This window comes from Vipera berus, assembly GCF_964194415.1.
Source record: "Vipera berus genome assembly, chromosome: 2".
Lineage (NCBI taxonomy): Eukaryota > Metazoa > Chordata > Lepidosauria > Squamata > Viperidae > Vipera > Vipera berus.
Window position 1 is genome coordinate 55,067,488 of NC_138203.1, and position 144,179 is coordinate 55,211,666.

Consider the following 144,179-nt stretch of genomic DNA (forward strand, 5'->3'; position numbering starts at 1 on the left):
GTGCGGAGGGGCGGCGGGGATAAAGCGGACGACTACAACCCGGAGGAGCTGGACGTTTGGGGAATTCTTGGGGGTGAGGTGGGGGAGAGGAGAGAGGTCACAGCCCCGGGCTCCTCCTTCCCTTTCTCCCCTCCCCCTCGAAAGTTGGGGTCTACCCTGTCAGGCTCTGCGCCTGAACGACCCTCCCCAGTTCTCAATGGTTCCGGGAAAATCTCGGGTGGGCGCTCAGTGAAAGACCCTCGCTTCTCTCCTGCCCGCGCTTGTGCAGGGCTCTGAGACCCACCTGGGTGACTAAAATCCCGGCAGAATCTCTCAGCTCTCTCTACTCCCCCACCCTTCCTCCTCCCCAGGCTCGCAGAGATGCTGAAGCCCGGCGACCCCGGCGGATCAGCTTTCCTCAAGGTGGACCCGGCTTACCTCCAACACTGGCAGCAGCTTTTCCCGCCCAGCAGCCAACTGAAAGGCGGCGTGGGGCTGCTGGGCCATCCACTCCAGGCGCCCGAAAGAGCCGTCGACCCAACCTGTGACAACCTCCGGCAGCTCCCAGCCTCTCTCGCTTCGTCCACCTCTTCGTCCTCCTCGTCCTCCTCCTCCTCCTCGTCCTCCTCCTCCTCTTCCACTCCTTCGTCCGCCCCATCTTCGTGCGCCGCCGCCGCCTCCCTGGCCAGCTTGACTTCGCTGCCGATGGCTCAGATCCCTGTCTTTGGGCCGATCCAAAGCTCCGATCCAGCGACGGGAGCCCCGGTCTCGCTCTTGCAGACCAAGGACTTGGGAGGGGGGTGCGGCGGCGGCGGCCTGGCCAAGTGCAGCGAGAGGGGGGCGTCCAGGTTTCGCTGCACCGCCGAAGAACTGGACTATTACCTCTACGGGCAGCAGCGCATGGAGATCATTCCCCTTAACCAGCACACCGGGGACCCCAACAATCGTATGTACCCACTGAGTTTTCTCTAGGCACGACGCAGGCCTTTAGGATGGGGGTGGGTGGGTGTTCCTTGCTTTTCTCAAGGGCTTTGAGGCCTCCTATCCGAATTTGTTTCTCCACACAGCCGAGCTCTCAGGCAAACTTGTAGAAGTTTTACTCCGAAATAAATTTGCCGATTTTTTTGCGAATAGGCTGGTAGAGAATTGCATGTAGCCAAGATTACAATAACAATCACTAGCATATATGACCACCCCAAATCCACCCTTAAATGAGAGATGTAGGACCCGACCTGCTAGATATCTGAAATATGCCTACAGTTTACTTTAAATTAAGCAGGTCGGAAAGAAGCTTCAAACTGGCCCTTTGCATTTTGGAGGGCTTCCAGTTCAACGCAGCAGCCAGCGGGACCCTCTTCCCCAAAGTTTCATGAATTAAGAAGTAAGCTTAAATTAATTCGTGGAAAAGATATTTTTTTTTGCCACAAGTGTTCTCTGGAAAACATAGTTAGATCCCCCAATTGGTTGTTTATCAAAGCCTTACCTTACTGTAACTTTCTTGAAAATGAGTGCTTTTTATTTGATTTTATTTACTTTCAAGGTTTTCTTCTTAATGGTGTAGCAAGAGAGTTGGAAAGACTTTCCCGCCCTATACTGAGAATACAGTCAAGGAGGAAGAAATTTAAGTTTTTTCATTTAACTTGTTTGGAAATATCATATACCTTTCATTCTTATTGGCCCACTGGGTTTTTCCTCACTAGTGTCCAAACTGTTTTATAGGAAGTTAGTTTTCAAAAGTATAAATGTCAGAAGTATAACTGAGTCTCAAAACTCAATGGGGAATTTCAGAATGGATTTTTAAATTAAAAGAGTAATATTTTTTTATATTGAAAACACTGGTTGAATTCTTTTTTGATAGTTTCCCCCCCCCAAAAAAAAGGATACATTTTTTGACAGAACACCTTTGTTTCAGGACTGTAGTTTGCACTGCATTTGCTTGCACTATGGATGGCATTTGAAATTGTTTAAAATCTTTTTAGTTATCTTCAATGACAACATAATGAAAGCCTATAAATAATACATGAAAAATATACACGAGGAAGTACAATATAGTTGTAGCTTTCCTTTCTCCTAATAAATTAGTTGTTCCTCAACCCAGTGAAACATTCTACTTCAAACTGTATGACTTACACCTTCACTACATTTCCGTGGAAACAAATGCAAAGTTAGGCGAGTAATTAATTTTATTTGGGGCTTGAATGGGTATAGATCTGTGTGGCAGAAGAATCCGTGTAAAGTCTGAGTAAGAATACTTTTAATTCCAACATTAGAAACCTCATCAATTTAATTACAAAAAATATGGTTTAAATAGCCAGGTTGGTGGGATGGAAAAGTAGCAATCATTCAAACAGATATTTCCACTTGGAACTAAAACTTCCTTCCAAAGTTGCAGAAATTTCCCAGTTTCCCATATAGCTTATTGTAACAAGATTACACTTGCATTGAATTTACATAAAAGTGAATGTCTTTAGAGATCAGAGAATTGAAACAGCTACTTGGAAGGAAGCCCCGGGTTGCATAGGGCTCCGCAAGTGCGGAGCGAGCCAAATCCGACCCACGTTTACTCTAAATTTAGGGAGAGAAGAAGAACGCAATACTAAATCTTTTTCTTCACCCGCATTCAATGGGATATTGTAGCCTTAGCTTTTCTCTTTTTAACCGTCCTCTGAAAACGAGGCGTCAATTTGGATCCGCTTCCAGCATTTCCCAGAGATTTCTGTTCGGGTCCTGCCTTGTTGCGTATCACCTGGTCGTGCGGCGGGGTGGTTTTCCTCAAGAAGCGCAGGGCGGTTAGAGAGGAAGCGATCCCCCTAAGTTATTGGTGTCATAAATTAAGATACTCCGAGAGGCGCTTTCAGTTGTCAGCACAGATAGCTTTACTTCTCGCAGACCAGAAGTCGGTAATTTGGGGGAGACAGGGCTTCTAAACAGCAAGCTGATGAATTAAAAAAGAAAAGAAAAGAAAAGCCGCTTCCTGGGATCGAACTGGCTCTCTTTGTCTTTTTGTCCGGAATTAAGTTTTCTGAAGTCGCCCGCTTCTTCCCAGAAAGGCTTGCAAGAGCCACCAGGTGGCCTTCAGTCTCTCCAAAAGGGCGGCTCGTCCTGGCAGTGGAGCTCAGCCACGCGTGGGGCGGGTTTAGGCTCCGGCGAGGCAGCTCGCTCGCCCCAACCCACTCCGGCCCTCTCCCCCTCCCCCTCGAGCCTCGGCTTCGACCTGGCTTGCTCCCTTCTCTTTCCCTCCCCTGGAAAAGGCTCCGATTGTTGCCGACAGGACTTCCTTCCGATCGTTGGGGAGGCGGGCCAAGTCTAGAGCCTTGAGCTCAGGATAGTGGATCGGGCCGTCGATGCCCGGACCTCGAGCACCGACCACTCCCATTCTTTGCATTCCTTCCGGACGTAACTAAATCGCCGGGGTACGTCTGTTCTGTGTCATCCAGAGAAGGTCTCAAATCCTTTCTCCGGCGGCGACTGGGGACCGTCAAAAGAGGACTGGCTGGCGCAAGGCTGGGGAAGGAAGCGGGTGTGTGTGTGTGTCCGTCTCTACTGTGGGTGAAGGTGCCATCTGCTGCAAAGGAGCTCGCGTTTGCTCTTTGAAGGGACCCAACTGGGGGGGTTGCATCTTGCGAGCTGGCTGCGAAGGCCACCATTGTTGAGGGTGAAATAGAGATCTCCCATCCTCCTTCTCCTCCCGCCAACCGGCCCTTCTGGTGCCCAGGTGAACGAAGCTCCCTTTTCGTCTCACTGTTCTGTTTCCCCATTTCGCGTGCCTGTCCGGTCCGTTCGAACCTGCTCATTGCCCGAAACAAGAACGCTCGGACGTACAGGCCACTCGCTCGATTTAGCAGTTAAACGCACCGCACGAATTCTATTGCAGTCGGAGGTGAATACTGCTGAAGCCGCCCAGGGTTCTAGGTGCGACTATATCTAAATAAAAATAATTAAGCATTTAGAAGTCCCGGGTCAGAAAGTCAGAAATTTTGGGTGGGGGTGGGGGTGGGGAGTCTAGTTTCCAGCACAAGGTCTTGTGCGTGTTGATGGCGCCTTCATTTGCTTGCCCTATTCCCCATCAGTAATCTTGTCTTGACTGTTGTACAGCCCATAATTTTTGTCACCCTTAGCCCAGTTAAAGCAAGTTATTGGATTGTCATTTAAGCACTCTTTACCCAAAACACATTTACTAATTTTAGTGTCTCTTTGCTCCCGTGGATGGAGTCTAAGCCTTAATGAGTTGAGTTGCGTTCCAATATTTCACTTAATTAGAGAACAAATCCAGCTGTCAGTAACACTATTCAGCCTAAATGCTTTCCAGGCAAAATACAAACTGGAATGCTAAAATTTAATTAACTCTGTAAAGCGAGCAGAGAATAAAGTTGCAGTACTTAATCCTAGATTAATATTAATTAATATACTCATTAGATGACCACTATCGTTAATATCCATTATAATATAATACTTTTTATTATTATTGACATGAATATATGAAATTGAAAATGGCACGATTCCTCATACGTTTCTGTTAAAAGGCATCTGTTTTGCTATGTGGCAGTGATTCTATAACATGAATAGTAGCTAATTTACAATTTCACACTTTTAAACAAATATAAACAGCCATTGCTTCACTTACAGGTCGACTTCCAGATAAATAGACACACTTGACTGCTGTCTTTGGCACTTAGGAATTTCCAGTTCTTGACATAAATTAATTTGAGGTTAACACTGAGAAGATATTGCCCGCACAGATTGATTGATTTTTATTTATTTATTTATGAAACATTGAAAGTTTGTTGTTTCCAGCGGAATTATTCTAGCAAAGAAATCACAGCCAATTGCGAGAACTGGGAGTCGAATGGATTCGGTGAAATGAGCAATCTGGGTCTGTTGTTGTAAAGGTTTGATGAACCCCAAAGTTTCTGAGCAAATAAGGGCGTTTTTACTGGAGATGAAACAGCATTCCATTCTTTTTTCTCTTTCACAGCGCCCACACGAGTGAAGAAGTTCAGTGCTGGAGGTGGAAGGTTTCCTATCCTAAAATTGGCAAATAAGCAATAACCCAGACAAAACATTGTTGGCCTAGCGCAATTATTTCTAACCCCCCTTTAAGTTGTTTACTGATTACTATAAGTCCAAGAGAGCCACTTCCCCACTTCCAGTTCTTTCAGTAAGGGCGGTTTCTGGTGAGAAATCCTTAATTAAAGCAGAGCCGAAGAGGAGAGACGCCGTGCCTTTAGCGCTGCCTCCTAAATTCTGCTTTTTATGCTCTCGAAGTCTAGTTTTAAAACGTATCTGTGCTTCCTCGCTGCCTTCCCACCCACCCAACCCTGGAGGTTTAAAAAACAAAGAAAGGGCATTTCTGCCCCTCACCGCGCTCTGCAACGAGTGAAACGAACCAGCAGGTTCAACAGCCCGCCCCCTTCCGTGCATTTACCCCTCTATCTTTTGCCCCACTCCCAGCCTGACGGGCAAGTAGGAGGAGGGGGCGAAGAGGAGCCTCTTGGGATTAAGCCTCGATGTATACATATATATGTACACGGGATGTATACATATATATGTACACGGTGTATATATTTCCCCAAGTGCTATCGTATCTTTAGCGTACTGTAGCTATTTTCCACCATTCTGTTGTTCCCCCCCCCCCCGCATCCAGGAGCAGCAACTTTACAAGGTGGACGCGCGGCCCGTATATTAGATTGAGGTTAGAAGAGGTGGTGACTGTTTATTTAAGGTGATAAAATGGTCCATCAGCAGTAATCTCCATCGATACGTGCCACAAGGAGATGAAGGATGAGGGGACAAGGCACAATTAATTGCCCTATAGTTTTGTAGGAGAGAGTTGAGGCAAGACGGCCCTCGCTTCGATCTCCTCTCCCAATGCCCATTCATCATCTCCACATTGTGCACGGGGCTCCCCCGGGGGCAAGGGGTGGCAAGGTTTATCTACACACAATATTCTCCTAACCTTCTGATACTTGACACTGGAATTTAATTCATTCGTACATGCGATCGAAGGAATATATATATATATATATATTCCTTACACTCATCGCGAAGCTTTATGCAAAAGCCGGTAAACTTGTCGCAGACTGAACAATCTTGTCTTTTCAATTCTCCCACCCTGGATTTTTTTTTATCCGCTTGCTTTGCAAAACAAGAGGGGAGGGAGAGAGAGAGAGAGAGAGAGAGAGAGAACTGTGCCTCTTTTCGTTCTACTCTTAATCCGGCCGAATCCAGACGCTCGGTTTAACGAGTGTGTGGATCGAAAGACGCGTACATTCGGAGGTGCGACCAACCCCACGCTAATGCAAGCTTGTTTGTTTTTTGCAGAACTTTTTTTTGTTTTTGCAGAGTTTATAGGGGGGGGTGTCCCTTGGAGTGGAAGAACCGTGGGGGTTCTTCCAGATCCTGTTCTACAGTCGATCGGTTTCCTTTCTTTTTCCGCCGATTCTCCGAGCTTTGCGCCTTCTAACACCTGCACGTTTCCTGACTCAAAGGGCAGATGCGCGCGTCTGTCCTCCACCCTCCCCTCAGCTGGGTGGCGATCAATGAAGCGGGCTGGAGACTGGGCTCAGGAGGTGACCGTCATGTGTCTGTCCGTGGCTCATCTGTCAGGCGCCCAGAGAGGGGCTGAGACTGGGGGGCAGACCCCTGCCGCTAGGCGCGTGTAGGGATGCAGGCAAGCAAAGAGGATAGAAGAGCAGGGCCTCCCCCCAACCCCCCCCTCCCTGCCTGCTCTTCCTCTCTGGGTTGAAGGCTGCTGGGGCAGGATTGGAAACTGTCAAACAGGAGAAGCAGGTGAGGGTGTGGCTTACTCTCCACTTGGTCTTAGAGTTTGGGGACCTTGGGCTCCAATTGGAGAAGGAGTTTCAGAGTTCAAGAGCTTCAGGGGTTGCCATTAGGTGGGATGCAAGGAGGCTTTTCTGGGAGTGAGGGCTTGGGTTGCCTTTTTACTCCTGGGTTGGGTTGGGTAACTGGGATGCCTTTGGCGGTTTTTGCCTGTGGGGGGGGGGGGGACATAGCTTTCTTTGAAACAGTGATGGTGGTGATGAAGGCATGCTATCAATACATGATTGACTCTTACCTATAGGTTTTCTCCATGATCATCTATCCCTAACATGCCCCTTCAGTATTCCAAGGGTGCGCCCATCACCACTGTAACTGAGTCCATCTTCTTGCTAGTTTCCTTCCACCATTCTCAACATCAGAGCCTTCTCCAGAGAGCAAGGTCTTCCCATAATGTGTCTGAAGTGGGATAACTTCAGCCTGGCTAATTGTGCCTCAAGTGAAAACTCTAGGTTGATTTGTGACTTATTGTTACTGCTTTTATTAATAATCACCATTGCTGTTATTACTTCAGTGTGTTGATTACAGATTCAAACCATGCTAAAGCTGTTTTGTCACTAATACTTTCAGGGGTTAGTCTGTGATACATTTTTATATTGCCATAACAAAGGCTGGTTTTGTTATAAAATCCTGTAAATCGTTGAGAGAGAGAGACCTAAATGACCCCAAAACACAAAGTCAGTTTGAATTATGTAATAATTTATATGACTTACATAGCTTATAATAAAATTATAGGTTACAGTCCTAAAATTTAATAATTAGGGTTTATTTATAGCATGATTAGTAGCAACTATATTACTATTAATATTTAGGAAGAGAATTCAAATAACTGACTCATGTGCAGGAAAACCTAACTGTATCTTACAAAATATTTTAAAACTCTCTGAGATAATTGCTCCATGTGTAACCTCATATTCAAACCGAGATGCAAATACTCAGGGCACAATTATAGGTTGGCACAAATTAGATTCATGCAGTTGTGTGAGTATAACGCAACCATGTCTGAAGATCTAGATCAGTGTTTCAATTGCACAACTCTAGGGTATCTGAACTTCAGCTTCCAGAATTTCACAGGCTGGGGAATTCTGTGAATTGAAGTTCACATATCTTAAATTTGCTTAGGATGAGAAACACTTCTAGATAATGCAGCCATTTTGTATGATCAGTCAGTTTATTAATAAGACAGAAGCCCATTCTTATCTAAGACAGAACTCTGAGAAGAAAGACTCTGGTCTGTGGCTAGCATTTGGAAAATTGTTACCAAATTCACTATTGGAAAGAAAAGTGCATGCCAAAAAGAGTATGGAAATGCTAAAATTGATGCAACTTGGAGTATAGCACCTTAGATGACATTCTTTAGTGCCCTCTTTAGTTAACTTTATTAAAAGGAAGCAGGAGGCATCTTTGTCTATGTTACCAAAATGATTTGGCAGAACTGTCTGGAATATGTTTTGTATTATCAATTTAAGAAAGTGGCAAAAGAGAAAGCTAACAGGTAGTATAGATAATGATTATGTACAATTGCAGACTCAGGCTGGCTTAATTTTTGGACAAATCATGGCAAATGTTATCATTCCTTTATATGTATATCGTTCCCCCTTCTGATTTCATAAATAAATGACTATGTGCAACAGCTTAAACTATGAATAAACAGATACGTGCAGCAAAAAGAAATAAAAATGTCTGCTTGGGCCAAACTGAAAATGTGTGATTGCCTTTTATGATCTTCTTGACATCTTTCAAAAATATTTTATGATATTTTAGAATGGATAAAAGGGTGAGATCAGCCTTGAGACTGGAACAACACTACTGATGGGGATTAACATTGCCTGGAAGATGAGATGCTACACTACAGCTAAGTACTTTTGGCCAAAGTGTAGTTCTTCAAGTGATTAAAGTGACACATCTATGCCCCAGTCTCTCTCTTTTCTTTTTCTTTCTTTCTTTCTTTCTTTCTTTCTTTCTTTCTTTCTTTCTTTCTTTCTTTCTTTCTTTCTTTCTTTCTTTCTCTCTCTCTCTCTCTCTCTCTCTCTCTCTCTCTCTCTCTCCTCTCCCTTCCCTTCCTTTCCCTTCCCTTCCCTTCCCCTCCCTTCATACACACCATTTTTAAATCCAGTTAAACTTCCCTAATACCATCCATTATATGCTAAGTAAGACATTATTAAGCAGTTCAGTTCAAACATCTGAAGAGTTCCAGCGTGGGGTGAGCTGATCTGGAGAGTAGATCCACAACAAACTCATTTTCTGGGATGGCCCACATATTGCTTTGTATAATGCAAAATATCATACTTTCATTCAGTCATAAAAAAACTAAGTTCTTGATTGTAATGTTGCTCTCCCTAAAAATAGTGGGAATTTCAAAAGGGATTCTAAATGGCAGCTCCTCTGTTTTAATAGCATTTCCCCCCACAGGTAAATAATTAACTGAATATTTGGTAAACACTATAAAATTAATTTATATGAAATACTTTGAACAATGTGAGATTGTTTCATTAGTATCTTCTTGTATAAGTAAGATATAGCTAGCCCTGACCTACATATATTTCCTACTATTAAATACGTATCTTTTGTTAACATCCTGTTAGATACTTAAAAATGGTCTATTATGTGTTATTTTGAAAGAGTGAGTAAGATAGAAATTCATCTAAGTAACTAAAATGTTGCTTCATCCTTGGGTAACTTTATGAAGATGTTAAATCTTTCTACCTCATTAAATGTACTTGAAATAAATATTTTGGATGTTAAATTTTGGATTAGGACTATATTAGCTTAATGCAACGGACATAAATTTACTCTGACTACAATATATGCTAGATTTAAAAATATAATAATTTAAAAATTATTGACTTGCTGTTGCTATCCAGTGTTAGCAAGATTTTAACAGCAATTATAGCATGGGAGAAACTCAGGCTTGGTTTTTAGTGTCATGTGTGAAATGTAGTGTATGGTTGTCCCTATAGTTCAGCTGCAAGAAAGAAGCTTTCGGTCTCAAACTCTTTCAGATTTACTGAGCTGTAGGCACCTGGCATAGCAACAACATAGATCTTTCAGTTAGATTGTTGTTAGGCTGTAATTTATCTACTGTTAAAGACTGAGAGATTAAGATTTTTAGAGAGTTTTTCGTTTTTGGCACCAATATAGGTATAGAAGGGTAAGGCTGAATGCTCAAACAATACCAATTATCTGAGACAAGGAAGAATAATAGACACTGTTAAATAGAAACATTACATAGAACTAAGTTTTCTGTTAAAAACAAATTTAATAAGTGAGCATTTAGATTTGAATACATACACACTATCATGTGTAGGTTTTCCAGTATTGAGGGAACATTCTCATTGCAAAATGGTTGTTGTGAGCTCTATTCTATTATAGGAAAGTATAATGCACATATTATATACAGTATGTAAAGCTATGGGAAACGTTACCAGAAACAGTTTTGATTGAGTTCAGTAAAAGTTCCAGCTATATGTGCTTAGGATTACGGAAAAAACCTAAATACTTGAAAATACACTTTTTGTTGAGCTCATTATTACTTCTGAAGAATAACACTCTGGATAGTGGTGTGCATTTTTAAAAATGGTTGCCCTTCACCAACAGCAGCTCAATTGAGAAAGCCTAATGCTTGTTATACCCAGGTAATTCATTGATTAATGGGGATGGGGGCAAACCAACCATAACATTTGACCAACAAAAAATCTCCACTTCACTAATATGTCCAGTCCACTATATTGTGCTTTTTATTTTTCACTTTATAAGTAGATCACAATAAAAATGTTATTAATAATTTCCCTATAGTCGGAAAGGTGATAATTTCACTTGACAGAAAAGAGTCAAAGAAAAGTAATATGGATTATTTTAAAATATTTTCAGATATTTCTTTCCAATAACCTTAGACAAAATCCCACATTGTTAGTCAGCCAATTCACATATAAGGATTTTTACGTGAAATACATTGGCTGATGTTTGTAACTCGGGGTAAGAAGCTTTTGTATGTTCGAAGTGCCCTTATTAAACAATTTGAATTCTGTTTTACTTTTGCTGTATTTGCATAAATATTTTTGGTTATTTTATTAATATCTGATTTATTGTGAATTTTTTTCAGTCTGATGATGATTAGAAAATCATTTTTCAGAAACTGATGGACAGAGATCTGAATGAATGCGCCCTTGAAACTAGATGGACTTGAAGTAAACATAGTTTCACAATAAATTTTGAGAGGATGATGAGACAGTCTTACACATGGACATTTTGATACACTTATTAACAATCTTCTAAAAGACTTGTTCAGTTAATAATGGTATTTCTTCCATATGCACAAAGATGAAACTCAATATAAATATTTTCAGGATTTTTAGGTTGGTCTCTTACCTTTCTTCTTGAAAAATATCACTAGTTGAGCTGCGATCTGTATTTCTTTTTTCTTCTGATGTTTCTTATATTCAATAATATATAAATAGCTTATCTGTTCTTTTATTTTTCTTCTTTAAAATTGAATTTTTCTTTATTTCTTTAAAAATTATGATTACTTTTGTTTACTTTGCTGTGAAAAAAATAATTTTTGCATTGGCAGAACATATATTAATTAATATGCAAACACTTTAACTCTGGTAAATGGATCAGAAAGCTGATAATGCTTTATATGTGTGTAGTGTTAGCAAAAGAAAAAAGAAAAAAGCAAACCAGAGCCATGCACATTATCATTTTTTATCCTGACATGGAATAAATATCCACATTAGAGAAAACAAGTTGTTGAGTTCCTGGCTTTATCAGGTACACTTACTTTAATGAAACAATCTTGTACCTAAAATATTTAAGAATAATATATAAAGCTGCATGTGGAATATGTTAGAAATCTTATTCACCTAATGATTATTATTGCTTCTAAGCATGCACTTCAAAGACTTTTCATCTACTATCCTCTGGTTCAAGTTGTGTCGATGCCAAAGGGATCCAGTGCCTGTAATTTGAATGTAAATTGATTTGAGTGTATCTTAAATCTTGACTCCTAATCTTTTCAGTAGAAATATAATCCATTTATCTGAATGAGATTTAGCTGTAAACAATGATTAAATGTAAACTATGTTACTTAGAGTATTGTTAAAATAAATGGGACAAGTTACTAACATGCAGCTTACTGATTTATTAGATCTATTATATGTATGAATTTAATCCAATAATGTTAGGATTGCAGCTGCACTTTAAAAGATGGAAAAGTAATTTGTGCATTATATTCATAAAAATTTAAATGTCCTGAAAAATAGATGTAAAACATGAAACAGTTCTGAAGTGTTAATAGATCTATTCTTAAATCAAGTTTGAAATATACCCAGACAATAATTGAGTTAACTGGTTTTAGATTTCTTTTTTAGAATATAAAATATAGCAAGCGATCAAGTAGCTCTGGTTTATTCAAGAGCAGTAGCAGTAGATCAAATTCAATACAAATTACAAAACATTTATAATAATTTATAATACAATCTTAAATATGGCCACAACGATAATTTCTTTCTGTTTACAGCACCTTATTATGAATAGTGGAAAATATAAAAAAGAATGGTACTGAATAGTTAAACAGATAATATTTTTAATATAAAACAGAACAGTTCAGTTCCATAATTGTCCAGGTAGAATCTATTCCTAGCAATGGAAAATAATCCTTGGCATGTAGTCTACAATTTGTTCTCCCTAATTTGTAATGCTGATCTTTACTTTTTGGGCAGCACTTCAGAAAAAAGTTCCCCAAACTGTGTTTAGAACGAGTATGTATAACCATCTCAGAACTGTATGTTTATATGATGTTTTGAAGACCACATGTGCATAAATGTGAGTGATACTATATGTTAAATATAAGAGTTTGATCCTAAAACTGTATGGTTAGAGTAAAAAACAAAAAGATGCTTTGGCTTCATTTAATTGAAGCTGCTTGGTAGACATGGTGTCTCCAAGAGAGCCATTAATAATCAGGAAGCTGGGAGGAGGTTACACATCTAAAAGATTGTCAGCAGGGAACAAATTATTCTAGAATCAAGGGTCTGCACTGAAATGTAACTGAAATCTTGACCATACGGATCCTATATCTTGAGACATACCAAATTTCTGTCCTGTTTTTGGTCATTTTAATGTTGTTTAATTGTATAAAAAATTTAATTCAATCCAAGTCACATCTTATGTAAAATTATTACAAAACAGTGAAGGTCATATTTGAATTAACAGTTATATGAAAATAATAATGAGAAATGTTAGCTAGTTGAATTATCTGAATTATTACTGAATAATGAGAATGAAGCCTGATGTTGTCTGCTCTTTTTCTTTAAAAAAAACAACAACCTGCAATTCTGCTTCTGAATTCTGTTGCATTTGGGAACATACTTACTTGCATATACTGCAATTATTATCTTAGTCAATAATATTTATCTTAGTAGATAATAAAATAGTTTAACACAAAGTTATAATACATTTATAAAACTAACCTCTATAAGTGAGGCTTATACTTAATATAAGTTATAACTAAAATTACAAGTGAAAATATCTAAAACAGACATGTCAAACTCGCGACGTCATGTGATGTCACACAATGTATCAGGACGGTTTTGCCATGCCCAGCAATGGGGTGGGCATGGCTTCGACATGACGCATCTGGTCCGCAGGCCAGCAGTTGACACCCCTGATCTAAAATATACGTAAATTATAATTACAGAGATTACATGCAGGAATGTTGCCCCATCAGGGTCGAATGGATCTTCTGTGCTGCTGCACAAAACCTAGTTACATGCACCATAATAACAAAATATAGTTTGTGTATGAGTAGCCCCTGGCATAGGCTGAATCTGGGTAACCAGGATATGTACTGACTAGAGGTTGTATGAATCTGGTTCAAATGTTTCAGAAAAAGGAGCAATGAAATAGAACAAGTTCTGTAGTTTTCTCCTTTCTGGAATCACAAGGGCAAAGCTAATGATACTTATTTATTTACTATCCAACACTGTGTAGAGGAGAACATGGCATTGGGCAAAAGAGAAAGCCTTCTGATGGCTAAGTGTTTCTGGCTATGTAAGGTAGCAGGCAGCAGTGACAATATCTCTGTTGTGTACTAGTGAAAAGAGGGCTGGGGCCTTCCCTATATCTGCTTTCTGCTTTGTGTATCATTTGCTTCAGGATTTATTTTGCCTGTTCATATTCCATTCAGGGAGAGGAGTCTAAATATAAAAGTTTGAACAGCCTTTATCAATGTGGATTGAAAATTGTCCTAAAGAATCAGTGTTGCGAGGCCTTGAGGATAGAAGTTTATTTTCTTGGTCTGGAATTTAAATAGATTTAAAGTTCATCAAAGCTAACAATTAAACTAACTTCAAGTAGTTTAACTTGTAAAGAAGGTTGTATATGAAACTTATTTGCGAAGAGGAATGATAATTATTAGGTATAGCAAAGTTAAATGCTTGTATCATCATATTTTTTCCTATATAAATTTTCCTACATTACATATAAATGAGAATTAGGTTGGAATGGGAACAATCTACAACCTTGATCATTTAATCTTTCCCTGTCCCTCCCATCCTCCAGTTGGCTGCAGGATGTGTAGGATGTCAGACCCACCAAGCTGTAGTTTAAAATCTTAACAAGGCTTTTTTTGTGAAGTCATGGGCCCCAGTTATGGAAATTTATGAAAGTCCATAACTTCATTTAATTTTGCTGTTTAAAGAATTCTGTTAAGCAGAAAAGGACAGAATGGTCACGAAAATATATTTTGAGTTCTAGAATTAAGAATTCTTTTTTTGTAAGCACACTGGTTTATGGGTTTTTCCTCCTCATCAAATTATATTGCTATCCATTTACCCTTGATTCAGCAGAAAACTGTACCCAAATGAAGTAGTTATCTCCACTGCTGAATCCTGTCCTTTCCCTATTGTCTTTACGGTATCTGCCCAATACCTAAATTCCTTCAAAGAATAACAAGTTTTACACACTTTGACCTTGCCCTTGACCATGTCAAATGAAAGAGGAAAACACTTCTTCAGTGCTGGCAGGTGGGGATGAATCAAGCCTGTGACCCTCCTGGAATGATAGAACATGATGATAGCACTGATGAAGACACCATGGGGGAAAAAGATGTTGCAAGGGTTTGTTGGCACTGTGGATAGGTATGAATGATTTCAGAGCTTGGGGGTCAATAATGTTGCACTTGAAACTGATCTGACTCAGTACTTGGATCATAAATATATTGACTGAAAATTATGAACCTCTTCAAATGAATTTTCTGTTGGGATCCATAGCATTCCACCCCTATTTTTGTGTACCTAAGAAGGTTCTGCATTCATACTTTTCAACTTGAGGCCACAAGTATTTTATGGATTGAAACTAAAATGACATTTAAAAAACCCAAGAACTTACTACTGTTTTCAAATAACATATTTTTATAGGATTATTCAAATTGCAACGTATAATGTGTATGTTTTTCTAGATCTATAATATGCTTCCTAACCTGAGTCTTTGCAAATGTGCAAGTTTATTCCCAACCACTCCAGCTACTTAAGGTTGGCTGGGGATGATGGAATTGTAATATGACAGATTTAAAGATGCAAGGTTGTTGATAGCTGATCTAGATGATGACAAAGAAAATGAAATTTATATTCACCTTTGGAGCAATTTATTGGAAAATAGTTTTAAAACTAAATAGTAGCTACTGGTTTAGCAACAGCAGAATAGAGGCTAGATTTTAGTTATATAATTGATAACCGTGTTGGATAGAAAGGATTTTTGTGCTCTCTGAAACATTAAACTTGCACTAAAATTTATTTGACACAGGAGGAAAGAAAACTATGTCAATTCTACTAGGTTTATTACTTGTGGTTCCAGGATGTATACTTATTCCAAATTTATGGTTAAGACCACCAAATCCCCAACCAACTAGTGAATATTTTTGTTTTATTTTTAGCTGCAATATATATATATATATATATATATATATATATATATATATATATATATATATATATATATATATATATATATATATGATGCAAAATTATTGGGGTGAAAGGAATTGCTGTGTAAATAATAAAGAACAAGCATTACTTTTTGAATATATTTCTGTAACAGCATGTGAAACCTTTCATTGTGTTTTAATATCCCAAATATGCTAGAGACCGTAGTTAATTCAAAAAAGTTCACTTTTATTTTATTTTCAAAATATATTTCTGTGAATAAGCAATGTTCTTGGAAATCCAGAACTTAAAATATAAAAAGAATGTGGAAACTATTGACCTGAAATAGAAAAAAACACCTTATAAAGTTCTCTTTATTCAAGATTATCAGTTAAAAATTTATTGTAACGTAAAGATGTTGCCCATTTGTTGCAGCAGTGTTTTGCATTAATAAAATTATTAATCTGTTGCTTTCCAAGACATCCAATAACCATAGCTCTTTGTGTAGCTTGCAAATTAATAGAAATCTATTCTAGAAAAGCCAATATAAAATCAATAATAGGAATAATAATGACAGCACGTACAGTAAAATCATAATATAATAAACTAGCAAAACTATAGTTCTACCAGCTTTAGAGGATATAGTACCTGAGAGAATTAAAAAAGGTTTCATATGGTTTTTTTAAAAAAACCCTTTAACGTTAGCCTTTTTGGGACAGTATTTTGAAGACCATCCCAACATTAAAAAGTCCTTGTTTTATGGCCATATGCTTCATTAGTTATTAACTGTAATGCATCATAACTGAAATAGTAATGGGGAGAAATATAATTTCATACCTTTGGATACAAATAATGGTACATTATAATAGGGATAATTAGGAATAATGCAAGATTTTAGATCAAACATAATACAAAAATTGTTAAAGTAACCCAGGGTATGAAATAGCTTTCATTTGGATGCTTGTTTGTCCCAAATAAATCATGGTTTGTATATTGTAATGGACACAATAAATCTTGATTTATATGTGCGAACCAGGCCTTGATGTTGAATGCTTTGTTAAAATAAATCTCTTCAGTTTTAATCCACAAAAATCAGTTGAAAGATAGTAATATGCCGTGCTGTCCAGTGTACACTTCCTAGAAAATAAATCTCATTCCAGTCACTAGAACTACCTTTCATATAAATTGGTTTAGATGCAAAGCTACGCCAATATTTTTCTTCTTTGAGTAAAGGAGTGGCAATTGATCCCATCCGTTACAGCAAGTGACAGTCATATTTTTGTATCATATCTAAACACAGCAGGCTTCTGACCTTGGGCACCTTTCTATACTACTTGTCTATGCCCCAACCTGCTGCCTGCTTGCCGTATGCCATCCTAGATAAATGCTCCATTATCTGTGGGAATGCATGCCCTAGATTCAGTTGTCTTTCTCTCTGCTTAGTCCAGGCCCATTTTGAACAATAGTCTCTGTCACGTTTTGGGATAAGGCAAGCTCTTTTAATGTGCTTTATTTATCAGTACTCCAAGCAAGAGTGCCCAACAAATCTATTCCTATGTATTTCCTTCTGATATTTGCGTCTAAAATGTAGTGGATGAATTCTTGTTTGCCAGCCTCGAAATCAGAACTACAGTCCAGCAGCACTTAGCATTTGCCATTCTCTTTTCTCCACAGGGTGTGACATGTGTGCCGATAACCGAAATGGAGAATGTCCCATGCATGGACCTCTGCACTCCTTGCGCCGCCTGGTGGGAACTAGTAGTGCAGCGGCTGCAGCTCCTCCCCCTGAGATTCCAGAGTGGCTTCGGGATCTGCCACGAGAAGTATGTCTGTGCACCAGCACTGTTCCTGGCTTGGCCTATGGCATCTGTGCAGCCCAGAGGATTCAACAGGGCACTTGGATTGGGCCTTTCCAGGGCATTCTCCTTCTGCCAGAAAAGGTACAAACAGGAGGAGCCAGAAATACTCAGCACCTCTGGGAAGTAAGTCACAATTTAAAATCTAAATGGGAGCTTGGGTTTCATTTCATGGGAGGTTGGTTTCATTTGTCTTCATTGTCGGTTCTCAGTGGATTTCAGTATGTGAATTAACAGTATTGACATGGAACATCTGAGCCTTTTCAGACTAAATGTGGCATTTTTGTCCAATAATAATAATGATGATGATGATGATGATGTTACTTGCAAAGTCGTGTCCGACCCATCGTGACCCCATGGATAATGTTCCTCCAGGCCTTCCTGTCCTCTACCAACTTCTGGAGTCCATTTAGGCTCACGCCTACTGCTTCAGTGACACCATCCAGCCACCTCATTCTCTGTCGTCCCCTTCTTCTATTGCCCTCAACCTTTCCCAGCATTAGGCTATTCTCCAGTGAGTCCTTCCTTCTCATTAGGTGGCCAAAGTATTTGAGTTTCAACTTCAGGATCTGGCCTTCTAAAGAGCAGTCAGGGTTGATCTCCTCTAGGACTGACAGGTTTGATTGCCTTGCAGTCCAAGGGACTCGCAGGAGTCTTCTCCAGCACCATAGTTCAAAGGCCTCAATTCTTTGGCGCTTAGCCTTTCTTATGGTCCAACTTTCACAGCCATACATTGCAACTGGGAAGACCATAGCCTTGACTATACGCAGTTTTGTTGGCAGGGTGATGTCTCTGCTTTTTAGTGTGCTGTCTAGATTTGCCATGGATTTCCTCCCCAGGAGCAAGCGTCTTTTAATTTCTTGGCTGCAGTCCTCGTCTGCCCAGGAAAATAAAATCTGTCACTACCTCCATTTCTTCCCCATCTATTTGCCAAGAATTGAGAGGGCCAGATGCCATGATCTTGGTTTTCTTAATGTTAACTTTCAACCCAACTTTTGTACTCTCCTTCTTCACCCACAACAAGAGGATAATCATCATCATCATCATCATCATCAGTGCTTTTTTTGTAAAAGAAAAAGGTGCCGGAACTCACATATGTCATACAACCCGCCTTGTCTACCCTACAAGGTTCCATCCAAAAAAGGTGCCAGAACTCCGTTCTGAGCGTTCTATGAGGAAAAAAGCCATAATAATAATAATAATAATAATAATAATAATAATAATAATAATAATAATAATAATAATAATAATAATAATAATAATAATATAAAGTTGGAAGGGACCTTGGGGGTCATCTAGTCCAACCCCCTGCTCAGGCAGGAAACCCTATACCATTACAGACAAATGGCTGTCCAGTCTCTTCTTAAAAACATCCAGTGTTGCAGCATTCATCACTTCTGGAGGCAGGTTGTTCCACTGGTCAATTGTTCTGTGAGGAGGTTTCTCCTTAGTTCTAGATTCCTTCTCTCCTTTATTAGTTTCCATCCATTGCTTCTTGTCCTGCCTTCAGGCACTTTGGAGAAAAGCTTGACTCCCTCTTCTTTGGGGTAGCCCCTGAGATATTGGAATACTGCTATCATGTCACCCCTAGTCCTTCTTTTCAACAAATTAGGCATACCCAATTCCAGCATACCCAATTCCAGCAATTCCAGCAACTGTTCCTTATATGTTTTAGCCTCCAGTCTCCAACAATCATCTTTATTGCTCTTCTTTGTACTCTTTCTAGACTCTCCACATATTTTTTACATCGTGGTGACCAAAACACGATGCAGTATTCCAAGTGGCCTTACCAAGGCATTATAAAGTGCTATTAATACTTCACGTGATCTTGATTCTATCCCTCTGTTAATGCAGCCTAGCACTGTGTTGGCTTTTTTGGCAGCTGCAGCACACTGCTGGCTCATATTTAAGTGATTGTCCACTAGGACTCCAAGATCCCTTTCACAGTTACTACTATTGAGCAAGGTACCGCCTATACTATACCTGTACATTTGCTTCTTCTTGCCTAAATGCAGAACCTTACTTTTTCATGTTGAATTTCATTTTGTTAGATAGTGCCCAGTGTTCAGGTCTGTCCAGATCCTCCTGTATCTTAAGCCTATCTTCTGGATTTGGCTATTCCTGACAGCTTGGTGTCATCTGCAAATTTTATGAGTTCCCCATCTATCCCCTCATCCAAATCATTGATGAAGATGTTGAAGAGCACTGGGCCTAGAACAGAGCCCTGGGGCACCCCACTACACACTTCCCTCCATGTAGATGCAGTTCCATTGAGGACCACATGCTGAGTACAGCCGGTCAGCCAGCTACGAATCCATCTGGTGGTGATGCTATCTAACCCACATTTTTCTATCTTATCAAGTAGCAGTTTGTGATCTACTTTATCAAATGCCTTACCGAAGTCCAAGTAAATTATATCCACAGCATTCCTCTGGTCTACTAATAGAAATGTAAAGTTAATACGATTCCAAACAAGTGGGATTCTGACTGCTGTCATAGTTTTAAAAATGACACTTTTTATAAAACTTTTATCACAAATATTTTGAGCAGGGGGAAAATAGACTTTTTTATTGTCTTTTCTAAAAATGAAAATTATCTGAAAGCTAGTGCTGCAAAATCTGGACAACCACTAGATGGCAACAGACAGGTAACAGAAAACACTGTTCCATCTGGCAATCATCTGGATTTTGAGCCAAATCTGGTGTCCTATAAAAGCTATATTTATTTAAGCAGTTTCTCTATTAGTTAGCACATAAGTACAATGTTATACTGGTTGACAAATGCATGCTGATTTGGTTTACAGGCACTGTGATTTTTAAAGGCTTTTTCAGATAATAGTTCCAAATTCTTCAACTGTGTTTTAGGAAGTTGGAAATTCTTCCGCTCACTTTGATGTAGCATTTTGCTGTAGCATTTTGGAATTTTAATGTGGGGACTTTAAACCATAGTTTTATATCTATTCTATATTAAACCATATTTTGAATCCTTTTGCAAGACAAAATGTCTAAAGAAGCAAGACAGCCTCAAATGTCACATGAAGGAAGGTTTCAAAAGGGGCAAGGGAATGTGAGGTTCTCCTCTGTCAATTCATTGGAATTAGATCATAGTTTTGTTTTAGATTATGACTAAATTTCATGCAGCCCTGGGAGCATAATCACAACACTGTTTCTAATGTAGTGAAAATAAAATCTCTGTGTTCCTAGCTGAACATTTTAGCTTTTTTATATGATGATAATATCACTGTGAAAGTTGGGCTAAATTCAGTAAAAGCGTACCAAATCATATATCACTGAAAGCAAAGGAATATATCTTAATGGCAATATACTTTCTAGGCATGTTCTCCAAAAGCCAGGTAGGGATTTCAGCTGGAGGTGTTTTGTTTTTTTCCAGAATACCACTAATGCTCATTAATTGACAGAAGAAATACAGAAGCTTCTGGGTCAAGTATTCTGCTGTTCATTCATTGGTATACACATTACATTGTATGCAATAAAAAACTTGGTTTAGAAGAGGAAAAAGCTAGTGGAAGAATTACGGATGAGTGTCTTTGGAAGTTGATATGATAATCAAAGTAAGAGAACATGGTAATGAGCATGAGAGATGGTCAGAGGGAGAATGAGAATTTTGTGGAGAGAATGAAAAGAAGAACCGTATCTTTGCTACACTGTGCAGAAAGAATTCCATATCTTAATTATAGATTTACCATAAATAAACTAAAGAGGTGGGGGAAATGGGTACATTTAAGGCTGTACATACAGTTAGTAGGATACATACAGGGCTTTTTTTCCTCATAGAACGCTCAGAACGGAGTTCTGGCACCTTTTTGGGATGGAACCTTATAGGGTAGGCAAGGTGGGTTGTATTACATGTGTGAGTTCCGGCACCTTTTTCTTTTACAAAAAAAGCACTGGATACATATGATGCAGTAATTGAATATAAAGGCTTGGAAGGAAATGTAAGGGTTTAGTCTTGGTTGTCTTAATTTGTTACGGCAATATAACTTTCAACAAAAGAATCAGTCAAACAGTCAGACAGTATAGTATTGGATGAAGGAAAAGAAGCTTGGATTTGAGACTACCCACTGTGAAAGAATGGTTGGTGAAGTTGACAGATCTTGCTGAAATGGATAAACTGACTTCTTTGGTTAGAGAAAAGGCATTATTTACATTTATTGGTGACTGGTTGCCTCTTACAGATTTTGGGGGGTAAACATGAAAAAAAGAACTTGTGACTTATGGTTTTGATGATGAGATAGGATAGTTTATAGAAGGAAGATTAATATGATGTAACTTTAGAGAGAGAGAGATTAAACTATATTTATACTTGTAACTGCTGTGAAGAATATTTGAAGCCATGTTGTATATATATTTATTTTTTCTTTTCTTGCAGTTTTTGCTTTTTCCTTGATTTCTTTCTTTTTGTTTTTTCTTCTTTACTTTATATTTATTATTCTTGTATATATATATATATATATATATATATATATATATATATATATATATATATATATATATATATATATATGTGTGTGTGTGTGTGTGTGTGTGTGTGTGTGTGTGTGTGTGTGTGTGTGAAATGTTAACTATTTAGATTACCTTGCTAGGCCCCAAACATGGGGCAAATCTTATTTCCTGTTTCAGCCTAACCCAAGGCCATCCACAGGCAGTGGTCACAGTAGTGACAGCTCATATTTGTGTAAATTTTTTCGGATTGCTAACAAAAAATTAAAGGGAGACTGATATGCATTTCAATTTGTTCTCATCAGTCAGCCATACCCTTCTGAGATTCGAATCTGGGCTGATTGCACATTAGGCAATTTATTTATTTATTTATTTATTTATTTATTTATTTATTTATTTATTTATTTATTTATTTATTTATTTATTTTATTGCATTTATATACCGCCCTTTCCCTGAGGACTCAGGGCGGTTTACAGGGAGTTAAAAATCAAACATACAAAAGTTAAAAACCAAGTTAAAAATATTAAATCAACCCTGTACTATTAAAAACCCCAATTAAAATAATTTTCTCCTCAGCCTGGGCCCGAGAGCTCAAAGAGCCAGGTCTTCAGGCCCCGGCGGAATGATCGGAGGTCGGGGGCAGTCCTCAGCTCCACCGGCAGCTGGTTCCAGAGGGCAGGCGCACCCACTGAGAAGGCCCTATCCCTGGGTGTCACCCGCCGGCAATCTCTTACCGGCGGAACCCTGAGCAGACCCTCCCTGTGGGAGCGCACTGGGCGAAGGGCGTTTGAAGCCGGCAGCAGGTGTTCCCTCAAATACCCCGGACCCAGGCCATGTAGGGCTTTATAGGTAATAACCAGCACCTTGAATTTCAACCGGAGGGCAACCGGAAGCCAATGCAGCTCGCGGAGTAGAGGTGTTACATGGGAGTATCGGGAAACCCCCATTACAACTCGCGCGGCTTTGGATTGCTAACAAAAAATTAAAGGGAGACTGATATGCATTTCAATTTGTTCTCATCAGTCAGCCATACCCTTCTGAGATTCGAATCTGGGCTGATTGCACATTAGGCAATTTATTTATATATTTATTTATTTATTTAGGTTCTTAACTGCAATCGGTCGGATTCGGATCGGCTGGACCGATCGGCTGGACCGCCTAGGCCACAGGCTCTCTCTCTCTCTTTGTTAGCTGATTACACACACAAACACACACACACACACACTTGGATCTTCTCAAATGAAGGTTGGATCAATAAAGCTAGATAACATCAGTACTGAAGTATTATTGAGCCAGGATATTTGCCATGTTAACATGTCTAGAAAGAAAATGATGTAGGACCAAGAATGCTCAAGTTCATACTTTGTGAATTGCAGTGACTGAACATTGAGTTGGAGTGGGTCTAAAATGAATTTTGAGAAAAGATAGGTAAATAATGAGAATGTGAAAGTAGTCTGAAGGGATATAGTATGCAAAAAATGGTGATAAAATAATTGCAATTTGTTGCAATTAATATAGGTAGTCCTTGACCTATGACTGTTTGCTTAACAATGATTAAAATTAATGATGGCCTCAGAAAAAGTCAGTTACGACCCAAATTCGAACTTACAGCCATTGTCCCATCCCATGGTCACATTATTGCAATTCAGGTGGTTGGCAACTGGCTCACATTTATGACAGGTTGCATCATCTTGTGGTTTCTAGCAGAACCTACCATTGATTAACCTGGATTGGCACATTTTTTTTTTATTACATTTATATCCCGCCCTTCTCCGAAGACTCAGGGCGGCTTACAAGCTTAGCAGTAGCCTTCATTCTATGTATATGCCTGCTTGTTAGGGCTTTCACACCCCCCCAAGCGGCATTATTACAAAGTCAGCTTAATTGCCCCCAACAATCTGGGTCCTCATTTTACCTACCTCGGAAGGATGGAAGGCTGAGTCAACCTTGAGCCTGGTGGGATGCGAACCTGCACTAATTGCAGGCAGCTGGTGTTACTTAAGGAGGCATTAGCCCACTGCTCCACCAAGGCTCTTTAACACATTTAACTATGTGATTGATTTACAACTGCATGACTCCACCTATGGCCATCATAAAAATGGTCATTTATACTTAGACCATATCATTTACAGTAACATTTATTTAAAAACCAAGCAAAATGTTTTACGAATGAAGAATCCAGTTTCTTACTCTTCCTTCTTTTCACGTGTCCTGAAACTTCTGATTCTTAATGGTCTTCAAATAATTTTTGGTATGATTAGAAAACCAATGAAGGGTTACTGCAGAGGCAATTAAGCCCTAATGCAGATGTAGCATGCTTTTATTTGTTTTACTTTGGCAAATATCAGGATTATTGCATTTGATGTATAATTGGACACTGTAGACACATTTTTTGGCTTGTCTGTGCAAGAGTTCCTGCCACACATTTAGTGTTTGCTTTGTGTGTAATCCATACAGTTCAATATACAGCAGTGTGAAGTAAATTAAACACCATTCCATTACCTCACAACATGGCCTGACACCTATGGGTGTTCACTGGGAAATTGTACAGTCTTTTATCAATCAGCCAAGTGATTTTTTTTATAGCACAGGGAAAAGACAATTTCTTTAGGAAGCCAAGAATATGATTCATTTCTGTTGTGATTCTTTTAGTTTTCCATTGGCCCATTTTTAGCTGGGAAAAATTTTGATACATTTTATGCAAAGACAATAAGCTCTGATTTATTTATTTAACAGAAAAAAATAGCACTGAACTTATACAGGGATTGATTCCTTTGAAAGTCAGTATTATTTCGAATGTGCTTGTTTTAAGTTAATGAAACCAATTCTTTCCCAGTATTCTTGTAAATAAACTTTTTCAAAAATTAGATGTTATAGATGAGGATGAGATATTTTTCTTAGTGTTTCTAGTAAAAAAAAGGATCTGTACTAGCTTCCAACATGTAGGAAAACATTATCTCAGTTATTAATGTTTTTGTTCCCCAGAGATAAATTAATCTACTTGCACAAGGTTTCTACTTTCTGTTTAACATCAAATTGTAATAAGACCAGACTCAAGGAATGCATAGAAGGCGCACTTTAAATTCCATGAGAATATGTAATATGGACATTTAAAAGGTTTGCAAAGTCTCATTACTGAAGTTTTTCAGGCTTTAAGATCTGAAGACCTATGACTGGCACATTATTCACCTTCCCTCCCTTCTTCATATATTGGAAACTGCAGGGCTTTTTTTCTCATAGAACGCTCAGAACGGAGTTCCGGCACCTTTTTTGGATGGAACCTTGTAGGGTAGGCAAGGTGGGTTGTATGACATGTGTGAGTTCCGGCACCTTTTTCTTTTAGAAAAAAAGCACTGGGGAACTGTATAACTATGCAGGACATAGAACTGAAATGAATGCTACTTCTCTTTAACTGATTGATCAAAGGATTAATTCCTACATGTTCTGTTTGCAAATTCTTCTCAGGTTTTTTACATACAAATAACAAATGAGTTTCCTTCTAACCTGACTATGACTTTACTGATTGAGTGAGGATTACTCTATTAGATTTAAATACTTCCAATACCTATATTTTTTTTGAAGTTTTGTTTAATAACCAGAAATATAAGGCATGCTTATGCTATTTAGGAATGTTGAATGACTGAAAAAAATATTTTATTTATTCTTTAGAAACAGAATGAATTTGCAGTCCTATTCATATTTAGCTGGGAATGAGATTCATTAAGAACAATATGTTTTATTTCTGGATATATATATATATATATATATATATACAGTATATATATATATGGATCTTTGGTTATTCGGGTTTTTCCCCGCGTAGAACTAAAGGTGTTTTTTCCCGCATAGAACTAAAGAGGAACAAACAGCCACATGCTTCTCCCAGAAGAAGGAAGCAGAAGCCACCAGCCTGATGATGACGGATGGGATTCCGTCGAAACGTCGCTCCTACACCTTTAGTTCTACATGGGAAAAAACCTGAATAACCAAAGATCCACATACGAACACCCGTGAAAACCTCAGAAAACATATATATATATGATCCTTCACTGCAATAATATAACATTTGTCTTTTAGATTTAATAGCAGTTACCTTTCTAGGATGTAAATTTAACATCTTTGAAAGGGTGTTCTCATTTCTTAAAAAGTTATTTGTGATTAAATCCTATTAAGATCAATGGACTCTTCTGCTAGATTCTATGCTAAATTCCTTTGATGTCAAAGGAAAGTAAAATGTAACAAAGGTAAGGCTGAAGATAAAGAGAACATTTTAAGTATGCTGGAAGGAAATAGTCCAGACACTCATTTGCTAATCTGAAAATAAATGTGTCTTCACATTTCTTCCACCACACTTAAAACAATTATCTGAATTGGGTCTTGCATCAAATTATAGTCTTTAATATGACAAATGGGAGAAGCAACTTACCTATATTTAATTTAGTTTAATTCAAAATTAGTTTTGTCCTGGTCTTAGTTGTCTGGGCTCTGCCCAGATTTTGAAACATCTTGCTTAATAGAAGAGATGACTTTTTAAAAAATCCTATGAAATCTGCAATCAGCATATTTCAGGAATTCCAAGATAGTGTAGTTACTTAACACAGTTGGAATCTCACAAGTAGCTTAAAAATTGTGAAAACCATGGAAAGATAAATTATCCTCCTTCCTCTCCCTACAGTATAGACTAAGTTACAAATGTAGAGAAAGATACATGTCACAGTCCCTAAACTGCCTTTTTTGTCTATGTTTTAGATGCAGTAAAGGTTAGCATAAAATTAAGTTCAAACTATAACTATATTAAGATGAATATTATATTACTCAATAATCCATCCTGTATTTCTTGATTGCTTGTCAGCTCTATTTCAAATATATCATGGTTGATGAAATCTGGATAATTTTGCCTTGGAAATAATGTTGGATCTCAGCCTGCAAAATTGAGAGAAAAGGCACTAACATCAAGGGTGGGCTGATCTAATTATTTATTGTAGATCAGTAGTATTTATATGATATACTATACCTAGTATGGTATGAGAAATAGAAGGTAACCAGAAATTAAATAGTTTGTGCAAAAATCTGGTGCTGAATGCAAGTTCAGAATGTGCCTTCTTTTTAAATTCTTTAGATATCTTTTTAGTAGCTGTTAGGGAGTTTAGAAAAATAGTTCTGATAAGCTGTTTGTAAATTATGCTAAATTGAATGTCAGAATATTTTGGACCTTTAGATAATCTTGCTAAAGGAGAAATGTGGTTCAATCTTTCATTTGAATATGATAGAATGGAAGAATAATTAAAATGCACAGGGTATGCTAAAACTAATGGTGTGATTATATGAAATTAGCAGTAAACCAGAATTGTATACAGCTATTTGCTTATCAACTAGTTTATGGATTGGATTAGGATATTAAACCCCTATCTCAACATCTTAATTCTCTTGCTTATGTGAAATGTAATGGAACACATCTGACTTACAAAGGATATTTACTTAGAAAAGTCTTCTTGGCAAGAGTCCTAAGTTATTCCTCCATTGTTTGGGTTGGCAATTGTTTTCGCTAGGATTTGTTCCAAATAAATGTCAGCAAAACTGCAGCTATAATTCTTGTGCACGTGTGTGTGCATGTATATATATACAAATAGATAGCCATTGTTAAAATGTATTTAGAAAGTGCCAGTCCAGATACATTACATGCAATCAGTAATGAACTGAATATTTTTAAAAATATTTTTATTCTGCCTTTATTATTTTTATATATAACTCAAGCAACAACACAGCTGACCTAAGGAAGGAGTAGAATTCACAGTGTCCTGATTTCTAGGCTAATGCCTTAACCTCTAGATGAGGGGTGTTAAATTCACATCACGTGACATGTCGCAAGATATCATGATTTTTTTCCCATTGCCGGCAATGGGGTGGGCGTGGTTTCGGCATGACGCATCTGGCCCATGGCCGGCAGTTTGACACTCCTGCTCTAGAACAAACAGGCTCTCAGTTTGTTTTTTAATGTTTAGTGCTGTCAGATTCACTAGTTTTGGAAGAGTTAGAGATGAGATACTACCTACCCCACAAGCCAACAAAATGGGTTTTCATAAAATAAATTTCATATATTCAGTTCATATATGCTCTATTCTATATTCATCTTGCTTGGAAGAGTGCATAAACTTCATCTTGCTTGGAAGAGTGCATAAACTTTCTTATGATAAATATGTTAGATAATTGACTGATTGCCAATGCCATTCATATCTTTGACAAATTTGCAGATGACACCAAACTGGCAGGAATAGCCAACATCCCAGAAGACATGCTCAGGATCAAAAAAAGATCTTGAGAAACTTGAACAATGGGCCCTATCCAACAAAATGAGTTTTAATGTGGAGAAAAGCAAAGTTTTACATTTAGGCAGGAAAAAATCAAAGGTTTAAGTACAGACTGGGTGAGATCTGGCTCAAAAACAGCAACTGTGAGAGGGGACTTGGAGTCCTAGTGGACTATCACTTGACTATGAATCAGCAGCATGCAGCAGCAGCTAAAAAAATCTAACACAGTCCTGGATTATACAAACAGAGGCATAGAATCAAGATCACACGAAGTATTAGTACTGCTTTATATAACCCTAGTAAGACCACACCTGGAATACAACAACCAATTTTGGTTGTTGAGACCTTGGTAAAAATTCAGAGAAAAACAACTAAAATGATCAAAGCCCTGGAGACTAAAACATATGAAGAATGGCTGCAGGACTTGAGTTTGGCTAGTCTAAAGAAAAGAAGAAAGAGGGGTGACATGATAGCATATTCCAGTATTTGAGGGGCTGTTACAAAGAAGAGGGTGTCAAACTATTTCCCAAAGCACCAGAGGGCAAGACAAGAAACAATGGTTGGAAACTGATCAAATAGAGAAGGAACCTGGAATTAAGGAGAAACTAACCAGTGGAACAGCTTGTCTTCAGAAGTCGTGGGCACTCCATCCCTGGAGATTTTTAAGAAGATACTAGACAGTCACTTGTCTGAAATGGTATAGGTTCTCCTACTTAAGCAGGGGGCTGGACTAGAAGACCTCCAAGGTCCCTTCCAGCTTCTATTCTATTCTATTCTATTCTATTCTATTCTATTCTATTCTATTCTATTCTATTCTATTCTATTCTATTCTATTCTATTCTATTCTATTCTATTCTATTCTATTCTATTCCATCCCATCCCATCCCATCCCATCCCATCCCATCCCATCCCATCCCATCCCATCCCATCCCATCCCATCCCATCCCATCCCATTCCATCTAGTGATAATAGAATAGAATAGAATATTTATTTTATTTTATTTTTATTTTAATCCCATTTATATCCCGCCCTTCTCCGAAGACTCAGGGCGGCTTACAATCTAAGCACAAATCAATGTGCTTTAGCAATAGCCTTCATTCTATGTATATGCCTGCTTATTAGGGCTTTCGCCCCCCCCCCCCAGCGGCATTATTACAAAGTCAGCTTATTGCCCCCAGCAATCTGGGTCCTCATTTTACCTACCTTGGAAGGATGGAAGGTAATATAGAATAGATATTCTATAGAATAGAATAGAATAGAATAGAATAGAATAGAATAGAATAGAATAGAATAGAATAGAATAGAATAGAATTTCTATTCAAAATGAGATGGGCAGCAAATAAATTTAATAAATAAATCATCATCACCATCATCATCTCAAGTTTCTATGCAAATCCTAAATATTTAATTGAATAACATACATAGCGACTACAGAAATCACCAAACATCTATAATCAGGAGTAAGTCAGACTTAAAACAACAAATTTACATATACAATAATATTAATATCAGAGAGGAAATATTTCTGGCTCCTGTTGCACTTGTATCTCCCAGAAAATTATTTTGTGCCAATGACTTTTGAGCCCTAATCAATTATAGGCACTTGTGTATCAACACCATAAACACAACAAAGATCTCTTAGAATGCATTCTACATGTATCTTTGTGCAATATTGATATAACTGACTTGTTGATTAATATAAATTCATAGAACACGGTGATAGAAATTTAATCTGCTGTCGGTATAACGATCCTCAATGTATCCTTGAATGTCTTTTTCAATTTTTGTGGTCAGCAAAAAAAGACATGAAATTTTATCACTAGCAGCAGGCAAAACAAGGAATAAAAACAATACTTCTTATATCTTATCAATAAAATATAAACTGATTTGCATTTGTTTCATATGAATCAAAAGAAGTACATTTTGAAATGTTAAAATGATACATTACATATAAGATTTCTTTTGTGTGATTAGGCTATGGCATTGCATCATATGTATTGTGTCAGAACAGGTTACAAAAGTAGTCATCCAGTTAGAATGCTTGCCCCTCTCTTGCATACAATTATTTGGAAATAAATCTCATTTAACACAATGGGACTTTTGATTACAGTTTTCTAGGATTGGCCTGTTATATCTCTGCACCTCAGTTTGGATCATATTTTAGTTGCATAGTTATTGATATATATACTAGTGAATGTTTTAAAGGTCTATCTATCATCTATCAATCTAATCTAATCTAATCTGGTTGTTTTTAAAAATGCAAAGACAACCACTCTCTAGTTTATTTCTATTTCTTCAATTCACTAACTGTAATTTGTGAACTGTTTTGTCTGAAACAGATCAGACTTGATATTGAAGGAGATCTTATTAAAGTCATAGAACTATTTTCCACACAAAACACAACATAATTACATTCTGTGATATTAGTTTTAATGTAGCCAACGCTGACAATGTATCTGATATTGGCATGGTAGCCATAGTATGAGCAGATTAAAAATTCCTATTCCTATGCTGGGCTATCATATAGAATCTGTCATGTTAGAAATATTGCAGAGTTGCCTTGCAAATCCACTGTCCTCATTCTCACCCAGTGTTGTTTCAGGTCCTGTAGATTCCCCCCCCACCTTGAATTTAAATATGGCTGCTTTGGAATAATCATTACCCCAGTCTCCCTCTCCTGCAAAGAAGCGTGGAATTACAGCCAGCATTTGCTCCATTTCTAAGTCATGGCCATCTTTCTCCCTCCTCCCTCCCCAATAACTTAGAGAATTCCATTATCCAAATTGTTACACATGTGTGACAGAGGTTGACCTTTAGTCATGTCAATCCTTTTTGTGTAGGCCTCAGGCTCCAGCTTAATAGCTCAAAGCCTGATTTACTCACTGTAATAAGGGCAGAAGGTCGAGCAATTGTCAGCTGCCTGTTCGTACCCTTCTCGGAGTCTGGCTGAAGGCTGTTAACACAAAGCTTTTCAAAGTGAATTTACAGCCACCACCACTGACAGAGGCCAATCAGTAAACCATAAATGTCAGGTTAGTGAGATTGAGCAGTAAGTAAAACACTGACAGCCCAACATTGACTCAAATCAATTGCTTAAGATTTAACAAAGAATAGCAATCTGTGTATAACCATATCTAAATATGTAGAATGTGCAGATTTAATGATCAGTAAGAGAAAGTGGTACCAATTGTAATTTAATTTGAGGTGTTCCCTTGATTTGAAGGAAAACTCTACACCATAGGGCAAATATTTTACCATATACAATATCCAAAGTGTCTCTTTTAATTTTATTTTGTTATCTGGAAAGCAACATTTGCTTTATGATAACAATATCATCTGTTAGGCTAATTGTGGGAAAAAGATATCATTCATTCTTTCATTCAGTTTGAGGCTTAGGAAGCGGGAAATATAAAATAATATTTTAGCAATGTCATCAGCAGCCATTTTATTCCATTTCATTAAAGTGTAATAATTTCCAGCCATCAACTGCTGTGCTCAAAACCTATAGGTTTCTCCTCTATTTTTATCAAAGCTTTGTTTGAAAAGAAACAAGAAACATGCTCCTTAATCATGCTGCAGTTTTGTAATGGAAGACTATCATGTAATTCACTAATGAGTGATTATGTTTTGAGGGTTTGAATATCCATGAGATACAGTAACTTACAAGACTGAATGTTTCTATCATTTTGTGCAATGACAGTTTGGACAACAATTCATTTAACTTTGAAGGCATCAGCATGAAAATGTAAGAATCCATTAAAATGCTGTATCTGAGGATTTATAAATTAGGCAATTTCCTTGATTATTGCAACCATTTACAAAATTGATTGTCCAAGTGTGGCATAGGCAGATTCTAACAATGATAATTGACAAGAGGCATGCACTTGAATATCTATATTCTCTGTTCACTAAAATAAGATGCTTCTGTCCACTCAAGGTCAATCATGCACTGAAGTATCTTAATGTAAGAGATGGCTTATCTTTAAAGAAGACTCATATGCTAATTATAGACTTGTCATGATAACCAAAAACTCTTTTTTCTTTGCCTCTTATTTTAAGACTTGATAATCTTAGACATTTACTGGGCCCTATATAGCATATTCTCTATGTGATCTTCTATTGAGAGATAAATAATTTTTATACAATACATTGCAGCAGTAAACATTTACTTGGTTGAAAATATGAAAGTCAATAAAGATTTGTTTGTTCCTTGCAAAGTTCTTGTTACTCAATAGGTATACCTGATCACACAATTTGATCGCAAACCATTTTTTACATAGAAGTTATAATAAAGATGCCAAATCCACATTCAGGGAGTCAAAAGGTTTCAAAATAACATGGAAGTTTCAAGGCTTGTAAAACCTATCAGCATGCTGGATAGTAAACAAAATGAGGGAAGGTGGAAAAATAACCAGCAGGTTATGGAGCAGCCTTCCCCAACTTCATATCATTTGTGTTGGGACTACAGCCTCTAGGATTCCCAATCAACACTGGTAGGCCTGGAGGTTATATATCTAGAGGTGACCATGTAAGGGAAAAGAACCAGCTAGGTATGGTGGTAAGGTATCAGGCTAGAAACATGGACATGGTGAGCTCTAGTTTTGCCTTAGACATAAACTCAACTCGGTGACCTTGGGTCAGACACTCCTTCTCCTTCTCCTAAGGAAGCAAACCAGGCTGAGAAATTTTACCAAAAAAACTGCAGGGACTTGTCCAAGCAGTCACCAAGAATCAATATTAATTTGAAGGCAGAAAGAAAGAAAAAGAAAGAAAAAGAAAGAAAGAAAGAAAGAAAGAAAGAAAGAAAGAAAGAAAGAAAGAAAGAGGGGGGAGGAGAGAGGGAGGAAGGGAGGGAGGGAGGGAGGGAGGGAGGAAAGAAAGAAAGAAGGAAGGAAGGAAGGAAGGAAGGAAGGAAGGAAGGAAGGAAGGAAGGAAGGAAGGAAGGAAGGAAGGAAGGAAGGAAGGATGGAAGGCAGCTAGGGAAGGATATCAACCTGCCTCTGTCATAATCTTAGAATTGTGAAAGTATTTTCCATATAACATGGTAGACTGCTGTAATTGTTTCAGGTTTGCTTAAATATTCTCCTTTGAGTTGCATGGTGAAAAGCATATGATATGGAAAGAATTATATTCTGGAAAATCCAAAATATAAAATAACATCTTCAGTTACGTTTTTCATTCCCAAAGCAATAATTAGGTAGGTACATCTAACTACCTAGATATTATCAACAAAAACCACATTTTCTCTTTGTATATATAAAAAATAGAACTACATATATTTTATGGATTTCCTGATTTTTTTAAAAAATATATTAGACATAACAAATGTTTTTACTGCAAAATGTAAGCCAAGTTATATATTGTTTATAGTGATTATATGGACCATTGCTGTAATTGTGGTTTTGGCAAAGTTTATGTATCTGCTAATCCTTCATTTGGCAATCCCATTATCTGGTGGGTAGGCTAATATTATAAATTATAAGCAACTGGTTATATAACCAGTAGCTGCTAACAATTATTTAGACTGTAGTTTTTTTTAACACTATGACTGATATAATATTCTGAAAAGTATGTAATTAAACATGCATAGTATGTGATTATTTTTCATTGAAATGCATCAGTTAGTTTTGCCCACTTAGGTGCTGTGGGTGGTCTTTGATGGAAGAGGATCTAAGAATGATTTCTAGGCAAAGCTAATTTTGTACCTCTAAATTAGAAATTAAGACTTCTCATGGCATACATTTTTTAATGTTTATATTTATTTGGAATAGTTACACATCCCGTGCCAAATACATCAAAACTTGAAAAGTCAAAGTCACTTGCTTCTGAATGATTATGGTTTTTCTTCTTTCAGGAAGCCCATTTGCCTTTTCATGACTTTCCTTATTTTTCTACCTGAAAATAACAAATTGTTCTAGGTGCATCGGAGAAAAATGGGTATTGAGCTAGGGCACATTAGGGCATAGTAATTAGATGTATAATTTTGTGGTGTATAACTTAGTTCTTGGAACTGTGAAGCACATCTTAAAAATCTGAGGGAAGGATGACATTGAAATAGACCATAGAGGTTTTTTTCCCCCCATACTGTTGAGGTAAAGTGTTCTCCAGCCACTCTTGAATCACTGAGACTAAAATTGCTCTCCCAGTTGCCCCTCTTGTCTGCCTCTCCTGTCTGTCCTGAAACCCATCACCTGATTTCTTTTCAAAGTAATAGCTGACAAAGCCTAACAATTTTTGTATATATTGAAGCTGTGCTTGGTTGGTGTTAGAATAAGGGGGAAAATGTTAAGGACAACTTACGTCTGTCTCACTCTTGGGCTTGGAACAAGATGAAGGCAACATCCTGGGGACACAGCTGAAAAATGATGTTGTCAGGGCATGTTTGTACTATGGTTAGATGCAATTAGGAAAAGGCCTAAGATACAAACCTTTTCTTTTTATAAATTCACAAGCTCACAAAAGTCAGACATTAAACAGCAACCTATGAAGTCAGCAATAACAGCTTTATAGTGTGCAGTGTTCAGAAAGGGGTTGAGCCATGTCATCACCAGCATGTCATGCTGAGGAAGTATTCCAAATAAATGCAATTGCCTATTCCTATCCATGCAAGCTGATTTAGTCCAAATACTTCTTTGAACTGTCTATGGAGATACTCAGCCATCCAGGTCATAGTTATCCCAAAGGTGCTTTTTCACAAGCAACTGAACTTTCTTGTTTTTCTTTGAAAATGTTTCACTTCTCATCCAAAAAGCTTCTTCAGCTCTGATTGGATGGTGGGGAATGAAAGGATTCATACTCCTTGCACACAGCTGGTCATTTGCATTATTTAAGAGAGTCATTGAGGCCATCTGGAGACTTATCTGTGTCTTCAGAGTCACCTGAATAGTGCAAATGGGTGTGGAGCCTTCTTGGAACTGCTGAAAGGACTGTGTTGTAGACGAGATAGATGATGTCGTATCCCTCCCCCTCTGTTGAGAGAGGGCTATTCAGTTTTGACATAAATGGCCTCTTTGACCCTTCTTTCAAACCAGCAGTACTCTCTGTCCAAAGTGTGGTCTTTGCTGTCTTCAAAAGAGTGTCCTTTGTCTCTTAAATGCAGATGGACTGTTGAATCTTCTCCTGATTGGTTTGTTTTCCTGTGTTGTGTCATGCGTTTATGAAGTGGTTATTTTGTTTTCCCAATGTACAGATCTGTAAATGGCTCACTGCATTGTACTGTATCTATCACATTGCTCAGTTTGTGTCTGAGTGTTTTATCCATGGGATGGACAAGGTTCTGCCTTAGTGTATTCATGGGTTTGAAGTATGAATGTATGTTGTGTTGGCTGAAGATCTTCCTGAGTTTTTCCAATATTCCTGCAACATATGGAATGACAATGTTGCTTCGTTTATTGTTTTCTTTTTCCTCTGTTATGGAGGAGCTCCTTCTGGGTCTTTTTTGGGATTTGATGAAGGCCCACTTGGGATAGCCACACATTCTGAGGGCTTCCTTGATGTGCTTTAGTTCTTTTTCTTTCCCATCTTTGCTGGTAAGAAGGCCTTCAGCTCAGTGGTGTAGGGTTCTGATAACTTCCATTTTGTGTTCCAGTGGGTGTTGAGAATCAAAATGTAAATACTGATCTGTGTGTGGGTGTTTTCTGTAAACTTCAATGTTAAGGCTTCTGTCTTTCTTAATGTGTACTGCACAGTCCAAGAAGGCCAGGCTATTTTCCTTAACATCTTCCTGTCTGAATTGATATATCTGTCCACAGAATTGATGTGTTTGCTGAACACTTCCAATTCCTGTGTTTTGATCTTGACCCAAGCATCATCCACATACCTATACCAGTGAGTAGATAGAATTACTGTGAAGGCTTTGGTTTCTACCTCTCCCATGTAGAGATTGGTGACAATAGGTGACACAAGTGAATCCATGTGCAGCTGTGTTTCTGTCTGTAGAAACTTTCATTGTATTTGAAACAGGTAGTGGCCAGGCAGAGGTCTAGCATGGCATATATGTGGTCTGGGCTGAGGTTGGTTCTGAGGCCATTCTTTTGAAGACAGCAAAGTCCACATTTTGGACAAAGCATTTTAAAGGCTGGTTTGAAAGAAGGGTCAGAGAGGCCATTTATGTCAAAATTGAACAGCCCTTTCTCAATAGAGGAGGAGGAATATGACATCATCTATCTACAACACAATCTTTTCAGAAGTTCCAGGAAGGCTCCACAGCCATTTGCACTACTCAGGTGACCTTGATGACACAGATAAACCTCCAGGTTGCTTCAATGACTCTCTGAAAGAATGCAAATGACCAGCTGTCTGCAAGGAGTATAAATCCTTCCTTTCCCCACCATACAGTCAGAGCTGAAGAAGCTTCTTGGATGAGAAGCAAAGCGTCTTAAAAAAAACAACAACAAGAAAGTCCAGCTGCCTTGTGAAAAAGCACCTTTGGAATACTTATTTGAACTGAAACCTAATTTGCAAACATTTAGTAAATTGATTGCAACATCTCTCTTCAGCCAGGTCCAATTCAGGAAGATAGACAAGTAATCTGATTGAGGTGGGCTTGGACTCCCTCGTTCCTTGGACTGTTTGTATCCCTCAACACAGTCAGCTGAAGGGCTGTCTACTTGTTTATTGACTTTGTCCTCCTGTATTTCAAAGGAAGTGGTGTCATTGGGATCCTTAATTTCTGCAGAATCTTCTGTGGATTGACTACTTGCTGGTAACTTTGGAGGTTAAAAAAATAAAGTGCCAAGTTTTGGCTTTGTTTTTAATGGATTGTCTCTCTTCTACTTGAGAGATGGGAAAGGGGTTTCATGCTTAGACCAGTAACAGTATCAGCATGGTGGCAATTTCATTATCCAGCGGTTGCCTTCTTAAAAAGACAGCTTGCATGCGTGATTGGTCAACATATTTTGATGAATGTATATAGGTTGAATTTTGTTTCTGCCACGATGATGAAAAAAGTACCATAGAATGTAAGAGATAGAATTCACCTTGGAGATCATTTGGTCCAACCCTTTGCATAGTAAAGAAAACTGTTACTACAGAATACTTAAAAAATAGTTATCCACCAACTTCCAAGACAGTTTATTCCATTCTTGAACAGGTCTTACAAAAAGAAATGTTTCATATGACCACTAACATTTAAATCCATTGTTTTTGGTAAACAATTATTTCCTGTATTCTATTGATCACTCTTTGGCTATTTGAAGAGAACTGTCATGTCTCTCCATTATCTTATCTGCTCTGGGCTAAACATGCTCATCACCTCCAATGTTCCTCATTTGTTTGTTTTTTTCAGGTCCCTTGTCTTGGCTGCACTCCACTGGGCATGCTCTATGCTTATACTCTGATGCTGACCTTGTTATAGTTTCATACAACTTTGTTTTTGTTTGCTGACATGATAAAATCATGTTAAACTTAGTGATTTAGCATATACTGAATTTCCATGCCAGGATTGGTCAACAGAAATCCATCTGGTACTGCTCACATAGATAGAACTATGACTCCTCTTTCCATAATTTGTTTCCTATGTTGACTAGGTATGGAGGTGGTGTCTTGAAGTTGGCAAGTTGAAGAAAGCTGTCTTTAAAGACCAGAAGTTAGTTATGGCAGGGGTCTCCAAACTTGGCAACCTTAACACTTGTAGACTTCAACTCCTAGAATTTCTCAGAATTACCCTGCTGGTTGAGGAATTCTGAGAGTTGAAGTCCAGAAGTCTTAAATTTACCAAGTTCAGATACTACTGAGTTATGGGAAGAGCTCTAGTTAAGACCCTGGTGAATTATTGTAATGGAATCTGTGATAGGCCTTGGAAGACTGGGCAAAAAGACACTGCCAAAGGAATGATCAGATAGGATAGTTCACAGTTGGATAATGGGAGGGGTAAGATGCTCAGAAGAGATCCTCCATAGTTTCTTGGGCAGTAAAGGAGACAAGAGGGAGAATTATACTTTCAGTCTTGCATGATTCTGTCAATGTAGCATTACAATAAAGTAGAATTAGCTCATCTGATTGTGATTCCTATCTGGCTTACCTCATGAGGCCAACATCCATCTTGCAAGTCTCTTACTCACCAAAGGGAGGAATTTCAGGAATGGACTCTGGTCTTCAAAGAATTCTGCTACTGCTGAGTATTTGGCAGCAGCATTGTTGAAACCTGCAGTAAATGGATGTAGAATGCAGAATGTCATGATATAACTAATGCAACAACTGGGGCAGGATTTACCCCAACCTGCAGTAGCACAACAACTTGCAGTTCAGTCAGTCCTCTTATGTTCCCACAGGAGTTTGTTGGAGAATTCAGAAGGGACCAGAATCAGTTCCAGACATTTAACACTCAATGTGAAATGTTTATGGCATGTAGACCGGAGGAGTTTTCCACTGATCACACAAAAATGACTTTTGTGCTGACTTTGCTGAAGGAACAAGCAACTACGTAGGCACTACTGTTCATTGAAGGAAATGGTCTGATGCTGAACAACTATTAGGTTTCATGCATAAAATCAGAGGATACTTTAGAGAATCACTGCTAGTTGTGAGGTCCAAAAGTGAGAAGAGTAAAGTCATTTATTTCTGACTTTAAAATATTTTCTGGTGTAGGGTGGCATGACTAGTGTGAATAGACCATTTTCAGAGAAGGGTTGGCTGAGCACCTAAGAGACAAGCTGATGAGGCAAGGCACCTCAAATACTCTGGAAGAGCTGTATCAGAGGTATGCAAATTAGACATTCAATTGCAGACATTAAGGCAGGGGAAGGAACTGTAAGGGGAAAAGAACCTGTAGCCTGACTTCCCCCATACCACCCCTCCTAATGGCACCTTTGGATTCCAGTGCAGGAGAACTTATACAAATCAGAGCAAACAAGATATCCCTGTAATTAGGAGAGAAACAATAGAGAAGGGATCAGGGGCACCATTTTTACTGCAGGGCCCCTGGACACCAGATCATGCCTGGTAAAAGCACCAGCATCTGACACAGCAATGAGATGCAAAACTTGTAAATCAACAGAGCATGTATCCAGCAAGTGCCCAGCTTACTTCAAAGAAGCACAGCAGGGAAACTTTGCTGGCCCATCTCCCAGGAGCTCTGAAGGGGGGCACACCACCATTTAAGGAAAGCTCAGGCAACCAACTTTAGGCAAGCATATTTAATTACTTTTGCTATAGTTGCTTTAGATTCCAGGCAGAAGGTGAAACTTTCTGCTTTTGTATACTCAGGGCAACCACTAATTTCATAGATAATGAAGGAATACAGAAACTAATGTTGCCTACTCAAGCTCTAGAACACCCTTTGATATTCAAGATGAGTGATGGAGAGGTGGTAAGAACAGGACCAATTTTGCAGTGCTTGGCTCCTTTTCAGGTAACAAAAGTCACACAGGGTTCGTTATCTCAATGTAACAGCATCCTTGCAAGTGCCCATCATCTTGGGAACAGAGTAGCTTCAGCTGCATGATCCAGATGTAAGTTGAGCAAAGGGAACATTCTCATTTCCTTTTTCTAAATGCCAGCTTCATCACTTACAGCAGGGCAAGTTAACCCCACCTGCACTCTGCATTCATAAACAGTACCTCTCCCCCAATAAGTGGGAGAAAAAGGATGAGATGGGAGCAGGTTGAGTATTTAATACTTTGGAAAGGCTACCAAGAGAGGTCATGGGAGGCATAAATGGGTGTGCATGGACCACAATTGTGGCACTGATTTCATGACCAACACCTAACAAATCCAATCCTCAATAACTACTGGTCTTTCAGGAGTTTGGCCCTAGTCAAAATGAGCATGAAAACTACTTCTGTGGGATGGAGGGAGGAGGGTGCATTAAATATATAAGAAGAGATCAAATAGTGGGCATGGAAAAGGACCCAGGCATACGGCCACATGTGGAGATGCCTGATGGCAGCAATCATATCTATAAGCACAACTGAGTTACATGACATCTCATCTGAAGGGGACGGTGATGTGATGGTCTGTGGAAAAGACCTTGGAAGATGGAGCAAGAGGAGATGCTGCCTTGGGAACCATCAGATAAGAGAGAGCATGGCCTGCAACTGGACAGTGGGAGGAGCAAAGGGCTCAGAAGAGATCCTCTCTAGTTTCTTCGGCAGTAAAGTAGACAGGAGGGAGAAATGTACTATAGACTTGCAAGATTCTGTCAATTTAACATTACAATAAAGAATTACCTCATCTGGTTGTGATTCCTATCTGGTTTACTCCCACGGCCAACAAACATTGACAGTCAGAACAAATAATATTGGCTACACAGACAAATAATTTGATCATGATTAAGTGGCTTCCTATATACTGTAGTTAGATGTGCATTTACACCAACTTTTATTTACAATCTACTTTTTATTCAGTAGACTTACTCTGCATCACTTTTCAATGTTCTTGTTAAAGTTTATGAAAATATTTGCCATAGATGAAGAGATGCGGCTGCTGATAAAAACAGGATTGCCAACATGATCGCCAACGTCCGATAACGGATATGGCACAAGAAGATGAAGAGAAAGTGCCATACCATTTTTTATCATGTTAGGAACATATCTGAAAAATATTGTGCGATGGAATTTCTAGCCAGCCCTGGAAATACAAGAATATAGGATTATTGAAAAAATCATTCAGGAAAATGATTTTGGGCACTTATTTGGGGGAAAAAGAGACTGAGAGTGACTCTGCCATAATTATACTACTGTAGATATGTTGAGCAGAAAAATTCTTTTAACAACCTTTTAACATACCAACAGCGTGCATATTTCTAGAAAGCCAAGTGGTGTTTGTTTTCTGAGTTTGCCATTTTGAAGAGTTTGGCACTTGTCTTTATAGTTGTTACTGCTCATATCTTTTTTCTAATAATTTTATTTTCAATTACGGAACTATAAAATTAAAGAACTGTTCATAACACCATTATATAAAACACAAACCTAGTTATTGCTAGTCTTGGTAATTTATACTTGGAAAAAATGTGTTAGAACCTAGCCTACACATATTTAAAAATAAAGTAATTGGCAGCGTAATACTGAATTCTTAAAGATGATGCTAAACTGCCTGCACTATTTTTATAGTCCCAATTAATCACATTTTATAATGTTGTGATGTAGTGCACAACAGCAAAAAGACTTATTCTTAACTTACATGATATGAATCACTTAAATAATAGCTACTGTTTAAATAAGATGTATTTGAGTTATGACTTAGGATACATAATATTTTTAAACAGTTCAATTTCAATGTTTGTAATTTGGTTTTGTTTACTGTATGTAAATATAATAATCATAATTATAAACTCACAAACATACACAAATACATGCAAATTACATAAACACACACAAAGTCACACATTTGCAGTTCAGTACATTTGTCTGGATTAAGCCATTTTAGTCCTTCTAATACATTTTACAACCAGGCTACAAAAATGTGATTCTAGGAAACAAATCTGTACCATTAATGTGAAGAAGAACTTAGACAAATGGTACTAAGTGCTATATACATACTATAGCTTTCAGTGAGAGCACATCTTTAACATTAAGAACCACTTTTCAACAACATGTGAAACTGGCCTACAAATATCAAATTTATTTTACTCAAATTCTGTTCCACATCATCTTTAAGGACTAGTGCTCTGAAAGCCTTCTTTGGTAAACTTGTGCTACATCAAAACGGAGTTGGCTAGTTAAAGTTGGAAAACTAAGGAATGTTGCATGAATACTTGCATGAAAGTCCATCAGAAAAACTGGCCAAAGAAATAAGTTTCTTTTTTGAATATGCGAAAAATGCTTTCCATCCGTTTTAGTCACAACTTATTATTGTGAAAGAGAGCTAAATTGTAAAACAAACAAGAATGGAAGAGTGGATGAATTGAGAAGGTAGACGAAAACTGAAAAAAAGCCTTGTTTATAGTTGAAGCAACAGCAGTTTGCAATGCTAGAAAGCAGTGAAGAGGTTTAGTAAATAGGATTGGTAGAAATTAATTAACTACTGTTTTCCTCCAAAAGTCTTATTCTGAAAATAAACTCTAGCTTGATTTTTGGGGTTGGGCCTAATATAAGTCTTATCCCAAAAATAAGTCGTAGTTTTGGGGTGAGGCACATGCCTAAAAATCAAGCTAGGGTGGGTGTGGGTGGATGGAGCTGCCCCACACACCATGTATCTGCTTACTGTTGCAGCCAGGACTCCCATAAATCGACATATGCCATGCCTCATTGGCCCACTTCTTCTATGGCTCTTCGCTGCCACTCACGTGTGTTGCCCCCAGCCTCTATTTTGCCATCAGAGACCCTCAGGAAATGCCTCTGCAGCTGAGAATGGAGCTCCAGGTTGATGTGTGTGCCCCCCCCCGGCCTCCATTTTGCTGTCAGAGACTTTCCAGAAAGGCCTCTGCAGCTGAGAACCGTCAGGCCTCTGACGGCGAAATGGAGGCCTGGCGCAACATGCGTGAGCGGTGGCGAGCAGCCGCATTAGTGGGCCAGATGGGTGGAACTGTCGATGTTGCTGCCGTGAGGTGAGACCATGAAAATGACACCCCCTGAAAATAAGATTTGGTGCCTCTTTTGGAGGCAACCTACCCACCCACCCCCTGCAACAACAGACCGGGTCTTATTTTTGGGGAAACATGGTATATTTGTTTTTATCTTAGATTTTTAATGTCATTGCCTTAGTATATACACATATATGTATAATTCTGATAATGATAAGTTTCCATAATAGAATGATGCTTTTATACCTTGGCCACATCTTCTGCATCTGTAACAAAGAATAGTGAAAAGTTGATTGAGCAGACTTTGATATTACTTGCTTTGGATGCAAATTTCTCTGGTAATTGAAATAATTTGTGTCAAAGTTACAAAGTTTGAAAAACACTGAAATGCAGTGGAGCAGGCCTTAACAACGCATGGTCTACCAAGAAACTTTGTGAATCCCACTGATTTTTTTTTAAGTCAAGAAATTCACCGCAACCTCTTCTAAAGATATATTTTCAAGCACTTCCAAGCTTGTTTGCAGGCATCAGCACAACCAGTGCTCTACAAGCAACCAAATAGCTGATTGACATGCCAGCTCCCTCAGGGAAATTCATGTTTATCCATTGCATATTTTTGTACCTTTCCTAATGAGAATAATCCTTGTGCACGGGCACAAATGTCTGTGGATATTCTCAGTCATTCAGGTCATAGTTGTCTCAAAGATGCTTTTTCAAAAAGCAACTGGACTGTTTTTTCCTTGAGGAAGAAGAAGAAAACGTTTTGCTTCTCATCCAAGAAGCTTTAGAACTGATGAAGCTTTTTGGATGAGAAGCAAAAAGTTTTCTTCTTCTGTCTTAAGGAAAAAGTTTAGTTGACTTTTGAAAAAGCACCTTTGAGATAGGCACAAATGCTTAAATTCAGGCCATACAAGATTGCTCTTCAAATATTTTAAATCAATAGGATTAATAAAAAATGAAAGTTGGATATGGTGTCCAGTAACTGGGGTCAAAAGTCCTACTAACCACTATTTTAAAATAATCAATGAAAGTATCAACTTATGATCAATAGGATTCTGTTCTCTCACTGTATGTGAGTTACAAATTGTATAGAAATATGATCTGGTATTATATAGAATTGGTGCCTTTTTCCTTGTGTTGCACCTTTAGCTATTTATTTCTTTTGACTTAATGTGAGTTTAGTACTGTAGTAGCTTATATGGATTGTAATTCAAATGTCATGCTTCACAATGCTTTATAGTACCATCAGGAGAAAATGGATTAAAACAAAATACTCTGCTAATATGCTTTCTGTGAATTGCATTCTTGTACTGGACATTCCTATGAATGATATCACAGAATTTATTTCTGAGTAGGCATATAAAATTTCACTCTATATGATGTACTTATAATATATTGCTATATTCTAACACAGGTTTCTCCAACCATAGACTTTCCAAACATTACAGGATTACATTTGGTAGAATTCCATAAGCAACAAAATTAAAATGGTTACAGCTTTGAAGGATGTAGTCCCATACATCTTTAGAGAGTGATAGGTATTAAATGAATTAAAGCTGTTTAATATATATTCAACTGATAACCTACTCACAGATAGATGAATATATAATTTGTCTATATTCCATTTTCTTCTGGAATCTAGTACAGAGAAAATGTATTAGTTTATACAAATGCAATTTATTTTAAGATGTGAAAAAGTTCATTGTAACATAGACCAGTCTGAGTAAGATCTCATTTGTGATAACCCTGGAATCTATTTCTTGTTTTTATTTTTGTTTTGGTTTATGGTCCTTACTGAATTTTGTGGAAAATAGAGATGAACTTGAACTAGAAAATTCTTGGTTAGAAACAATTTGGTTGCCTTCATGAAATGTGTTGATGACTTACTTTCTGTTGGGTTTTTAAAGAATTAGGAAACATGTTATAATTGGAACTTTTAATAATTGAATATAATATTATAAATACATTTAAATTAAAATTAGAAATATTGTTTAAATATCAATATAGGTGTAGTGTAATATTTATAGCAGTGAAGAAGCATTAATATGTGTCTAATAGCTTAAATGGGTGCTTAATGTTTCTACCAAAATTAATTATTCGTTAATTATTCCTAGAATCTCTGCCACAGTTGACTGTTTAATAGACATACTATTCTCTCCTTCTAAAAATCTTTTATACTTAAATTATATTTAATCTGTGTTTGAATCATAGTTTAAAGTTTGTTTCTGAATCCTGGCTTGCTTGAAAGCCATTAACTACAGTGCTTGAATCGGGCCTAAGCAAGTAACTGTAGTTCTTTCTATTATAAAGGCAGCAGTGAAATAACAGCAACCAAAAGGCAGAACCCTGAACATCTAAACTGGGGCAATTTAAATAATCTAGAGATCAGGAAGAAATCGTTCGGTTTCAATGAGATATTTGTTTCTCATACAGTCTTGCCTAACTAAAATTCTCTTTGCTTTTCTCAACTGCTGTTTGCAGTTTCTGCTTGCATCCTAGAGAAAGACCCCAGTTACCTTAGTTTGTTTGTGTAATAATGATATCCAGCAAACCTTGATCCATGTCTTGTGAATGCATTATATTCAAGGCAATAGGAATGGGAATGGTTTACAGATGCCTGAAATAAGTAAATGCAGGGACCTGTACAAGCGTGGTAAACTTTTGAAATCTTTCTCACCATGCATGCTGTTTGTTGCAATAAGATATACACTGAAGTCAGTGGTGCGATTCAAATAAGTGAACAACCAGTTCTCTGTGTGGATGCCGCTTCCGGAAGCCCATTCTGGGCCTGGGCAACAAAAAATTAGCTACTGGTTCTGCCACAATGGTGCGAACTGGCTGAATCCCACCACTGACTGAAGTTTAAATCTTTATATAAACGTTTATTTTCTGAAAATTTTGGATGCCAGCTTATTTCTTTTAGATAGTTAAAGCTTTTTTTAAAAAGGGATAATGCACAAACAGTGATGAAATTATAAATGTGAACTTTGTTTTTTGTGTCTGTGTAATACTTTCAGTGGCTTAGACTCCAAGAAAGATAAGATAGTGGGGCCACTATCAGTTAAAAAGATTATCCCCTAGTTGCAATGTAAAAGGCCCATGGCTATAGAGTGATCAGTCCCTATAGGTAATGCTGATTATTAAAGGAAAAGACATTTCAGAGCGTGACTAAGATATATTATTCTAAAATAATAGTTTTATTTCTTAAACATAAAGTATTTTTCTACATAAAATAGATCCTGGAGTTCTAAACTAAAGTAATATTGATATTTACCGCAAGCATGATCATGATAAACTAGTTGTCTGAATCATCTGTTTACGCAATCTAAAAGTGGATCAAGGAGTTCTGAAAAGTTAGAGTGGATCTTGACAGTTATCTGAGACTTGTTTATTTTAGCTTTAGTTCACCTAAGTCAATCTTAGGTCAGGTGGTAATGATGGAATGAAAAATTAAACTATTAGAGTTCAATATAGCTCCACCTAGCAGTTAAACTTTATTTACGTGGTGTATATATATTTTGGCTTGTAATTGTTGACCTTTGGAACTAGAACCTGAATTTTAAAAACTTATGCACATTGTGGAGCAACAGTTAATCATTTCTTTCAATACATAATTCTATTGAAATAACTGTGAATAAATTCTGCAGTTATTCAGCAGCTTGCCATAGCTGTCACTTGAGTGAACCACTTGATAAATTGGATCCTGATATTTACAAAATCTATTAAAATATGACCCATCATGTGTTTGTTTATATGTTGACAAGATGATGTACATACTACAGGTCAAGGGTGAGGTGAATTGTTATGGCATGCTTGTCAAGGCATCTTTATTAAAAAAAGAGCATTTAAATCATTTGTAGACAATAGCTAGCAAAAATAGCATAATAGCAGCCTACCATGTTCTGGTTTATAAAACAAACACCTTTATGGGATTGATTCATCTAAAGTAGAAAAGAAGAAGAAAAAAGACAAAAACGATAGTCATCAATCTAAAGACTTTTGCAATATGCTTGACAATAGACAGTTCTGAGAGTGAAAGTAAACCACAAAATTAAACAGAAGGCAATTGATTTAACTACTTGGGTGGCTTCCTCAGCATCACAGAGAACTTTCCATTCTGTCTTGTCACTTGCATACCTTCTCTTTATCAGCTGAGTTTAAATAGCTCTAAACAAAGCTAAAGATTAGTCTGAAATAGCACAGTCTAACTCAAAGACATTTTAACAGCTTATCAAATGTATTTCTATCAGTATATGTTTATTTTTATTAGTTGCCTTTACAAACTAAAAAACATTTTCAGAAGCTGTGATATGCATATGTTAAGGACCAGCAAAACGAGGGTCTAATTGGCATTTGAGGATTTGTGGCATTGAGATTAACACACACACAAACAGTGATCTGTACATCTTTTCCCTGGCTATGCAAAATGAACAAGGGTGGGCTTTTGAGGCAAAGTTTTTATTAGTAGCCCCATATTATGGAACTGCTCCCTGTTTAGAGATTAAGGAGACACCCTCCTTGTTGGCCTTCCAGAAACTGTTAAAGACAGAAATATTCTGGAGGAATTTTGAGAAGTGAATGATCGCCATTGTCCCATTGCACTATGGAAAGTTTGTGCTTTTATTGGTTTATTGGTTTTTATTATGTTTTTTTAATGATGTAAACCACCAGAAATCATTTTCTGACTCTGGTGGTATGTACACTAAATCATCTAACTCCATTTCATGGTTTCTTCTTTTTCTATTGATATAGGGTTACCCAGGGTTAAATAAGAAGCCCCGAACGGTATTTTTAATACCATGTAATTATTAAAAGGAATGTGTTTCAAATATACATATAGGGAAATAATCTATAAAACAGAAAACTAAGTTTGGAAGAAATCGAAATCCTGAGCCAAGATGAAAATCTTATAATAGAGATTACTTATTAAATTTTAACATAAATTATATTCACATACATCCAAATTTTCCCATAGTCTATCTTTTTTTGCTTTTTGCTTGGTTAGAAATAATGAGAATATGATGCCATGACCAAGACTATATTTTCTGGCAAGGGCTATGCAGCATTCAGAACACTACATGACTCTGAAATAAAATGATACATGTTATTGAAATGTAATTTAGATGAAAGATTTCAAGTTTTACTTTGTTCAGTGAAAGGGCATTTGTATATGTTCTGTTCTATTTTTAAAGCCTTTCTCAGTATGCAACTTTTACAGCTGTATATTTGTTTCCCTATAGAAAATTGTTAATAATATTCCCAAGTGAAGGAGAATATACATGTCCCAGGATAATGTTGCAGGATCCAATCTGGGTCGGTCACTGGATTCAGAGGTTCTCTGTGCTAGAGAGAAGTTCCCTGAGAATGGGTTCCAGCATGGGTCCAAAAGCTCGGAAAACAAAATCTCTGTTTCTGTTTACTGATCCAGAATGGATCTTGTGGTCAATAGTATTGTTCGCCATTCAGAGTCACTTGTCTAAGGTGGGAGGCTATAGAAATTAAATAAATAAAAATATCCAGGTGAATCCCCTGACATGAGTCTCATCAACTTAATGACCCTATATACTTTAACCTTGTTTTTTTAGAAATCATGTTATTAATTAATGTATTTTGTGGAGTAAACACATCTGGATTCGCTTCTGCAATTTTGATAATGATTGTGATGGTGAGTTCTGCTTTTTAGTAAGAGGATCATTAATTATGGAACGTGTGTGGTATCGTCCATGTTATTGTGGTGTATCCTAGATGGTTGGGTACGCTCTCCTGTTATTTAATGATGAAAATATCTTTTAAAATGATACTTATGATTTCTTACAAACACTGAAGAAACCGGCATAGTGCTATTATAAAGTACATAAATGACCTGCATACTGTAAGTCTCCAGGTTTGGTCCTTTAGTTGTAGTATGTAATAACAGGATGAAGTCTAGATCTGTGGCTGAAATCTGTCAGCACAGACATTATTAGATTAAATAGACCATGGCTGGAATTACTATTAGCAACTTCATATCATTTATTGTTCTACTTACATTCTGGATTTTCCATTACTATTGCACATTCTTAAGATCATGTTACCCTGTCGCCTGTGCAGATAGAGCTGCTAAATAGAATGAGCAAAGGGCAACTGTTAAATTAATATACTTTTTGTCTTTTATAAAAAATATCAGTGAATGCGACATAGTAGTATCTGCCAGTTCCAGGGCTTAAATCAGACCTAGAACTAAATTATGGTTTACTAAACATAATTTACTTTACTAAACATTTCTGAGTTCTAATACTATTCTCAGTGTAAACTCAATTCAGCTATCATGTTATATTTGTGTAAATCCAGAATAAAAATATAAAATTACAAAGCAACAATTAACATTGATTTTATAGCAGCATATGCAAGAGTAATACAAGATCCGATATTTACCTTTGATGATAACGTATATAAAAATATTCACTAAATTCATTTACTTTAAACAGTTTATGTTTATGAATTTAAAGACAAATGTTTTTCTTATACAACATTTGTTCTTAATATTTTCTTATTCAAAAAGGTCAGAACAAGTTCAAAACAACTTTATGGCATATATCTATCTACTTGGGAAAGTAATCTAGCAATATAATGAAAATACTCTATAGCAATTTTATATCAATAATATTCATAAGTATTCATAGAATGCTTGAACTATGAGTTCCAGGTTTACAATTTATACATTTTAGCACTCTTGAAATCTAGAGCAATAAAAAGTCTATGCATATTTTTTTTAAAAAAAATGATTTGGATGAAATGCTTTGAAACTCATGCTGAACAGAATACCTCGGCGCTATTTATCAAAAATCCTTTTTTTTCCTGCTTTCTATACAAGCCTGAAAAATGATGTGGCTGCTTTAAGGAATTGCCTCATTAAAGGTATATGCACCTTGTTTTCAGGCTGACTCAGAAGCCTGAAAACAAATTCATCCTTATTTAATGGATAGAAAGGAAGTGCTATAGAAATATTATTAAATTAAATTAAATTAAATTAAACTGAGGTCATTGAAGCACTTATTTTAAAATGTACATCATTGTAATAAATAGATTTTTAAAGTGATGGTAATAATAACATAGCTGCTTGGGGAAAAGATGATGGATCCCTCCTTGACCTGTGAGATGATATATAATTCTGGAACTTAGTCCTTGACAGAGGTTTGAATTTGATTTGGAAAAGATGATTTGGACTGCATGGGAGACAGAAATGGAGTATCTGCTTATAGGTTGCACAAGTCCTCAACTCCAGCAAGTTCTCAAAGTGGTCTTTAATCCCAGGAAAAACTGCAGCTGCTATGAGCAACTGTACAGTAATGTTAAATTTGTGCCTCTGCATATTTTGAATCACAATGTTGCATTGAATCCAGGCACTGCACAGTTGTAAAAGGTATAGTTTTCCCATCCAGAGGCAAAATTTAAATTATGAATGGAAACTTACATCTGTGGATAATTAGATTTTTAAAAAATCAAAGTAAAATATTGTTAAAATTAAAAATGAGCAGTATGTGGATCAGAAGCAACCAAAGGTGTTTACAAATATATCAGAGTATGGGCCAGGGGAAAAATTAGCAAACTATATCATGTTTTTCTTGCCCAGGTGAAAGATAAATTATTCTTGAGATGGGGATTTATTTCAAATGAAACTAAAATCAGGATTTTATAACAACATTATGAAATGAACTGAAGCTTGAAAAAATATGAACTTCAACAAAAATGTAGCTGTCTATCCTTAAGCACTACAATTTAAAGATATACAAACAAAAATATTGTTTAGCATTAATAGTTAGTTTCTAAGTGCATCTCTAACAATTTCTGCTTTTTTCCCCTCCTACTTGCTCTGTAGATTATTGTTGAAATTTTAAAGTCTAGACATTTAAATGTTAGATTCGTCTCCAGATTATCCTGCATCTGAAGTTGGATGGAGATTAGGAACAGGACATTTTCACATTTGAGTTTTATATATGAAATTGTTTTCCTAAGTATTTTGTTTTATTTGCCTAATTCTTTTATCGAATTTTACAACTGATTTTAATTTCTATGATTTAATTAAGCATTTGGTTATACATTTCTAGTTTTGGTATATGTAATATTGGGATGCGGTGGCTCAGTGGGTTAGGACGCTGAGCTTGTCGATCAGAAGGTCGGCAGTTTGGCGGGTCGAATCCAGAGTGCCGCGTAACAGAGTGAGCGCCTGTTACTCATCCCAGCTTTTGCCAACCTAGCAGTTCGAAAGCACGTAAAAATGCAAGTAGAAAAATAGGGACCACTACGGTGGGAAGGTAACAGTGTTCCGTGAGTCTTTGGCGTCTAGTCATGCCGGCCACATGACCACGGAAGACATCCTCGGACAAACGAGGCTTTGAAACGGAGATGAGCTCCGGCCCCTAGAGTCAGAAATGACTAGCACGCATGTGCGGGGGAACCTTTACCTTTACCTTTACTTTAATATTGTTTTACATTTTTATGTTATAATTTTATTTTTATATTTTAATTATTTATCAATAGTAATTTTTACCATTTTGAATGATATACCAACTTTTAATTATTTTAGCAAATGGACTATTTTTGTTTTCCAAAATAAGCAATTTTCACTGATTATTTAATGTAATTATATGCTAGTGAGCCCAGTTCAGCTCCTGGAACCTGTTAGACAAGTGGTCACCATCTTGACCTTCTTTGGTAATCTCCCATACTCCTTCCAAGGACATTCCATCCTATACTTTCTTTGATAGTATTCATATATCATATTCATTGCCCTCTCCATTTTGTATCTTCTCTTTGCCAAGCATAGAGTAGCTTTTGGTTCTAGTCCATCACTTGCTTATATCACATTACAATACTATATGAGTTTCTACTTGGCTCAAGGGTTTCTTATTTCCAAATCCATAGTCCAAAAGTTCTATGTTATATATATATATTTTCATTCTTTCTCAGTATGTAACTTTTACAGCCATGCATTGCTTTGTTCTAATGTTTCATGTTTTTAGGCCTCCTAATTTGATTCCATAGGTACATTTTCCCAACTTTTTAACTTTAAATGTGTTATGTACGGTACTAGACATGGATTAATGAGCATCCGCATTCATTTCTTTTCTCTCTGAACCACTGTGATTCTCCATTTTCAGTAGCTCCTTGGAAATATTTCTCAGAATAATTAGGTGTTTTTTTGTTATCTTACCACATTCCACATTCTGGCATTATCTACACAATCAATGATGTTGCTCTAATCAATGAAGCAACCCCAAATTACATATTATATTCTATTATTCTGTCCATTATCCACCTCAAATCAGTCATTCAACCATGCCTACTTCTGCCTATTTGTTAGTTATTCCTCCTTCAACCTCCTTGCTTCTTGGAAGATCTTATGCAAGACACGTATGTGAAGAAATGGTGAAATCATTCCATTATTGTTCATTTTTCTTGCATCTCCTGACTCTGGTGTAGGTTTGTTCAACAATATTTTCCAGTCTCTCGGCCACATATTGTTCCAAATTTGTTGACATAGAGCTGTTATCACTTTTACTGCTTCTTCTGATGCAGCTTTAAACAGTTCAGTGCATATTTAATCTGTGTCTGGTGCTTCCAATTTGACAGCTGATTTATTGTCTGTTGAATTTCAGTTTCTAGGCGAGTCAGTTCCTGAACATAATCTCTTTCTCCAAACATTTCTGTATTCTTTAATTCCATCTGTAAAGAGTTTGGGTATAGTACTGCCATATTTCCTTATCCTCATTGGCATTTATGAAATATCTTCTATAAGTACAACAATATGGAGTATTCCTAGTTTAACTATAAATTTTCCTTTGATTTTTCTGTAGTTGATTTTTCAATTGACAATGTTGTGAATTTAGTGTGTTTGTGTATGTATACTGTTCATATATAAACACACACATACTCTGTGTGTGTGTGTGTGTGTGTGTGTGTGTAGAACTATAGCGAAACACTATATTCTGTTCATATATTCCAAAAATGCCAGTTTTACAACACTTCTTTCTTGCTTTGTGAATGTGCTTCTACATTCTAATCGTAAATATCCTGTAAAGGGAAAATATCCTCTTTCAATACTGTACCATCAGTGATCAGACTTCTTACTCACTAGTTATGTTCCTAACAGCATTGCCACTGTTTTCCTAAAACTACTGACTCTCCCACATAGTCAAGAGGCTAACCCATTGGGATTACTGAAGCCTGCAAACACTCATCTTTATATGTTAACAATGGTAACATTATCTTAACAGGAACAGGTTACTATTATTGTCTTTTACTTGTGCATATTCATAGTTTGACCTACAGAAGCTGAATACGATTTTGAAAACCAGTTGAAACACTGATAAACCAAGTTAATAGCTTTTATAGGTAGGTCCTAGTCAAGTCTTTAAATGTACATTTTGATACATGTTATGGTATTTGTGACAGAAACAATGCATTTCAGAGAAGTCTACTCAATATTTTAAATATTAATTTATATTATATGTAAATGTTTATGAAGTGCACACTGATTTTAAACCTACCTCTTGCCACAAGAGGAAAATGTATTATTTATATGTTTCATAAACCTTGAAAAAGTAATTTTATGATCACATATTTACAGCAATATCTTAAATTCATCTGAAGTAAATCCCATTCAGTTCAATCAAGCTGACTTTATCTATATTTTAGAATTGTAGTATTCAGAAATAAGCCCCTTTGGTCCCATTGGTGACTTTTCTGAGTAAATATGAATAAAATCAGCTGTGATTGTTTCAGATTGTCTGATATGTAGTTATTGTTAATACTTAGGATTTTGTTTAAAAGTATGTTCAGAAATAACACATGGCTAATTATACTAATAAGAACAGAAACATACAGAATATGTAATTATTATAATAACAGGAAATGGGTTATATTCAATCTCTTTAGACGGGCCTTTGTAGCTTGAGTTATTTTAATTGTCTTTATTTTTAATATTTGACCTCTTTATGCTTTTTTAACAGTTTGCTGCCTTAAATGGGCAGAGAGATAGAAAATAAATGCTACAGATATGCATTTGAATGAAATAAAAATTAGGCAAACTAGTTTGGATTCAGCATTTCATTCAGCCAGTGGTAGAATTCCCTAAACAAATGCCATTCAAAATGTTCCTGCTGGGAAAAGCAGGAAAGCCAACTCTGACTGATTATCTTTCTTCCTGTCACTTCATTGCCTGTCGACCCTGATTCAGAAGAGCTTCTTAATACTCATCAGAGGTTTTTGGTTGCTATAGCGAAGCACGTTAGTAGAGATCGCATTGTACTCCATGCTATCAGCAGAAACTAAATTGAAAGTTAATTCTGTAGTCTGTAAAACCTGTCCACAAAAACAGGAACCAATTTTATAGATGTCTAATATTTGTTTTAGGAAGAGATTAAAATATTTCTAACTACCTTTTACTGTAGTCTACTTATTTATTCTGGCTAAACAATTGGCTATGTAAAAAGCATTGAATACTATATGTGTTTTTTCTTAAATTTCTTAACCACTTTATAATTCTTTTTTTTAAAAAGTCTATTCCTTGCTTGTCTTGCTCTCCAGTGATATTCACCACAGCTTCCTTTTAGGGCACACGTAATAATTTTTAAAAGAACTTTAATTGCTCTCTTGCTGACTTTTCTTGAAGAACATCAGAATATTATTATGTTGATTTTTATGCCATTCGCATGCTATCAGAATAGATACAGTACATTAAGAAATGCCTGCTTATTGAGAATTATAATTATATAATTCTTCTGCATTGTTTTCCCCAGTGTAGGTAGTTTTTCTATATAACTGTATGCTAATAGTACAATACTTTACAGGACTTTTTAAACTGAATATTAAAATGAGAAATTATTATTAGAGTCAAAAGAAATATAATCTAAAGATTGCTTGATGCAGTTGATGTCTTATTTAAGCAATGATAAACCTTTCAGAAAAAGGAAGCAAATGTGCTCCACTCGACAATCGTTTTGAAAAGAACTAATCTTTAGTCCATATAGGGAAAAACCAGGGCACGTTGATTTCTCTGTTTTTCTACTAGCACCTAAGTCTCTTAGGCTGTCATTGAACAAATCTTAGCTGTCTAAAATGATAAGTCTAGAAATGATGGTCACAGTGGGTTCTATATCACAGCAGTATCTTATCTAAGCTGGCTGCGACTCTTGTAATAATCAGAGATTCCCTGGGGCTGTTGTGTCTTCACAGTATCTTCTTGCCCTGACAGATGTCTTTAAACTCAGTTTGCTTTTACTGGATTGAATATATTGAAAAAAACGAGGTCATTATAAAAAAAAAGTTACAAGCGTTACCAGAATTACTCAAATTCATTGGAAGTGTGATTGCCTAGTGTCCTTAATAGGTGGTAAGCAACAGAATATAGTAGAATTAGATAAACACCATAGTGTTAAAAAAATGACACATGGCAACAAGAAAACAAAGCTGTTGTAGTACAGAGGAGAACCTCAGAAACCATTGTGGCTAACATTTTTAGTAAAAAAAAAATAAATAGAACCACTTTCTTATTTAAAAAAAATGAAGGAAAATTCTCTGGAGCATTTCATTTTTAAAGTTGTTAAATATTACTTAAGAACCAAAGGCAGCTTCTTAATTATGATCACAAAATGAGTACAAATATACTCAGGTATATATTTTTTTAAAAAAGAATATATTTTGGTCTTCTTGCAAATATGGAAGATAAATCTTAAAATTAAAGAATGTCTGTGCTGCAGCCTTGAAGAAGACCTCAGCTACATCTTATGTGGAGAGCAACATCGAACTAGAATGTATTGTCATGGAAATAATTAAAGCTGGTTTTATAGCAATGTGCAGTCCTGACAAAAAAAAATCCCCAATTCTAGGTTGAATAATAACATTTTTTATCTGTATCTAAGTCATCGCTTAAAGAGGATAGTTATGACAAGATTGTTGTAACATAATACTGTAGGTATTTAGCAGTTCTCCTTTTGAAGCCAACAGAGTTTTTCTCTAGGTGGGTGAGTACTACAGAGTGAGGTGGGGCAGGGGGAGTTGCTGTGGCGAGTGTGTGTTCAGCCAGGAATTGAGTGCTGCAGCATGAAAGCACTACACAGTATGGAATTCCTGGGATCTTGTAGTCCATTGGAGGCTCCTCAGGAGAAAATCCAGTGGAAGAGATTTGAATTTTCCTTGTTGTCTTCCCCATTGACTTTGCTTGTGAGAAACTGGCAGGGTGAACATGTGATTTTAGCATGCTGCAACTGTCATAAGTATAAGCCAGTTGTCAAGTGCCCAGATCACAATCGTGTTACCGTGGGGGGTGCTGTGATGGCGAGAACTTTGAGGTCCTAAGTACTACTCATTCAGTGGTCACAACTTTAAACAGTTCCTGAAGACTGTTCCTTAACCAAGGACTACTATAATTATTATTATCCTATTGAAATTACATCTGTGAAAGCATCAGCATGTTGATGATGATAATGATGATGAGGAGGAGGAGGAGGAGGAAAAGGAGGAGGAAGATGAGAAGGATTATTCCTGTTCTTTTCTTTTTAATTCTGTTAAGAATCAACTTTGGTTTTGAAATTGATAAAATGTTAATTTAATTTGAAGAACTGAAATAAATTAGTGCTTCCTTTTGGACTCAGGTATGTTTTGATTTCTTTTTAAAACTTTAGCTTTTTATTAGTGTGCTGAGTACAAATCCTTTATTCTGTAAAATAAATAGTAGGCTGAAGGTTCCGGAGGCTATGAATGTGCCAGTGTCTAGTTAAATGTGAATTTTATTCATATGAATAAACCTAAAAGTGAAAAGGAGGAGAGGCAGTAAGTAAAAGTGAATTTGGGACCTATTCTGTCTCATTTCACCTCAGTAGATGGGGAAATACTGCAATGATGTAGCCTATACTTAATTTACAGTATACACAATTTGTGACAGAAGTTTTTATAACTCCAAAAATTGCACTTAATAAATATGAGAAGATACAGATTTTCTTGATTACTTAAATCTAAATGTTTATTCAAGCTTACATGAGAAGTTTGTCTTAATTTAAACAGAACTAGGTCCTGCTGTACCCCAGCCACTTTTTTGATGTGGGCTCAAGTGCACATGAAACAGCCTTAATAACATCCAAACACATTTCATTTGTAAACGAAACCTCTACAAGGTTCACTTCATGGTTTGGTTACTGTAATCAGAACTAAACTAAAATTCATTTTCTTAGGTAAAAGATATTTCAAATCTTGATATTTCATATGTAATATATAATAACAACTTCAGATTTAGGTAGTTCTTAGAAAACCAAACAAGTGCATTCATATAAGGGAAACATGTATAAATATTTGCAATAAAGTTCACAGAGATATAAAGTATTGCTTTTATTTCCCCTTTTGGTATTGATGTTATATAGTGATGTTGAGCATATTTGTGGCTCTGATTGCTGAGAAAAGGAGAAAAAAGAGAGGCATGAAACACAGCCTGAATTGTGGCATTTTGCCAGGACACTGAAGAATGGCAAATATGCCACATTTTAACAGCTGGATGCAGAAATATTTCTCTTTAATTTAGAAGGATCTTTTTTTTCCACAGTAGGGCAGTCTCAATAGACTGCCAGATCAAAGAGGGTGGGTCTGTTTGGTCAAACATCATCTGGCTCCAGGGTGGAGCAAAATGAATGAACTGTCATGCCTTTTTTCTAGTATATAAAGTTTTGCCAAGAAAGAAATAAAGAGGGTCCCATGGCTTATTCTGATCATAGACCAAACTCTGATAATGGATAGCTCATTCCCCAACATTTTCCTCTGATCAGCTGACAAGAGATGCCTGAAGAAGACCCCAGATTGATTGATGGTCCACTTTGTACTGTGGCCTCTGCTACTCTTAGAGATAAGTAGGACAGGGAAAATGTCGAGTAGCCCAGGAGGGCTCTTGGGAAGGGAACATGTTCTGATGTAAACATTCTAATCTCTACAAAAACAGCGTGGAACAAAACTGAACAAAATCCATACTGAAGGGAAGGCATTGGTTTCACTACACGATGCCAACATAGGCTTTTTGCTCATTTCTAAAATGCCAGCTGAATGCAACTTTAAGGATTAGTTGTGTAAGGAAACGTGCTGACTTTCCAGCTCCCATCTAATGAATGTGAAGAATGGCAGAACGATGGGCTTTTATCAGCATTAAAATGTGACTCCAGCTTTTACAACCATTGCTCATTTATTTTATGGGGGAAATATCAGACATAGTTTAGCATATATTTTATTACTTGGACTTTAAACATCATCCTAGAAAAGTTGATAGTTCATCTGTTAAAAATGTACAAATTTTTTTTTAATAATGTTTTCTTTTTGGAATCTTTGGAAAAGAACTTAAAATAATAACTAGTATATGTAGGTCTTTTTGTAAGACCAAGTCTTTCAAAATTATCTGTGTTTGAAATATACACTTTCAGCAAAGTAGATCTACTAGATCTGTTCTGCAAAAATCCAAATGATCAGTAGTTGCATCAAAGTGCTAGATGTGTCATCATCAGAATGAAAGTCAGATTGGGTACCCTATAGAGCAGGAGTCCCCAACCCCAAGTCCACTGACCAGTATCGGGCCATGGCATGTCAGCAACTGGGCCATGCAAACAAATGAAGACCCATCTGCAGGAGGCAGGCAGCATGCAAAACCACACCCCTCCAGTCCACGGAAAAACCTTGCCCAGAAGGTTGGGGGCCACTGCTATAGAGAAAATGATATTCTGTGCAAACGTATCCCCAAAGTGAAACAAGAAGATGAAGTGGATGAGCCAGAGAGAGGGCTTCTCTGTAGTGACAAATTATTCTGTAGTGAAATTTACAATTCTAATTAAATTAGAAATAAGACTTTATATAAGTGTTTCTACATTTTTATATATAGCTCCAAAGCGGATGCTAGTACACACAATAAAATCTCTGAGTTGCAGTTATAATGAATATATAGGATGAGATACAGGATTTATTATTTTATTTATTTTATTTTAATTCCATTTATATCCCGCCCTTCTCCGAAGACTCAGGGCGGCTTTACAAACTTAGCAGTAGCCTTCATTCTATGTATATGCCTGCTTATTAGGGCTTTCACACACACCCCAAGCGGCATTATTACAAAGTCAGCTTAATTGCCCCCAACAATCTGGGTCCTCATTTTACCTACCTCGGAAGGATGGAAGGCTGAGTCAACCTTGAGCCTGGTGGGATGCGAACCTGCACTAATTGCAGGCAGCTGGTGTTACTTAAGGAGGCATTAGCCCACTGCTCCACCAAGGCTCTGTTGAAATTTTTAGTCAGTGTGAGTTTTTGGCGGGGAGCTCCAGGGGGATACCCTAATGCTTTTACCAGCCCTAAGTCTGGCACAGCTTTATCTTTTCTTAGTTGGTTCCCCATTCCATGGAGATAATGTTGCTGCTTTGATGTTAGGAAGTTGATACTCAATACTGAGTGTGTTTGAGAATTTAGAAAAAGCACTGTATACTAAATTTTGTGAATTTTTATAGCTCATGTAAGCCAAAGATGCCTCACCAGTGCAGCAATTTAGTTAGAAAGACTAAGTGAAGGTTCTTAAAGAAAGACTCTGTGCCAGTTCAAAATTAGCTTCATATTAATTGATCTGAGATCATTTGCTGAATTCAGCAACTGGTTGAAATTTCTAGGGGAGAGGGGTTTATCAGTAACCCAGAACACCATTCCTGCAAAGCATTTTCATTTTGCAATGATAAAGCTATTCTGTTTCATTGGAGGAATTTCTTGCCACTTGTCAGCTTTTGAACTTCAACCATCCTACTTAGAATATCAGAGTTGGAAGGACCTTGTAGGTCATCTAGTCCCAAGCAGGTTATCTAATCCTGCCCAAGCAGCAGTTCCTACACTATTTCTGAGTTATGGAATTCCAGTCTCTTTTTTAAAGCTTCCAGTGATGAAGCACCCACAACTTCTGGAGGCAATCTGTTCTATTGGTTGATTGTTCTCACTGTCAGAAAAATTCTCCTTACTTCTAGGTTGAATCTCTCCTTGATTAGTTCCCATCCATTGTTCCTTCAGGTGCTTTGGAAGAAAGGTTGATCCCCTCCTCTCTGTGAGACCCCCTCAAATATTGGAACACTGCTATCAAGTCTCCCCTGGTCTTTCTCTTCACTAGACTAGGGTCCTTTAAGAGGAATGGTTCCTGAGTGCTACTCTCTGCTACCAATAGTCTTTGCTGTTTGAGAGGGAGGAGGATTGGTGTTTATTTTTAGCAAGAATGAAATTCACAAGGAGAAGGAGAGGAGGGTCTGCTTTCCTTTTTCTCTTCAGCACGGCTTGGAGCTTTTGCTTACTTTTCTCTCTTTTGTGTAAAGGGTGGGTAGCAACAAAGGGATTAGCTTACTGGAGTCAAAATGTTATGGACTGTAGATGCCTTGCAATAATTACCAATCCTTCCACCCTAAATTGGTGAACTTTATTTAGAACATGTTGACCTACTCTCCTAAGTCAGCTACTGCCATGGACTTCAACCATGATTAGATATTTTAGGAAGAGGATCTGGTTGCAAAACTGATGATATGATATAATGCAAAGTTAATGGGGAAGCTAGCTGAAAATCAGATATCATAATCACGTGAAGTCCTTGCTTAACAACAGCAACCAGAACTGCCGGGACTGTTGTTGCTAAGTGACACAGTCATGTAATATTGCCCTTTATGACCAGATCGCTCAGCAATGGCAATTCCAATCACAATTGCTACCTTAAGCCAAGGACTAATTAATTCATCATTAACTAATATTAATTAATATTAATTCCTGGCATCAGTAAAAAAAGAGTGAACAATTCTCTAAATTATTACTGCACTCTGACATTGTTTTGTTAAAACAAAAGTTTAATTACTTTGTTAAGAGCACAATCCTATGCATTTATATTTAGGAAATAAAAGCATGTTCAACTGGGGTCAAGAAATAGTGTGTACAATTGTATCCTATTTCTGGCTAAAATAATACAGTGAAATATTTAATGGCCTACTTGCGAGGAGATTTTTATTTATCAACCTTGTTTAAATGTGAAACTATACTGTAATTTGCACTGCATGATGATATTGGTATACAAATGGCATAAAATGGTGTAAATGGAATTTTTACATGTTCCATGTAAAGTCTGTTATACTTACTCTGGTAAATAGAAGTTTCATTATTGTTTTCTTTTCTTTTTTTAGGTATAAGATAATAACATTTCTTTGCTGTCCTAAATTGCTCTGTACTATACTTAGTGATGTGTTTGTAAATGTGTTCCAATGTTCTTTTTTGTCCAGCCCTTTACACACTTTAGATCTGCATTCATTCCATAACATTTCAATATTTTTATTTTATTCCTTTATGACACATTTCTGCAAACTTATGTATTGGACATTACTGAACACTTTTAAAATAGTATTGACATTAGTTAAATATTTTCCATTGAAATTAGCTTGGACAAGTACTTTGTGTATGTGGGCAATCTTTTTGTGTGTACAGTATTTTATAGATCACAAATATTATAGCAAAATAAAAATAATTCATTTTTATACAGTTCTTGGTGACAAGACTGGAGAGAGCTGCTTTGGATTCTTGAATTAATAATTGTTAGTTACTACAGCTGAATTCTTTAAATGTTGACAAAATACATTTGTAATATTGCTTTAAAGCTTTTAAATTGTAAATAACCTTTAGGGCAGACATGTCGAACTCGCAACATCACGTGACGTCACACAACGTATCGAAGCTTTTTCTCCATTGCCGGCAATGGGGTGGGCACAGTTTCCTGCTGACACGTCCGGCCCGCAGGCTGGCAGTTTGACAACCCCTGCTTTAGCGGCTTTGAGAGTTAAACTATGACTCAATCATTTTGCCCCTCAATTCCTAGACCTAGAGGCTTTGATTTTCAGTTAATTCTTTCTTTTCATATCAACATAACATAGTTATTAAATATATTTTCACATACTGAGACATATTTTCACATACATTTGAGTGCTGGGGAGCCCTGTTGTTAACGATGGCAATAATTAGCAGTTCTGTAATAATTTGAATATATATCAAACCCACAATTTATTCTAAATAGGTGAGATAAAATAAAGATAAAGTTTTATTTTATCTTACTTTAGCATAAGTATACTTCAGTTAATTTGAACCAGGAACTATGGACCCTAAAAAGTCTCTTTGCTTTGTTTTCAGTTAGGTCTTGTATTTCTAATTCTCCATGGAACCAAAAAGCTATGTAGCTAGTGCCACCAAAAGAAAGTATTAAACATTCACAATATTCTTTAACAATCTTTAAAGTTTAAGTAATAATACTAGACCTTTGACTATGATTTTCCTATCAACATAAAGAACATACATTTTTTTAAAAAATTTTTTTTTCCTAAACAGGTTCCCACCTTCTTGGAAAATAACTCCACGTAGAATATATGCGCAGAATTTGTCCACTGTTCAATAAGTTTTATCTAGAAATAGGGCTGGATATTTTTTTTTGTCTCAGAGTCAGGATAATGCTAAGTGAAAGAAAAGCAATCTAATTTCTCTAAGGCTTCTTTCTATCATTGAAGTTGTAAATATTTTTGCTAAATTCATCTTCAGGAATTAATGCTTATGAATGTTCTCCAACTCAGTGTAAGGCTGTAATTTTTCCCCCAAAGTGTCCTGTTTAAGTTTGAATCCTCAGTGTTTCAGTTATTAATATCATTTCTTCAGTTGGATGGTGTGAAGGAATGTCATACATTTCTCCCAGGATGGCTTCTTCTCGTTGTCCGCCTTATTCTTTAACATTCTGTAACTTGCCTTGGGAAATACCGGAAAGATTTTAGTAAAGCAGCAGCAACAACAACAAAATGTTCAGCAAGTACTGACCCTTGTTCAGCCTTTCCCATTCAGATTCCATATGTGTATGCTTGTGTGTTTATATGACAGTTCATTATTTAAGTTTACTCTGTCAGAATAGGTTAAATATTCTTTGGGAACTATGGCTGCATCTTAGATACATGAAAAGCATGCTAAATATAGGGAAAACCTAACCTGATAAGAAAAGCATGACAGACTGCTACCGCGAACAATATTTTGTCATTTGTTTCCTCTGATTTCTGAGAGCATTATATAAGCTGTGAAATCTCACTGCAATAAATTTCCGAGAGTGGCACGTAGCAGCAGCAAATATGACTGTGGATGATTCATTCTAATGACTTGACTTCTGACCTATTTACAGATATATGACCAAGATGGGACACTACAGCACTTTATTGATGGTGGGGAACCCAGTAAGTCAAGTTGGATGAGATATATTCGATGTGCACGGCACTGTGGGGAACAAAATTTAACTGTAGTCCAATACAGGTAAGTTACACTTCAGCTTATCGGACAAATATTTCAATTTATTTGCAATAGTACATATTTTGTCAAACAAATATGTGTCAGAAAGCAACAACAAAAATGCCATGTGAATAGTATATTTCACTGCAGCAAAAAAACTATGGCTTTGTAAATTCTCTTACGATAAGAAGCTGTGCTTACCAGGTTGCATGTAGAGGTAAGTGCTTTTTTAAAAAAATGAATGCAAGATGCTTCTGGGCAAAAATTGCACTGAAATCATATGATGATTTTCTGTTAGTATTATAAGAATAATCAGTCACCTGAACTGGGGTTGCATAATAGCAGCCAACTTCAGAAAGCATTAAACAGTGTGGTAGCACTCATGCTTGCGATTAAGCTGTGTCCTGCAAAAATTTTGCAATTGTTTAGAAAACAAGGCCAGTGCAAAAATAGGACTTGATCCACATAACTGAACTGTCCTGCTTTTCATTTGGTAGAGGAATTCAGATTTAAGGCTCCAATTTTAAAAACATACTACGAACCATGTTAGATTAGACTAAAACTTCATTTATTTATAATATGCATACTATATGCATATTGATTGAAAGTAACCCCTACTAGATTCAATTGCACTTATTCCAAGTAACCTTTGCCTACTCTTTGTCCCTCAGCAGCAGCTCTGATTTTAGCTGCATTGTCCACTGTTAGATTGGAAAATTGTCTAATTCCCTTTCAAGGTCATCTGCTGGTTAAGTTCCAACTGCTAATTAAACTTAAGTTGCATTTTCCAGAATGATTGTAGGAAACGGCTAGAAAAATTTATGTGTTAATGATGAGAAATATAAGTCTACCATGTATTTATGTCTTGAGTTTTCTTATCTGCAAGGGACACCACACTCTCATGGGGTAAAGAAATCAATCCTTTGAAGTTTCCCAGTGGCTTCACTGGGTGCTCAACAAAACCAAACTAAAGAGAATGAAAGAGAGGAACAATCCCACTGTGTTTATTCAAGCTTGTGGCTTGTTTATCAGACAATAGTTCTGGATGTATCTCTTCTGTGGAGTTGTGTGGGCCTAATCCATTCTTGGAGAGAAAGGCTTGTGGAACACGGACATTACTCTTCATAGTACAGCACATATTCTTTCAAATGGCATGTAGACCTGAAAGGTTTAGAACTTAATTGCCTTTACTCACAATAAAAAATATCAGTTCCTCTGTGGAAAAAACAGAAAGCTTTGTAGACACACCTTCTGCTAGCACCTGGCCATTAGCTAATTATCTAAGAAATAAAGATCAAACATGAGAAGTTGTATCTGGATGTAGAAGTCATATTTGCAAACAAAATCACCCAGTAAATATGCTGAATAGATATATGAACTTTCAGTCAACAATATTTCCCTTTTAAACTCCCCCTTTTAAAGCAGCAAGATATTTATGTGAAATAACTGTTTCCTAAATCCAAAGAGCATTAACCTTAGTGTGCTGCAACACACTTCCCACAGCAGTTTTAGGGGGCTAAAACAAAAAACTACCATATGAGCTGAAATTGTGCCCCTGTGGGAAAGGGGCCATTGAAAATCTAGCTCACGTCTGGCTATACTGCATCTTCTATAAGGAGAGACTCAATTTATAACACCTTATCTAATAAAATATCTGAGAAATACTGATTTTTATTTAACATGCATCTACTGTTATCAGATCAGTATGAAGTAGTTTCTCTGAATGTTACCAAATTCTGCTATGCTGTATGTAAATTAGGCAAATTTTAACTGCCCACTGTTAATCCACTACCAATTACAATGTATTATTCTGTCTTTTACTTTTATTTTTTCCTATTATTGTTGTTTTAATGCTTTTATTTGCTGGTCTGTGACCATAATAAAGATTGTTTGATTTCCCTTTTAAATTCAGAAACAAAGATTTGACATGACTAGGCATTATGGCAATATCACATGGCCAATTTGACAATTGCTATATTAGCTTCTTTGTTTTGTTTTGATCTGATTTGTTAAAAAGGCATATACTTTTAACTTTCTTTGTATTGACAAAAATCATTTTCACAGATGATTAGAGAATAAGATGAATAAAAGTAACTTCACAATCTGGAAAACTTTCATGAATGCAATGGTCATTAGGCCTTTATTTTTTACAACTTAAACATGAAAGTAAATAATAGGAAATGAAAGAAAAACTACTTGCCAGTTTGGGCCACTAAACATTTTCTGTAAGAAGAAAGGTTTCAGTATAATATTATTAGTAAAAGTAGGGTGTGGGTCCCTTCATGAAGAATTCATACTGTTGATAGAAACATAGACTGGTCTGTGAGTAGTTCCTTCTGTAGGGAGATGAGGCTGAAGAGTTTTATCCTGTGGCTGGATTGTTTTAGTTCTTGGGGGCTGTTTCTCTGAGGTTTTAATGCCAGCTCTTCTTTCAATGTGGTTTGTTGTTTTTCTTTTGCTCACTGTGTTCAGAACCCTGCTTTGACTGATTACAAATAATTTAATCCATGGCAAAACTAAAATGGAAATTAATGCATTGTTGTCATAAAGAGTACATTAATTGTTGAAGCACAATGGAGAGGTTATGGAACATGACAATGCACCATATGCCACTTCAGGAATGGTGCTAGTGTGATGGCTATGTCTGCCACTCAACTTACCTAAACAATGGAGTGTAGATGGTATGTTTGTAATCGAGATATTTTCTGATCTACTAAGACAGTTGTGAACATATGTTGTCCTTATGCAGAACCCTGTGTCACATCTGATATACTCTTAGAGGAAAGAGAGAACGAGAGAGAGAGAGATGAATGATGTCATACTTCAGTTTACTCTTTCTAAGAAGAGTGTAGAAGACTCCTTCTAGTCAGCAGACAGAGTTGGTTGCATAAGAGCACTGTTCCCCCAAAATTCACTAGCTTAAACTGAGCATACTTGCAAGCAAAAAGACAAATTCTAAATTAAAATGCAGCCATGGGAAACCATTAAACATCTGTCAATATTAAACAGAACTTATAAGTCCCTGTTCATTCTGTAATTGTTGCTTAAAATTTTCTCTCTTGATCTGTTTTCCATTGCCTTTAAAAACAGGGGTTTTTTTAAAAAAAAAACCTGGCATCTATCACCAGGGACTGCATCCAAGTGTAAAGAAATAATAAAAAAAACGTTAAACCCTGAAAATCCATCTAATTTTTATTGTACATGGACGTCCTCCTCACTGAAAGTCAGATGGTTTAAATTCATTCTGTTATGATTTGTAATATCTAAATGGAATTTTCTTCAAAGAGCTCTTGATTGATTGACCCTTAGCTGAACGTTTTGTTTTTATTTTGAAGCTGACAATAATGTTTGTTGGCATGTGTTCTGCTTCAACTGCGTTGGGACGCCACGAAGCTATCTTTATGAGTCATCCAACCACAATACTAAATACATGTCAGCAAAGGAAATATTATCCGAAAGAGGAAAAATCCCTTTGATGTACTTCAACATGCAGAGATTTCTGCAAGTTTTGGAAGCTCTGTGAGCTTGTAAGGAATGGTGTATGCTTACACTTTTTTTCCTCTTTTTTTGGCCTACTCCTCAGAGACCACCCATTGCTCGAAAACAGTTCAGTTCTTTCAGCACCAAAGTGTGTCATTGGGTTTTAGCACATTCATTTGCTGGGCTGCTGTGTTTATGTTAGGTGAAGCCAAACAGAGAGATGAAAAGTTACAAGGGTGAAGTACAAAGTAGACTGTATTTTTTTTTCGAAGTCAGGAGATGCGGGTGATTTATAACTCTGCCCCAATTTGATTTTTATGTAATGGTGGAAAGAATTAATAAAATGTGCAGCTTGGGTGAAAATAGTGGGAGGGGGAGAGAATGAGGGCAGGAAAGAGAGCAAGGCTTGAGTTTTTGTCAGATATTCATAGAAGGTTGGGAAAAAGCATTCTGCTTAGCCAGCAGTGCCCTCCTGAGACAGGGTGGCAGTAAGAGAGGAAAGTAACAAGATAAATGAAATTTTTGCAGCTGCTCGTAAAATATTGAGAATCTGCACTTTTTTATTGATCTTTATGATCCTGTTGCCAAGAGCCACTTTGCGGTGACAAAATATGTTGACAAGTGCATATCTCACTGCCATGAAAAATGTGGTTAAGGATTCTCCTTATGTCGGCAGTGTTACACAAGAAACAAATTGCACCACTCTGGCCAATTTTTTACAAAGAGACTAAATTTAAGGCTTACCATCCCTGCAAGCTTTTATCTCAGACTTCAGGCTTTTAGCAATTCTTCACTGCAGGAAGCAGTTCGGATTCAACTTTTTCAAAACTCCATTTGTATCTATGCTTCACATGAGGTGGTGTTATAAATGGCCCTTCCTTTCTTCTATGGCTATATCATTCTGTAGGGTGTTACTCCAGGTAGAAAGGAATGCTCATCTTGTATTTATCGAATTGCCTTCTATCATATATAAGGATGTTTTATGTTACTGTAACTGGTTTAAGTGACAAGCTACAGTGTCAAGATAATTTTTCTTTTGGCTCCTAAATGCCTACTTTCAGGTTGGTTTCACCACTGTCTATAGCCTCCCCTTATTGTTTCAGATTGCATGCTTCCTTCTAAGAAAATATTATATTAGCTACATTATAAAATCATACATAAAGAGAAATATGAATGAATAAAGAAATGGATTACCAGGAAAGGTCTGCTTTTTGTAGCTCTAGTTTAGTAGGCCTAGTTTAGGCCATTCCTCTGTCTAACTTGTACAAATCTTGGATTGTACTAAGCAATGAAGTGATAGCATGGCTTGGTGCAAGGAGATGGATTTCCTTTGAGTGGGTATGTATGTGTCTCTGTATGCACACATGGAGCAAGGCAGAATTTAAATGAATTTGAAGAACTTCAATGTATAATACATACAGCATCTCCTTGCTTAAAACAGTTCAACTTTGTTCAGGCTGCAAAGAAGACAAAGAAAAGTTAAGGAATTCCATTGAGTTAATTACATTAAAGTTAACTTTCAAAATGTTCAAAAATATTCACAGGAACTCGCTTCCCAGCATATAACTGTTACTGATTCTGTTATTTTCGTGACAACATACTTGGAACATTCTGACATGCCAGAAAAATGACTTTGCTGAGAAATTATGGATCTATTGTTCAGTTTTGACTATATTAGTGTCTTTTAAAAACCTGCAAGGTTATTCTGGATTCTCTGTCAAAGAAGACATGTAACTTATTTATTATCTGTACAATCCGTTCTAAGGCACTGAATGCTAAGAAACAAAATAGGTGCCTTTTTATGCCCGGAATATCTCATTTTGAAATGTCACATCAACTATCAGCAACTGGTGGAAGCTCTTTATCTGCCAAGCTATCAGCAGGCAAGCTGGGAGTTTCCATGATGGTATTTTTCTTCATTAGAAAACTGGACAAGTGTGCTAGTTAGGCATTATATACTTAAAATATATTTGTAAGCAAAACATTGCAAGGTGGAAAAATATTTGAAATATATGCGTTTTAAAAACATTTTTTTAAATTGTCCTAAAAAGATGTTGAGCACTATTTAGCATCAGTCAGCTTTAAATAATCTTAGATATTACATAACTTTCTGCATTGTTTTCATGCTTTTGAGGGATACTAGCTACAATTTTGTTCTTTATTTATAACTCAACTTCTATAAATCAGAAAAAGTATATTGCCTGAAACAATACTTAATTTTAAAAGATACATAACACACTTTGACTATGCAGAGTAGAAAAGATGAAGCTTCTTCACATTGAGTTTGATTTCTGGTGACTAGATGGAAACATCCCTACAGTGTCCTCGTTAGCAAAACCAAAGTGTTTTGCCATTGCTCCCTTCTGCAATTTTGTTTTGATTTTCCTGTTTAGCCTACAGACTTTGATATCCTAGTGGTCTCCCATTCTATTATTAGCCAGTTCAGAACTTGACTTGTTTTAAGAGACAAACAAGTGGTTAGCAACATACAGCCACTTGCTGAGACCCACACATGGTATTGAACTTCAAAATGCCCTTTATGGTAGCCGCTTTATCACAATGTAATAGCTGTCACCCATCATCTATTTAGCTTTTGTATTTATCTTCACCTTAAGATACAGATTGATACTAATGTGTGTGTCCTGAGACTGCTGTTTCAATGATGATGTCAACGCTGCTAACATCAAATCAGGTCAGCTAGATGTGTGATATCCGGGACTGCCAGAACGCATAGCTTTTGCTAGTCAAAGTTTTCATGCAGGTGATCAGGAGGATGCACTTTAATAAAAAAATATGCTGGGGTCTCATTCTTTCTTTCTTTCTCTTTTGTTCTATGACCAGATCAAATATATTCTACCGAGCTTGCATGGACATTCCCAGAGGCACTGAGTTGTTGGTGTGGTATAATGACAGCTACACATCTTTCTTTGGAATCCCTTTGCAGTGCATTGCACAGGATGAGAACTGTAAGTGGCACTTTACCTAAAAAAAGTATCTTATGAATGCATGATTTGTATTTGGATTAAAGTAGATCCCTGCCCTATCGATTGAACCATGTCAACAAATATGAATTTTCCACCTTCAATATGAAAAACTGTTTTGAAGGTGCTAACTATAGGAACTAATATTATGTTACTACAAGACGTAGCATTATTACTTACATTTATAATACACATTTGCTTGTATTTGAAGACTATTAATTTGAGGTTTTGCAAGACTATTAACTTAAGTACTGCAACACTAATCAGTGAAAAGCAGTTGTTTACAAAAAAGACTTTTCTGAATAGACAGGTTATACCTTTTCTTTCTATTAAGATGTTAGTTAGGATCTGAAAAACCCTTCAGTTTAGTGAGCATTATGAAGCAATATCAATCTTATAAATCATTGTGAAATATTAGACCAGCAGGGAAATTTATCATTTGGTCTATCACAAAAGTTAGTGTTTCCTGAGGATGATACCACATCCCTATTGTGTGTACAGATACTTGATAAACACCAGGTTCTGTATCTTTTTAAGTTAAAAAAAGTGCTGCCAGTTGTTGCATATAAAGAAACATATAGTCTTATGTTTAACCTGAATGGGAGTGGTTTGCATTTTAAAGGGAGGGACCTGGTCAAAAAATATTTCTGCATCAGCTGTAATGTTTTCTAGCCACTGCATCATAGACAGTCCCAGATGCTAGATCAAACATCCACAGATATACTGTATAATGGGGAGACAGAGTACCGTAAAAACTAATGCAACAGTATGTCCACCTTTATTTGTTCCTGTGCCCTGTAGGTAACTCAACCTGTCATGAAACAAGCAGTTAAGGCAGAACTCAGCCTGTGGTTTTGATTGTTTTTGTTTATCCTGCATCCATTTTCCCCTCCCCCTTCCTCCATTTTACAATGTGTCAAATTTTACATGATAAATTCCTTAAGAACAAACTTATCCTTTTCTTCTCTGGAAAGTATGATAGGTATCAGTGGGATTCTGTAATGAATAAGCAACCATTATTTTTAAAAATGTAATAATTAGACCATGATAGTTCCAAATTTTGATTTTCTGACAGGTATACCTATTATGGGAAAGCATAAGTGCATTTAAATGGGGATAGAATGGGTTGCCATCTCTGTTCCAGATGAGGGAGTGTATGATATGAAGTGTGAGCAGTCATTGATATTATTGGTTGCTGGATATATAATTAATTTTATGGTTTCTGAAATATGTCAATTACACACAGAGACACAGTTGAAAACAACTGTAATTATTTTAGACATCTGTGACACTTGAAAAATTGAATTTCACTTACTCACTTTGTACAATTTAGTACATTGCTCTTATTCATGTCTACTCAGACATAAATTCCATCTCATGAACAACGACTCTGAGTGGCATACAATTAAAAAGTACAACAACCAAATTAAAAACAAAGAATAATTTAAGGGAAGAGATGTGGACTATACCCATCCTATCTGCTTTGAAAAATGCTTGCTTGGAGAAAATATACAAAACATCCAGATTTATTCATCTATTCATCTGCATTGAATTGCCTGCCTAATGAATTATTTTTCTTCATATATGTTTGTGTAAATTGTTTGTTTGCTACTAACTGTATATCAATTTTTCATAATGAATTTAAAAATTTGCAAAAGAGAAATAATGAAATAATCACCTATAAATATTAGATAGGTATATCCAAGACTATTTCACATGAACTAAACTTTGTTGCCATTATTATGAAAATGGTGATAAAATTCTGAAAATAATCAGTTGGAATGTTTCATGTGTGGTAAATAAGATTTTCCACTTTTTTAATGTCTGTGCAAGCAAAAATAGACTTTTTTGCATTGCTATTCTTCCACTTACATGATGTTCGTGGCATGAGGAAATATCCAGAAATATAAATCTCAAATTTGTTTTTGGAATTCTTTTTTACCACTTCCTGACCACCATACAGGACTGCATGTGTAAACCAGGGAAAATTTCATTGCAATGCTCATCTGTTCATCTCTACAATTAGAATTCAGTGCTTTATTGTAAACACAATGAAAGATAAGTAGATTATGGTGTGTGTTTATACTAATATATTTTTTCATATTTCTGAAGGCTGTGTTATAATGACAGAAATTTTCTTTTTCTTCCCCCACCCCCAGTGAATGTTCCTTCAACTGTAATGGAAGCCATGTCAAGACAAGATACTCTCCAGCCATTTAACAAAAGTAGCAAACCGCCCTCTGCCCCTCCACAGCGATCCATAGTCTTTCCACAGACTCCATGTAACAGGAATTTCTCTCTTCTGGATAAATCGGGTTCTCTCGAATCAGGATTTAACCAGATCAGTGTAAAAAACCAACGAGTCCTCGCAAGTCCGACATCAACAAGTCAATTAAATTCTGAGTTTAGTGACTGGCATCTTTGGAAATGTGGGCAATGCTTTAAGACTTTCACCCAGCGGATCCTCTTGCAAATGCATGTTTGTACACAGAACCCTGACAGGTAAAAGCATGGACACTCTTTACTTCTGTATCTGCTTACATAGACAACATTGCTTTTGCTTTATCAGGGTGACACTCTTTTCAGCAGCGGAGGGTTATTAGCAGGGAACCTGTGCAGTGCAATTCATCTGCTGCTGTATGAAACATACAGATAATAGCTGTAGGTTAGTGTTATTATTTGTAAAAATATTGGGTACCTAAAGACACAGATAAGAGAAAATGGCTAAGAATATAATCTAAGTTTGGTACATCTCTTGGAAAGTGGAGGAGGGGGACAAAATAGAAGGAAAATATATGGATATACCAGATGGGAAAAAAGAGGTCAAGATAATTAAGCGTCATTCTATCTTTGAGAGATAATATAACTTGTGGCTCAGCAGCTGTCATAGCCATTTCAGGGTTCACCTATAGTGTGCAATGTGTATGAACTTAATTAAGTACTAAGGGGTAATGAATTGGAATTTTTTGCTTAGCACTATTTTTCTTCAGAGCATGCAAAGCCATAAATCGTGCAAAGCTGTCAAAAGGAAATACCTACTCCACTAGTGATGTGGAGGAAAACAGATGCCATTTATTCAATAAACTAATATCCACACCGAAGAAAAATGTTGACTAGATACCTCAGAGTCAAAGTTGGTTGAAAGTTTGTCAATACAGAATTTTATGGCCATGAACTGAGGATGAAATTTAGCTGAACAAGTGAATTAAAATTTCAGGTACCCTGACCAATGGCCCGGTAGAGATAATGGAACTATTATTTATGAATCAAATCTGGTTTATTTGACAATCTTGATAGCTGGCAGCACAAAAGGCAAAAATCAAATTAACCCAATAAAAATATAGTTTGGGATTTTGTTGTTCCTTTAGTGACAAAGAGGTGCTTTAACAAAAATGATTGAATGTCCTGAAACAATCATTTGAGAAACAATCCACAAGTATTGTTCTTATGCTACTTCAGTGGTGAAAAGGAGCCTTAGCGGATTACAGAGAAGTTTAGAAAGCTAATATGCCATTTTAGTAAACATTCATGTTTTCATTGCTGACTATAAATATTTTATTATTTTATAGGAATCTCATCAAAATACATTAATCATGCTTACTGCTATAGAACCTCAGGGTTTTTTTTCCAGTAAATCTTCTATATGGGTTTTGCATGAGAACAAATTAATAAATTTATTAAGGGAACAAAAGAACTTTTTAATATTGCTTGAAAATTTCCAAAGAAATTTCTATTATTCAACCAGAGATCTAAATATGTTTGAATGGATGCATAGATCTCTCAATTTATTTTGTTCATTTCAGTAAAGTGAATAGATTGCATGGTAAGATATGTACTTAATGGTAATTTCTCCACTAAAGTAAATAAGCTAATTTTTCAAAATATTCATGCATGTACTGTAGTGTACATCAAATATTATGTGCCTGCAAGAAATCAGATCTTTGGATTAAATTCAATTTCATGTTACTATTTTCACTGCATTAAAATGTGCAAAACATTGACCAATAATTAAAGAATCTACCATAACAATTTTGAGGATTTAAAAACTAAAATAGAATGCCATTTTTTTTCAAATTCAAGTGTCCATTGCCTTCCAAAATTAATTTATTTGCACACTTAATCATACTAAATTATAATAATGTTCCTAAGCATGGACCAACCTATCGCTGAATCTTAACAGTAATCTTGTACTAATGCTGAAGTAGTCTTCAAACAGCAGCCATTTAGGTTGTTTGGCTCTAAGATTAGGTATAGTCAGAGCTGAGATGAAGGAAGAGTTTTTTCATCATCTTTTACAAAAAAACAATGTTTGAATTTATCTGGAGATTCTGCATGTATTAAGGCGATAGAAAAAAAAAACATGGAAATTCATTGGTACCTCTGCCTCTTAGTAGTAATGGAAATCTACACCAGTTATTTTTAGTTCTGGTACTCATACAACTTATATATTCTGGGGCCTTTTTCAGATATTACAATAAGAAAATGGTTAGGAAATGTAAGATAAGGATAGTCCAAAGTATGCTAGAGTAGTAGAAAGTACATCTTTCAATCAATAGGTTCGCCTGGTGAGCCAGTTGCAACCCTACCTGGACCGAAATGCCCTACGCACAGTCACTCATGCGCTCATGACCTCCCGGTTAGACTACTGCAGACATGTCAAACACAAGGCCCGGGGGCCGGATGCGGCCCGCGAAGTGGTTTCATGTGGCCCGTGAAGCCATCCTGGAAACAGTGAGGGAACGGCCCCCACTTCCTTGGCCCTGGCCCAGAGACCCTCCTTCTGCCAGAGACCCTCAGATCTGTCCCACTCCTGCCCAGGCCACCATAGACACCCTTGATGCGAACGATGTAGAGCTGGTCACGCCCACCCAGTAGGCCATATGCACTCTAGCCACGCCCACCCAGTAGGCCACACCCACCCTGACCATACCCACCCGGCCCCCTGAGGGCAACCGCAATGCTGATGCGGCCCTCAGTGAAATTGAGTTTGACACCCCTGGACTACTGCAACGCTCTCTACATGGGGCTGCCCTTGAGAACCACTCGGAGGCTTCAGCTGGTGCAGAATGCAGCCGCACGAGTTGTGATGGGGGTTTCCCGATACTCCCATGTAACACCTCTACTCCACGAGTTGCATTGGCTTCCGGTTGCCCTCCGGGTGAGATTCAAGGTGCTGGTGATGACCTATAAAGCCCTAAATGGCTTGGGTCCGGGATATTTGAGGGAACACCTGCTGCCGGCATCAAGTTCCCTTCGTCCTGTGCGCTCCCACAGGGAGGGCCTTCTCAGGGTGCCGCCGGTAAAAGACTGCCGGTGGATAACACCCAGGGGGAGGGCCTTCTCTGTGGGTGTGCCTGCCCTTTGGAACCAGCTGCCTGTGGAACTTAGGACTGCCCCCGACCTTCGCTCATTTTGCCAGGACCTGAAGACCTGGCTCTTTGAGCTTTCCAGCCCAGGCTGAGAGTTTTAATTGGGGGTTTTATATTTCTACTTCAGGGACTGAATTTAATCATTTGTAATTGTTTTTTTATTTTTGTATTGATGTTTTAAACACCTTGTAAACCACCCTGAGTCCTATGGGAAAAGGGGCAGTATATAAATCTAATAAAATCTAAAAATAGCCAGGAACAATAGCAGTGAGTACGTGTACTTTTTCAGTTTTCCAATTATGTACTGTATATTAATATTAGCAAGCTATTTTTTCTCACCAAATAATAATTGTATTTGTGAGAATATTGTGCTTGCACTTTTTGTCAATGTTTTTGTAGTTGAGTAAAGCAATTATATAAAGTGTGAGTCATAGTCAATATCACTATAGTATCATTGTTCACCCAAGAAAATGTAGATTGGAATACAGATCTTGAAATTTTTCACTGCCAACAGATCTACATTGAGCTAAAATAAGTGTTCTTGAAGGTGAAAGTTTGCTTTGTCTCATCTTATGCACTCCCAACAGCTTGGAGGAAGGGTTAACTCACTACTAGAAAAAGGCTCTAGTAGCAATTAATGGGATTAGGGGAAAACTTTTCTTTAAACATTTACTCTACACAAGACATAGCTGGATAAAATCTCATTATAGGCAGCTTTCTGGGTTTGCTTTCTGGACATAAAAACTGGACGCAATATTAAAATTATTTTACAAGAGTAGAGTTTGTCTGTTGATAGTAGAGACAGCTAGGGGAATAAGGACAACTTGGAAATTGAGATTATCACAATTTTGTATCAAAAGAATAGAGACAATCCTTAAATCTTTCTTAAGAAACAATGGGCTTTGGTCAACTATTCTTCTATCTTGTAATATATGATAAGAATTTCAATTTTTTGCATTTCCTATATATACAATCTAAACATTTTTTCCTCTGAATTAATTAATTAATTTATGGATTTGCTGGAAAATTATTTCTGGATTTATATGGTTATTACCTGTAGTTTTTTACTATTTGATAAGACAGAAAAATATGGGTTAGATAGCATTACCACCAGATGGATTCGTAGCTGGCTGACAGGCCGTACTCAGCGTGTGGTCCTCAATGGAACCGCATCTACATGGAAGGAAGTGTGTAGTGGGGTGCTCCAGGGCTCTGTTCTGGGCCCAGTGCTCTTCAATATCTTCATTAACGATTTGGATGAGGGGATAGATGGGGAACTCATCAAATTTGTAGACGATACCAAGCTGGCAGGAATAGCCAATACTCCAGAAGATAGGCTTAAGATACAGGAGGATCTAGACAGACTCGAACACTGGGCGCTATCTAACAAAATGAAATTCAATGGTGAAAAAAGTAAGGTTCTACATTTAGGCAGGAAAAATCAAATGCACAGGTATAGTATAGGTGGTACCTTGCTCAATAGTAGTAACTGTGAGAGGGATCTCGGAGTCCTAGTAGACAATCACTTCAATATGAGCCAGCAGTGTGCTGCAGCTGCCAAAAAAGCCAACACAGTGCTAGGCTGCATTAACAGAGGGATAGAATCAAGATCAAGTGAAGTACTAATACCACTTTACAATGCTTTGGTAAGGCCACACCTGGAATACTGCATCCAGTTTTGGTCACCATGATGTAAAAAAGATGTTGAGACTCTAGAAAGGGTACAGAGAAGAGCAACAAAGATGATTGTGGGACTGGAGGCTAAAACATATAGGGAACGGTTGCTGGAATTGGGTATGTGTAGTTTAACGAAGAGAAGAGTGAGGGGTGACATGATAGCAGTGTTCCAATATCTCAGGGGCTGCCACAAAGAAGAGGGAGTCAAGCTATTCTCCAAAGCACCTGAAAGCAGGACGAGAAGCAACGGATGGAAACTAGTCAAGGAGAGAAGCAACCTAGAACTAAGGAGAAACTTCCTGACAGTTAGAACAATTAACCAGTGGAACAACCTGCCTCCAGAGGTGTTGAATGCTCCAACACTGGATGTTTTTAAGAAGAGACTGGACAGCCATTTGCCTGAAATGGTATAGGGTTTCCTGCCTGAGCAGGGGGTTGGACTAGATGACCTCCAAGGTCCCTTCCAACTTCTTCTTCTTCTTCTTCTTCTTCTTCTTCTTCTTCTTCTTCTTCTTCTTCTTCTTCTTCTTCTTCTTCTTCTTCTTCTTATTATTATTATTATTATTATTATTATTATTATTATTATTATTATTATTATTATTATTATTATTATTATTATTATTATTATTAAATATCTTGTAATAGATGAAGTGAATAAGGTTTTCCTATCAAGGTTATAGATGTTATGCAGTGTAGAATATTGGAGCCAGATTTGAGGACAATCAAGGAATTTCCCCAGTGCATGTATTTACAATTCTAGGAAAACACTTGTAATTCTTGTAATATGTATATTAACACTATCATCATGTATGATTAATAATGTAATTAGCATTTAATGCTATGTAATTATTAGGACCATATAAAGCACACAGCTTCACTTCTAGCAAAGTGATTCACTGTATGGAGATAAAGAGGACACCTTCTTCATTTTAATAAAGCCTTTTATGCAGCCTTCAACACTGGGCTAATACTGTCAGGAAAGGCTTCTCTCAGACTTCTGGCCCAACGCTATCAAAGTGCTTAGGGCATAGGAAGCTTTAAGAATTCTCTCATGCGTAGCCTGAAAGATCTTCCTAGGACATGTTGGTAGGGTTTAAACCTCTGACTTGCATTGTGGATTTGTGCACTGTCAAACCTAATTTAATATAGAAGCACATCAACTGAGCTCTGCAGAAAAAGTCTGAAAAGAGGTTCCAGAGCAGAGTGAGGTAAAGCACTACTGTCACTTTGCTCTTATAGATGTGATGATTTTGCTTCGCAAAACAGTAGGACCTCATGCTTTGTTCCAAGTTGCACTGAAGCAAAATGCTTCATAGAAACCATTGTTCAAATCACTCAAAGGAAAGTCACTGTTGCGATTATTACTAAAGAGTGGAATATGAACCTTGTGTAACTGTTCTGAAATCACCAATAAAAGGACTTTCTAGTCATGTTCTCCAAGGCAGAGAGTCTAGAACACCAGAACAGATTAAAAATCCACCTGCTTTGAGAGGAACACCCTTGACCTGCCAGTGCTTTGACCCATCCCTTTCACCATTGTTTCTGAACAGGAGTATGATAGGCCTTTCTCTATTTCTCAACAATAGCAGAAATAGGTTTGCAGTTGCAAAGTCGGTTCCTCTTAAGTCATTCCTGGTTATTCACTAACTTGCACTGGTTTATGATTATTATGGCTGGTTGCTCAAGTAGATTTGACAGTAAAAAAAACTGTGAGTGATTTGTGCCAAGAATAGAGACATTCAGTGCCTCTAGCACGATTATAGTGGCAGAGTGCAAATGCCTTTCTACATAAAGAGTACATGGCATTTCAAAAGGGAGACGAGTTGTTTTGCAGATACCTTTTATTTCCACTGAAAGAGAAGAAATATATTCACCAAATGCATGGTGTTTTGACCTGTTTTCAATAGTAACAGTGGTAGTACAGCATAGTATAGTACAGCATTAGTATAGTAGTAACTTTTAATTATCTCATTTGCAATATATATTGTATGAATATTTTTATTTGGATTTTCTATTCCCATTTTAGACAATAAGAATATATTTTAATTTAAACCCAATATTTTTTCTTTTAATTAGAAAAAAAATTAAGAAATCATCTTACTATGGTTTACTATGACTGATTATTTCTAGTTCAAAGAAATAATTTGACTTGCTCCCAAGATACAATTACACATCTTGTGCTGTTTCTAATAGCTCTTCTATAGGGCAATACCACAGCCTTCCCTAACTCTGCAGCCAATCCCTTTTAATAATAATGCAGTAAAAGGGGATTTATAGTTTGAATTGCGTAAAAAGTATTATGTGCAAAATTAATGGCATTATTTTTCCAGAGTAATAATATGAGAACAATGTATAATGTTTATTCATATTAATTAATAATTGATTAATCATATGAATATATATATATATATATATATATATATATATATATATATATATATATATACTGTATATACTGTATATACTGTATATACTGTATATACTGTATATACTGTATATACTGTATATACTGTATATACTGTATATATATATATATATATATATATATATATATATATATATATATATATATATATATATATATATATATATATATATATATATATATATATATATATATATATATATATATATACTGTATATATATATACTGTATATATTTATTTATTTATTTATTTAGTTATATTTATATACCGCCCTATTCCCTGAGGACTCAGGGCGGTTTACAGGGAATTAAAAATCCAAAATACAAAAATTAAGAACCAAATTAAAAATATTAAATTAACCCTGTAGTCAGTTAAAAAGAACCCCAAATTAAAAATTCCTCCTCAGTCTGGGCCCGAGAGCTCAAAGAGCCAGGTCTTCAGGCCCCGGCGGAATGATCGAAGGTCGGGGGCAGTTCTCAGCTCTACTGGCAGCTGGTTCCAGAGGGCAGGCGCTCCCACTGAGAAGGCCCTATCCCTGGGTGTCACCCGCCGGCAATCTCTCACCGGCGGAACCCTGAGCAGACCCTCCCTGTGGGAGCGCACTGGGCGAAGGGCGTTTGATGCCGGCAGCAGGTGTTCCCTCAAATAACCCGGACCCAGGCCATGTAGGGCTTTATAGGTGATAACCAGCACCTTGAATTTCACCCGGAGGGCAACCGGAAGCCAATGCAGCTCGCGGAGTAGAGGTGTTACATGGGAGCATCGGGAAACCCCCATTACAACTCGCGCGGCCGCATTCTGCACCAGTTGAAGCCTCCGAGTGGTCTTCAAGGGCAGCCCCATGTAGAGAGCGTTACAGTAGTCCAAACGGGAGGTCACAAGCGCATGAGTGACTGTGCGTAGGGCGTCTCGGTCCAGATAGGGACGCAACTGGCGCACCAGGCGAACCTGTGCAAGAGCCCCCCTGGTCACAGCTCCTATGTGATCTTCAAAATTGAGCCGTGAATCCAGGAGGACGCCCAAGTTGCGAGCCCTATCAACGGGGGGTAACACCTCACCCCCCATCATTAGAGGTGGAATAACTTGGTTAACCCGAGACGCCGATATGCACAGCCACTCAGTCTTGGCGGGATTGAGACGAAGCCTGTTTCTCCCCATCCAGACCTGGACCGCCTCCAGGCACCGGGACATCACGGAGAGGGCATCACTGGGTTGGTTCGGGGTGGAAAGAAAAAGTTGGGTATCATCAGCGTACTGGTGATACCCCACCCCAAAACCACGAATGATCTCGCCCAGCGGCTTCATGTAGATGTTGAACAGGAGGGGCGAGAGAACCGACCCCTGAGGGACTCCACAAATGAGAGACCTCGGGGCGGATCTCTGCCCTCCTGTCAACACCGACTGCGAGCGGCCCTGGAGGTAGGAGGAGAACCACCGTAGGACGGTGCCTCCCACTCCCAACCCCCTGAGACGCCGCAGCAGGATACCATGGTCGATGGTATCGAAAGCCGCTGAGAGATCTAATAGGACCAGGACAGAGGAGCAACCCCTGTCCCTAGCCCTCCAGAGATCATTCACCAGCGCGACCAATGCCGTCTCCGTGCTGTGTCCGGGCCTGAAGCCCGATTGGTACAGGTCCAGATAATCAGTTTCCTCCAGGAACAGAGGGAGCTGATGCGCCACCACACTCTCAACAACCTTCGCCAGGAAGCGAAGGTTGGAGACTGGACGATAGTTGTTTAAAACAGCCGGGTCCAAAGCAGGCTTCTTGAGGAGGGGTCTCACCACCGCCTCCTTCAAGGCGGCAGGGAAGACACCCTCCTTCAAGGAAGCAGTTATCACTGCATGGAACCAGCCTCGTGTTCCCTCCCGAGCCGCATAAGCAAGCCAGGAGGGGCACGGATCCAACAAACAGGTGGTGGAGCTCAGTCTCCCCATGATCCTGTCCACATCATCAGGGGAAACAGGGTCGAACTCAGTCCAGATAACGTGCTCAAGACCGCCTGATTCCTCCACATCAGACTCTGCCCAGTCAGAGTCCAAGCCGGTCCGGATCCGAGCGATATATATATAGTGTAATATTATTTTAAAAGCAGCAGCTTCAGCTTTTAAAATTTATGGTAGACAGTGATATCCCCAGGGCAGAAATGAAGTATGTTCAAGGTTTGTATGTAGGCAATGTTGAATTTTATAGTAATTAGATTTTTTGGAAACAGTTTTCACCATTTTGGTTACATAGTCTTTTACCATGTGTGGGAGGGCAACAGAAGAGGTTCTGTCTTGTATAAAAATGGGATAGGACTTAGAAAGCCATTCAGACTACCATCTTCATTTTTTTTACACCTCATTCTCTCCGTAGATACTGCTTTCTCTTGCACTAGAATCTATTTTTTAAATTGCTAATTAATTTAATGCTTCTTCTGAAATCAACTTAAAGTCTAAAATTTAGAAGCACACCTAGAAGTAATTGGCCAAGTGGTTTCCAAGATTTGGTTTGGTTGTTTGCTTGTTTTGCCTGGTTCTTGGCAATCTTACCCATTATTCCATGAACCAGGATTAGAAATCCCTTTTCTCTTCTGTTTTTCTGCTGCAGAAATTCCCAACAATCCCATTTGGGGGGCTCCAGAAAGGGGTAAGCAGAAGCCTTCAATCAAAGTCATCTTTTTTAAAAAAAAAAAGCATAACTTTTTCATAATGCATTTTAACTAAAAAAAGCAGTTCTTACAATACACATCATTATTTTTTAATGTCATGCACAATCTACCATGCAATTTAAATGATTAATATATATCTTTTAATATACATATATGGATATTCTCCCTGACAGCTTCATATATGTGTATACACACCCACACACACACACATTTGCATCTAATTTTAATTTGATAAATTAAATGTTATATGTATAATATATCAATGGAATAATAAATACAGTATGTTCAAGCTTGTATCATGAGCTACGTGCTAATATAGTCCTCGACTTACAACAATTCATTTAGTGACCCTTCAAAGTTACAACAGCACTGAAAAAAGTGATCTTTGACCATTTTTCACATTTATGACCGTTGCAGCGTTCCCAGGGTTACTTGATACAAATTGGGATGCTTGGCAACTAGCTCTTATTTATGACAGTCTCAGTGTCCTGAGGTTATATCAGGGGTTTCAAACAGCTGGCCCGCAGGCCGGATGCATCATCCAGAAGCCGTGCGCACCCCATTGCCAGCAATGGTAAAACCGTCCCGATATGTTGTGCGACGTCATGTGATGTCGTGAGTTTGACATGTCTGCGTTATAGGATCCCCTTTTGTCAGCGATCTACTTAACAACTGTGGCAAGACAGGTTACAAAGTCGGGCAAGACTCACTTAAATGTTTCCCTTAGCAACAGCAGTTACGGGCTCAATTGCGATCATAAGTCTAGGACCACCTGTATGTGCAGCACCTCCTGTCATCTATGGATGAGCACATCAGAACAAATATGTTTCATCACACATCTGATGAGCCACAAGTTACTAGGTCTTGGGAAGAGAAATGGAGGCCATTGGCCCCTGGTAAGGTCACAGAGGGCGGGTTCTGTCAGTGTCGCACTTCCTGTCATTTACTTTGGTTTACTGATGTGGACCTTTTACAGCAAACAAATGTGCCATAGCACAGTGGTTGAAAAACAATGTCTTAGAGCCTTGTGTTTGTAGTGTGATGGTATGTTGAATTTTCTTCAAATATATTGTTTGGAGTACCTTGCTTGATTTTAAGAACAATACAATCTTGTCCATCATTTCTATTTGATAGTAACTATCCAGAAATCACAAGCAGCACATGAGAGCAAAAGCACCCACCTGCTCATATTTCCTATTATATGATATTGTAAGGTCACAGGCCCTTGGCAAAACCTGAGAACTCATAAAAAAAATCCAATCATGAAAACTCAAGCAGAGGCTTCTTAAAGGTACAGCACTTTATTTTCGATCGAAATAAGTCCTGGGTGGGAACACAAACTGAACACTGACAGCAGTTGCGTTCAGAAGTGCCAAACCTTGGAAAGTTAGTAGCATTGCTTTATAAACTTTGTTACCCAGTGAGAATCAGACAACAGAGTCATTACATTATAAGGAAGACATCAATGATTCCTGTACACTCCTTTATTCCCTCCTTCAGTACATCCCATCTATGTACAATTTTTTGCCTGATGCAAATGCTGATTACAGAAATGAGATAGCAATAGTTAGGCTAAACAATTCCTTTTTCTTCCAGTTACAGAACCCTTCATTATTTAGAAACATATGTCTAAAATGTTGCAAGTTTCATATGTTATCACCAAAAGCACTTTTACCCATCCCCTACCCCATTTCTGCAATAGCCATGACAGTAGCTTTATTCACTGTAGGTTATCTTCCTTATTCCCATCACATTTTTGAACAGAATGTAAAATAATCATGGACACCTTACCAGGATTTGTTTCTCTGAGTATATCTTGACTATAGAATCAAAACACTGACAATAAATCAAATTTAACATCCAATTCTTCTTGCATAATTACTAAAAAGCTTGTAGAGTTACTTGTTTGTAGTTTAATATTCCAAATAAGTGAAGTATTTCTGTCTAATATCACTATGATACAAATAAATATTACTTGCTTATGGCAATAATCTTTTCTACTTTACATGAAAGCTTAGATTTAACAAATATGAGCAGAATACCTGGAAGGGACTTATTTGAGAAAAATATTTTTCCTCTTCATCTCATGAGGTGATTTCATCATAATATAGCCTCTATTACAGAAAATTACTTACTATTTATTAAGTAAATCACTGAGCAATCACTATGCATTTTTCTAATTAAAAAATGGTAGTCTTGAAAGTAAAGTATCTGCAGGTTTGCTGACAAATGTTAAAGGCTTAGTTGCAATTGTTTATAATAGAATGATTTGATTTTGCAGAAAAAAATAATCACCTTGAAATAAGGGATTAATTGATTTTATTTAGTGACTTATTTATTTATTGTGGTACCAGTTAAAAAATAGATAACCAGGGGCTAATAAATGTTAATGATCCCACTCATTCTCAGAAAATCAATTCAGGATGATTACAGCACATGTTGGTTTATCTTTTTACTAAAAGAATCTAATACTAAAAATATCTTATTAGAGCAGATTATTATTATTAAGTGCTTCAAGAAAAAAGAATACACTATAGTGAAATACCCCTTCATGGATTACTGCCTTGTCGTGGTGAAGGGGCTTGCATAATTCAATGAAGCTATGAGCTATGCCGTGCAGGGCCACCGAAGATGGACAGGTCATAGCAGAGAGTTCTGACAAAACGTGATCCACAGGAGAAGGAAATGGCAACCCACTCCAGTATCTTTGCCATGAAATCAGATTGACTATGTGCTCTGCAGCCAAAGATGGAGAAGCTCTATACAATCAGTAAAAACAAGACCAGGAGCTGACTGTGGCTCAGACCATGAGCTTCTTGTCAGCCACTCAGGTATGAACTAAATTATATCCCTGACGAATATACAGTAGAAGTGACAAATAGACTTAAGGAATTAGAGCTGATAGACAGAGTGCCTGAAGAACTATGGATGGAGGTTTGCAACATTGTACAAGAGGTAGCAACTAAAACCATCCCAAAGAAAAAGAAATGCAAGAAAGCAAAATGGCTGTCTGAGGAAGATTTCCAAATAGCTGAGGAAAGGAGAGAAGTGAAAGGCAAAGGAGAAAAAGAAAGATACACCCAATTGAATGCAGAATTCCAGAGAATAGCTAGAAGAGATAAGAATGCCTTCTTAAATGAACAGTGCAAAGAAATAGAAAAAAACAATAGGATAGGAAGGACCAGAGATCTCTTCAAGAAAATTGGAGAGATGAAGGGAACATTTCATGCAAAAATGGGCATGATAAACCAAAATGGCAGGGACCTAACAGTGGCAGAAGAGATTAAGAAGAGGTGGCAAAATTACACAGAAGAACTATACAAGAACGAGCTTAACATCCCTGATAACCACGATGAGGTGGTCACTGACCTCGAGCCAGATATCCTAGAATGTGAAGTGAAGTGGGGCTTAGGAAAGCTGAGCAACAACAAAGCTAGTGGAGGTGACAGTATTCCAGCTGAGCTATTCAAAATCTTAAAAGAACATGCAGTAAAAGTGCTACACTCAATTTGCCAACAAATTTGGAAAACTCATCAGTGGCCACAGGATTGGAAAAGATCAGTTTACATTCCAATTCCAAAGAAAGACAGTGCCAAAGAATGTTCAAACTATCGCACCACTGCACTCATTTCACATGCTAGTAAAGTTATGCTTAAAATCCTACAAGCTAAACTTCAGCAGTATGTGGATCGAGAACTACCAGAAGTACAGGCAGGATTTCGAAGAGGCAGAGGAACTAGAGATCAAATTGCAAACATACGCTGGATCATGGAGAAAGCTAGGCAGTTCCAGAAAAACATCTACTTCTGCTTCATTGACTATGCTAAAGCCTTTGATTGTGTGGATCACAACAAACTGTGGCAAGTTCTTAAAGAGATGGGAGTACCAGACCATCTTATTTGTCTCTTGAGAAACCTATACTGTATGTGGGTCAAGAAGCAACAGTGAGAACTGGACACGGAACCACTGATTGGTTCAAAATTGGGAAAGGAGTCCCGCAAGGCTGTATACTGTCGCCTTGCCTATTTAACTTATATGCAGAGCACATCATGAGAAAGGCAGGGCTAGATGAATCAAAAGTTGGAATTAAGATTGCCGGAAGAAATATCAACAACCTAATATATGCAGATGATACCACTCTAATGGCAGAAAGTGAAGAGGATCTAAAGAGCGTCTTGCTGTGAGTGAAGAAGGAGAGTGCAAAAGTTGGGTTAAAATTAAACATTAAGAAAAACAAGATCATGGCATCCAGCCTTCTCAATTCCTGGCAAATAGATGGGGAAGAAATGGAGGTAGTGACAGATTTTATTTTCCTGGGCTCCAAGATAACCGCAGACAGGGACTACAGCCAAGAAATTAAAAGACGCTTGCTCCTGGGGAGGAAAGCCATGGCAAATCTAGACAGCACACTAAAAAGCAGAGACATCACCCTGCCAACAAAAGTGCGTATAGTCAAGGCTATGGTCTTCCCAGTTGCAATGTATGGCTGTGAATGTTGGACCATAAGAAAGGCTGAGCACCAAAGAATTGAAGCCTTTGAACTATGGTGCTGGAGAAGACTCCTGCGAGTCCCTTGGACTGCAAGGCGATCAAACCGGTCAGTCCTAGAGGAGATCAACCCTTACTGCTCTTTAGAAGGCCAGATTCTGAAGCTAAAACTCAAATACTTTGGCCACCTAATGAGAAGGAAGGACCCACTGGAGAAGAGCGTAATGCTGGGAAAGGTTGAGGGCAATAGAAGAAGGGGACGACAGAGAATGAGGTGGCAGCATGGAGTTACTGAAGCAGTAGGCGTGAGCCTAAATGGACTCCAGAAGATGGTAGAAGACAGGAAGGCCTGGAGGAACATTGTCCATGGGTTTGCGATGGGTCAGACACGACTTCGCAACTAACAACAACAAAAATAGTGAAATATCTAATCTTTGGTAGATTTTTATATGTTTGACTTATCAACTTCATTTTCTATATAAAAATGAATAGTTCCTTTGAACAAAAACTGAAATTGGTTTCCGATCATAAAAGTAAGCATTAGAATATAACAAGTTTAATATGTAGTATTAATGCAATGTAAAATATCTGATTTTTTGAAAGTCTGAAATCTATGTACATTGAGTTTGTATGAAAGGCAGCAACTTCCATACCTTCAACATCCAAAAATGTTATAATAATTGCAAATTTTCTACATGAAGTCTGAATGTCAGGACAAGGGGGGAGAATGAAGAAAGAAGCATATATAAAGGTTCCATTTATTAATTATGTAAAAGAAAGAACAAATAAAGACATTATGTATTTTTAATGAAATTTCCTCCATCTCAGTGGCAAGCAAAAGTTAGGATTTCAAGAGCTCAGAGATACAGTATGTCCTAATGAAGTGTCCTTGGACCTTTCCACTTCAAAGGCCAATAATGTCCTGTAAATAGATTCTAGAACAAGGAATTGAGAAATCATATCTATCTATCTATCTATCTATCTATCTATCTATCTATCTATCTATCTATCTATCTATCTATCATCTATCTATCTATCATACTGTATATCTATCAATAAAACATCTGTCTGTCTGTCTATCTGTCTGTCTATCTATCTATCTATCTTTCTATCTATCATCTATCTATCTATCTATCTATCTATCTATCTATCTATCTATCTATCTATCATCTATCTATCATCTATCTATCAATCAATCAATCATCTGTCTGTCCATCTATCCATCCATGCATCCATGCATCCATCCATGCATCCATGCATCCATCCATCCATCTGTCCGTCCATCCGTCTGTCTGTCTGTCTGTCTGTCTGTCTGTCTCTCTATCTACCTATCATCTATCATCAGTAAGAAAATGATCCAATAATAAACTGAATTTAATACCAAAGTACTAAATTTAGTACAATATAGATACAGTATCAGCCTGGAGGATACTGCATCATTTTCTCAGGATATAGTTCTGCATCATTTTCTCAGGATATAGTTCTGGTTTCTACAGGATTTTAGTGCGTGATAATTCTTTTTCATTTATCAGCATGAATCTGTCAGTTTATCATATCTCTCTCTCTCTCTCTCTCTCTCTCTCTCTCTCTCTCTCTCTCTCTCTCTCTCTCTCTCTCTCTCTCTCATCTCTATCTAATCTATGCATGCATAAATCCTATTTATTAGTAGCATTACCATTATGGTAATGCTCTTTATGGTATGATAAAGATCTTTCTGGTAGTTCAGCAGAAAAGAAATAAATTCTTTTTTCCCTTTCCTGAAAACGTTTACAAAAGAAATGATCAAACAGTGTTTGGAAATCTGATTATTATTAATGTAAGGAAAATTTAAATCCCTAAATAATTTCAATTCAACTGGTATTTTACAGCTATAGAACTTTACATTTGAAACTTGTTGTGGAACAGACATCACAGATTTTACAATGCAATTAAAATAATATAGTATTGAACTATTGACCAAAGCTAGGTTATTAATCAAGCAGAAAAATTCTGTGATCAGTGCTCTGAAGCATTGTAAAATAATAGTATTGGTGATCAGTGATGCAAGTAGTCACAATTAAGCAGTCCAGCTGAAGAATGAGGGATAACATTTTATTGTACACTTAATTGAATTGTTCTGTATGCCTGGTCACCATTGTCTCTTTCCTTTGGTCTTTTGTTTTAGCTCTTCAGCACTACATACAGTATTTGTTCAGAACAAAATGCTGTTAAGACATCAGCGTATATTAACATTAAAAGAACAGGTTTTCCGAATTGCTTGTTCCAAACTGCTTGTTCCTCAGGACTAAAATTATTGGGGTACCTAAAGATATATATCATTATTATTTTTTTAAAAGAGGTTGGTATAGCTAAATATAAATAAATAAAACAGCCAGTTGAGTAAATATGCTTAAAGCTTTGAAGTTTCCATTGGCAACATAAAGCATTTTAAACAAAAAGAAACTACAATTTGTAGTTGTCTAGCTAAAGGGAAAACAAATGAATTCTTTTTTCTAATTTTGGAAAGTAAAATTTTAAAAATGTAACTATAAAATATGACTTCCAAGATGTGTACAGGAAGACACAACCCAGGTTTTTCTGCACCTATAAAGTAATATTTATTCTAGCTTTTAAACAGCAATATAGCTCTCTGAGCCTTCTTTGAGGCAAAACATTTCCATTGAAGAGGTATGCAGAATTTGTATCACCCCCTTTAACTGGTCTTCTAAATCAATCCCACATGTCATAATGAAATCTGCTAGATCAGGCCCAATTTCTCCTTGAACACCTGCAGCAAGGAAGAGCTTATCTTTTTCTAAACGTTTAATTATTTTACTGTATAATTCTTATCACTGGAAAAAGATTTGTAATGTTCAGTGGAAAACCAACCTACAACTTAAAACTATTTGTATCTGACTTCAGGTATGGGGTTTTATATGATAGCCCTTCAGATATTTGAAAGGTGCTGTCATGTGTCCTCTTCTCCAATGAACTTTCTTGTAATTCATATTGTCCCATGAAAGGCCTAAAGGATATTGGGCTTTTAATATATTTTCTCTGTACCTCTTTAATTTTTATTGCACCAATATTTTGTATCATCTGTTTTGTATGCATCATTTTGAGACTGACAGGCAAACACAGGGTACATTTGTAAATTGATATGATCTAGATTTCTACAGCACTATCCATATACACATACAGCACACTCTGAAACATGACATGGGGAAGGCAGTGCAAAAAATAGAATATGTACGTATTTCAGTTACATACTCTGATGTCTATGGAGATTCTCAATCATCCAAGTCATAGTTGTCCCAAAGGTGCTTTTTCAGGAGCCAACTGGGCTTTCTTGTTTTTCTTTGAAGACCTTCCGCTTCTCATGCAAGAAGTTTCTACAGCTCAGACTGGATGGTGGGGAATGGAATGATTTATATTCCTGGCAGACAACTGGTCATTTGCATTCTTTTAGAGAGTCACTGAGGCCACTTGGAGGTTTATCTGTGTCCTCAGGGACACTTGAATAGTGTGAATGGGTGTGGAGCCTTCTGCTGAAAGGACTGTGTTGTAGACTGGAAATAGATGATGTCGTATACCTCCCCCTCTGTTGAGATTTGGCAGTCCATCTGCATTTAAGAGACAAAGGACACTCTTTTGAAAACAGCAAAGTCCACATTTTGGACAGAGAAGACTGCTGGTTTGAAAGAAGGGTCAAAGAGGCCATCTATGTCAAAATTGAATAGCCTCTCTCAACAGCATTATTTTAGAGAGATCATCTGTCTCCAGTCTACAACATAGTCCTTTCAGCAGTTCCAAGAAGGCTCCACACCCTTCTTGGTGACCCTGAGGACACAAATAAACAGTGGCTTCAATGACTTTCTAAAAGAACGCAAATGACCAGCACTCTTCCAGGAGTATAAATCCTTCCATTACCCACCATCCAGTCAAAGCTGAAGAAGCTTCTTGAATGAGAAGGCAAATGTCTTCAAAGAAAAAAAAAGAAAGTCCAGTTGCCTCTTGAAAAAGCACCTTTGGTACATGCTCTGATATTTAAGATAAGTAAGAAGTAAGTACTGGGGTGTTCAAGGAACTTTAACATTTAAGGTGGACATAATGGTGGAAAACTGGGGATGGCAGCAGACAATAGTGAGGAGCCTTTGATATCAAGAGCTACCTGAATGTTGTTGCAGAACAAATTACTTAAGCACCAGAATAAAGTATAAGTCTGAATTAGAACATCCTGGATATGCTATAGGAAGGGCACATCAGAACTTTATGTATTGTGTATAATGGCATCTCAGTCATGTCCAAAGTATTTAATTTTCTTTAAATACCTTACTTTAAGTTCTTTACAGTTGTTAATCAGAGCTGTGCATCACACTCAGCTAAAGCCTGAATTCACAGATATATAGGATACTTTGGGGCAGTAGATCAGTATATCCTATTTTTTAATATTAAAGCTTCACTTATCCTGATAAAGCTACATCAATATGGAACTCATAACTGCATTGGATAAAATACTATGGTGGGAAGGAGAAGAAAGAGGTTTAGATTCAGTGGTGTAGTCCAAGTAAGAGTGACTCTTATGATCAGATCACTCTTGACTTTTTTAATCTGAGCATTTTGGGAATCAGTTAAAAGATTTGGGAAGAGAGAGCTTTAGTTATTATTATTCATTGTACTAAATGTCTATGGAGATTCTCAGTCATCCAGGTCATAATTATCCAAGATGCTTTTTCATGAGGCAACTGAAATTCCTTGTTTTTCTTTGAAGACATTTTGCTTCTCATCCTAGAAGCTTCAGAGCTGAAAGTCAAGAAAAAGCATCTTTGGGATTCATTCTACTAATTGTTAGTCTTTCATCTATGACAATTCTACAACAAAGTGAACTGTTTTAACTAGTTGATTGGCTTGATGACTATTTTCTTTTGAGGAAAATACCAGTACATTTTAGACTATTCTCTTCCTACAACCAGGGCTGCAGCTGCAATCCCATTCTGGAAAGAGTATCATTGTTTCTCATTAACACACTTTTTCCATTTGCACAAAATAGAGTCAGTCTAAGTGTCTAAAATTTGGTATGGGTATTTGTCATAATAGGAACTATATTCATGATATTTTTTTCTTCCTAATTAAAAGAATCTGAAGTTCTTTTAAAACAAAGAGAGATTTTAAGAGAGTGCAGATTGGAAAAAAATATCTTAGCACCACTAATTGATTCCATACTAATAGCAAACTCTGAAAGAATGGGCCCATTGAACTTCTGGAACCAAGGTGTCATGTTTTTCTCTTGCTGCCAAGCAAAACTTTTTTGATAGTCACGTGATTAGAGATGACAGGAAAACATAAGAAATGTTGGTTTCAATTCATGGAGGTCTTCATAAATATTAATTATTACCTTGAATTGAATTTCTGCCTTTAGGACTACAGTCTGCAGAGAACCTAAGTAAAAATATTTATATTTTCATTGCATTGCTTTTGTGGATATTAATAGGATTTTAAGTAAACATTATGCTTTTATATATCTCCCCCTCCCTTTGATTGGCATAATCACATGCAAAACAAGTTACATATGCTTCAACCTTTATATTGTTGAGATGTTTCTCTATCCAAAAAGATCTCTACCCCACCAATACATTTTTAATGTATAATGTTAGAAGCAACAGATTTTTTTGTCCTTATTTTAATGGCATTTTTACCTACTGAGTACAGGACTGCGGTGGGAGGGGGCTACTTGTATACATTCATTGGTATTATTGATGGCACATCCAAGCCATGTACGTGGGTTCTTTGTGTGACGGTGGCACTAGTGAATAAGGAATACAAATGGGAGCTAATCAAGACTACATGTAGCACAATAAAAATCAAAGAATGCCTAGTCTAGCTTTCACTATATTAAATAACTTCAAGCCTTTTCTAAGAATCTTCTAGGATTAATAAAGAAAGCCTGTATTTAGATTCCATAGGCACTGATAATACTTAGCATAGAAGGGTTATTATATTCAGCAGTACAAGCTTTCAAATGAAAGATTGAATTCCAGTCTCACACCATCCTCCAAGTCCCTGATTTATTAAGCATGACCTGCCTTAGAGATTTCAAACAGAAAAATGATTGGAGCAATCTTGTTGGATTCTTTGAGTATATATAACAACTATATTGCACATTCTTAGAAGAATCAAAGATGTTTGTAGCTGGTAATACACTCAATGATTTGTTGTGAGGAAAAGAGAGAAAATATAAGGAGAGACCTTATATGAAACTGAGGTTCCCTATTATTAAAAAAAAAAGACTACAGAGACAACACATCCCTAACTTGATGTTCCCCCAATGTATTGGACTTTGGCAATATCTAGCTACGGTAGATATTGCCATGGACAATGCCTGCTAGGGGTTATAGCAGGGTCCTCAACCTTGGCAACTTTAAAACTTGTGGACTTCAACTCCCAGAGTCTTAAAGTCTTAAAGTTGCCAAGGTTGAGGACCCCTCGGTTATAGGATATGATATTTATCAGATGTGGAGACCATCAGTAGGGAAGATGAGAAGAACATTTCAAATCTTAAGAAAGTTCACTATTAAATTCCCTTTTAAAATAAGCAATCAAAGCTTGGCGGCACCACCCAAATGATTTTCCATGTGCTGCAGTTTAAAAACAAAAGAAGTAGTGATCACATTGGGTGTTTCTTATTTTCTGCAGGCCCTATCAGTGTGGACACTGCTCCCAATCCTTCTCCCAACCTTCAGAGCTCCGGAACCACGTAGTCACTCACTCCAGTGACAGACCTTTCAAGTGTGGCTATTGCGGTCGTGCCTTTGCTGGTGCTACTACACTCAACAATCATATCCGGACACATACAGGGGAGAAACCCTTTAAGTAAGTAATCAAAGACTCAGTTGAGCAGGAAGGGAATTAGAACACTAGGATAAACCAAATTTAGACTTCACCCTTTCAGAGATGTCCTTTTTGAATTCAATTCCGAATACTAAACAGACATGTGAACCTGGCTGTGCTCCTTCTTTATTTCAGTGGCATTTGTTTAGAAGAAAAGTACATGGACAGGAGTTGTTAGTTGAGTCCTTAAGGATTATGATAGTATTCATATATCTTCATATTTTTATTTCTACCTCTGCCTCCTTTGTCTATCTATATCTCAGCTACATAATCTTGTACTTTCACTATAAAATGGTGGGTGGCTTTTTAAAAAAAAGTTTTCAGTAACAATCTCTCCAGTAATAGTATCTAAGAATGCCAAAATAAATAAGAGTTTTTTCAGGCATATGTCATGTATGATACATTGAAGAACATTAAGTAGGGAACAATTAGTGAGCCTCAAAGCAATAGTGATTGCATACTTTAGGACAGAAGTATTTTAAAAAGGAAAAGAATACACAAGTGTATGATTACATCATTTTATATTGTTGTAATATGTAGCAGTTTTAAGTACAAGTAATATTTCAGAGTGTAATTGGGGAGTGGAAAACATGGCATGTGGATACTGAACTACAAATTATGTTACTTTTGGCCTACAGTGATGCTCACCATGATTGATACAAGTTGTAATCCAACAATATTCATAGACCAAACAATGGAATCTAAGTCATTCTGGTCCAGGTTTCCCCTCATGAACTTTTACTACATTATCTCCCAAAACTAGTCAAGACAGAGCAGCTATCAATATGAAAAAAATAAAAGCAGAAGAAAAGGGTTAGTGAGTCTGTCCTCCTCTACTTTATCATCACTAAAGCTGAATTGAATTCCATGCTGAGATTTGGTTGCTTTGCAAGATGTGTTTGAGACAGACATCTTAGATATGAGATGCATAGGAAAACAAGGTTTGTCATTGATTGTTTATTATTTTTATTTTAAGTAGTTCAGATAAATCAAATAAGTTTGAAAGAATGTATTTTTAAAATTATTAATAAGCTTGTAATTGATTCTGCTCCTAATTGTGGGATAACTAGTTGGCGTTCTAGTTAAAGCATCAGGCTAGAAACCAGGAGACCATGAGTTCTAGTTCTTCCTTAGGCACAAATGTGGACCTTGGGCTTGTCACTTTCTCTCAGCTCTAGGAAGGAGCTGAGCTGAATGCCCAGAGTTTGAAGAGGAGGCGAGTGCTATGTTTTCCAAAATCCAACTCAATCAGTGTTCAGCTTTGGTCTAGAATGTGCATACATGCGTGCATGCGCAGAACAGTCAAACCCTGTTCTGCGCATGCGCGCATGTATGCACATGCGCACACATTTTGTGCGGCTCCCATTTTTTCCTTTTGTGAGGGAACCAGTTCTGAGTGGCTCTTTCATTGTTTCAGGTTGCTGACCCCTGGTCTAGAATAACACAAAAGTGCCTTACCAACAAATGGTGGCTACTGAAGCATTACATTAGATTAAAACAGCCAATGGAAAGAGAAGCCAAAAACTAGCAGTTCAGATTGATTTTATGTAGTTGCTGTGTAAATAGATTTTAGTAATTAATTGTACAGGCTTCCAGGTCAAAATGGAAAATAGATTTCTTTTAATGTTAAGATGTTACTTATATGTAACCTTGTTGACTCCATTTAATTTCTACCCCCATAACATTCTGTTTTTGTCATGTTTCCAATAAATCTGCAATTTGCACCACAAAAAGCCAGTCCTACTTTTTTTCCTTTATTTTTTTTCTCTTTTCTATTTCCCAAAATATCTGAATTAATGTACATAGAGTGGTGTCAGTTCAGTTCCATCCATGAAATAAATGCTTAGGAACCTATTCTATTAGATACATGAAAATCATGTTAATTTTATGTTTTATTCCTTTAATTGATTTTTACATAAAGAATTTACCATTATTTGATATCCTTATTTCAGTTAATATTAAGATATTTATGTAAGGAAAAAACAATTTGAAATCTAATTTTAATGGATATTGAAATGATAATAGTGTTTTGTGTAAGACCAACATCTTTACTCAACAAATATATTGCATTATAATTTACAGAATAGCATATCTATGTAAGAGTTTATAATGTATGAAATAATACAGTGGAATAATTTAATTCAATAGTGTGTTACTGTACCTTTTCAAAAGTTATACATTTCCAGTGTATGTGCTTACACATCTAAGTATAAATATACATACCATTATATGTTATATCATAAAACACACAAATGAAAATATACATTTGGGCAGGAGAAAAAATGATTCAACTGTTGGCTATATTACAGGTGTAGAATGGTCATCATGAATATTAGCTGTATGGAGGATTTATTTATTTATTTGATGCATCGTGAATAAACCTAAATCTCCAAGTGTTATTTTATCTTGTTTCAGTAAATACTTATTTTGTACTTAGGCTACTTATGGTCATACTTTTTAAATTTGGAGATTTTATGAATGCCCCATGGAAATTACTTGAAGTAGGTTTAGTATAGTATCACTAATGTAGGAGCAAATTTTACTTTATGATCCAGGAGAACTTGGTCCTCATTTCATAAGCTTTTTGTTTTCACTTGTGCTTTTGATTTATAATATGCTTGTTATTAATTCAGTAGTGAGAAGGTGAGAACCAGTATGATGTAATGGTTAAGGTATGGAAACCTGATGAAACCAGCTGGATAAACTTAAACAAGTTGCTTTCTGCCCTTAGCTTAGAACAGGCATGTCAAACTGCTGGCCCGCAGGCCGGATGCGTCACACTGAAACCGTGCCCACCCCATTGCCAGCAATGGGGAAAAAGTCACGATATGTTGCGCGACGTCACGTGATGTCGTGAGTTTGACATGCCTAGCTTAGAAGAAGGCAATAGCAAACTATGGTTAAAATATCTTGTTAAGAAAGTTGGAGAGATTTGTCCAGACAATAACCAATAGTCAGCACTAACTTGGAGGATAGATATATGACAGACAGACAGACAGACAGACAGACAGACAATTATATACATGCATATGAAATATATATCATATTTGTAGCTTTGTTGATATAGAAAAGAGAAAATCAAATCTAAGTAGAGATCACTGCATTGTACTATAGAAACTAAATTTAAAAATGAATTGATTTCAAGGTGTTCATAATGAAAAACAAATTCATAATTTGCAAGTTTATCAAGCAATGAAAGTTAGTACATTTTGACACACTAATCCAGTAACTAATCAGTTTTCTAATAAACAATCAGCAACACACTAATGTGTCATCAGCATTTCAGGAACTCTGGAGAGAGGAAGATCTGCACATAAACATTAATGAATACACCAGAAATCATTAGGTGATCAATACTTCTGAGTTATTTTCATTGAGCTGATAAGTCTGATACATTAGACCTGACATTTTACATTTGTCAAGATCACAGTGCAGTTTTTAACAGTAGAACAGGCTGCTAAAATATTCTAAGAGAAACAATCAAAGAAACATAACTTAAAGATCTTGACATGTTAGACTGGGAGTAGAGATAAGATGAATGAATTTGTAACCTTCAGGCCATAGGTTTCTCAAGCCATAATTTTCTTTTTTAAAAAATGACACATACTTTATATCATCCTGAAATTATATATATTTATAAACAGTTCTAGATGTATTCATAATGAACTAATTCATTATATATATAATGTTTACAATAGAAAGATGGACATAAACACCGTTTCCTTTTATTTCATTTGGATATTTTTTACGTAAGGATATCTTGGATTATGAGCAGGCTTCTTAAATCACTGTTAATTAATTAATACATATGATTCTATCAACATTATGTTAAAATTGTAGTTTGTAATTCACAAGTATCTCCTTTGTCAACTCAATTTAAATTAATGTGCTCAAGAAGTTCTTGTGCAGGCTTTATTCATTCCAATACAATCCATCTGTGACAGCTTTACTGGCTTGAATCTTATGCTTAATTCCACAGCCAGCATGTAGTTTAACATATTGGACTAAATTATCTAGAACAGATTTCTTGCTAGGTTTTTTTTGTTTGTATTTTTTGGGCTATAAACCTGAGGGTAAAATTGTAAGAGTTTGATTATTGAGAGGGCAGTAGGTATCAGGATACTTACTCAGATGGAAGTTATTGAAAAGAATATTTACATCTCATAGATTGCTCAAGTGTTAAAACACTATGCTGAATATTAAGTCAAGTTATTGAAGGACCAAAGTTTGGAAAATTAATTCTTATCTAAAAGAAATGAAGTTGTTTCTGTTTGAATTATGCACATCCCTTGGATGTTCACACAGAAAGCCTGCATCTTAAATGTATTCATTGTCTCGACACATCATTTAAATCTATGAGGAGAAATGGCAATGGGAGATGCAGTGTTGAAATTTGGGGTTTTCTGACTGGTCATTTCAGCAATACTGTATATTGATTCCATAATAATATTTTTAAAAGTCTCTTTTTAATCACAATTACACTCCTTTGTATCACACTGGCTAAACAGTAATTTCAGAGAAATACAGAAAGTGATTATTGTTTCCCAGTTTCATGATTGTTCCAATAGGTAAGATTCCTGGTTTTAAATTAGCAGGAGGTGAAATTCTATTTGTCATCAATTTCTCTGAGGGATTACAGAGCAGAAAACTGCAGACAAGCTGCTTCTTTGATGGCTCACTCCTAAAAATCTCTTTTTGTTCTTTATCTATTTGAACTGACAGTGATCAGAGCTACAGTAGGACAGGCCTCTCTAGAGAAATCACCTTCCCCTGTCTATTGACAGATTCCCTTGTTCTGAATCAGACAGGCCTTGTCCCATCATAGGCATCAAGGCCTTGGAAGTAGCCACCAATTAAACCTCTTGAGCCAGTAAAATCTGAAGCCACTTTTGAGTGTCTGTTCTGATTAGGCATGATAAGACGAAGCCCCCCCCTGCCCCCCAGGAGCAACTTCCGACTCTCAATTTTCTCTCTTGCCTTTCCCAGGTGCGAGAGGTGCGAGAGGAGCTTCACCCAAGCCACCCAGCTGAGTCGACACCAGAGGATGCCCAATGAGTGCAAGCCAATAACAGAGAGCACAGAATCAATTGAAGTGGATTAACTGATTGACTGGTTGGAATTAAACTGCAAGGAAAGTCATGATTAAATGTCACGGACACTTAAGCAAAACCAAAGATTTCCTCTGAGCAACTTTCAATCAGTCCCAGAAAACCAAGACCAGTAATAAAATAAGTAAGATGTTAAGAGATATTGATCCTGGCATGGAAGCGAAACCAGGGAAGAGATTATTTATTTATGACTAAGAATGAGATGGATTTAAATGGACAAGAAATCCAAGCCTTGTAGGATTTCCAGCCCCTTCCTCATCATGTATTGCTTTATTTCTAAAAGCTTTTATAATTGCTATTTAATACCAAAGCAACAAATGTCAAGGGCTTTTCTGCCCATAACTATGAACTGCAAATGCACAGGGAGTTGTTTATTGTTGCACCTTTTTCTTCAGCACGACTCAATGGACCCAAATATGTGTTCCTGATAAGGTTTGGTTGGATTGCCATTCTTTTGACTTGACAGTCATTTAAAAGGACTAAATGACAAGAGAGAGAAGGTGATCCAGGGCCATCATTGCCCTCCTCTGACTAAGGCACATTTCATTTCCATGGGTTCAAAATTCACATTTTGTGCACTTTTTTGTATAAATGTTTTCATTAGCCAGTGTTGCATTGGCCAAGGAGATCCCAGAAATGTTAAATAAATCTGTAAATATATATGTTGTAAAATATCCATAAGGAAAGCATTTGAAATATGTAGTTTTTGAAAACTGTCCTCTTTAATGAATGAGACATATTATTCATAAGTGATGAATAATTTCAAGTGAAATAGTGACATTCTCTTATCTAAAGTTATCATGCTTGAAATCATAAACATTAAAAATGGTATAGCAAGAGGCATTCTTTACTTTAATTGCAAAGAAGAAAAATCAATACAATTTGTCCATGTTTAAAATTTTTACGATCATCCACACAAGGCAAAAATAGGTTCATGCTATATAGCTACCACACGGGATAAATTCAGTTCCAATTTTCTATTGTACAACTTAGTAAAATACAGGCAGTTTAGATGTCAGTTACTACATGGATACAGAACTAAAGTCATTCCTGAACCCCCCATTTGATATGATTGTAATATCTCCTGAGGTACAAAAAGCTTAAGACTTATCTCACTTTATTCCTCTCTATGTGCATATTCTCAAGTCCTTTTCCCATATCTTGCAATGGTGAGCATAACCTCTGGGCATAAAATGGTGGAGTAAGGATGAACAGTCAATATGTATATTTACATGAAAGAAAGTCCTACCATATTAAGTGGTTATGTGGGGCAAATGTGCATTAGATCATCAATTTTAAATTTATGTTGAAGCATTTTATATTTTTTAATCTCATTTGACCATGCTGGCAGGATTTTATATTAAATTAAATTCACAGTTATTCCCATCACTTCAGAGTAATATTTATTCCTTGAAGGTCCTCTTGGGCCATTTCTAATTTTTAAGTCCTTTAAAACTGAAACACAGGAAAATAATTGTGTTGTGTGAGATAGGCGGCACTATAAATGTGATAATTAATTAATCATGAAAGGCACTACAAATGAATAAGTTGAATGCTGTAGCATATGTAGCAAAAGAGTAATCTAACAACAGGTAAGGTGACCTTCCTACTTTGCTCCCAATTGGCCCTATTTCCTTCGTTTCTGTGGTTTAGGGGTTAGCCCAATGTTAAAGATTAAATTTGCAATGCTGAATTAAAAACTTAGTAACAAAAACAAAACAAAAATGTATAAGGTCCGTCTTTGGTGTTGATGATATAGATGCACAGATATTTAATCAAATCAACAAATTAATGAAATTAAATACAAGATGTACTGTTGGTGTGTGGATAAAAAAGTCCTTTATTCTAGTTCTTAGGATGGCCTGTGCTATAAAAGATTATCATCATCATTGTCTGGTTATTGATTCCTTTGTACAAACCAATTCTACCAATTGTGAAAGTCATCACTGGCATGGTCCCAGCCCCAGTTGTATTTATCAGGCATAATCTGTAAATGCCATTTTTGCCTTTAGAACCTTACCTCATTACCTCATGACTGAAACATCACTATATAATTCATAGACCTCTTGAGTTAATGTATTGGCTCATTTAGAAAAATAACCAGGCACCTCTGCCTCATTAAAATGTAATATTAAAGAGTTGAAATTTGTGTATTTCGTACCTTTTTAATCACATTTTTCTATTACAAAAGTAGCAGACAAAATATATAAATATGAATAAACATTATAAAATTTAAACAACAAAGTAACAATAATAAAGGATCTAGAAGAAACTCTTGCCTAGCCCTGCATATATCTAGGAAATGGTTGTTAGCTTCATTTATCAACTTTGATGGTCTTAAGGATATGGCACTGTTGATACCCAACAACATCAATCGATTTTCTGTTCTGCAAGGTGAGTTGCAAATTTCCCAGTAGTAGTACTGCATGCTAGGGTATTTAGCAGTGCTTTTTTAACAATGAGAGGCCTGAGGGATTGATCGTGAATTTCTTTAGTTCACTAGAGAATCTTTGCTTCTTATTTTGTACTTTACTCCCAACTGAATAAGATCATTCCAAATCAACTGACATGTTTATTTTGTGGAATGCATAAAGATTAGAAGTATCAAGACATTTCTCTATGTGCTTTTTAGAATCTGCAATTTTTTTTAGATCAACAAGACTTTTCTGAACTTTAAATACTTGGGTTTAGCTAAACTCCATAACCAAAAAATCAGTGTTGAACTTCCCTTTAAAAAGTATCTATCTTTAACATATTTTAATAAATGTGACTTGCGTTTCAACCTGGGAAAGTAAGCTAGTTACACTTGTTTCTCATTTTCAGTGTATTGTTTACTGTCCTCTTTCCAAGTGCAACCTTAAAAATTAGATTCTATTAATCTGTTGCAGAAAAAAGGCATTAGAGCACTATTTCACAACTTTAACAGCAGCACAAATTTATTGGACATAATTTATTGTTCAACCAAATCTCCTCTTTCAGATTAATAAAATTGCCACCAAAGCTTTATATTATAATAGGATTGTTATTTTTTTACACCAGATTTTCCATTGTTTTAATTAATGCAAAGAAAAAAGTACCCAAATCAGGTGAATAAAGAAGTTATGGTTTGCAGCATATACATTTTAACCAAACAATTCTATACATTTCAATTCAAAAGTAAGCTTTGTTGAATTGGAAACTCTACATGTACAGAACTAGGAAATCACCTACAAGCACACAACAAGGAAGTCACCAAATGTTCAAGCTCCTTTAGGACTTCACAGGTTGACCAAAGCTTTTATGAACTTATACAAATCCTTGTATAAATATAAAAACCTATTTTCTTCCTCAATCAGAAAAAAGATAACCTTTGGATTTAGGTTAAATTATTAGTATGAGAATAATAAAATTCATAATAAAATACTATATTTTTGATACTTTCATCCCAGATATATACTCTGGATATAAACATCATTAGTTTCAAAATCATCTAAACCATACTGTGCCACAAGAAAACTTTTTTCCCCCAGCTGTAACTTGCATAAGATTAAATTTTCAAGGAAGAAATTCAGGTCCACTTCTAGAAGTTGGTTGTGGGGTGAGTGACAGCAGCATGATCAACAGCATAGTTTCTGAATAATGTGTCTCCTGGCATGTTTTTGTGCTAAGATAAGGCAGTCACCTCTTCCAGGCTTTGAAGGACCCATCTATTTAAAATAAGTCATAATGACTCATACTTAAGAAAAGGAATCCAAAGTGTTTAGTAGATAAGAAATTTGATTTCACTGATTTCTAAGACAACAATTTAAATTTCCAGTGGTTCTGCCTCAACAAACACCATCAGATTATACAGTAGATGCAATTTACTTCAGTTTTGATTGTATTAGAATCAAAAGGCCATATATAAGCAACAGATTCCACCATTAACTCTTTTTTGTGATAAAACTATATGGCTGTAAAATATGCTGGGGGTTAACACTTTCTCTAATTCGATGGTACTAATGCAAAACTGTGCACAATAGCACTATTCTGAAATGTTTTAGGATTTGAAGGAAATCAAATTTACTTCTGAATCTCGCCACTAATTAAAACTGTATTTCCCAGAGCTCTTCAGTCAGCACAGACAATTGCAGTGTGGAATTTGGAGTATGCCAAAGTTGAAAAGACAAGTTTAATTCCAAGTCATATATAAGCCCTGCACTGCAGGGGGGGAGAGTGTCTACAAGGAGGGAGGGTGAGAAAAATTAAGATGGGGTAAAAAGTGATGTGGAATAAAAATAACTCTGATGAAGGAATGGATTAATGGTTAAGGAATGGTTATGGGAGGGGGGGGAAGAGAACTCAGTCCTGGAAAATGGAATACATGAGGAAGCAATTCACCATAAACCCACCTTGATTTCATTTAGTATAAGAAAGAATAGAGCAAAAGTGTGGCAGCTTTTCAAGGTTGATGTCAGCCCTTCAAGGTAGACCAGGTGAGGAAACAGAGACCAGAAGAATCCCAGGAATGCTACTTTGTCAAGGTATAACAACAGAATCTTGTATATGTCTTTCCAGAGTCATTCCTAACATTACAAACAATAGAATTATTGCAAAAAATAAATAAATAAATACTACAATGCAAAGCATGTGATTCAATTAATAAAATAAACAGAGAAATATTTCAGTGAGTAGGTAAAGATTATAAATGATACGCAAAGTTCTAAAACAAGCTTTAAACCCAGGGCAAGTCTGGCACGTCATGATGATGTACAGTCTGTTTGTAATGAGATCATTCTGCAAATGACACAAATTGTATAATTGTATAATTTGTGTCCTTGGCATTATGGTGCCATGGTGATAATATCACTGTGCAAGTGATGTGACATGCTCTTTCTGTCCCTATAGATGCAAGTGGACATTAACAACCCAGTGTCCTATAGACATTTTGGATTTCAATCTTCATCAGCCCAAACCCCAAAAGAGCCAGTGGCAGGGAAGCATAAGAGTTATTAGTCAAACCCTGTAGAACAGTATTTCTCAATACTGTTTAATGGGTAGCCATTAAATCTAATAAAATCATTCACTGATAATATGAATATAATCAGTGAGGTAGTGTATGCTTTGAGGATATTGACAATGCCTCCACTTTCATAGCCTTTTGTTGTTCTATTTCAAAAGCATTAAAAGAGACGGCTGGTCATTTATAGCCATGTGTCTGTCGTATCTTATCAAAGTACTTGACAGTACATAGTACAGTTACTGAGGAAGTCAGTGTCTATGTTTTTCTTTTCTTTCATTGTAGCAGCTGTGATAACCAATCTTGTAGAAAATGCTCTGTAAGAATCCATGCAAATTCATGAAAGATCTCAGTATGAAAAAAGCTGGCTATTTTAAACATGAAATGACAGAAATTTTACTCAATTAAAATGTTTTCCGCAGGTAACAAAAAGTGTACTCTGAGTGATCCATTATGCTGAGCCTAAACGAATGTTTCCCCAATACTAAAATACAGTGACAATGCAGTATTTTTAGAGGGGAAGGAGAAAAACACATATTAGCTTTTACTCTTATGTACCTCATGTACCTCATGTATTTCTAGACCATTAGACCCTGAGGAGGGTGGGCTATTTCCCTCCATAATTTGGAAGAATACCTGAGTGTAGGAATTCCACTTGATGAAATAAATGCTAGCCATCACCAGATGATGAGTATTCCCAAAAGCAATAACAGTATTATACTCAATACATTTAGTATATCTATGTTTGCCTTCAGAGGCTTAACACTACTTCATACTGTGCATAGCTAGTGGGTCCGAATAGGAAATACGTATCTGTAATCTATAGAGGGTTCCTGATCTTTCACTCTATGAGAGCTTGCTCCATTTAGCCTCTGTTTTTACTAATGTATCTTAATAATGGAATGTATCTTAACAAGCTTCTTAATAAGCATGTCCTCTGGATAGCAAAGGCTTCCATAGGCATCAAACTGATAAATATGACATTAAGAGAGTGCTATGTAATTATCTGCTTCTTAAAATGGTATATTAATATATATATATTTTTAAAAATGAAGTATTTATGAGACATGTTTACGAGGGTTATGCAGTGTCTTGGATTCAAAAATGAAAAGGTTTTTTTGACCATGTGATGACACCTATAGAGCATTTGCCTACAACTCCTTTTATCAAATGCATCTTTTCCTGGAATTGTGTGGCAGTCAGGCACATAATCCTGAGAAAAGATGTTGCTGATTTAGAGACTTAGAGAGGGATGCTATATGAACACTTTCTTTTATTTTATTTATTTTAATTCCATTTATATCCTGCCCTTCTCCGAAGACTCAGGGCGGCTTACAAGCTTAGCAGTAGCCTTCATTCTATGTATATGCCTGCTTATTAGGGCTTTCACACACACCCCAGCGGCATTATTACAAAGTCAGCTTAATTGCCCCCAACAATCTGGGTCCTCATTTTACCTACCTCAGAAGGATGGAAGGCTGAGTCAACCTTGAGCCTGGTGGGACTCGAACCTGCACTAATTGCAGGCAGCTGGTGTTACTGAAGGAGGCATCATTATTATTATTATTATTATTATTATTATTATTATTATTATTATTATTATTAATAATAATAATAATAATAATAATAATAATTGAATTTTTATACCGCCCTTCTCCCGAAGGACTCAGGGCGGTGAACAGGGCATATAAATAGAAATACAAAAGTTAAAAAAAGATTAAATAATTGCCCAATAAAACAGTCAAAATATAAAACCCATTAAAACCCTAAGGTTCCCCCATCAGGCCAGGCCAGGCCAGCTTGTTCGAATAAATGGGTCTTTAGCCCACTGCTCCACCAAGGCTCTTGCCACACATTTCTAAGCATAGTTCTACCTATAGATTTTGAGTGCTTCAAGGCCCTATCAATCACAAAGGTTTCTCAAGCCCCATTAATTCTGGTGTTTTGTGCTCTTTTCTGTGGTTTCTGTTTACCCTTGTGCACACACACATTTATTGGTAAACAATCTTTCTTCAGATGGGGATCATTTCATGATTTAGATTGTCATTAAGATAATCAGAATGAAATGAAATATTCATTAAGTGAACAGAATACTAAAATGTGTGCTCTGTTGTCATAATGACTTTGCAATTCAAATGGCAAAAAGGTACTTCTTTTTCTAAAAAAAGCAATCAAGTAATATTTCAAATATGTTCATTTTGTAATTGTAAATAATTTACATATGCACATAGAGGCATTTTGTGTTAGAAGCAGTAAGATCACACCATTTTAATAAAAACACCCACTCATTTTTTTCAGGAAACTGAAGTGTAAATACATTTGGTTAATAAACTATTTCTCTTACGAAGATTTTTTCATTAGCTATCATGTAAAATTTGCAATGAAGAGAAACTAAGAAAAACTCATAATATATCAATATTCAAACCTGAGCACTTAGACATTCATTAATCATTGTGTCCTTGAAGAATTACTTTCTGCATCATTTCTCTTGTAAAAAAAACTCCCCAGCTGTCTGAAAATAAGCTATTTATGTATCTTTGACCTTAGAAGAAATGCTGTCATTTTCTTTGTGTGATGAAATGATGAAATAGAAAGAATCCCTTTCAAATTTAGAATTCTTCCGAATAGTCACTGCAACCAGATTACTGTAGGTCAGTGGTCCATGCTGACAATTCCCCGTAACATAAATTTTAATCAATTATAATTATAACACAGAAATGATTGCCCAGTTCACAACAAATAATGTTCCTGGAGAGAATTCAGGGTCATTTGGGAGGATTAGTGGAGAAATATTCCTCAGAATATTTTACTGTAAAAAACAATATCGAAAATAAAACCTATTTGCCTAGCTGAACTCTGAAAGTTGAGGAGTAAGGACTTCCTGAAAATGAATTCTTACAGAAGCCACCACTGTGGAATATGCCAAGCCATTAGTATCTCTTCTCTCTAATCCTGCTTCCTCTTCATCCAGTTGTTTGGTGTACTTTAAATGGACACTGGGATTAAATACTGTGAATATTTCCGAAGTGAACAGCCAAAGGAGAGAGAGAGAGAGAGAGAGAGAGAGAGAGAGAGAGAGAGAGAGAGAGAGAGAGAGAGAGAGAGAGAGAGAGAGAGAGAGAGAGAGAGAGAGAGAGAGAGAGAGAGAGAGAGAGAATCGTAGAGGATGACAAATTCCCTATGGTAATCAGGGAGATATGGCTTGTATGAATTTGAGTAGATGAATATATTTAAATGAATAAAACATGTGAAGACTGAAAAGGTGAGGCTGAATATGGTATCTCCCTTTGCTTTTAGTTTTAAACTCAGGACTGTTGTCTTAATCATGCCAATTTGTGACCAACAACTTTATTTATTTTATTTATTTATTTATAATGAGACTTGTATGCCGCCCTATCTCCCGAAGGACTCAGGGCGGCTAACAACAATAAAATACAAACAAATACAAATATTTAAAAAAAATTAAATTGTGTCAAAGTCCCACTAAAACCAATAAAAACATTTAGAATCATAATTAAAAACCCCATTATCATCAGTCCAGGTCGGCCTGTTGGAAAAGATATGTCTTAAGGTCACGGCGAAAGGACTGAAGGTCTGGGGCCATCCGGAGCTCCCGGGGGAGTTGATTCCACCAAGTAGGTGCCCCAACAGAGAAGGCCCTCCCCCTGGGGGTCACCAGCCAACATTGTCTGGCCAACGGCACCCTGAGGAGGTCCTCTCTGTGTGAGTGCACAGGGCGATGGGAAAACGTTCCTGGCAGCAGACGGTCCTGCAAATATCCCCGGCCTAAGCCATGTAGGGCTTTATAGGTAAGAACCAGCACCTTGAACTTCCTTTCCCCAAGAGAATATATAACCAGAATGGGTTACTAGATCGAACCTTGTTATAATCAATGAGTAAGCAGCCTGAGCTACTGGCTTAGTTTTACATGAAATCAGCCATGAACTCCAGAGTGGCTCTTGGCAGTCCTTCTCAAGGAATTTCTTTCTATCTCAAAATAAATATATATATTTTTTGTTCAGGTTCAGCAGTCTCTCTTGATAATATTGTTTGTTGATGCTATATAAGAAGGCAAATATCCTTCTTTTTCTTTATTTGTATCACATACAAATACAACTTTCAAGCCCTGGTGGTGAAGTGGTTAAAATGCAGTATTGAAGGCAAACTCTCCCCACTGCCTGGAGTTCAATCCTGACAGGGCTCAAGGTTGACTCAGCCTTCCATCCTTCCAAGGTCAGTAAAATGAGGAACCAGATTGTTGGTAGTAATATGCTGACATTGTAAACTACCCAGAAAGTGCTGTAAAGTGCTATGGAGTGGTATCTAAGTCTAAATGCTATTGCTATTCATCATAAAGCAGAATTGCTTCATTTGCAAAGAGGCTATTCAACTGTGTTCTAAATATACTCTAAACATTAAATATTCTTCTTTCCAGATTCAATAAATGGGATTAGATGTGACCAAACCTGTGCATAACAATATCCCATAATATTAATGTAATATGTAAGCTGAACAGAAGTATTCAATGAGCTGCAGATCAGGAGATTTCCATTGGCGGGCCAAATTGTTTGTGTTGATAAAAGAAAATAACATAAGTACTTTTGTTTCTACTTGGAAACCGCTTCTGGACTTAGTGCTTGAGGTGGGAAAAAAATGATATCATGATTTTGGGTTTTACCGATTAGACTGATTTACCGATACAGAAATGGCTAGTGCATACTATTATAGAAATGTAAAAAGCTGAGATTTGATTTTAATGTCTGATTTTACTGCAACAGAGAGAGTCGGAAGTCAATGTCTTTTGTTTCTCCCCCCCCCCGTTTCTTCACACTTTTTTTGTTTCCCTTTTTCTACTGTTGTCCCCCTCTATTTGCTTTTGTATTTTCACATTTTATGTTATAAATCAGGGGTCTTCAAACTTGGCCCTTTTATGACTTGTGGACTTCAATTCCCAGAATTCCTCAGCCAGCTTGTCTGGCTGAGGAATTCTGGGAGTTGAAGTCCACAAGTCATAAAAGGGCCAAGTTTGAAGACCCCTGTTATAAATGAATAAACTTAATAAAAAAAGATTTCCATTGGTGGGAACTTCATCATAATACCTAGTTCCTTTGTCCTCTGCTTCTTTCTTCCCTTCTGTCAGAATACTCTGTCACTATCTCATACACCCAGTCTCCTTTTCTCTAAGGGATAGCTTTTCCCCACATCTCCACAGTAGTCAGTTATCCCCCCATTGGTGGAGGGGATAAAGGAAGGAGGGGGGTGATGGCTGAGTGACTCGTTTACCCACTTCCATTGGCCAGTTGGAGAGAACCCTAAATGGTTCTAGCAATTGACTGAATGTAGCAATGCAAATAGTGGGGTGTTAATCTGGAACCTGAGGGTTCTACTTGATTGCTGTTTGAAAGTGCCTAGAAGATCCTGAATTTTATTTTAGAGAAGACTAAAAGCAGGCTTCTGATGCTACAAAGCAAAAAGAGGTCCACGTTTAGCCTTTCCTGAAATGAAGGTGTTTTTAATTCAACATCTTACAATCCTTTCACCTCTTGAGTGATCCTAATTTAAAAGGATCACCATCTAGTGGCTCAAGGCCGAAATTCAAGCTGTGCCTGTTACCTGATCTCACATTTTGAAGGAAACCAAATCTCAGTGCTCTAGCCATGCTCCCCTCTGAGGGACCTTTCCTGCCTTGTAGAACCTGCTTTCATTGCAGCCATATATGTCAAGGAGTAATGATTAGTGCATTAACTCACCGCTTATGCCACTTGAAAAAACACTACTTCAGTCTGTGAGCAGTATGTCAGTTTTGTTTTGTTTCGTTTCGTTCCTTGTGTTATATGACCTTTTGTATAAGCACCAGAGCCACCACGGCAGAATAATTGTATAAAACTACTGTACTTGAGAAAATAACCAGGTAATTGGCCAACAGACAGCCTGCTGGTTTACAAGTGGCCTGGCTAGTCAATCATCCAAAGTTAGGCAGCTTTCATTATGTTAGCAGAGTTCTTGAAAGCAAGAAATTGTATGGATTCAGGCTGCAGGAGATTATATCTCAGCCCTCTCGCTCAACTGGGCAATCAGTCATAAACTAATGAGACACAAATGGTTCACACGGGAGGTAAAAATTAAATCTGTTCTTCGGGAGTTTCAGAAGAACCTGGATTCTTGAATTCACCTTCTCACCTTTAAAAGGCAGCAAAGGAAATGACAGCAAAAGCTAACCACAGATTTTGAAACCACAGGCAGCTAATCTGGAATAGATTGACTGAAACTGGTTTAGGATGAACTCTTTACAGTTATTTAGACTAGTTTTCCAAGCAGACCAAGAAGAGTATTCAGAAGCAATGAGTTTTAGTATTGCAATCTCAGTTCAGCTGAAGGGAGCACAGTAAATAAGCAAAACACATGCTTATATGCCAATGGTACCTGTACATTAGGGTAAGTGGGAATATGGCAACTTGCTCTTTTGTTTGTGGTTGTTTTATTATTTATATTATTTGCTTTTTTGTAAACTATTAGCTTATGGAATTGAAATTTTTGCTGGTTCATGATATCTGTAAAACTAAATTGCTGCTTAGTGTTCTAGAATCTATATTAATAAAATTTAATGACAACTAACAATAGTAAATATATTACTATTGTAAGCCGCCCTGAGTCTTCGGAGAAGGGCGGGATATGAATGGAATTAAAAATAAAAATAAAATAAATATATTACTATTGCTCGAGATATAGTTTCTTGAAATTTTGAAGCCATGGAAAAATCTACCTTTTCTGTCATTTTTAATAAATATTTTAAGGCAAAATAGGAATATAAGGAACATCCATTTTTGTTACCCTATTTTATGTTCTTTTTGATATCCTCTGGCAGTGGTCTACATTTTTGTAAGCCTATCAGCATCTGCACAAGTGATGAATTAATAAACATGAAAACATATCCAAATTAATATGCTTCTCTTATTATATTTGGAAATTCAGCCACCCAAGTATTTTGAACTCCTCTTCTAATCATATTTTTTTTTAAAAGCTGAGGTAAAATTATTGTGTAACAGCTTTGCCTTTAGATGTTCATTCAGTCTCATTTGCTGACCTATACTGTAACTATTACCGGAAGTTTTGCTTTACTCTTAGTCTGAGATTTAAAATGAAGAATTGCTCAAATTATGACAAGTTTCTCCACTGTTCTATATGTTGTTTCTCTGTATACGGGAATTGTAGTGCTATTACCATAAATAAAAATGTTTCTGTTAATCTTCTTGAAAAACATTTAGAGAAAAATAAAGGATATCTATAAAAGACCTTGTCTTATTGAATTCATTACTCTGAAAAAGAGTGTTTATTTGGCTTCTAATTCTTCCCAGTTATATTTTTTTCAGGAAAAAAAATCAAAAACAAAAGAAAAACTTAAAGAGGGAGTAGGGGAAATGTCTTGGTATTATTCTGGATTTAGAACACTCAAGATTTCCCAAGAGTGTTATGCAGCTACAAAGAAGACCAATGGCATCTTGAGGAGCATTGAGAGGCATATAAAGTCCAGATCACAGGAAGTAATCCCTTTCTACTTTGCCCAGGTCAGGAAGCACTTGGAATATTGTTTTCAGTTCTGTACACCCCAGTCCCCAGTTTAAAAATACATTAATGACCTGGACCAATCCAGAGAAGGGTTACCAAGACTGGAAACCTGGTTAAAAGACCTAGGTATATTTAGCTTACATTACATAAGGTTGAGAGGGAAGTTGACATCTGAAGAGATTGCCACATTGTAGAGGGTTCAGACTTATTCTCACTTGTCCCTGAGGTAGGGCTAGAAGGATATTGATATGGATTAGACATTAGGAAGAACATGTTGATAATAAAAGCTGCCACTCACTGGAATGAGTTGCAGCATGGAGTGGTTTCTTCCCCATCACTGGAGGTTTCACCATAGATTAGGGGTAGGCAACCTTGGCTCTTTTATGACTTGTGGACTTCAATACCCAGAATTCCTGAACCAGCCACGCTGATTCTACAAGTCTACAAGTCATTAAAGAGCCACGGTTGCCTACCCCTGCCATAGATAGTCATCTATAGCAGATGGGGTAGTGAATCCTGCAGTGTTTAGGGGGATAGATGATCTGCCTTCCAATTCTTCTATGACTCGAGGTCAGAACAACTGTTAGGCCCTAAGTGTCTATAAAACACCTGCAGTTAAAGTTAGGTTTTTTCCCCCTTTTAGTCACTGTAATCTCTCCATAGCTAATTAATTTCCCATTTGACTCTCATACTTCTCAGTCATGATCTCACTGTTCTACACAGTATTCCTTCTCATTTAGTTACTTCAAGTGTATTTTCTAAGAAAAGAACTCCCTTTTGTTTGCATTGGCACAGGACAACAGTAGAATAATTTTTCCCCCTCATAATCTAGGCATTCATGGGTATGTCTCATATTATAGTAGTCAACTAAAACCTGAACTCAGGCCTTTTTACATATATATACTGTATATCACAGTGTGATTTGGCCACCTTAGGTTAGCAAAGTGATGGTGCTGTCATGCTGAATCTATTTAAGAGTGTCTTCCTAAGAAGTGGAAATTATTTGTAGTGTGGGTTTCTGTTTTTTTTTCTTTTTGGTGTGTGGTTTGAAAAAAAAAATCAATAGTAAAACCACTCAAAAGACAGGAAATTCAAAATTAATGTCCCACTTAGAATGTATAATGAAAAGTATGGGAACACATAGCTATAGTTATTGAGCAAGCTTTGCTGTGGCATTTATCCACCTTCTATAATCTATATTATATTTCCAACATTCATGTGTTAGATGTGAAATAAAATAACTCCGCTAAAATTAATACAAACCATCAAGTTACATTTGCAGGTCGCTTATTCTGTAGTTACTTTCCCTAAACATCTGTCCTCCAGGTATGTATCCTCAGCCAGCATGGCCAGTCTGCAAGGCATAAAGATGAGCAATAGTTTTAAAACACTCTTATTGTCTTAAATAGACCATGAATGAACAATAGTCTTACAACAGCTGTTTCTTGAAGACAGAAAGATGGATAGACAGACAGACACATGATAATTATTCACTTAGTTTTAATGACAGGCAGAATTTCTTTTGAAGGCCTATTTCCTGAGAGCTGCTCTTAAAGGTCTGCAAAGTTACTTTTTTGGTACAACAAACCACATCTTCTATCCCCATTTCTTGTATCTATATTCTTCAGACCTTGTCACCATTTAAACTAAACTCCCTTAGTATTTGAAGGTTTCCGGGGCTACTGGTAAATACTTAAGCCACTTCATTTGGTTCAGATTATGAAATCCTTGTCTTCAGCCATGTTTAAAGGAAATATATATATATTCTTTTAAAATAATATTTAATGGTGTGTGCATGTCTGCATTTATTTGTGTATAGTATCTAAAATAGTTAGATTTGTCTTATATTTTTTCTTGATTTAATTCTTTTCAGACTTGACTGAAATGCTAATAAACTTTCTAGTATTTCCAGAAACAAAATTAGGGCTGTGCTAATAGCCCACTTGACTTTGGATAATTCAGCAGTACGAGTCTGAACGTCAATTCAGAAAATTCAAATTCTTCTATGTCCTGTCACCTTAGTGATGAAAATGGCCATAACTTATAATTGCAGATATAATAGCCACATTCCAGATAGATAGGTACGACAGCTTTTAAATTTTGTCAATAATTTAATATTGAAGAAATTAAATGAAATTTATTTGCAAAACATCACAACTGTCCCATTCTATACAACTAAGTCACTTCAAAAGCATGCGCTTGCAGGTTTTAAAAATGTGTTTATTAGTATTATTCAATTATGATGTAAATGGCATATAGAGTTACTGTTCTATTACAGAATCCTGCAACATTTCAGAAATTTAAATAAATGATATTGAGGAAAAGGATTTTTAGTAGAGGAGAATAACAGATGTTGTAAAGTCAAGAGAAGAATATGCCAAATGTCAGAAGACTAATTGCAAGTACAATTAAAGAAACAATTAAAAAAACAGCATGATAAAATATTCTGTTTTCTTTCAATGCACTCTCCAAGATTTCTAAAGCCTTGTCAAAGGACAGAGATCTCTTATCCTTCCAACTAGTATCAGAGCAAGCATGAATTTAGTGCATGATGCTCAATTTGGTCACAGGTCTGGGGCCAGCATTTTCCAAACAGGATGCCAGGGTACCACCTTCTCAGTTCCCACAGCTTCCACTAAAATTTTCCCACGCTACTTCAGAAGAAAGCCTTTCTCCAGTTTGGAGGAAGAGTCAGTGGATCTCAAAACATTGTGTCATGTTCCTGTTAGTCACACCTTTATGATGTCCAGTGCCTCATCTATTAAACTCTAAGCATAAATCTATATTGGAAGAGTTCATAAGTCATTTTAAAAAAGAAGTGTGATGTACACTGATGAAATTGATATCTAACTCTACAAACAGAATACTTAATATAATAGTCTGTTAGCAATGATTGTTGTTTGGCATTATAGAAACTATGTTATGTTTTCCTGAAAATATTGTTTCTTGTATGACCGTATGCTTGTGTAAATAGCTCCAGGTCCTGAAGACCCCCAGCACAGGCTGTTGAGTTAGGGGAAGTGAAATTCTTCTAAAACTAAAAGAAGAATTATCACTAATATACTGCACACCTCCTAAAGTTTAATACTGTACTGTAATTATAAAATGTTAGATAATTCTATACCTAAACAGACTTTTTTTCTTTGATAAACTGTTAATGATCATCTTTTAAAGAAAAGATGAATGATTCTGCTAAGTCTTCTCAAACCAATTTCTGAAAGGGACTGATAGCCAAAAACAGTACAAATAAATTATACTTTTGAGAGCAAGTCTAACAGTACTGGCCCATACATAAATACTTTGGAATGTAAACTATTGTCTGGGTTTTTTCCCACTTTTATCTTAGGCAGTTAACAAATGGTTTCCAACAGGGAGTCACAAATGTTATTGGAAGATAGGTTGGTCATGATTTATTTTCTTGAGCATAGTAGTGATGAAAGATTTTTACAGTAATTGTGCATGCAAATATTTACTTATGCTGTTTAACTACCAAATATTGTTTTAGGTAGAGCCAAATTAGGTAAGTCAGAATTAAGGTCTATTAAATCGTAAAAACAAAGATAACTTATTTTAATCATTCTTTTGGTCAGAAAAAAGCAGTTTTCAAAATTATAAACACATCTTCTCTTCCCCCCCCTCTCTTTTGGAATAACATCATCTGAAAAGGATAATACCTGACATTTGTATTTTAGATCCTAACTACCCTGAGGTATAATAAGAGTTACTGAGATATAGGAATATAGCCAGCTGTACCAACAGGCTCAAAAATAGCTTTTATCTGTGGGCTGTTAGGCTTTTAAATGGGACATAATCTCTGTGAACTTATGCAGAATTGACTTGGGAGGCCGGTGTGTGGTGTAGTTGGTTCACATGGTGTGGTAGGATGGAGGGTTTGTTGTCACTGTGTGTTAGGGGGAGAGAGCACGTGGGGAGGCTCAGCTAATCTCAATGTACACATGTTGTACTTTGACAATAAACGTTTATTATTATTATATACAGATCAGAATCTACTTTTTTCTGTAGTCCAACTCCTTCTGCATCTACATTTTTTCAACAAACTACTGAGTAATAGTAATGCAATGGGCACTGATTTTTATGTCCAGGATTTAGGCTATTATTTGGCTTAACAAATTCAACCCCTCTTTCTCCCAAACCAAGCCCTACACATTCAATCTCCTTAGTGATATCACTAAGTCATCATCCTTATCTCTTCAGACCTTAGTTGTATCCAAGATTATCTGCCATTGAACTATGTCTAGAGTTTAAGTTGGTGGTATGATGTACACAGCTCAAAATGATGTACACAGCTCAAAAAGAGTCCAAGGTACTCTTCTGATATAAACATTCTCATAATATCTCATTATACTTCAACTTTTAGTTATACAGTGCATTATTTAAAAAGTATAAAATACAAATTGATGAAATTTTGCAACATTTTATACCTCTTCAATTTAATACAATTGTTCTGTAAATTTTAAATGCACTTTTTTATTTTTGTATCTTTTGGTGAATGTGTGCATGTGTGTGTATATGCATGGTTTATTTGGTTAATGATGAGTTGTAACATTTTATTTTACACTGATTACTTGTATTTATAGGCTTGAATATTTCCCTCCCTCCCTCCCTCTCATATATATATATATATATATATATATATATATATATATATATATATATATATATATATATATATATATATATATATATATATATATATATATATATATATATATATATATATATATATATATATATATATATATATATATATATAAAATATAATAATAATAATAATAATAATAATAATAATAATAATAATTTAATTTCTATACCGCCCTTCTCCCGAAGGACTCAGGGCAGTGTACAGGGCGATACAATAAAATACAACATACAAAAATTAAAAAATATTAAATATTACAGCCCAATTCAATACAATTAATACAATAACATTAAAATACCCCTAAACACATCAGACCAGGCCGGCTTGTTCAAATAAATATGTTTTTAGGTCACGTCGGAAGGAGCGAAGGTCGGGAGCCATCCGGAGCTCCACCGGTAAACAGTTCCACAGGTCTGGCGCGCCCACAGAGAACGCCCTCCCCCTGGGGGCCGCCAGTCGACACTCTTTGACCGACGGCACCCTAAGGAGGCCCTCTCTGTGGGAGCGCACTGGACGAAGGGAAGTTGATGCCGGCAGCAGATGCTCCCGTAAGTAACCCGGACCCATGCCATTTAGGGCTTTATAGGTCGTAACCAGCACCTTGAATCTTACCCGGAGGACAACCGGAAGCCAATGCAGCTCGCGGAGTAGAGGTGTTACATGGGAGTATCGGGAAGCCCCCACCACCACTCGCGCGGCTGCATTCTGCACCAGCTGGAGCCTCCGAGTAGTCCTCAAGGGCAGCCCCATGTAGAGAGCATTGCAGTAGTCCAAACGGGAGGTCATGAGTGCATGAGTGACTGTGCGCAAGGCATCCCGGTCTAGATAGGGCCGCAACTGATGCACCAGGCGAACCTGAGTGAAGGCCCCCCTAGTCACAGCTCCTATATGATCATCCAAGGAGAGCTGTGAATCTAGGAGGACACCCAAGTTACAAGCCCTATCTACGGGGGGTAATATCTCACCCCCCATAATTAACGATGGAATATTCTGAATTTCCCAAGACGCCGGCACACACAGCCACTCAGTCTTGTCAGGGTTGAGTCGAAGCCTGTTCCTCCCCATCCAGACCCGGACCGCCTCCAGGCAACGGGACATCACGGAGAGGGCATCACTGGGGTGGTTTGGGGTGGAGATAAAAAGCTGGGTATCATCAGCATATTGATTCAGCCCAGGTTCGAATCTCAGATAAAGGGTATGACTGACTGATGAGAACATAAGAAGTTCGAAATGATCATCTCAGCCTCCCAAATTCTTTATTAGCAATTTGAATAATTTACAGAAATAATGAGCTGTCATAAGTTGACTATATCCTGTAGATAAGCCTTGGGTCAGGCCAAAGCAGGAAAGAAAGAGTTAATTAGCAAGGTGCATTCAAAAAGCCTTGACAAATATGTATGTATGTATGTATGTATGTATATATATATACAGTATATATATATATATATATATATATATATATATATATATATATATATATATATATATATATATATATATATATATATATTTGTTTTCGTAGATTTTCGCGGGTGTCTGTATGTGTAGATCTAGAGTCTCGGGTTTCTTCCCGCGTTCCTTTCATCTTCAGAAAGTTGTGGCGACGTTTCGACGAAATCCCATCCGTCATCATCAGGCCGGAGTGTTCCTCCTGCTGCTTCCAGGAGCAATGCGTGGTCTGGCTGTTCCTTTCCTTCCAACTGCCGGTGGGGCTGTGTTCTGAGGCGTGGCTGTCTTCTGATTGGGTGGATGCGTGGTTGTCTTCTGATTGGTTGGAGGCGTGGCTGTCTTCTGATTGGGTGGATGCGTGGTTGTCTTCTGATTGGTTGGAGGCGTGGCTGTCTTCTGGTTGGGTGGGGTGTGTTCTGAATGGGTGGGGTTTTTTTGTTGTGTTGTAATATCCTGAGTGTTGTGATTTGGTGTCCTGAGGAGTGGGCTGTGTAGTGGCCTCCAGAGCTTTGGTTTGGCTCCGAGTTCGAGGACCTGCTATGTATCTCTGGTATGGGTCAGTCAGGTTCGTGTGTGCATTCTTCTGTTTGGGTGATGGCACTTTTGCTTGACTTGTTCTGTCTTTTATGTGGGAGAGTTTTTGTTCTGGGTGTGGATGAGTCTTGCTGGGGCTGGTGGCATTTGGGGTTGTTTGTTGGTTTTTTAAATCCTTGTTTGCTGAAATTCGTTTCTCTATCAATGCTGGTTTCCAAATGGCATGTAGGCGGGAGGTGTCGTCTCGCTTGTTCATACTGTCTGGGTGTTTTTCTATTTCAATGGCTTCTCTGATTATTCTGCTATTGAGATGTTCTATTTTGGCGATTGTTTTTGTACCTTCAAAATTGATGTTGTGTCCCGTAGTGTTTATGTGTTGTACTAGTGAAGATGTGTGATCTTTCTTCTGTACTGAGTTCTTATGTTATGGCCTCCCCAAAATACACAAAGATGGAATCCCACTAAGACCCATAGTAAGTTCTATAGGCTCACCACTACAAAACTTAGCTAAATACCTAGCAAAACAATTACAACCTCATGCAGAAATGGCAGCTTCATATGTCCAAAACTCATACCACTTTATAGAATTAGTGAAAAATCTACAGATAGACCAAAAAGACTTGCTAGTCAGCTTCGATGTGGTATCACTATTCACCCAGGTGCCAGTCCAAGAAGCTCTATCAACAATAAGAAGCAAATACCAACCACCAAACCATATTATAGAACTAGCAGAACACTGCTTATCAAACACATACTTCATACACAGAGGCCAGAGATACAAACAAATAGAAGGCGCACCAATGGGATCCCCTCTATCACCAGTTATCGCCAACCTTTTCATGGAAGAATTTGAAACTAACGCTCTGGAAAAGACTACAAACAAACCAAAACTGTGGCTCAGATATGTGGATGACACCTTCGTGATCTGGCCCCACGGAAGAAAGGAGCTAGAAAACTTCCTGACACACCTGAACAGCCTACATCCCAAAATAAAATTCACCATGGAGATTGAAACAAACAACCAGTTACCTTTCCTGGATGTACTTATATACAAAAAACAAAACGGCACCCTAGGACACACAGTCTACCGAAAGAAAACACACACCAACCGTTACCTCAATGCGCAATCACATCATCACCCAGCACAAATAAATTCAGTAGCCAAAACACTAATAACAAGAACCAGACGCCTTGCGGATGAAACACATATACAAACAGAACTACACACCCTGACAGACATATTGACAGCAAACAAGTTCCAAAAAAACAAAATCACCAATATGATTCAGCAGGGGACTCCGAAACAGAAAAACATCCAAGAAGAAGAACAGAACAACGGACGAGCCATCTTGCCCTACATAAAAGGAACAACCGACAAAATCAGTAAAGTACTACGCAAACATAACATCAAAACCGCATTTAACACTGACAGAAAGATATCAACCATCCTGAGAAACCCCAAAGACAAAATAGAACTGGAAAACCAGGGCATATACCAAATCCCATGCGCCTCCTGTCCAGCAACATACATCGGACAGACTAACAGAAGAATAGAGGTACGTGTAGAAGAACATAAGAACTCAGTACAGAAGAAAGATCACACATCTTCACTAGTACAACACATAAACACTACGGGACACAACATCAATTTTGAAGGTACAAAAACAATCGCCAAAATAGAACATCTCAATAGCAGAATAATCAGAGAAGCCATTGAAATAGAAAAACACCCAGACAGTATGAACAAGCGAGACGACACCTCCCGCCTACATGCCATTTGGAAACCAGCATTGATAGAGAAACGAATTTCAGCAAACAAGGATTTAAAAAACCAACAAACAACCCCAAATGCCACCAGCCCCAGCAAGACTCATCCACACCCAGAACAAAAACTCTCCCACATAAAAGACAGAACAAGTCAAGCAAAAGTGCCATCACCCAAACAGAAGAATGCACACACGAACCTGACTGACCCATACCAGAGATACATAGCAGGTCCTCGAACTCGGAGCCAAACCAAAGCTCTGGAGGCCACTACACAGCCCACTCCTCAGGACACCAAATCACAACACTCAGGATATTACAACACAACAAAAAAACCCCACCCATTCAGAACACACCCCACCCAACCAGAAGACAGCCACGCCTCCAACCAATCAGAAGACAACCACGCATCCACCCAATCAGAAGACAGCCACGCCTCCAACCAATCAGAAGACAACCACGCATCCACCCAATCAGAAGACAGCCACGCCTCAGAACACAGCCCCACCGGCAGTTGGAAGGAAAGGAACAGCCAGACCACGCATTGCTCCTGGAAGCAGCAGGAGGAACACTCCGGCCTGATGATGACGGATGGGATTTCGTCGAAACGTCGCCACAACTTTCTGAAGATGAAAGGAACGCGGGAAGAAACCCGAGACTCTAGATCTACATATATATATATATATATATATATATATATGTGTGTGTGTGTGTGTGTGTGTGTGTGTGTGTGTGTGTGTGTACTAACACTAAAAATAGGATTACCAGATTAATTTTTTCTAAACCAAAGTCAGTAGCAAAATCCAAATAGACATTAATCGTTTAGGGCTGTCTCATGTGGCAGCAATTCTTCATTTAGTTTCTTAGTCATAAATTCTACTAAAATCAAAGCTGACAGAAAGGCTACACTATAAGAGTGCTTGACAGGGGAAATTGTTGATAGCAAAATGGATTTCCCGTCCCTTTCTCCAGTGTTCCCTTCTGAGAACTGCAATATGGTACAGAAAATGCTGAATGTCTTACTGGACGTATCACTTCCTCAGAACTTGTTACAGAGCAATTTACTCATTTAGAACAAGCTACAGAAACATCCCAAACTTTATTGTTTGATGTGCTATCTAGCTTTATAGTGTTGATTAAAAGACTCACCAAAGAGGTGAAGTTGCAAAACAGCACAGAGTTCCTTGACCTACAGAACTTAAAGTCAGCAGGTCAGTTCTGGTGACTGTGATTTATTGATCAATAAACACAGTCTCTCTTTTTCTTGTCACACCAGCCTTATTTCTGCAAGCATCATCCTCTTCTTCAAAGGATGTGTGCATTGAACTTTAAAAGAATGCCCAGCTACACTGTTAAAATAACCAATAGTCAGGTCTAATACCTTAAATCCTAATTATGTTTATAATGAACAGTTACATCTATAGCATTCTCAGTAAGGGAACTGATATAAAAGCAGCTAAATCAGTTAAATAAGAAGCATCCCAATGTAGCCATATATAGTAGAATCTACAGGAATCTACAATATTTTATTTTCATTATATAATGTTTTATTTTGAACATAGCCTGGGGGCATCTAATAGTTATATACTGAAATAAAATACTTACAGTATATTTTGAGGTAAACATTTCAATTTGAATATTAAAAAATCAGTTTTGAGTCAATTAAGTTCCTAATTTGAATCAATTAATTCTTTCTTTCTGTCTTATCATTTAAACAAATGTATAGTTCCAGCTCCAAAATGATTGTCATGTAAATAATATAGTTATTTACAGAATTACTATTTATATGTCTCTTAGACTATATGAAATGGTTTTCTGAGAACTTCTATGGCTATCTTCTGAATTTTTTAAAAATAACCTCAACTAATGGTCTTAAAATATACAACTTTTTGCAATTTCATACTCATTCTTGTGAAAATAAAATGCTTGATGCCTGATGTCTTTGAAGTAGTGGCCATCATCGCTTCGTTTGAAATTGTCTTGATATCAAATGAAGTCATTTATGATTGGTTTAGATTGATATATATGATATAATTTCACTCATTTTCTTTGAGTTCCAAGTTTTTTTTATTTGTTCATCAAAATACAAATAAAAATATTGGGAAAGTAGGAGAGAAAAAGGAAAGAGGAAAAAGTGTAAGGGAAAAGGAGGAAAAGAAAGAAAAGCATTGACTTCTGACTTTTTTTTAGCACATACAATAATATAATAACATACAGCCTCAATTTTTTAACTTTAATAATATACGCTAGCTATTTCTATATCAACAAACATATGTAATCTGCAAAATCCAAAGTCAACGTTTCATTTTTTCCCCATCTCCAGCACAAAATACGGAAGTGGTTTCCAAGTAGAAACAAAGTTAGCTGTGTTCTTTTCTTTGATTAAGGCTCAATTTAGTCATCTCTGTTAATTCATCAGTTTTTCTAGCCAGTCATCCATTGTGGGAATTAAAGTATCTTTCCATTTTTGTGCTTAGAGCATTCTTGCTGTTATCAGTATATATATATATAAAAAAATCCAAATTTATTTTCAAGTTCTTTGTACTTTAAACCTAAAAGAAAACTCTCTGATTTTATTTTTACATTCACTTAAGAATCTTCTGTATTAAGATGTGAATCCTACTCCGATATATTTTTGCTTTGCTGAAAGTCTATCAGATGGTAAAAAAAATTCCTTCTTTACATTTACATTTCCAACATACATTTGAAAAACCTTTATACTTTTTTGACCATTTATCATGTGTTAAATGGTACACCATTTTATAAAAAAATTCTTTAAAGTTATAATTAATGTAAATTTCAAACCCTTCATCCACATATTTTTCCATTGTTCAAGCATTATATTAGACCTGAACTTCCTTGCCCATTGGATCATACTATACTTCACATACTCATTCTCTAAATGCAATTTCAATAACAGTTTATAAAACTTAGCAATAATATGTTTATCATTACTACACAGTACCTAGCCTGGTAATAAAATTTTCGGAAACCAACCCACCTCGGAGAACGAACCTTCAACCACATCCTACACCCAAGCTACAGATATTTGGCACTATTGCAAACACTGTATAGTTTCCAATTCATTTTTGCAAAGGCAAATCCATAACTTTTAAAATATAATTTAAGCCTTTCTTTCCATTGTAAATATGTAAACCAGTGACAGTCACAACCTTCTGATTCCAACTTTTCTTTGGATTTTTGGATAGATTCACCTTGATTAAAAAGCATTATTTGACCATAAGTACACCAGTAAAATTTCACTTATTTTGTATCAGCCCAATCAATAACTGTTTTGACAGAATTCAGAAGAAACAAATCAAACAAATATTCAAAACTGTTTTCAGACTTCTGCCTGCATCTTCTTTCTGGCTCTATGAGCCCACACAATGAGGATCATAAGACTATTTGATGACACTACAACATCCCACATCTGGTTACATTACATTAGTATCAATTTCAAAGAATGTATGAGATGAAACATGCAGTCACTGAAATTTAATTAGGTCATGATGTCACAAAATCAGTTCAGAGAAAGTAAAATGACTTTCCTCTTTAATCAACCTATTTTTTAGAATAATAACTGAGGTTTTAATCTTTTTGCTTTAGATTTTGCTGAGTTTATTTCTGTTCTTAGATCTTGCTTTGGGTTGAAGTTGTATTGATTGCTCTTAGGTTTAGCTTTAAATAAACTGATACTGTTTCTTATGAGTTGTCATGAAAACGTTACTACAACAACCTAGGATGCATATTTATAAAACAATTAAATTAAGTGTCCAAGCAATATGTGGTCAAAGAAATGATGTCATCTTCATTCCACATTTGAGCTATAACCTTTGAAAAAAATCAGAACCACTCATTTGAAACCCTGATAGTTTCAAATCATCAAATCGTGATTTATAAATGTAGGTGACACTGTTTATATAGGGAACTTTTTAATTTTGTACTTTCTTTGGACCAAAGATGGATGATGTATCTATTTTTTGTATACAACATCCTCTTGCCAATATAAGCCACATAAAAATATCCATGTATAGTTAAAACAACAATGAAAGGAGTCAGATATGGCTACAAATGTGACTTCTACAACAATGAAAAAGTATGGGTTCCAACTGGCAAATGTGGCTTTCATATGTCAAAACTCTTTGTTTATAATTATATTAAAGTCTGATAGCAAGAGGAGCTGGCATAATGCTGCATTCCAGTCCTTCTCTTTGAGTGATATTTGGATTCTCTGCTACCACCATCACCATAAGAAAGTAGAGAGAAAACACAGCTAACCTTTACTAGCCAAAGTCTATACCAATGACATAAATTACACCCTTCACATTCTAGCTAGGTACTCTCGAGTCTTTAAATGCGCCAAGCATCATGAGTAAATTATTTCTTTCCACTATGGCTCATAGTGCCAGAAGGCAGGAGGAATTTAAACATAACTAAGATCAACATTCTGAGTTTACTTGGCCTCCACATCTAACAGTGCTGCTATAAATTCTTGAACTTTTCATCTGGAATTTAAGAAGGCCTCATAGACTTGGCAATTTTTTATTTTAAAAAGTGTTCTATTATAAAGATATTAAACTCTGGAATCCTGAGATGGTGCTTTGGTATCATATTCTGTCCCTAGCTTGCTATGTCATCCTGCCACTTTGTAGAGAAGACTACTGCCAAGGAACATAACACTCTAATTCAGCAAATCTCAGTTTTGGTTCCAGATGTGTTTTTTATTTCAGTTCTGAGCAGAATCTGTTTACAGCAATCAACAGAAAATTAGATTAGGACAAGTGTTTAAAGTGTCCTAAATGATAGCTTTAGAGTACTTGTATTCTCTGAGCTTTGTTATTTGCATGTCTGCTGAGGACTATAAATACAAGATAGCCACAATAGCTTTCCCAACCTGATGTCTAGTAAATTTGTTGAAAGAACAACTCCTCAAATGTTTAGCAGCAGGATATTAACCACTGTTGGGTGGGAATTCTGGGAGTTGGACTTCTAACCCAACCAGTGGTGGGATTCAGCCAGTTCTCACTACTTAGGCAGAACCAGTGGCTAATTTTCCGTTGCCCAGGCCCAGAATGGACTTGCGGAAGTGGCATCCACACAGAGAACTGGTTGTCCACATATTTGAATCCCACCACTGAATCCAACCCAAAAGAATAAAGCAGGGATCTTCAAATTTGGCCCTTTTATGACTTGTGGACTTCAACTCCCAGAATTCCTCAGCCAGGCATAAAAGGGCCAAGTTTGAAGACCCCTGGAATAAAGTATCCATTGTCAGTCTTGACATTTTCCTTTCACATTTTACTTCTGTTTTGTGAATTCAGGATCACAGACATGGCAGCCTTTTTACAACTAGAGTACTATACTGCACACATACATAAGCAACATAAACATAGGCTTAAGGAGATTAACCCTTAAAATAATAATATTAAATCTACTAAACCTACTACTTTTGTTTGATATTGTTATATATGGACACAAAGATTTCCCCCTTCCAAAAAAATCTGGAACTGATTTTTTTTTTTTGCATTTAATGAGCAAGTTGGTAGTATAATTTATAAAACTCCAGATGCACAGTGTGATGGGCAAACTTCTAAACTGATCTTTTATTGCTTCTATATCCTTTCTTGTTTTCATTCATTCTCTTCTCACCCTCCTTTTTTTCTTAAATTGAATTGCTAACAGTATTCAATGCAACCCACTTCAAGCCAGAACACAGTTCTCATGTCATCGCTGCAGTAGCAGCAGGGCTTTTTTTGTCATAGAACGCTCAGAACGGAGTTCCAGCACCTTTTTTGGATGGAACCTTGTAGGGTAGGCAAGGCAGGTTGTATGACATGTGTGAGTTCAGGCACCTTTTTCTTTTACAAAAAAAGCACTGAGTAGCAGCATTGTGAAATATACATATGTACATGGATATGTCTACCTGTTTTAGGGGATATATGTTGAAGGGATATAATGTTTTTGTAATGGGGGAAAAATTGAAAAGTACAGCTGTACTGTATTTGAGGGTACAGCACTCTATGTCAGTACTTCTCAGCCTAAGCAAATTTAAGATGTGTGGACTTTAATGTGCTGGCTGGGGAATTCTGGGAGTTGAACTCTAGACTTCTTAAAGTTGGTGAGGCTGAAAAACACTGATTATGCATTGGTAGTTTGTGAGTTGAAAGCCAAAGTTGTCATTCATTCCAGGATCCAAATGTGTTACTCTCCAACTTCCCAAAATGGTGCACAACATAACCCAGTATAGAAAGTAAAAGATTGAGGGAGAACAGATTTACCTTCATAAGAGTTCTATATTGTGCAATCCTACAGCAGTTTAATACTTCTTCAACAAGTACATTAAAAAAATTTTAAAAAAAGAATTCTGCAATAAAGCTGAGACTTAAAATATAAATAAACAGATCTGACTAAGGATCAGTTAATAGAATTATTTGCTTTCCCCGATTGTCCTTTCCAGCAAATTGGCAACGAAAATAACCAAGTTTTGGACACTTTGCTACAAACATTAAATCACTCAGCCATGAAACCCAGAATGGGCTGTGTGGATCCCAACAGTGCACTTTGTCTCTGTCAGCAACATTGTTTTCCAATAAGAAAGCTCCCAGTGAAAGTTATTCTAATGTTATTCTTAAAATTCAGGAAAGGAAAGGAAACTGTTAGTACTATTTGGTAAGAACCAACAGCCTAATTTATACTGGACATGAAATTGATATTAATAATTGTTATTGTTCAACCATTCAGAACTTATAAAAATATAAGTGCAAGATTTTCCCCCAGATTTAAAACAATAAATAAATAAATAATAAACATATGAACTGAGTTCACACTTCTCAATCACGGAATTCAGTGTTCTGTGTGTGTGTTTACTAATCATAATCAGAAAATACAAAAGGAAAAGATCAAGTAGCATAGAAAAATATGAATAAATTGCCATTCAAAGAACTGAAATGAAACATAATAGAATTTCCAGAACAGCTAAAATAAAACAAACAATTTCAACAGAAGAGCAGAACTGGCATTATTCAATTTCTGTTATTTACTTATTTTTAAAGTATGATAGAAATACAAATATTTCAAGATTCTCCTTTTTCTGCATTAGCCTATTTAATGAAGTTGTTCCATTTTTTGAGGTCCAATTTCTTTTCTCCCTGTTAACAGAAATATAATAGATGGGGAAAATGTCACCCAATATCAGGGTCTTTTTTATCTGTGGAACTCACATTTTGGAATATTGATGGGAAGAAGCAGTTTAGAGCCTACTATTTTTTCTTCTTGTGATTCTTGAGAACTTGTTACTTTAAAATCATCATCAACATTTTTGAAGTATTTCTCTTGGTTGTTAGAATCACTAACAAATGGATTTTTAATTAGATATGCTTAATTTGATTCTTTAGAAAAGAAAATGATTGTGCTATACATAAGTTTAACCGGTACCAGATGTGGAATAGAAATTAATTCCAACTGTTGCTGACATTTTTATACTCTTATTTCCTTTCAAGCTAGCCATAAACAGAGAAGTGTTAGAAAAGCATTTAGGTTGCTAGAGAAATGAAGTTAATCAAGGCAGAATCAAAAACCTTGTTAGAAATCTTAGCATTAATCTCAGTTGGACAACTCTAAAAATTTGGACCGTATTTACCAAGTTTAATTGTTTAATTTTCCAGTTTGTCTTTTGTTTTAATAACAAAATAGATAACAGAGATATGATGAATTCATGTATTCAAAAATTGCACACAAATAGCTATTTGGGGATGATTTTTGAATTGAATGTCAATGTTTCAGCATTGGCTTAAAGATCAATTGGAAGTCGCTGGGAGCCTTAAGTAATTCAAACACTGTATACTGTTTGGCTCTGCAAAAAGAAAAGAAAAGAAAATCATTTCTATGAATGTTCCTGAGAATCTGGATATAGAATCAAAATTCCTTTTGAACTCACTTGTTAGGTCACTTCCCTTTGATGGCTTAATCTTAAGTAGAATCCTTTTTCTTCTGAATGTTTCTCTGTGTAATTTTGGGGAGAGAAAGTATACATACTTATTTTCCATTCTTTATATTATAGAAACACATCCCCAAACTGCAGAATTTAGGGATCATCCTTTCATCCATCTTGTTGAGACACCTATCTTTCTTTCCCAGGGGCTTCTTGGCTTCTCCTCCTACATTGCTTCATCTACTGTCAGCTGATTGTTAATGCTCATAACAGAAAACAAAATTAATTGGCTGCTATTTTTCAGGCTTTTCCTTATATCTATTTCAAGCTCCTGAAAATTAATAAAAGTTAAGTATGTGTCCTTTGTTATTAACTCCACCTACTGACTTCACCGACACATTAATTGGCCACAGTTTGAAATATGTTTTTGATTTCTAGTTTAGCCTTCAGTTGAGATAGTATTTCATAACAGTCTCCTGCCAAATACTAACCAAGCCGGAGCCTGCTTAGCTTCTAAGCCCTGACAAGGTCAGCAATGCGCTGTCACCTGCTGAAGCTTTAATAGTAGGGGAACCACTAATTTAGGATGATCTAGGCCTGGGATGTGAAACAAACAAAGTATTTTATTTGGCTTCATTTAGATGATAGGTTATTTGTCTAGCCAAAGCAAACCAAAGCTGGACTATTTATTTATTTGATTATACAGCTGTCTCATGTAAGTGACTCTGGGCAGCTTAGAATAAAATGCAGGCAGTCCTCAGGTTATGACCCTAATGGACCCTGCCCATTGAGGTCGCAAATTGTGATGATCATTAAGCAAGATCAACTTACTTAATAACCCCCTGCCTTGCTTTTCCTGATGCAATCATTAAATGACAGTGCAGTTGTTAAATGGACAACAGGGTGCCTCAGGGTTAGTCCTGGGAGGCCTATAGCAGACCGAGGCCTATCTGCTTAGGCCTTCCAAGGCCTCCCACAACTCTTGAGACAACTTGTGCTCTGCCTCCTGCCCCTCCAGGTCCCCACAAGACTTAATGCTTTTTTTCCTCCCTCCCACAGATCTCTAAACCCCCCCCCACACACACACACACTCAGCCTCCCAAGGAGGTCTAAAGCTGGCAGAAGAAACCAGCCAGGGACTTGCAGGATTTTCTCTGCTCCTTAGCCAGCTTCAGGATACAGCAGCACCCAACTTACCTTTCTGGTTTTTTTGTTTTTGCCCAGCTGATGCAATGTGAGGCCTAGTTTTCTTGTGGTAACCACGTGTTATTCTGGAGCGTCCTTAAAAAGGGAACCCCTTACAGGTTGGTGAGAAGAGCACATGCTCGCAGAATAGCATGTGGCTGTCATGAGCAGTGCTTTTTTTGTAAAAAAAATAAAAAGGTGCCGGAACTCACACATGTCATGCAACCTGCCTTGCCTACCCTACAAGGTTCCATTCAAAAAAGGTGCTGGAACTCCGTTCTGAGCGTTCTATGAGGAAAAAAAGCCCTGGTCATGAGGCAACCTCTGTAAGAAAGATGAGCCTCGCATCGCATCACATTCCATTGTGTCACAACTACAAACCTGGGTGGCTTTAGGCTTCCTTGGGTGTCTGGATGGGAAGTAGGCCTTGGCCTGCAAACTGTATCAGTCCTGCACATACTGGTAGCTTCTGCTGCTTTAGGCTACCTTTGGTGGATGAATGGCTGGGTTGGAAGCAGGTCAAAGCCTGAGGGAATCTAGTGAGATAGGTTGGGGAAAGAGGTGCAGGGTGAGAAAAGTGGGGGATCTTGATTTCATGTGGTCTTTGGCCTAATGTCAAAAAAAACCCAATGACTCAAAACTCCAGTCTCTGGAAAAAGCTCAGTATCTTTTCTCCATTGGTTTTGGATATGCAGAAAGAAAAAGAAAAAGAAAGTCAGAAGAGAGATGGGAAAAGTATGGCAAGGAAAGAAGGAGATTCAGAAAACCAGCTTTGCACAGCACTTGCTGCTCCCTCTCCACCAGTAGCTTATGAAGTAACCCTTGCTTCAATTATACCTTGGGAATGGAGCTTTGAAACAGAAAAAGATGTCTGGCAACCTCTCCTTTTTTTGGACACTCTTATACATTATTTTATAACTCACAGTAAGTTGCTATTCATGTAACATTGTACTATAAATTGCAATATTCTTATTTTTACACAAACACACAAACACACACACACACACACACACACAGAGAGAGAGAGAGAGAGAGAGAGAGAGAGAGAGAATTAATGTAGATAGAAATAGCCACATTCTTCCTGTGTATAGATCAGTCCTAGAATGAAAGCCAAAGCAGAGCTGCTCTGAGAATTCCATAAAATTGATTTTCATGTTTTTCTTTAGACAGTCTGCTTCTTTTTATCCCATTCTATTGTGGTTGCCAACACTCCTGCTGAAATTAGTAATCAATTGCACAAAACCAAATGTTTAACATTTGGCAGCTTAAATTCTGCAGTTGTTCTTTGAAAGAGAGAATGGCATGGAAACTTCACTAGTCTTACTGCAACAGAGAACATATTTTAGAACTATGAAACAGGTGGAGATCTAGAATTCCATGCTATTAGGGCTCAGTTATGTGATCAGAATAAATTATGTAAATCAAGCATTTTTTGCTAAATATATTTAACATTCATAATTCAATGTTTAAAGTTAAGAAGGGTTTGATTAGAACCATGGACCAGAATTGACAATAGAAATATCTGGAGCATGAGAAGGATATTAGTTGTGAAAACAGAGTAGCAATAAATTAAAAAAAAGAATCCAGGGGAATAGACAGCATACAGGGCGGAGGTACAAAAACTATTCATATGGTGTAGTAACAACAACTTGCACCTAAACATTGGCAAGATGAAAGAGATGGTGTTAAACTTCCGGAGAAAAAAGGACGAACCTGCCCCACTTTACATCGGGGAGGACTGTGTGGAGAGAGTTTCCTCCTTTAGATTTCTGGGAGTCTACCTCTGTGAAGATCTGACCTGGAAAGTTAACACAACCCAGGTGGCTAGAAAGGCCCAACAGAGGCTTCACTTTCTTGGGGTCTTGTGGAAGAACAGGGTAGAACAACAGCTAATGACCCTCTTTTACCGGTCTACTATAGAGAGCGTCCTCTCGTATGGTATTGTGGTTTGGTATGCTGGTCTGACAGCCGCAGACAGGAAAGTATTACAGAGGGTAGTGAGCACAGCACAAGACATTGTGGGCTGTCCCCTGACACCACTGGATGACATCGCCAGGGCTCGTTGCCTTGGAAGAGTGAGGAAAATTCTCAGGGATGACTCACACCCTGGACGGTATCTCTTTACTCTCCTACCATCATATAGGAGTAAAGCCAGCCGTACCAACAGGCTGAAAAACAGCTTTTATCCATGGGCTGTTAGGCTTTTGAATGGGATATAATCTCTGTGAACTTATGCAGAATTGACTTGGGAGGCCGGTGTGTGGTGTAGTTGCTTCACATGGTGTGGTAGGATGGAGGGTTTGTTGTCACTGTGTGTTGGGGGGAGGGAGCACGGGGAGAGGCTCAGCTAATCTCAATGTACACATGTTGTACTTTGACAATAAAGGTTTATTATTATTATTCTAGAAAGCTGAGAAAATTAAGCAGACATTGTTTGTTTGTCCATGTGTGTGCACAGACTTAAATTTTCGATCACTCTCCTTCCCCTGAAGAAAGAGATGTGGTGGCCAAGCTGCTGATGAGTTTCAATTATCATTCTTTGCAGGATCTAATTGCCTACACAGTCATGCCGGAAGCTGTTTTCTTCCTCTCAGACTATTTTTGTTTCAGTGTTTTTCCATATTTTCCTTTATTTTATATGTACCGTAATTATTGCTTGAGAGATGCAATTTGTAGATAAGTAGACATGGAAGGAAGGGCAGACAAATCAGCCAAGAAAATCTTGCAGTTGGATCCTCCCATTCATGCTTCAGGTCCTCCATTGATTGATCTTTCCTTCGCTGGCTGACAATGTATTAAAAAAGGTTAAGCAAAGGAGAAGACTAGCATGGCCATGGCAAATCATTGATGCCAAAATAATAAGCAATCATGATATAATTATACAAAGGCTGATATTACATATTTGAATCAGGATGTAATTGCACTCAGTATTGGAATGTCTAATAAAAGTACATGAGTTGTGACATTTTTATGATTACATAATTATGCAGGTGGTATCATTTGTCCCTGCATTGCTGATATACAAAATCCATGTCTTTTTAATGACTGGCACCTCACAATCATGACACCATTTAGCAAGGTTTTGGAACAGAGGAAGAAGTGTGAAAAGGACTGGCAACAGGAACAGCAAATTTAAAGCCGACATTGTTTTGTGCCAGCCCAAAGTTGGGTGAAAAGTGCTTTGGCAATGTACATCCATAGACGTGAGTATTTTTTTTAAAAAAAATACACTTTATTTTCACACTATTTCTGTGGGTCAAGAGCCTAGCTAAATACTGATAACTTTGACTTCATGCAATGAATTATAGTAATGCACTTACACAGAATTGTCACTGGCATGAATTTGTGTGGTCTAGGTCTGAAATAAATACTCATTTGTTCACACAAACCTATTCCCAGACTGACCATGTTTACCTACTGCCTTGTCCTAATATATTACACATGCCATATTTCTTTGCTCTGTATTCATGATGTAAAAATCCATTTGGTATAGAACAAACATACTTGTGAAGCAATTTTTGCTTTTGGTTTCCTCCAAATTATGATCTATCAGTGATTGTTTCAGGCAAGATCAAAGATAATTTCATCTGTGAATGTAACTTCTTGTTCAGACTATGTTTTGGCAAAATCTGTCTTGAAGTCCTGATGGGCATTTTGCCTGAATAAAGACTGGAAGCTCTAGGACATGATCCATGGGGCATAAAACCTAAAGCGAAGAAAACCTGCTTAGATGAAATAAGAAAGAAAAATCAATTATAACAACCAAAAACGTAACTAAACAAATAATACTGAGATGAGGCAATCATACACTCTAGATTTAATATTATTGGCAATCTTGACAAGACTAGCACTAATAGTAGTGGGGGAATGAGCACCAGAAGTATGTCTGAGTATTTACTTACAGTGTTTATATGGCTGCCTATTTCAATAATGATTCTAGGCAGTTCACAACAATCCACTAAAACATAGCTAAAAACAGAGGTAACCTTTCTCCCAGGTGCCAAATAGCATCCCAGTTCATCTCCCTTCCTAGCCCAACACTTGGGGAAAGAGTGTTCATAGACCTCCAGAAGGCTAAAAGGGTCAGTTCTCTCAGATCTCAAATGAGTGGTTATTCCAAAGGGCTGGGATGGCCACCAAAATGGCACATCTCTGAGATCTCATCAGGTGGCAACACCTCCTTATCTAACCTAGCAGGATGGGCAGATACCCTTGGGAAGAAGCGATCCTGCAAGTAACCTGGCTCTGTGCTTCTAGGGCAGGGGTGTCAAACTGCCGGCCCATGGGCCATATGTATCATACCAAAACCGTGGCCTCCCCATTGCTGGCAATGGGAAAAAAGTTGTGATACGTCATGACATGTCACATGACGTGACGTCGCAAGTTTGACACCCATGCTCTAGGGCTTTAAAGGTGATAATCAGCACCTTGAAATGCACAAAGAAAGCAACTGGGAGCAAGTGCAATTCATGCAGCGGTGATGTTATTTGGGTAAACCACAGGGTGCACAATACTGTGGGCTGCTGTCTTCTGAACTAGATGCAGCTTCTGGATGGTGTTCAAGAGCAATCTCATGTAGAGCACATTGCAGTAGTCAAAGTAGGAGGGGACTAAAGCCAGGAGTGACTGTGAACAAAACCACGTGGTCCAGAAATTGGCGTATAGATTGGATTTATGTAAAGGCTCTGTTGGGTACTGGGTTCTTTGCAGCAAGCAGGAGACGAGGCGAGAGAGTTTAGGCAGGAACATGCTTTATTGAATGCAGGAACTGAACTGTTAACCAAGGCTTCTATGCAGCTATTTATGCTGCTGGCCACTAGGTGGCAGCCAATAGGTTTGAAGGAGCCTATTGCCACCCTAGAGCCAACCAATGGTGGCCTGGAGACTGCTTGTCTGAGGAGCCAGCAACCGTTACTCAACTCCCTGATTAAGCAATCTGAAACAGCAATCAAAACACGTGGTACAGTTCAAGTAAAACAGGCCCAATACATTACCGGCTCCCCTGGCCACAGCTGTCACCTACTTTTTCATCAAAAGCTGCAAGTCCAAGAGGACCCCCAAATGGCACAAGTGATCTGTCTAAGGGAGTGTTACATTGGCCATAATCAGAGATTCAACTCTCCTGGGAAGGGGGAAAGGGGGAGTGGGTGGAAAACCCTACAAACAGTCTGTCCTGCTACAGTTGAATTGCAGCTGAGTTTTTCCTCATCCAGGCCCTTATTTGTGAAAGTGTAATAAGCATTCCTCTAAGTAGGAGTTACTTGCACTGATATCTTGAATCTTTGTGGAAATTGATGGAATAGGCTGAAAGTTGTTTAAGCCCAGTCTCTAAATTGCTAATAATATTGCATTAAACAACCTGGAGATAGAAGAGAATTGGGGATCATCTTTATAAATAGGTTCAACAATAGCAGAGTAATGTACCTGCTTTTAAATAACATAAATTACAGATTTTTCTTACTGCTGTGATCTGGGAACAGCTTCTCTTCTTGTAGAAAATGCTGTAGACAAAGCTGGAGATCTATGATTGTTTGGGTATATTCAGTTTTCTGATATGTTAGATTTATTTTGTTGAGTTACCAAGGAAAATATGTGCTTTAGAGAATGGATATAGCTTTATATATGTTTCACATCTTTTCAGTCTTTGCCATTTTTTACCTATTATCCCAAACATGACAAACTTCTATTGCTTATTTCTTGAACATAAATGTGGCTTATATGACATTGTTCAGATCTTATTTTTATTAGTGAATTTACTGGAAAAAGCTATTATCATTTTAGAGTGTAATGAATTCCTTGGTTCCTGAATTTTTAAAAAAATAATAATAATTAAAATAATAATACAATCTCTCAGATAACTCAGATTTCAAAGGCAAGTTGTACCTGTTATACTTTAAAATTGTCAGCTGCCAAGGCACTACAGTGTATTTTAATGTGTTTCTTCAAAACACTTAAAGGCACTTCTGATAATATATGAACCACTAAATATAAAATAGAGAACATAATCTTCAACACACACTGATTAATGCAAAATTGACTCAAATAAATGCAGTTTATGGCCCTATTCCAATGAGCTCTTTCAGTGCTACAGACTCCCATACAATAGTTTTCCATTTTCAAAATTCCATCAATTTTTACTTACAACATTTTTTGAAAACAGGTACAGCAACTTCCAATCAGCCATCCGGCCATAATTTAAGGTTCCATTTACATTACGATATAAACGTTTGAATTATGGGCAGGGGACAATACTGTTCAGGATTGATCATTTACCTGTCATCGTTACTCGCAATGACTGTGGCTGGACATTGAGAGGAATTGTGTTGGCTATGTTGCATATTTATTGCAAATAAATTATCAGATTAATTTAGCTCATATATTTTTTTTCTTTACAAACCAATAATAAACTTAATGTGTCTTTATTTAAACGAAACCTGCTAATAGATTATGCAGAAGCATCATTTCAATTACAGATATTTCCAAAGAGAAATTATTTGTTAAGACATATATGACCTTTGATTCAAGACAACTAAAGACTTATGGTAAATTCATCCAGATCAGATTTTAAATTAATGATACAATGGACAGATTTTGAGTTACTTCTATGTCCTAATACTGGATCGTGACACTATATTGAGAGAGCATGCTTTGTGTCTCATGATGGATTTCTCCAAAAGAAATAACTTTGTATTTCATATTAATGTTCTCATCTCAAAATATTTTCTTTGAAATTACATCCCTTTGATTCTAATGAGGCTGACTTTTAAGTAAATATGCAGCCTTATTTTAAATTCCAGTTGACGAATCAGTTATGATTTCCATTGCTAATGAAAGTGTGTTTTTTCTGATTAACTCATACATAATAAGGGAAAACCTGGATCATTTATGAAAAGAAGAAATTCATAACAGGATTTCTGGCAAAAGTTATTGTTCCCTCTCTTGTCCCACTTAGTGAAGAGGGTGAAAGAGCAACAACAACAACAAAAACAACAAAAGAAGTTACTGAGAAAATGTGTTTATTGCTAAACATCGCCACCTGAAAAAAGTAAATTGGTCCTAACCCCTTCTGGTATGCCAATCCCACTAGATTACCTGCGAGGGTACTTGTATGATCAGAGACCGGATAATCAAAAACCTGACAGGAAGCATCTGAAGTAAGTAAAATAAATAAAGAGCTGCCAGAAAAAGGATTTGCCACTTTTGTGCAAAATAGGGGAAAGAAATGAACATGTCCAAAACTCTCCTCGCCATGCCTCATTGGCTGCAGCAATCTACAGTACATGTGCTATGAATACTTAAAGTATCTCACCTCAAGCTCTCAAAACTGGTATGATGAGTTGTTGGGTTGTATAATAAAAACCTGATTGCTGTTTTATTTTTTACAATACATTGTTTAATACAAATTAAAACTCAGTCATTAGTGGCAAGTAGGGTGAAGATAAAAAGAAAAGACAGACAAAAGTATCTCTTACACAATGTTGATGATATATTAACCACATAATCTTCATATGTGCCTTATATGCACATGAAAATGGAACAATAGGTTGAAAGAGACAGATCTTGACAGATCTTGACAAATGGGATTGCAGAGAGATAAAGAAATACTACCAGGACTTTTAAGCAGCTGTTTGGTCTCAGGACAATTTGTTTTGCTAGCAGTTACCAGTCCTCACTTCTGGTCTCTTCATCTATAGGTGTACCCACTAGCTGCATTTTTGTACAAGTTCCATTGCAATAGCTATTGATCTGCTGTTCTTAATGGACTGTTTGCTTCCTCTGCAGTGATAGGATTGAGAGTTCCTTTAACATTTTACCCTTTGGGCATAATTTCAAAAACATTGGTCAGCATCTAACTTGCACAATATTTAAGTTCTTTGTTCTTATTGTGTGGCACCAACAATAATATGAAGAGATACAGAATTCTTTAGGAACAGAGGCTATTAAGCTAAGATTCTGTAAGGTAAAGGTAAAGGTTCCCCCGCACATGCGTGCTAGTCGTTTCCGACTCTAGGGGCTGGTGCTCATCTCCGTTTCAAAGCCGAAGAGCCAGCGCTTGTCCGAGGACGTCTCCGTGGTCATGTGGCCGGCATGACTAGACGCCAAAGGCGCACGGAACGCTGTTACCTTCCCACCGTAGTGGTCCCTATTTTTCTACTTGCATTTTTACATGCTTTTGAACTGCTAGGTTGGCAGAAGCTGGGATGAGTAACAGGTGCTCACTCTGTTACGCAGCACTCGGGATTTGACCCGCCAAACTGCTGACCTTCAGACTGACAAGCTCAGCATCCTAACCCACTGAGCCACCATGTCCCTATTAAGATTCTGTAGGGGTTGCATTTATTATAGTTTTTAAAGATTTCTCTTCCTGCTTGACTTCTCTTAATATGATGTCTTCTTCTTAACGTCTCAATTTTTGGTTTTTTGAAACAACAAAGAATTTGACCAAATACAAAAATATTATTTTTTCTGTTTCTTTTCCTTCCTGCCAAACCTTAAATTCTTTGGCCTTGCTCAAACTTCCTACTGCTTTGTGTGAGAATTCAGGAGTATCAAGCTATGGGAACAATTGTTAGGTCAAATATGTTAACAGAGCCAAGACTTTACATATTTTTTCCAACAAATACATCAAGTAAAAACATTCCTTCTTCATGATCTCCTGGAGAATTTTTGATTTTCCAAGTTCTAGCATGGAGGATGTCTGTGTGGGGTCATGGCATACAATTCTCAAAACCACCAAGCTCTGAATGGTTGGCATTTGCAGAAATGAAAATACCCATAGCAGCAGCAGTCACACAAATTTAGAACAGCATCTAAACTAAATGCTGTTTAAAAACTGGAATAAAATATATCAACTTAATTGGTATCAATATAACTCTTGTGATGTCACAGGTTTCTTAATTTCATTAGTACATTAAACAATGAGCTTCATTCATCAGATTATTGTGAACTTTCCATAGGTAGCTAGTTAACTAGTTAACCACTGTAGAGAACAGAATATTGGAGTATATTAAACTTTGGTCTAATTCAGCAAGGCTCTTCCTATGAACCTATTGTACTCAATACAAACTTCATGGAGATGTTCTTCTTTTTCTCTGCTCATTGGGACCCATTTTAAATTTAATTTAACAAAATATCATACAGTGTATACAAAGATATTTCATTTAATCAAGTATGCGAATGTTGTGAGGATTTCCATAAAAGGGAAAAAAAACACATTTTCCTAGCGGAATAAACCTAAAACTGCTTCACTGAAAAATATATGGTCCTCTAAATGTTAAACACTTCTGACAATTGACCTTGCCACTTGGAATTCAACAGTACTTGAAGGGGTATTGTTCATCTAAACTGGACAAAGAAAAAAGGTAAAGATTCTATTCACTGGATTATAGAAGCCCAATTTAGGCTTTAATCCAGAATGTTCACTGTGAGACAGACAATATATTGGCTTTCTTGTAAGCAGAGCTCAGTCCGGGTTCATGTAGAAATCAGTGTGGCTTCTGTCCTTCAGACATTAATGTTAATTATGTAAATGCCTGCAGGAAAGCTGACATCAGAGCTTCTAGCAACAAGAGGTTATCTGGAGCAGTGCATGATATGTGCTCTAGTTGACTAACGCCTTTGCTTCTTTTAGATCAGTGATAGGGAAAGCAATGACCTTGAATGGGTGTGCTTGCTGACACCATGAATTTATCTCAATAGTTAACATAACTAGGAGACAGCTCATATACATTAAGTATAGATCAATGACTGGATAATGTGGATGCTTTGCAAATCTTGTTTTCTATATTCAGTGCTTTGTAGTTTGATATTATGGGGTACTTGTTGAGGCCCGAGATCTGATTAAAAAGGCCCCAAAACGTGACATTGAGGAACATATCCAATGCTGTGATTTGGCACAGCATGGATGAGAAGAGAAGGCAAGTATCTAAAGTCTATAGAAGAAAGTCTGCAGTGCAGTAGGAATATGCATGAGGACATCATATAGGCCATTATTAACAAATAACAAGAGACCAAGATGCTATTGTGACATCTGAAACTTCAAAAGTGGAGCTGTGGTACATTGCTCTATTGATAGTTGGAGGCTGCAACAGTGATGGCTGAAGTGAAAAAGGGAAGAAAAAAGAGAAATTGGGGTCATATATGGCACAAATATTGTGCAAGGTACCACCTACATCATCTGAGGAATATGAAAGAGAAGAGTTTGGGAGATGGGGGCAATCAGATGGGGCCCTACTTGCCCTAGAAGAATTTTGAGATCCTTCAGTTTTTGTTTTATCAAAACATGGAATAAAGGAAACATTAAAGGTTTTGTTTCCACATATCTGGGGTTCATTCAAAATAAATTGATAGAACTTTTGGACCATGATGTTCCATGCTACATTTTATATTCATTCCATTCATATTTTATTCTGCACCATATGGGCCAGAGAACCAATATTGTTCTTTTAATATAATTTTTAAGTAGTATGATAGTAGAAAAACTGTAAGCCATGAGATGTTAATATATGACTCCCTCTGTTTATCACACTTTTAGAATTATTGGTACCTAAAATCAAGAATTGCCTAGTTCAACAAGTTTTTATTCCCAGGGAGCTTTGGGAAAGAGTACACTTGCTGAAGTAATAGGATCGGGGGAGAGGGTTAACCATTTATTAATTTTGTGCAAGACTACAGCAGACATTTCCATCTATTTCATCTGAAAGAGATCTGGTCAATTTCAACTGTGTATCTAAAGCACCATGCTAACTTGTGTTGAGTAATGTTTTGGAAACGAGGTTTGTTTCTGGTTTGTGATGAAATTATAATCTGCAAAGGGAAAAAAGGTGAGCTACTTATGGTGCATACTTGCTTTTGTTCACCTTTTCTAATACCCAATACCAGCACTATTTCATTTGCTTATATTATATAAACATGATTAATAAAATATTCATGAAGTTGATCAAGGCCAAGTTACAAGAACTGACTATTATACTACAGCATGGTCATAAAAAGATGACATGATAAAATAGTACTTTTTAAGCTAGAAAAGAAGTGAGTATTCAAGAAAACCTCTAATGTTTATAACTGCAGAATACATGGCATTTTTGCAAACATTTCAACATAGCAATAGCAGCATAGGGACTAACACACACACACAGAGTGAGTGAGAAAGAGAGAGAGAGAGAGAGAGAGAGAGAGAGAGAGAGAGAGAGAGAGAGAGAGAGAGAGAGAGAGAGAGAGAGAGAGAGAGAGAGAGAGAGAGAGAGAGAGAGAGAGAGAGAGAGAGAAACTATTAATTTTCACTTTGCCTGACTTTGTGCAAGTTTTCTTTCTATAATTATAACACTAGAGGTCATTGCAATGGAATTACTAGTCTTCAAATTATACAAGACAATTCTTCTCAAGGGAGTTGGACAAATTTGTAAAACAAATACAGTTGAAATTTCAGACATTAATCTCTTTTGTACGTGGTCTGGGAAAAAGAGAGCCCTGAAATGAAATTTTACCCTAAAGCTCACAAAATGAGATATCGTTTTTTTTTCTAAGAACAAGGTTTTACATTAGAGAGTTAGTACAGCATTAAGCTTTTAAAAACATCGCTTTTTATGGCCTTTACTGATGAAACAGAGCTATAAAATTGGAAAGACTTCAGCAGATTCTCAGCCACAAACTATATGTGTAATCTAGCATCAGAATTTAGATCATGACTTCAGCTGGAGAATCCCTTGAGCTGGAGATACAAATTCCAAGGAGTTTAGAATACACGAGACTTCCCTAAGCCTGATGTGTTAAGCTACCACTTCCCCATCCCCCTGATGTATTGGACTACCACTTCCTAACATGATGGGAGTTGCAGTCCCAAGACAGCTACAAAATACCTAATTAGGAAGATCTAGCACAGGGACGTGAAACTGGAAGGCTGGATGGGTCACGCGTAGGACACACCCACCCTGGTTCCGCAAAGGCAAAAAACATCACAATATGTCACAATATATCACAATATGTCACATGATGTAATCGAGTTTGACACACGTGATCTAGAGCTTTCTTTTATATTCAAAATACTAATCTATTTAGTTATCACTTAACAGGTTTTAACACCATCATTGGAGTCCCAAGCGTATTAATTAAAACAAACAAATGTGAAGTTGCACCAAAGTGATATCTTTAAACCTGGATTAAGTTGCCTAAAAGAATAATCGCTTCCTGACATTGTATTTGTAATCCTTGAGAAAGATTAGTACATGCATACACACATTTATTTATGCTCAATGAAATGCAAAGTGTTTATTTTGATTCTCATTGCCTACATACAAGATTTTGCTCCCCATTACCACATGATAAATAATGTGTCTGAAAATATACAGATCTCAGCTATCTTACATAACAGGCTCTTACAGCAAGCTTCCAGAGTTCTCTATTAAAGAATGTATACATAACTGACATGTAATCTAATCCCTTTTACATCTATTATTCCTTCTGCTTTTACCACATCTACTACCAATGCCTAAGAAAGCTCACTAGCTACATCTCTGAACAAATACAATTCCACTCCAAGGTTAAATAGCCAGGGAAAAGTTTACTCAATGCTTTTGTTCGTTGAATCTTCCCTGAGAAAAAAGCAGTCTAGGTGAGGGGAAGGAAATATTTTTGAGCCCAGAACCATTTATTAAATATTTCAGGATTTAGAAAGAAATTCCAGTAGCTCCAGATTTCTGATTGCAGGTTGTAATTTTGGCTATGCTCAAACCTTTCCCCAATTTTTTAGAAATTTGGATGGTCTCCTTTCTTTAGGCAAGACCCTGCAATACCTTTTTCTTCTCTTTACTACATATTCAAGATATTATTAAACTCAAGATATTATTTTAATCCAATTTAGGAGTTATAATCTGGTTATATACTTCAGAAATCATAGGCCTCTTCAAATTGACTACCAAGATACTGTACTGTCATTTTTTCTTTTTTGTTTGGTTTCAATTACAAAGAGAAAAACAGTTTCATCCTTTTCACCTTGCTCCTAATTGCTGATTAAAAGAAGGAAATTATGGTGGAAAGCTATATAGTGGCAATCATACTAGTTGAAGAGAATAACTGCATCACCCCATGTTGTCCTGGCTGGCTGAGTGAAACCCAACATATAGCACATTTATATGTGGCTGACTAGAAAGGCCATTGTTCTTGTCATTTATTTCCTTTTTAAAAAATATTTTATTAATTTTCTAATTTTACCTTTAAGTATTTAAAAAGCAATGTGGTGGCTGGGTTAATCAATAATTCAATAACATACAAAAATCTTTAGTACGAATCTCAAGCTACCACATCAAATATTTCCTCTCTTTTTCCCTTAATATCTACTGTCTCATATTTGAACTAATACAGTTCTTATTGTATCAATTAAGTAAAAATAGCATTGTTACATTTATCAATAAATTTTCAGCTTATACATATCCAGTTACGGCCCTATCTGGACCTACGCACAGTCACCCATGCGCTCGTGACCTCCCGGCTAGACTACTGCAATGCTCTCTACATGGGGCTGCCCCTGAGGACCACTCGGAGGCTTCAGCTGGTGCAGAATGCAGCTGTGCGAGTTGTGATGGGAGTCTCCCGATACTCCCATGTAACACCTCTTCTCCGCGAGCTGCATTGGCTTCCAGTTGCCCTCCGAGTGAGATTCAAGGTGCTGGTGATGACCTATAAAGCCCTAAATGGCATGGGCCCGGATTATCTAAGGGAGCACCTGCTGCCAGCGTCAATTTCCCATCATCCTGTGCGCTCCCACAGGAAGGGCCTCCTCAGGGTACCGCCGGTCAAGGATTGCCGACAGGCGATCTCCAGGGGGAGGGCGTTCTCTGTGGGCGCGCCTGCCCTATGGAATCAACTGCCAACGGAACTCCGGACTGCCCCCGACCTTCGTTCATTTCGCCAGGACCTAAAATCCTGGCTCTTTGAGCTATCTGGTCTGGACTGAGGGGTTTAATGTTTTTAAATTGTGATTTTAATTTTTGCGGCTAGACTTAATTTAATTTAATTTTAATTTTATATTGTATTGTTTTTAAATTTTGCCTTGTAAACCGCCCTGAGTCCTTTGGGAGTAGGGCGGTATATAAACCGAATAAATAAATAAATAAATAAATAAATAAATAAATAAATAAATAAATAAATAAATAATTACTTTAACATTCAATCTTTATAGACAATCAATGTCCTGTAATTAGTTTTCCCCAATTTTTAGTTTCCCATCAATATTTAAATTTAACATTTGATATTTATAATTTCCAAATTTTAGGTAACCAAAGTTTCCTTTATCACAATTCATAACAAAGTCTAATATTCAAGATACACATCTTATCTATTTGAGTATATTCTATTTCCCACCATCTTACATCATCTAATTAATAATACAGTATAACATTCTTATTTTCAACTAATTTCCAAATGTTTTAAATTTAATGACCAAATTTCCCCTATTTCAACATCAAATTTTTTTCTCTTTTTTCCCCTTAATATCTACTGTCTCATATTTAAGCTAATAAAGTTCTTATTATATCAACTAAGTAAAAACATGTTTATTATTTATCAATAAATTTTTAGCTTATACATATCTTAATTACTTTTACATTCAATCTTTATAGACAATCAATATCCTATTCATTTGTTTCCCCTAATTTTTAATTTCCCATCAATATTCAAATTTAACTTTTAATATTTATACTTCCAAGTTTTAAATGACCAAAGTTTTGTTCATCTCAATTCATAACAAAATCTAGTATTCAAAATACACATCTTGTCTATTTGAATATATTCTATTTTAATTAGCAATATAAAATCCTCTCTAATAATTCAAACCCCCAATTTTCTTCATCCTTATTCTGGCTTTCTTCCTTTGCCAGTTCACCTTCCATGTCAATGCTTTTAAGTCATCTAATAGATCTCCCTCTGTTGTTATATATATATTTTGAAATAAAAGAGACCATCCAGTTGCCATTTTTTGGAAGGGCTAGCGAATCGTCTCTCTATTATTCCAGATCCCCATAGTTGTCCTGATATGTTTGTCTTCCCTTTGATCTGTTCTTCTTCTTGCTCCTCATGTTTCTTCTGGTTTATATAGAAAGTCTTTTCCATTTTCAGTGTTGTCAGTCCCTTTTCTGGATTTTCCATTGACTATATTTGTTGGTCAGTTGAATCCTCTATCATAGTATTTAATTGTTCCACTTCTTCTGTTATGTTCTGCATAGTTGATTCTTTAATTGTAGTCAAAATTTGGGTTCGTATATCTAGGCTGAAATCTTGTGGGTTTTTTTGTAGCATCTTATTTCATCACAAGCTGAAAGAATGGTTTCATGTATTGCTTTCAACATAAAAATAATCTGTTCCTAGTCTTCATCCATATTCTCTTAATGGTCTGTTAAATTGAGAGCTTTAAAGTCAGAGAATGAAAATAATTTTATAACTGAGTATAGAACACAGCTGAGCTTCTCACAGCTGATATTTGTCAAGGTTGAAAAAGTCTTATCTGTAGTCTGGGCTTCAAGCCAAATTGGTGAACTGGCATAAGGAACACAGCCTAGTTTTAAATACTGGAAAAACCAAAGAGATCATTGTTGATTTCAGAAAAGGCAGGCACAGCCACATTTCTCTGTGCATTAATGATTCACCTGTGGAGATGGTTACCAGCATCAAATTCCTGGGTGTGCAGTTAACAAGTAGGCTGGCTTGGTTGCTCAACAGTGAGAAACTGGTGAAGCAGGCACAGCAGCACCTGCATTTTCTGCATTGCATGAGAAAAGCACATCTTCCTTCCCCTATCCTGACCACTTTCTACAGGGGGACGATTGAGAGCAACCTATCATACAGCATCACAGTCTGGTTTGGAAGCATCACTGCTTCAAACAGGAAGGTGGTGCAGAGAGTGGTGAGGATGGCCGAAAAGATCATTGG

At 36.9% G+C, this 144,179-nt stretch overlaps 1 protein-coding gene across 1 annotated transcript; it reads left to right on the plus strand.

The window, feature by feature from the left end:
* Positions 1-360: 360 nt before the first annotated feature.
* On the plus strand, positions 361-98,182 carry PRDM6 (PR/SET domain 6; the record flags this gene model as incomplete). Its single annotated transcript, XM_081319776.1, has 8 exons — positions 361-925; positions 17,412-17,719; positions 63,036-63,163; positions 69,461-69,585; positions 71,760-72,102; positions 81,666-81,704; positions 92,887-93,063; positions 98,068-98,182. 8 exons carry the CDS (start codon positions 361-363, stop codon positions 98,180-98,182), a joined length of 1,800 nt encoding a protein of 599 aa, XP_081175902.1.
* Between the last annotated feature and the right edge of the window lie 45,997 nt (positions 98,183-144,179).